The sequence below is a fragment of the Crotalus tigris genome, unplaced genomic scaffold (genome assembly GCF_016545835.1).
Source record: "Crotalus tigris isolate CLP2741 ecotype Arizona unplaced genomic scaffold, ASM1654583v1 scf7180000017611.44802233496:7321179, whole genome shotgun sequence".
In the NCBI taxonomy this organism is placed as follows: Eukaryota; Metazoa; Chordata; class Lepidosauria; order Squamata; family Viperidae; genus Crotalus; species Crotalus tigris.
In genome coordinates this window covers 3,061,488-3,205,666 of record NW_024096511.1, presented here as the reverse complement: position 1 = coordinate 3,205,666, position 144,179 = coordinate 3,061,488, and the positions used below count along the sequence as shown (strand labels likewise).

The window sequence follows — 144,179 nt, the reverse complement described above, 5'->3', positions numbered from 1 at the left end:
ATTCAAAACCAGCTCAAGCAAACCTTACCCTAAGTCAATGAATATAAGAGGGAGATGCCGCACAATCAAACTTGAAAGGTTCTGTAATCAGAATAGAAATAGTTTTAACTTTCCTATGGGGCTGATTTTCTGGTCTGGTCTATCTAGTGGAACTGAGTATAATGTTAGCCATATTTATTAAGTTGCTGAGAGCTCTCTTCTAAGAAATATTCAAGAGGTTTCTATGTAAATATCTATTAATCACTTAGTGGAGTGAGGAGGGTAGAGGATCGGGATTAATAGCAAAATAAGATAAGATAACCTTTATTGTCATTTTTTTTTTACTGTGGGCACAACGGCACACATCAAAAATGAAATTTAGTTGCCCGCTCTCAAAGTGAAACACATACATGACACATACTTAAAACATACTATGTACAACATATGTATAGGCCCACACCCCTACATATACATAGCAAATAAATATTAAATACTGTCCATCTTGAATATATAACGGAAGGAGGAAGCTTGAGAGTTCACAAGGTTAATGCTGTATGGAATGAAACTATGGCTGAATTTGGATGTTCTACTACGGATACCACGAAGCCTCCTCCCAGAAGGGAACAAGGAAAAGAGGTCGTGAAGAGGATGTGTAGTGTCCCAGATAATCTTACGGACCCTGCTCAAGCAACGCTTCTGTGCTATGTCCTGGATGGGAGGGAGAGAACAGCCAATGATCTTTTCGGCCATTCTCACCACTCTCTGCACCGCCTTCCTGTGGAGAATAATTTTGATGCTATTCTCTTTTGAATCAGGATAGCCATTATGCAGAAATAAAGATAGATGAATTTTTAGAAAACTGCGTCTAAAAATTAATTTCAGGGAGATAGTATGAACATAAGTGTGACTAAATCAAAACACCAGAATTAACATTAACAGAATAACAGAGCTGAAAGGGACCTTGGGGGTCTTCTAGTCCAATATCCTGCTCAAGCAGGAAACCCTATAACATATTAGACAAATGGTTGTCCAATATCTTCTTGTGATGTGATGTAAAATGCTGAGGACAAATTTTGAATACTGAAGGGAAACTAAAAACCAGACAAGAACTAGAAGAACAGGGCATTGATGTATCATGGTGGCCACACCTGCAAATTCAAACAAGATATGAGAAAGATGTTAAAACATTTGTATTTTACAAAGATCAGGACAAATTTTATTACTATAATAGCAATACACACATGCACACACCGCAACACATTAACATATATTTATAAAAGAGCATATTGTTTCACATTTAACATCTAAAGCCACTCAAGACTAACTGGAATAGCAATATACATTCTTTGCAGCATTCTGTGTGTCAGGTTAAATTGGCTACAAGTCCAGGTATGCATCCAACTGTAGAATGTTATCCCTCTGGAGCTACATCTGGATTTGTATTTGGAAATCTATTTTATAACCAACTGTGCAATGAAGATAGCATCAGCATTTGATACATTTCCAAATGACTTCCAAATGCAGTGGATTTGAGCTGAATTGTGCAAATGAATTCATTTGTGCACTTAGATATGTGGACTTGTAGGTGATACTTTTTTTTCTATTGCAGCCTCTAGATATTAGGCTGGTGCCCTCATTGTTGCATTCCTTTGTAAAAAAAAATCCAGACCTTTTTCTGTAAAATGCAGAGCCTTTTTTGGCATAAATAGTCATCCCTTCAATTTATGGTATTATACCTGATTTGCGCACAATCAGTCACCATCTGATCATAAAGCAGAATTCATTTTGCAAGGATAAATAAAAAAACAAACAAACTCCTGCAAGCCTTTTAAATAGCAAGAAGACAATTTCTATTGCCTTCACTTATTTATTTGTTACCTTTACTTCATTGCCTTCTTTTAAGAGATCAAGACAGTTTATACAGAACTCCAAACAATATTGTGGAGATACGTTGGGCTGAGAGTGATTGGCCCAAAGTCAAGCTGTGACTTTCCGTGGCTAAGGATGGTCTTGAACCTGGATTCACCCAGTGTGAGTTCAACTCCTTAACCACTATCCCACTCTGGCATTGTCTATGTTCTCCGTTTTGGAGTGTGACCTTAAACGTGATATTTAAAGTCCAACGTGGTCCTCATTCCAGAAAAAGTTGTACATAATTCCATTCATGCAACTCAGTTTGCAAACAAACCATTTACCATTCCCTCTTACAAATTCTAGCCCCCTTTTAAGTCCCAAGCAAGGAAGAAGAATGACTCCCTATAAATTATAGTATATTCAAGACTCTCAATGAATAATAATAATAATAGTAAAGTTGGAAGGGACCTTGGAGGTAATAATAATAATAATAATAATAATAATAATAATAATAATAATAGTAAAGTTGGAAGGGACCTTGGAGATTTTCTAATCCAACCCCTGCTCAGGCAGGAAAGCCTATACCATTTCAGACAAATGGCTGTCCAGTCTCTTCTTAAAAACTTCCAGTGTTGGAGCATTCACAGCTTTCTGGAGGCAGGTTGTTCCACTGATTAATTGTCAGGAAATTTGTCCTTAGTTCTAGGTTGCTTCTCTCTTTGGTTAGTTTCCATCTGTTGCTTCTTGTCCTGCCTTCAGGCACTTTGGAAAATAGTTGACCCCCTCTTCTTTGTGGCAACCCCTGAGATATTGGAACACTGCTATCATGTCACCCCCCGTTCTTCTCTTCATTAGACTAGACGTCCCCAATTCCAGCAACCATTCCTTATATGTTTTAGCCTCCAGTCCCCTGATCATCTTTGTTGCTCTTCTTTATATACTTTCTTGAGTCTTAACATCTTTTCTACATCGTGGTGACCAAAACTGGATGCAGTATTCCAAGTGTGGCCTTACCAAGACATTGTAAAGTGGTATTAACACTTCATGTGATCTTGATTCTATCGCTTTGTTAATTTCAGTTTCTAATTTTAGGCTTAGAGAAAGCAGAACCTTATCATATCTTACAAATGGGGAAAGAAACTTCCAGGTATGAAAGATGAAGAAGGAGAAATGGTTGCTGATATGTCAATTCCACCATCTTCCTTAATTCAATAATCCAAGGTTAGATTAGTACCACAGATAAAAAAATTTAGTCAAGGGAGAGAGAATAAAGTAGAGTGAGAGAAAGAGAAGACTATTTGGCTAGGTATAATGTTTTCCTAGGGTAAGTCACATTTGCTGTTCTGGTTAAACTGACAGCATCTCTTTTACCCTAATTGACTATAATATCTACAAAACCTTCCTCTGTGAATTCCGCTGTTGGCAGCCTTGGTTTTCTTTGCACCCGTCTTTTGTTGCTTTTTGATTGGCTTGCCTGTCATCACCAGCGTCTGGTGATTTTTCATATGAAATTAAAAAAAACAGAGGTGGGAGATTAGATATATTTGGTAACGCTTTACTTTTGAGTTTCCTGTCCACAAAACTTTTGCTTTAGCAGCAAATGTTTGAATCAAAGTTGAGAGAAGAGACGGTGAAGGAGAAAGAAATTCCAGACAGACTTTAATTATGCTTACACATTTGTCTAAGATGGGATAAGCAACCTTGGCTCCTTTATGACTCATGGACTTCAACTCCCAGAATTCCTGAGCTAGCCATGCTGGCTCAGGAAATCTGGGAGTTGAAGTCCATGAGTCATAAAAGAGCCAAGGTTGCCTACTTCTGATCAGGACAGATCATTGTCCTGAGGAGAAACACATTTCAGAAAAGCTAGTCTTTCAAATATCATCTGGACTCACAGAACCTTCTTCCTCTGTGTTTTTCCTGTTTTAACATAAAAAAACCCAAACAAAGCAAAAAAAACAAAACAAAACAATAACCAGAAAAACAAGAAAGGCCTATGCCATTAGAAACACATTTAAGCGAATTCTGAGGGAAACAGTTTGTTCTAAAACAAAATGCACTTATTTATCAGTGGATTACTGAATTCTTATGTGTCCTCCAATCAAATATTTGAAACAATGCCTTCTTTTCTAGCTAAAATGGAACACATAATTTGTTGATTGATGTCATGCCTTCCTAACCGCAACAAGATGTCCCAGGAACATTTTTGTAGGTCATGTCCTCAAGATATCACCTGTCATACCCCAGCCCACAAGCAGACTAAAGTTATAGTTATCTTATCTGGTTTTAAAATTATCACTAGGTAAACTTTGCTTCAGATCCCAATATCACCTTTCCTGTTTATGTGGTTGATGATGCTTTGTCTGAAAATGGTGTTATGTTCAGGGATAGGATCTTCCCAATTCCTATTGGCTACTTTGACTGCCTTGGGCAATCCCCTTGGGCACTGTTTCCCTGGACAATGTTTCTCAGGACCATTCTACTTTTAGCAATGAAGAAATATGGTTCTTTCATGTTGGTCTATCTCACTCTACCACTAGGTCTCTTATCACATGGAATCAGAAAATCAGTGAGCAAAGAGCAATATTTCCCTATTTCTCCTGCCACTACTCTAACCAAAGAGAGAAGCAACCTAGAACTAAGGAGAAATTTTCTGACAGTTAGAACAATTAATCAGTGGAACAACCTGCCTCCAGAAGCTGTGAATGCTCCAACACTGGAAGTTTTTAAAAAGAGACTGGACAGACATTTGTCTGAAATGGTATAGGTTTCCTGCCTGAGCAGGGGGTTTGACTAGATGACCTCCAAGGTCCCTTCCAACATTATTATTATTATTATTATTATTATTATTATTATTATTATTAGTACTAGTAGTAGTACTACTACTAGTAGTAGTATTCCCAATACTGGTATTGATCTGCAATGTATGTAATCTTGTAAATATTTAAGGAGTGATATTAGTTTGCCAACAGTGTTTCAGTCTGGAAGCCAATAGTTTACCAAATTTTTCCCCTTGCTCTAAAAAGTGTTGCTTAATACAGTTTAAGTAATGTTTGGTGTCAAGTGCATAAGGATGATTAAACTTTATTCTAACATAGAAATAAAAAATATTATACAATTCTGTGAATACTGTCTTGCATAATTATTCAAGAATTGCTTAACCATATTTTCCAACTTTTCACATTCCAACTTTGATTTCATCTTTTTCCAAGTGGCAAAAGCAATCACACAGCCACAAAGAAATTCCTTAAATCAGTCCCATACATTCCCTTAAATTCACTGAAACTCTGTTTGCATCTAACAATCCTTGAATTTTTTTTCATCTAATTGATAAAACAAAAGTCTTATAATAATGATGTCTTTAAATGACATTTTAAAATATTAGAGTGTTTCTTTCTTTTTTTTAAAAAAGGCAGTGTAACAGAGGACTGTTCAGAAATAATAAATGAATCTGTATTGCTGTATTCCTTTCAGGATCAACCCCCCCCCAAAAAAAAAAACATTAAAAAATAATCCAGTCGGGAATAAGTCTTGATGAGGAACAGAGTAAACAGAATATTGACACTGAGATGGACTTGAAAGTCTCATATGTCTATCAAGTTAAATCTTAGAAATTAAGTCAGGAGCACTTTCCATGAATTAGAATTCTATTTACTTAATCTAAAAACTTGATTAAAATGCTTGATACTTCAACCAACTGCCAAAGTAAAAACAAGCACAAAATCTCTTTGAAAGATAGTTGTGGGATTTCCTAGTGGGACCATGGTAATCAATAATTTTTTACTCCAACTTTTAATTGTTAGAATTTTAAAATTTATTAAATTCTGAATTAGCTATTCCACCACAGATGTATTTACTTATTTATTAGATTTCTTTTCCACCCATCTTGCCTAAAGGCCTTAGAAGACATGTTAAACTACTTGTAACAAGATTTATTTTTTCTCCCTTGAGTGTTTTTTTTAGGTTGGCTACCTGGCCAAATCCCTGCAATTTTCTTAGCAAGATTTCAGAAGTGGTTTTCCATTGCCTCCTTCCCAGGGCTGAGAGAGAATGACTTGCCCAAGATCACCCAGTTGGTTTTATGCCTACACCAAACTAGTTCTCACTAAAGGTTACAGTATATCTGTTTTGTGTCTTTATTTGCACTATAACAAATTATTCTTCTTTGGAAGAATATGAGCTTCTTGTTTAAAACACACACAGAAACACACACAAAAACAAACTTGAGGTTTTAAATCACTAATTTGTTTAAAACATCTGTTTCCTCTTAGGCTGTAACATTCCAGGAGACCACTCAAAATGTGGACACATGGAAACAAGAGATAGCCCCTCCCCACTTCCCAAAAATATTTCAATTGGTCATGTCTAAGATTAAAACAAAAACAAAAACTGTTGTATGAGTGAAACTATACAAAATACACATCAATAAAGAGAAGAAAAAAAACTAATTAGAATAATTTAAAAATACATTACATAATAGACAGTGAAATATACAGTGTGTGTGTTTCTGTGTGTGTGTAGTCTAACTGCCCAGAAATGTCATTACAAAAACTACAGTATAACACAAAATAAGAAAAACAGAAAAATGTTTATGAACAAATGGGTAGTAATATAATTTCTCCTTCTTATTCTAACTGAGCAAATTTCTCAGTGGTTTCTGGATCTTTCTGTCAATTAAGGAAAAAACCCCTCCAAGTTGCAGTAGTATTACCTTCCTTTATTCTGTTGTTAGAGATAGTCCATTAAACAGTTTGCTGACCTATGAAGATAGACTTGAAAAAAAAAAGCATTCTATTCCTATCTTTCCATTCTAAACATCAAGCTTGCTTGGACAATGAAAAAATATTATCTTAATTTTCTTGAGCACAGGTTCTCCTCAGGGCTGTGTCCTAAGTCCGCTGCTGTTCACCCTATTGACCCATGACTGTTGTGCTAGGTTTGCCACCAACCATATTGTGAAGTTCGCAGATGATACAACAATTAGTGGGCCTTATTCATGATGACAAAGAGGGTGCTTATTGCAAGGAGGTTGAGGTTTTGGTGAACTGGTGGTATCCGAAGCAGAACATCCAGATTCAGTCACAGTTTTGTTGTATACAGTATTAACCTCGTGAACTCTAAAGCTTCCTTCTTCCCATATGTATTCAAGATGGACAGTGATTAATATTTATATCTTACTTATATGTAAGGGTGTAGGTCTATACATATGTTGTATATGGTATGTTTAAATGTGTGTTATGATGTGTACACTTTGAGAGCGAGCAACTAACTTTCATTTTTAATGTGTGCCATTGTGCCCACAGTAAAAAATGACAATAAAGGTTATCTATCTATCTATCTATCTATCTATCTATCTATCTATCTATCTATCTATCTATCTATCTATCTATCTATCTATCTATTTATCTAAGTGGTAGTTCTGAGAAGTCAAATCAGTACTGGGTTGGGTCTCTCTGGTGAATGAAAATGAAAGGTTAAGGGTATACTGTCTCTATTTCTAGCTACTATTCAGGCTTCAAGGGGCAAACAAACAAGAGATAGTAGAATTAAGATGTCCTGAGCTTCTGAAGTAACTTGGCCATGTTCCCTTATCTTATAGTGTGATAGATCGTTTTTGGACTTTTGGACTTGCCTCCTATTAGTTTTGACTCATTTTGGCCTTGTGAGTTAATACAATTTTAACAGGAACTAAAAATAGATTAACAGAGTTAGAAGGTACCTTGGAGATACACTACTACTATTACTACTACTACTACTACTACTACTACTACCAACAATAATAACAATAATTGTTCTAGCTGTCACCTTAGTTCTAGGTTGCTTCTCTCTTTGATTAGTTTCCATCCGTTGCTTCTCATCCTGCCTTCAGGCGCCTTGGAGAATAGCTTGGCTCCCTCTTCTTTGTGGCAACCCTTGAGATATTGGAACACTGCTATATCATGTCACCCCACGTCCTTCTCTTCATTAAACTAGACATGAAACTAAACCTCCTCTGTTGGAATACCAACAACTTCTGGAGGTAAGTTGTTCCACTGATTAATTGTTCGAACTGTCAGGAAATTTCTATTTACCACATTGAAAAATAACTGAATTTTAATTGTAGACTGCCTTTTTAGTTGAATGGAATATAATGTGTTTTATATCATAGACACTGTAATACTTAGCTATATTGGTGAAATAAGGTTTGTAATCTGGCTGAAAGTCCTCTAGAAATACAGAAACAGGGCCATTAACCCAACAACTATAAAATATTAGCCCTAATGTATGTCTTCTCAGAAGCAAATCCTTTAGATAATTCATATTAAAAAATAACAGAACATATCTTATAACATTACATTAAAGCTCCACCTTTTTAAATTATATGAAATGGATTCATATCTGGAAATAGCCGATCTATATTTGCTTAGGGCAATAGAATTTAGAAGCACTGATGATATCATTTTGGTTGATCATTGTCTCCAATTCTTTGGTTTTCTCCAGGTTTAATTGGCCTAAATATTCAGAAGAGAGGTCAAGGCTGCAGAATTCTTCTATACAGGTATGGTGCCAATGAAATTGATGGCTGTGTAATAATCCTGTCGGGTCAAACATAATTCTGAGTCCTGAGATTAGAATCTTGGACCAGACCTGGTCCATAACACTTGGCACGTTAGCTTCAAGACTGGTGCATTTTGGGATATTGAACAAAGCTCTAAAAACATTCAGTTGAATAGTTTCATAAGCCCTTGGTTTAGTATGTGGGCTAAATTTTTTCCTATGTAGTAATTGGGCAATTGTTTTAGCCATAATCAATTTAACCACTGCTGGAGTATAGTTTGCCAAACTGCTGACTATAAAATTTAGTTATTACTTGTGAGCAATTTTGGACAGTAGAAGTGGTATAATTTGCCTGGGCTGTTAATTTTCTAGAAGCCTGAAACACTATGCCTAAGTATTTTTTTTTTAAATGCTCTAATTGATGAGATTCTGTTGTCCACTTGTGCTTTTTTTAAATTGGATAATATACTAAATCTTTACATTTATCATAGTTAATTATTAGTTGTTGCTCATTACAATAGGATACCAGGGTTCTTAATGCTCACTTCCTGCCTACTGAAGACAAAGAGGGAAGAAATGTATCATCAGAGATATCCGTCAGCTAATTTTGGTGCACAGACACCAATTCTCTGAAGAGTTTTAATCAGAAAGTTGATTTATATATTACAAAATACATCCTTGTTTCACTTCTTTAACAGTGTGAATAAAGCCAGAATTCTACCTTCCCAAATGCATCTTACTCTAAGATTGATTTTATTGTATAGTTTATGAATTAGGAGCAAATGCCTTTTGTCTATAGAGGATCTGCTCAGAATGTCCCAGAGTCTTACTGCTGAGATATTATCAAAAGCTGCCTTAAAATCATTAAAGGCTGCAAACTCCACCCATTCTTATTTGCATTGCAAGGTTGCATTTATATCACAATGTCACAATGCAGAGTTGATCACTTATTCCCACCCCCTCTGTGTAGATCTCTGAGTTGTTGTCTGCTGAGTTTATGTTAGTGAGTTCAGTTTTAGCCTATATAAATTTGGGTAACTCCCACTGAACCTAGTGAAATTATTTATTCTATTTACATCAGGGTAAATGCACTGTCTTGACTATGCATCAGTAATACTTGCAACAAAAACCTTCAGAAAACTCTTGCTAACATTAACCAATTTATTGTGAGTCCTAAATCTGTAGAAATGTAGAGAATGAAAGTTCTAAAATTTAGCTGGTTTGATGTGGAACTGGAGTGATTTCTGTAGCCTGGCCTTTCCCCTTGTGACCTCTATCCAGCTTCACATTCCTTTCTTTAAAAATATATATATTAAACAATTTCTATAAATAAAATATTGCCCATCTCTTTTCCTCATTAATGGATTAACAATACAGTTATCCAGAAACTGTTTTGCAAGAATATTCTTTACCACTGGGTCCCACTGAGTTAGAAATATGAGAAGAACATTTGGATGCCAAATAATCTCTCTCTATTTTTCTCTTTTTGGGCAGAACAGTTGCTTAGTTTTGAGAACATACCTCAGGAAAAATACTATTTAAGTGAGATAATTTCTGTCTCACCAACAAGTAATTTTCTTTTGACATCAAAGGTATCCATTGGAACTCCCTGCTGTTTCCCTTAGTAAGAACAATGTACATAGTTTAATTTCTATGCCTGATGTTGCATATTCTTTTCTTTAAAAGGCAAAAAATGAGCTTAAATATTTGTGGTAAGTTCCTGACCATATTGGTGCTCATAAATGGAAAATTCTCAGGTCCCAATATTCTATAGCCATGACCCCAATAGCAACTGGGCCATAACTCACTCTGTTTCGCCCAACCCAATTCTTTAATCCACCTGAATTATTTTCACTAAAAAAACAAATAGATGAAATGCTGTAAAGCAGAATAATAACCTCCAACACCATCTTGACCCCAACCCTCCAAATGTCTGGGGCCGTTAGGCAACCTAACTAATGGTTTATTTGGAAATATGCACAGCTACCCAAAAAAAGGATAAAGGTAAGCAGAAATAATACAGCTCATTCTTTGAGGGTAGCAAATAGCACGTGAATAAATTCATACTTTGCTTTTGGATATATCCCTTATGACAGACATTTTGTGAATGAGGGAAACTTCTCCAAGCAGCCATTTTGCAAGTCCATGACACATTTACAACATACCCTCAGATGCTGAAACACAGCTATCAGCTGGAAAAAAAAGTCCACGAATGTCTGTCTATAGACAAAGGGCCAACTTGAAATAAAATAGTTCATACGTTTAACAAATGGGAAGCTTTTAATATGAAATTGTTTTATCTTTTACTAATTCTGCATCTTTCTTTTCCATCAGTGCTGTTTGATACAGAAGGACAAAATTCATTGGCAGTGATAAAAAACATGATAGATAAATTAGGTGATGGACAGAAAGTGCATCTTTGTTTTGTGGAAGAGAGGGCCTCCCAGTAATATTATGGGAAAGATATTTTCTTTGTGCCTAAAATTCTACACTACAGATATTTATCATTTATCTATTTCTAAAGGTAAAACATATTTATACTTTATCTTTGGACATAAAAAACAGGTGGAGCCTTGGTTGCACCATTGTGACTGCCATCTTGACTTTCTTGACCATATCCTGTTAATACCACCTTCAATTGTTAATCCAGGGTCCAGAGGCAAAATCATGAATTGTCATCAAGGCAATTTTTTATGACTAGGGTTAAAGAAAAGGGCCAGAAAAGTACTTTGAACTTCTAAAGAAAAGGATTATAACTCGACATCAGCAACCATAGAGACCAAAAATACAGGCAGTTCTCCTTTAATGACTGCAATTGGTTCTGATGACTCAGACTTTAAGCAAAATGGTCACTAAATGAACAGGTGACTGACAGAGTGAGGGAGATTGTGAAGATCATCAGTTGCCACTATTTAATTCAGATACTATAAAGCAGGGCTTTTCACCCATTGTACCACTTTTAGGATATGGCAACATCCGAGTACCACCATTGCCTAGCAAGGTATCAAAAACTTGATAAAGTACAGGTAATCCTCGACTTACAACAGTTTGCTTAGTGTTCAAAGTTACAATGGCACTGAAAAAAGTGCCCCCCAAGCCACAGCCAAGCAAAACACCTGCCTGCCCACCCTGTGGCGCTCTTCCTCCTGTCCGAGGTTTCATTGTTGTGAGCCTTTCTGTTGAGGATTGGCAGTGGGGGTGGAGTGGGGTGTTTGGTTTTTATTCCCCCCATCTGCTGGGTGGTTGCAGCAGGTTTTGGTCACTTCACATGACCCTGGGACACTGTGCCCATCATAAATATGAATAAGTTGCCAACCACCTGAATGTAAATCACAAGACCCTGGAGATGCTGCAACATTCCAGCTGATCAATGCTTCTTCAGGGCTCAACAGAAGCACCAGGATCAGTGCTGCTTTCCAGCTGATTGGTGCTTCTTCAGGACTCAGCAGAAGCGCCAGGATCAACGCCGAGCTCCAGCTGGAGGCTGGTGCTGATCTTGGAGCTTCCGCTGAGTCCTGACAGCCCTGCAGCTCCAGCTATCTCTTACTCAGGCTTGTGCGGTGCTGCCACCGGTTCAGCTCATTCTCCTCCCCCACTACTTTTCTAGGATGGTCGCGTAGCACCTGCCAGGTGCCAATGTACCACAGGTGGTACCCATACCACTGGTTGAAAAGCCCTGCTATAAAGTTCCTGTTCTGAATCATATAGATCTGTATGTTAGAATGTTTGGCATTTATTGGGTTAAGTGCTGTCTCCTTAAGAGATGGCTTATGGGTAATGTAGTTTTAGCTAGTCAGCTATATCATGTTAGTAGGTCAGTGGGAGGAGTTTCTAAAGTTCATTGCAGGATATACTGTCTACGTGCCAGTTTGGAATGGTCTTTGTCTGATATAAACATGGGGCCACGGCAGGACTCAGATGGTCCCGTTTTCATGCTAGAAGTTGGTATGGAGGAAGCATTAAGTTCTTACCCATAAGGATGAACAGATGTATATTATCCAGGAGCACCAACCACAAGTGCAAGTATTTCCTTCTAAATAAAGTGTATCTGTTTTATAATCATTCTTATTGAGTTTATCCGTCTGATCTAGATTCACAAAGCAACTTAACTCTGGGTAGAACAGTTCCATATATGGTTTCTTCTGCCTGACCTATTGCTTTTCTCTTCCTTTCACAGGGCAGGAAACAAGCTATCTGTTCCTGAGCTGCAGAACTAAATACAATTGCTTGCTTTATAAAGACACACCACTGGAGAAATGGACAAGACTGTGAATTCCTTCCATGTGTTTCAATTTCAATTTTGTGTTCCCAGGATCAATATTCATCCTGGGAACACAAACATTGTTGATTATCAGTTGATTATCATTGTTGAGAAAACAAGGTGAAGCTCTGGGAATCATCACAATAAGAGAAGTTTCCATTCTGTATAGTTTATAAAGCTCTAAAAATATTTTAAGGTGCAAGGAAATTCCACAGATGATGTTTAATCATTACAGAGAAGTTTGTCTGCTCTTTTCAAGGCCATAACAAGTTTTATAATTATATAGCCTTTGAAAGCTAAATGTACATTCATTATTTTCATTAGGTTTTTTTTTCTTCTTTTCTAAAATGTTTCCCTTAGAAAAGTAATAGACACTTATATACACATTTATTTATTTATTATTTTATTTATTTATTTAATTTATTTATATGCCGCCCAATCCCAAAGGACTCAGGGCGGCGTACAAAATTAAAACAATCATCGAGAATAAGACAATAAAATAATTCAATCATACCGCAAGTCCGATCATGTCCCGCCCCCCCCCGGGGACATCAGCCCCAGGCCTGCCGGAACAGGAGAGTTTTAACGACTTTCTTAAAGGCCGGCAGGGTGGGAGTTGTTCGAACCTCGGGGGGAAGTTGATTCCACCAGGTCGGAGCCACCACAGAAAAGACCCTTCCCCGAGGGCCCGCCAGCCGACATTGTCTGGCCGACGGGACCTGAAGGAGGCCCAATCTATGGGACCTCACCGGTCTCTGGGAACTGTGCGGCAGTATGCGGTCCTGTAAGTAACCTGGCCCTATGCCATGAAGGGCTTTAAAGGTGATAACCAACACCTTGAATTGCGTCCGGAGACCCACAGGAAGCCAGTGCAGCTCGCGGAGGATAGGTGACACGTGGGCGTACCTTGGCGTGCCCACAATCGCTCTCGCGGCTGCATTCTGAACCAACTGCAGCCTCCGAACGCTCTTCAAGGGTAGCCCCATGTAGAGCGCATTACAGTAATCCAGTCTTGAGGTGACGAGGGCATGAGTGACTGTGAGTAAAGCCTCTCGGTCCAGATAAGGCCGCAACTGGTGCACCAGGCGAACCTGGGCAAAGGTCCCCCTGGCCACAGCCGATAGATGTTGTTCCAAATTTAGCTGTGAGTCCAGGAGGACACCCAAGTTGCGTGCCTGCACTGAGGGAGGTAAATTCCCCCCCCCAGGACTAATGATGGACCATCCAGTTGACCTTTGGGAGGCAAGACCCAGAGCCACTCGGTCTTGTCAGGGTTGAGTCTAAGCCTGTTCACCCCCATCCAGACCCTCACATCTTCCAGGCACCGGCACATCACATCGACTGCTTCACACATTCTACTGGATGGCAAATAGGAAGCTTCGGTGCCAGGATCTTTATGTTTAATTCATGTCCACATTGAATTGATTCAGCCACCAATTTGACCTGAGTCTAATCAAGCTATTTTATGAATCAATGCCCCCACACTTCAGCCTAAATAAGCAATCCAAACATGTTTACCACCTAGTCTAAATTGATTATGTCTCAGTTTTCTTCTTAAAAGATAGAGCAGAATTATGCTTCATGCCATTAAAATGAGCTAAAATAACAAATATTAATATTTGTGGATAAAAGGACATTCAGAAGTGGTCAAGCTGATTATTGTACAGGATTTATATAAATGACTTCAATTCATTCATATATTCCCTGTATGTAATAAAAGGAACTCTAGTTCAGAAACTTCTATTTAGACAACAGAGAGTTTTGTGAGACTTAAGCCATAAGCTTTCATCCCCTTCATCTGAAGCAGGAAGTTTATCCTGGGGCAACAGTACCACTGTGATACCAAAAGCCAAGGTGGCACAGTAGTTAAAAAGCAGTATTGCAGGCTAAATCTGCTCACTGCCAGGAGTTCAATTCTGACTGACTCAACTCAGCCTTCCACCCTTCTGAGGTTGGTAAAATGAGGACCCAGATTGTCAGGGCAATATGCTGATTCTATAAAGCAGGGCTTTTCAACCTTTTCACCCATTGTACCACTTTTAGGATATGGCAACATCCGAGTACCACCATTGCCTAGCAAGGTATCAAAAACTTGATAAAGTACAGGTAATCCTCGACTTACAACAGTTTGCTTAGTGTTCAAAGTTACAGTGGCACTGAAAAAAGTGCCCCCAAGCCACAGCCGAGCAAGACACCTGCCTGCCCACCCTGTGGGGCTCTTCCTCCTGTCCGAGGTTTTCATTGTTGTGAGCATTTCTGTTGAGGATTGGCAGTGGGGGTGGAGTGGGGTGTTTGGTTTTTATTCCCCCCATTTACTGGGTGGTTGCAGCAGGTTTTGGTACCTGACATGACCCTGGGACACTGTACCCATCATAAATATGAATAAGTTGCCAACCACCTGAATGTAAATCACAAGACCCTGGAGATGCTGCAACATTCCAGCTGATCAGTGCTTCTTCAGGGCTCAACAGAAGCACCAGGATCAGTGCTGCTTTCCAGCTGATTGGTGCTTCTTCAGATGGCAGCACCGCACAAGCCTGAGCAAGAGATAGCTGGAGCTGCAGGGCTGTCAGGGCTCAGTGGAAGCTCCAAGATCAGCACCAGGCTCCAGCTGGAGCTTGGCGCTGATCCTGGCGCTTCTGCTGAGTCCTGAAGAAGCACCAATCAGCTGGAAAGGCTTGTGCAGTGCTGCCACCTGTTCAGCTCATTCTCCTCCCCCACTACTTTTCTAGGATGGTCGCGTAGCACCTGCCAGGTGCCAATGTACCACAGGTGGTACCTGTACCACTGGTTGAAAAGCCCTGCTATAAACCTCTTAGGGAGGGCTGTAAAGCATTGTGAAGCAGTATGTAAGTCTAAATGCTATTGCTATCAGGACAATGTTGAAGCACAGGACAAATTGCCCTGTAGTCTATGAACACATATTTACCTATGAGATGTATAATTTATGCTTTTTTTGTTTTTGATGCCACATTCTGGAACAGAACAGATTATAAAGAACATCTAGGACACACTCATATGAATATTTCTCTGGAAATACACCTAAACATTATCAATGGAATTTATAAAGCTAACTCTGATGAGTAAAATTGTTTACTCCCTGTTAAAATGAGGCTCACTTTGTGTTGCTTAATTTAAATTCAAGCCAGTGCTAAGTTCAGTGGGAACCTGAACCAACAATTTTGCACATTATTTCAACCTTATACATTGAGAAAATTCTTCATCAACAAAGAGCACAGTGGCATAGATTAATGCAAATTGAAGTCTCTGTGAATTGCAAATAATGAACCATAGAAATCCAGTTATCGGTTCAATGGAATATTATTACAATATAGGTGATGGAGTGTATTTTCTACCATACTACATGAAAAACAAGTTAGCTTAACGCATGCAGGATAAATTGGGTGTTTCCGAAGACTTGATCGATGACAGTTTTCATTTGCTTAAGAACAGAATAACAGCTATTTTATGGGGAAAACTTCTTTAAGAGATAGTGCTTTTTCTCAGTACAGGTACTGGATAAAACTAAGGAAGAGAGAGAGAAAAAAAAAAGGAAGAAGAAAATATTTTTCTTTGCTAAATGGAGGGACTATGATTCTTTCAAATCCTGTCCAACTTTCTTAAAATGCAAAGTTCTCAGCCTGGTGTTACTAAGATCTGTTTGGGAAACCATTTCCCATCATCTCCAGATTGTATGTCTATTGCCATCTATTGGTAGCCAATTGGATCAATTGCTTTTAGCAAAAATAAAAAAAAAATCAAAGAAAAAGAATTCAGGGCAAGGACATTAGAGGAGTAAACTACATTGTGAATATAATGCAAAGTATTTGCATGAAAGAAGATATATTTTTAAAATTTGTATTAACAAATGATAGTTTTAGAAACAGATTGAGGAAATCAGTGATGACTAAGTTTGGATATTTTTGAGTGGATATAGACATTGAATGGGAAGCCTTTTAACCCACTGTTTCTTTAATTATCTTATTGACAAGAACTAAAATATAATTGTCTTCTATTAAAATACTGTTTCTTGCTTTCCATTTTAAAAAGCATATTTTACTTCCCCAAATTTTGTTTAAAAATATCCCGAGTCTTTGGGGAACCATCAGTGAAATGGATGGGTCAATTTGAAACACCAAAATAAAAATGACATGCTCCTATGAGAAATACAGCTTTTCATAGTAAATCAAATGAATGTTTCTTCATTTAAACTGTAAAGCGACAGATCTGATTTTGCCAATGAAAATACTTGTAGTCATTTCAGTGGTTGTTTTAATTGGCAAAAACTGTTCAAGTAATACCCCTTAATCTGTACAAAAATGTTATTGGGAAAATTTGAAGTAGACATGCATGACTGGTAGGCCACATTCACCCCTTCTCCTCACTCTGTATGTCACAACTGCAATGGGCTGAAACTGACAGATTTTGGAGCATGCTCAGACCATGGACCATAGAAAGGTCTCTCTCATCACCATCTCCTTATGGAAATATCTTGGACTAAAAGCATGCCTTGATCTCAGGTAAAGAACAGAGGCAAAACATGAATGTGAAAAAAGGAGAAAGGCTGGTTTGGATCTCTTTCAATAAAATTATGAGACCCCAATTAATCTTTACATGGTGGCTAAATCACAGCCAAGTACATGTTAAAATGGTTAGGTCTGTCTAATGGATCTTTCTAGGATCAGTAAAAGATAGCTACAGGATTCTGGAACCATAAGGAGCATTGGACTATCAGCTATTAGTCACAAAACTTGGCTTATATTTTCAACTTGCCTTTCAGCATCTAACATTGGTACAAAAGCTTCAGGTTCTTAGTCATCAAACAGAAGAAAACATGTCTTTAAATTCAGCAGATGACCATTATGCAAACTATATCTATTTTTTTTTTTGCATTTCATATCCATGTAGTGGAAATTAAGATTTAAATAATTTCATAAGATGTTATTCTAGCTTAGAAAAATGTTCCTTGAGTGATGGTTGACCATGATATTGAGCAATCTTTCCCAGATGGTCCCCTTGCATTTGTCCTGGGATTTCCTATATGTAGAAGGCAATATAGTTAGCCCTATAAATATTGCCAATTCCATGTGTAATCAATTAATCAATATAATGCTGTACCTATGTTTTGATTTACTTATTCAAAATGTTAATTATATTAACTCTACAATATTCATTTAGCTAATTCTTAGAGTTCCTTAGCTGGAAGGTAGTTTTCTAGATTACCTTCCAGCTAAGGATCTCTAAGAATTAGCTAAATGAATATTGTGCAAACTAATATAGAAGTCTAATTGAACATTTGTCAAACTTCTTAAAAAAATTAAGTTTTTAAAATATATCATATATTCTGACTTTTAAAAAAACTATAGCTTGCGACTGTTGATTCCTGGGTAACATACTTTGGACTGGAGATGCTTTCCAAAATGATATCCCAGTTCATACAGAGCCTGAAGCTCATAGAAGTCCCTGATGCTTGAAATGTTTGGGTTTTTTTGGCAAACCTAGTACTGTAAATTGGCATTTCCTTCCAATGACAAAAAGTTATTGTGATATGCAAAGCATCCTGCAAACAAAGTTGGAAGAGTTGCTGTTGTTGTGACTCTCACCCTTTTCAGTCTTACTTGAAGATTTTCCACTTATCCTTTTTTAATGTTTTAATCTAATTATTATGCAAATCTCTAGACATTTTCCTGTTTCTGTTGTTTTTACCCATATTTTATTTTTCATTTTATTATTAGATTAAATGTTCTTCCAAATTCATTTCTGCATTTTGCATTCCTTATTGTCCCTTAGATTTCTGTTTGGGCAAGTCTGTGGTCTTTTCAGTTCTCCTTTAGGCCAGGACAAGGTGACTGCTTTGTTGTTAGTCCTTTTTGAGCTTTTTGGCTACCTCTGTGGTGCCTTTCCTGATCTGCAGTATCCTAGAAATGTTTTGCTTGTCTTCTTTAATTAGAAATAGAGCTTCTGAGCTTGATGCATAATTAGGAGTTTAATTTCCTGCCATGGAGCACAGATCAGAACACTCCATTCTTAAGGAAAGCCTTTTGTCCAGAAAGTGGAGAAACTAGAATAAATAAGAAATGGCTCCTGAGAAAGGAAAAGTGTTGTTTTCACTCTACAGTATAGGATGTTGGGTTATAATCAAGTGCTAATATTAGGTGCCTTAAAACCTTCATAAAGGAGCAACATATGAAGTTCCGTAGTAATTGTGGAATTTTATGCCAGAACTATAAACTTAATGATGAATGTCTGCATAATGTTTTCCTAGAACACCAAAATAGTTTGCTTCAGCTCCATGTTCATCAATGCCTTTCCACTTATTTTCACGGCTTCCTGAAAGTAAGCCAGCTCAAAAGCAACAAAAATCTCCAGCTTGTCCCACACCTTACTCATTTGTCCCAGTTTGCAATCCTGGGAATAGAGGGGCTGACTAACTGACCACCCACTCTCATTCCAATTCAGCTAAATTCTGTTTGCACCCCTTTATGTTGAGAAACGTAGCGTGTCAAAGTATGAGCAAATAAGTTAAGCTGCCAACAATCCTCAAATGTCTGCCTCTGCAATGGTGAAGGAATAATATTTTCTTTAGGTTCAACCAACCAAGAATTGAATTTAATAAGTATTTCTTTGCCCTGTCCAAATGTTGTGGGCTTCTCCTTTTATAGAGACATATGGAGCAACTGATTTTAGAACTATAACAGAGTCAAAAATGGTAGCCTAGAGTCAACTAACTGAGGTTTAAGATTTCTTTCTCCAATTGTTTTGAGATAAAAAAAAACAGGAAGGAAGGGAGGGAGGGAGGGAGAACACCTCTCTAAAGAACTGCTTTCTATCTTTCTACCTAATTTCAAGTCTGATTCTGAAGGTGGGCTAAACAGAGCTTAGATATTTTTAGCCATAGAATATGTAAACCACAGAAGGTATGTAAACTTCATATACATATTTGCCTTTTTCAAAAGAATTTACTGCAGTAGGAAAAACATATTGCCCACAGAAAACTGGCAGCCTTGTAGGCCAGACTCACAGCCGAAATCCCTGGAATGTTTTTGCTTTGCATGCTAAAGCGTATAGCTTTATAAATAGCATTAAATATTTTCACCTCATGGGTGTGTTGCATTTCCTTAAAGGTACAGTATATGTGCAATTTACCAATCTTTATAATTTATAATTTCCTGCTAGCTTTAGAAAGAAAGAGTTGACTAACCAAAGCCCTTTCATGCATAAATGGAATTATAATGCCACTATCCATTTTTCAGAATTTTTTTTTAACTTTTGTCCTGAGAAATGTATCCTGAATAGGTGTCAGGTCACGGTATACCTCCATTCTGATGGGATGCAAGGGAATCTCTAGATTAAAAGCCTTAGTTTGCACTGAACACTGGGAGCTCATTTGGGGTAAAACTGGGCTTTAGTTATGCTTGGGCCCCACAAGCCAAAATGTGCAAAACCTGTCACTGCAGTTAGCAGTGAATGCCATACGTGACAAGGCTGTGAGCCAAGATAGTACCCTCATTTTTACTAAAAAATGTAAAAATGTAAAAAATGTAATTAATCAAAACCATGACAGGTAGCAGTGGTTAATAGCTACAGCCATGGCATAGGGAAGATTGTGGCTTGGAATATCAGTGAATTAATTGCAAAGAGATGGAATAACACAGCACTGTCGGCAATGGGATTAAAAAAAAATCAAGATGGTGGTTGTGGCACTGAAATTGAAGTCCTGCCCCTTTATATATACGTACATTATCAGTATGTATAAAGACACACATTCCAGTAGAAAGAAGTTCCCTGAGGATGGGCTCCAGCACAAGTCCAAAAGCCTGGAAGACAAAAACCTCTGTCCTGCTGACTGACCCAGATTGGATCATGAAACATTATCCTGGGACTCGTATATTTGCATTCATTCATGACATTATCAGTGTGTATGCAAAAAAGGCAAGAAGACTTCATTCTTGGTGCCACAACCACCATCTTGGCTTTCAGGTCAAACATACTCCCCTCCAGCTGTCACTGAAATGAAATATAAGAACAAAATTATACATGTATGTTTATGTTCTATGTGTTATGTCTCTGTAAAACTAAGGGCACTCATACTGTACTTCATAGCCCACAATAGAGGCAGGTTAACATTTTAATTAGTTTTAACCTAATGTTTTCCCTCTTATCCTGAAACAATGTTGGCTGTGGACATGATCTACAACCTTTCTTCAAGGATGAGGTTCATGATGCTGACGTGACCTGGGATGACCATGTATTGATATGAAAAAAGATATATATATATATTTAATATCTTTATAATGTTTGTAAGAGAGCTGCATAGAGAAATCTCCCAGTATGTTTATCATCTAATTGTTCATTCTTTTTATTTTACTTGAAAGGATCACACCACCACCATTCAGTGGGAAGAAAATTTGGGGGTTGATGCTTTGGAACTATTTATTTGTGACACAAACATGTGAAAGTCTCTGTTTGTATGAATCAGGCCCATGGGATTGGAGACTTAGCTGGTAAAGAGTGAGCTCACTCCCCCACCACCTGTAAGCCTGGAAAATACATTATAGTACTAGACCAGTGTTTCCCAAACTTGACAATTTTAAGGCATGAGGACTTCAACTCCCAGAATTCCATAGCCAGCAACGCTGCCTGTGGAATTCTGGGAGTTGAAGTCCACATGCCTTAAAATTGTCAAGTTTGGGAAACACTGTACTAGACAATTAGCTTGATGAAACGGGAGAAATCTTCCAGCACCTGTCACCGTTGGATGGACTACTTTTAAACAAAGGTTTTTCTGTCTTTCAGAAGATCACTAAACTCATACTTAAAAATAAGGAGCTGACAGTCACGAGAGATGGCAGTTGCAAGGTGAAATGGGAAGGCTTTTTCCTTTTGCACCAAGCAATTAACCCCATTTCATCTCCAGCAGAACAAATATAAAATAGATGTAAAGAAAAAAAAGAATGTAGAAGCTACCTACCTTTTGGACTGGAGTGAAATAAATAATGACACTGCAGGCTACCAGACAAGGGTGTGGAGTTACTGGAAAGAGAAGGAGGGTTAGTGAAGTGTAAGAGGTGATGGATGAGAAAAATGTGAATAAGAGAATGATTGCTGTGAAAAAAATAAGGATAAAAATGTATATAGTTGGTTGCCAAGAATACAGTTAAAATGAGCAATGAATAGTTACGCAGAGAAAATGCATATGGTTTATGGATGAAATAAAAAAGGTGAACATGGGCAAAAAAGATTAAACAAGGAATGAGTGGAATTAAAAATAAAAGTGCTCACATTATTTGAGATGAAACTAAAGAGAGGGAAGGCTGGAATGAATATTTTATGGAGGGCTGAATGGAAATGTGTGTTTGTGTGTGTGTGTGTACATACATACATACACATCCTGTAAAACTTGTGACCACATGCTTTCAAGATCCATCCTAAATATAATCATCAAATAAAAAATACCATAAAATGTAAGGATTCTTATAAACTACAAATATGAATATTTACATATAAGGATAAAAGTAATGTATTCTTCAAGTTAAACTGAAGTATTCTTGACTTTATAGACCATATTCCCTTGACAAAAGTGTTTTGCTATTGCCTTTTTTATAACTTACCAGTCTAATTTCTAGACAAAAGATCTCCCATTAGGCTCAAGCACGCTTAGTTTCTTAGGTCTGACAAAGTCAGCTACCTTTTCCACTGGCTGAGATACATAAGGATACAGAAACCTGATTTTGATACAGTACAGTTTATGAAAGCTTAAACTGGTGGGGTGGGGAGGAGTGGATTTGAGGCTTTCAAAATATGCTTTGTTCTTAGGTTTCTGAGGTACATTAGTTAGAGCAAGGCTAAGTATTTTCAACATGTTGGCCAAAGAATTTATCATTGCTACCAAAGCTAAATTCTCAAGTCCTTCACACAAACATCCATATCTTAGTTTTCCTCCCATTTTTCAGTGATAGCTGTAAATCAAGCCCTGAAGTAGCAAATAGATTCCAAAAAAGTTCTATTACATTATACTAAATAAATGAGGAGCAAGTCTATAACCTTTATTAAATTGGTATAATACGGTTGTAGATTTTGGGGAGATTGCCTGTACAAGTCCCTGAAGTTTTCGTGGCAAGGTCTTTCCGAAGTGGTTTGCTGTTCTAGATGAGAGAAAGTCACTGGTCCAAGATCACCCAGCTGAATTTGTGCCTAAGGAAGAACTAGAACTCATGGACTCCCAGTTCTAGCCTGATGCCTTAACCACTACACCAGATTGGCTCACTGTTGTAGTTACATTTTAGAGAACAATAAATTAAAATAACTTCCCCATAACATTAGCATATTGTACCACCCAAAGACAATTTGCAGTCCATAATTTGGTGGGATAATCCTCGTGCAAAATGGTCTTGCCATCTATTACTGCACATCCCCAGCAGTATTCCTACCGGCTGCCCTTCCTTGGTTGCTGGGAAGCGATTACTAAATTGATCAATGTCAGGACAGACATCATACAACTCGAAGCATTCTCACTAAAGTAGTTCCTGGACCTGTTGCAGCAAATTCTAATAGGCCAAGGTATTCTCCTTCACATTCCCTTTAAGGTGTTTATATTATTTCCCTCTGTCTAAAATATTTTTACATGTTCAAATTTCTCCTACAGCAAACGCTATGTGTGCATGTGATTCAGTCTATGGGGCATGTTCTACTGCTGAGAGCTTTTTGAATATTTAAATATCCATGGCACATTTTCAGAAAAAAAGAAAATGTGCCAAGCACCATCTTACATCCACAACTGATAGACATAAGAGTGAATAATAGGCCTATTCCTATAGTACACTGAAGAAAAATGTGTTCTTTGCAGTGGCACCGCATCAGAATAATATGACTTTCTTAACATAGTCTTCCTGCCAAAATTAACTACAGGAAGAATGTTATTGTTACTCAAATTGGAATTGTTACACTTTCCCACTCGGATCTCCGAATTCAGCAGCTGAGAGTTCATTTGAAAGACTTCTGCTGTTGACATTTTGCCATTGCGATGGGATTAGGTCTGGATAAACCATTCTGTGCTCATATGTACTACACATCTTCTGTAATACTAAACCATATTAATAATTGGCTTCTTAGGCCAACGGGATAAAAAAAGAGGTCTGCATGCACCATAATGGCTGGTCAGGTCTATTTTCTCGTTAATGGTGGGGGGGGGCAAAAACCATACACCAACCTGATGAGAAATGGTTGGTTTATTTTTAAAACGATAAAAGGACAATTCTCCCAATATGAATTGAATCATGTTTTGGAACCAGGAGTACAGTTTATTTCTGGAGCATTGAAGGTCATGCAAGGCAGGTCAAGTGGGTTTTTTTTTTCATGGCTTATTTTCTGCGCTAAAGCCTCCAGTTCAATTATTATTATTATAGATGATTTATTTTAAGATTAAGAGGAAACATAAAAAAACTGTGACATTATCATTCTTCTACTTTTAATAAACCAAGAATTACCTTTGAAACATGTGAATTAATTATAATAGATTTGGAAAAGGAGAAGAGAGGGGCACAATTTTAAGTTTTTCTTTGCTAGTCTTTTCAAGTCAAATGTGGTTACTTCTATTTTTATGGAAAATTTAGCCAAAAAGGTCATAATTACAGCACAAGGCTATATTCTACCACTCATTTATTCGCAATGAAGGAAAGAAGTTGCACATATGACACCTAATTTTGGCCTAATTTCTCTTTTAACAACTAGATTTACTGCTCCGTATTGTCTTTCCAGAAAGCAAAGTAGTACTTCCAAATAGCAGTGCTGGCTGATTTTCAACAATACCTTGATTCAGACAAAGGTTTTGTGACTATCATCTATGGATAAACTATTAAATGCCAGGAAATAAAGTTCACCATCTGGTCCTCTGATTAAATATCAGACAGAGTAATTCAAGTGCGGTTTTGGAACTCCAGGCCAAATGGGGCCATGCTGTCATTAAAAACAAAACCCAAAAAATAATAATAATAACCCAGTTTTAAGATCATCACTGGATGCAAGCACTTACAGCAAAAATAAAAATGCAAAAGCCTGTGGATGAAAAAAAATTATTTAGTAAGAGAATGATAGCTAAAAGGAATTTCATAGAAACTGATATAACATAACGTGCATAAAGTAGAACAAAGGTGTCAAACTCGCCATGTCACATGACATGTCGCGATGAATTGCAACTGTTTTTGCATTGCTGGAGCTGGGGTGGGTGTGGCCTCTATATGATGCAACTGGCCTGCGGGCCAGCAGTTTGACACCTCTGGAGTAGAAAGAATGATTTCAAACAATGTTGTCATAAAGAGCAAGAAGCAATTAAGATTGAAAAAGGCAGAAAAAAATTCACAGTGATTCTGATAGATTCTGTTTTGGAAGTGAGTGAAGAAGACTAAACAAGGAGCCTACAGCAGACTGAATGCAATGAAAGAAAAATGTAAAAAATGAGGAAGACATTTGGAATGAAACTGAAATGACCAAATGCTGGAAATATTGCAGCCATTTGTATGGGTGTTATAATGCCACACCTAAAAGTGGAATTGGAATGAATGCTACAAAGAATAAAACATTATTAAAAAAATCATAGATGTTGTAAGAATATTCTCAAGTGATAAGGCTTCAGATAAAGGCAATGTAAGTGGAGAAATGTTAAGAAATTCTTGCTTAAGGAGAATCTATGTGACTTGCCTAACATATCTGCAAAAATTGTATCTGTGCTTGATATTTGGAAGGATGTTGTTGTTATTATTGTTCCCAAATAGGAAGGAAAAGAGAGAAAGAATGAATGCAAAAATTTCAGGGGATAAGTGTGAGAGCCAGTTTGGTGTCATGGTTAAGGCACCAGAATAGACACTGGGAGATCAGATGTTGTAATCTTGCCTTAGGTGCAAAGTCAGCTGGTGACCTTAGGCCAGTTACTCCCTTTCAACCTTGGAAAGAGCAGAGACAATGACAAACTACTTCTGAAACTTTAAAGGAAGGCATTAAATAAAAGTTGAAGTGTATCTGAGTTGATGTTTGGCAAAATACTGATGGAAATGAGAGCTTATGCACCAGAAACAAATTCCTTGTGTGTCCAATCACACTCAGCTAATAAAGAATTCTATTCTATTCTATGACAAAATATTAGGGAGTAAAATATGCCCTATTGAATAGGTTAGTGAGAAATTTTCTTTTAACCATTTACCAAATTCATATGACATGGGTGGCCATATAAACTTAATTAATTAAATGAATAAATGAATACATACATACATACATACATACATACATGTGAAATACAAAGGGTGTTACATGTTTGTTCATTCGGAGTGCATGATAAAATGAATAGGTTTGTATAATGGAATGCATTGCATCAATATGATTGTGGAATGCAGTGAGTGGTTACATGACAGATGTAAAAATGGTAACCTGAATGATTTGCACTAAATGTTAGTGTTACTGTACGATGCAATGAAGAATATGGAGTCAAAACGTAATGAATCAAGAATCAGTGGTTGTTTTTGGGGGGAAAAGAGAATGAGCACTGGCAATTTATACATAAATAGGAATAAACAAAAGCTAGGAGGTGACTTTATGCACCTTGGTTGAATGGTTAGTAAAGAAAGAAAAATGCATGGAAAAACAGTTAAGAGGTACAAATGGCAGTACAAAGGTGGTCTTTTGCGAGGAATGAAAGAATATAAGAAGCAAAAATGGCTAAGAATGTATTTGTACTCATCTTTTTAATGGAAATTAAAAGTTGGGTCTGTCAAGACACTTGTAATGATAGGTTTAAAACAGTAGAATTAGGACTCTAACATGTGTGCAATAATAATGCATCTGGATCACAAGAAGAAAATATTTTGAGTCGGTTTAGTTATTTAGGGAGAATGAATGAGAATTAGTATATAACAAATATATGAAAGAAAAGTAAATGGGTTGAGAAGAAAAGAAAAACCAAAAATAGAGGATGGAGGCAGATCTTCAAAAACAGAGAGATGAATACTTTCAAGAAAAAATGTATGAGTATAATTAATGTCTAAACTAGATGTTTCTAAAAATTGATTTTGTATTTATTTCCTTTTCTTATGTCATACCATTTCTTACTGCATTTCTGTGCATTTCATAACGTGGTTTACTTGAAAATGATCATAGTGAAATCATAGTGGATGCTAACTGGATCATAGTGAAACTGATTTTGACTTTTATTTCATTACATCTAATAGATTCTAAGTGAATATAGCAGAATACTAATCCTTTCTTGATGAAATTTTGCATTACCAGATATGTGTAATGCTTTGGAAAGGACACTATTGTCACTTTGTGTTCAGTATCCCATAATCAGAGACAGCTATTTCAATTTATATAAACACATTTTTTTCATTAGGGATTGGATATAAACCTAGTTCTTTAATTGATGGAATGCTAATATACGCAGGATTTATTGTATAATACATACATTATCCCTTTTCAATTCTGTATATTCTTGAGATATATGGACTACAATTCCCAGAATTCCTCATCCAGCACAACTTTTGCTGAGAATTCTGCAGTTGTAATCCATACATTTGCAAGAAGAAAATTGGGATTAGACTGACATTTAGGCTGGTATCAGTATTTAAAATCTACCGTATAAATTAAAGACAGTTCATTAACATCAGACTAAACAGTATCAAGTGAATATTATATCTTGGGCAATTAAAAAATAAAAGCAGAGACCCCAGGTTTTCTTCATTGTTGGATTCTTTAAAATTCTTTAAAAAATAATTAAATCCCAACTTTTTATTTATTTTTGCTCAATTGAAATCACATTCTATGTACTAGATTTCTGGAGGAAAAAACGAACCCCCAAATCAGATCCAGTTTAGAATTTAAATTCATAGATCTTTTAACACATTTAGATTAGATCATCTCTTTCTTTATTTTTTATTTTTTTTATTTTTTTGTTTACTTTTAATTTTTCTAAAACACTAGGATCATTCTAGCTGGAAAATTACCTCCCTTCCCCTCCAAAAGAAGAGATAAACAAAAACAAGCCCCTCTAAAATTATTATTTTGGTGAGTTGTCCTAAAAACTTTGCCCAAGCTGCATTTTCTATATTTGCTCCTTTTCATATATTACCCTGTTTTTAAAATTTCACATTTTCTGGAGTGGGCCACTCAAAATAAAATAACAAATTATTTTGATAAGACTGTTGAGCCAGGAAGTATAAGCAAAGCTTAGAGACTGCTTGCTCTGTGACCCCAAATTCATCCTGTGTTGCTATAGCATCACTCCTGAGAGAACGGGACTGGCTCTTTTACTCTTTTCAATGGGCTTTTGTCAGCTGTTGAATTATGGCATTAAAATTTAAATACTACAGGTTTAATGGAGGATTATTATGACACCCTTGCACATTCTTTCTGTTGCTATGAGAAACAAACCAAAGAATGAGCAGAAACATTAAAAAAAAAGACATTCCTCAAAGAGTAGTCCTCTGGAATCACATTAATACTAGGTACTAATATATTTGGGGGAAAGAATGGCTCCCATTGTGGTTATGAAGACTTTTGTACCAAAAGAAGTACAGACTAGGATAGCCTTTTTCATGCATTGATAACAACTGAATTCCCCTTCACTCACTATCCCTTGTTTGAAAGCCACCAAGAGTCATCAGGATGTAGTGGATTTGTAAATTAAACAAATAAAAAACAAACAAATACATCCTCTTCACCTTTTTCCCCCTTTTGGGGTAAGAAACACAATGCAAAATGTAGAAATGTACTGCACAAACTCTTAACTACCCCATTCCTATTGAAATTAACTTTTGTATTTCTCCTGAGATACAGAGGAGATACACAACTTCCATCTCATCTACAGAGTTGTTTTTGCATCTTTGGGCAAACTGCAAACTGTTCTCATAACAGATCAAGCCACTATGTTAATCTACCATTTATACCTTGCATGTCTTCTCCACCATCTTTTTAAACTTTCTATACTTTGAGTCATCTGATATATAATAAATAATAATTTATTAAATATGTATACCACCCTACTCTCAGCAACTCTGGATGGCTCTCAACAATGAAGCAAGGAGATAACAATAAGATCAATACAAATTAAAAAATAAGGATAAAAGATGGCAAGCATAGCAAAACGAGGGACTTCACTCTTCATTAATGGGCAAAAATGAGATTCAGACCCATGGGCATTCACATGTGAATTCTTCCAAAAAATATACACATTGATCAAACATAGGGTGGAAAATTCTTTTTTAGAGCAGTTGAATGTTGAGTTTGTAACTTTCAGCTGCCTTGCCCTTATCTTTGGAAAGGAAAAAATAGACCATCCTATCTCATCTAGGGGATGTAATGATGAGTGGGACCACAATTCTCAGAATACCTCTTTTCTATGAATCCTGAGAATTATCATTCAACAAACTCTGAGATCAGATGTAAAAAAAAAGAAAAGAAGGGATGATATTAGAAGACAGAGAACAGTTCATTGTGATTTATAAGAGGACTAACACTGGAAAAACACAATCAAAGGCCACACCTTCATTTCTTAGGTCTGGTCTTCAAACTTTCTCCAATATTGTCATCTCTGATAGAAAGGGAAGATATTAAGTATATGGGAAATTATCATACACATTATGATTTACTGTTATATGACTGAATATAATGTTATATAATTTATATTTTGAGATGCTGACACAAAATATATTTATTAGAATATATTATTTTATATATTAGAATATATTAGAAGAGGAAGACTGCCTAGCACCACATATATTCAGGAGTATTTTAATTACCAAAATATAATCCTTCAATGTAATATTTTCACAATATTCTTCTTTCCTGCGTGACTAAAGATATGCACTCATAAATTGCATCATCACTAATGTAACTTTATGTTGAACGGCAAGAATTATCTCCTCTGCAGTGGAAAATAAGTGTGAGATCACATATGTAAAAAACAGAAGAACACATTAACGCTGGTGTGTCAGTGGCTAAATGAGAAGATTAATTGTTTATAAAGTTGCTTCTACTCAACAGGAGGTGACAAGTAAATTTCCATGTTAAACATTCCCGATTTGCTTCAGTTTAGGAGACATTGCTGGGTTATGGGGAAAAAACACTATCCTTCAAGAAGCAAAATGTTACAGATTGGAAAGAATGACTCAGATTCTGTTGACAAAGATTCATTTGTTTGCAGGTGACCTCCGCACTGAACAAGAATTTTCGATTTTATCTGTATACAAAATTAGATGTTCATATTTCAAAATATTTATTCCTGATGCTAATGTTTTCTTTGAAAACGTTGATATTTCTTAGCAATCAAAGCAGATTAATGTACAATCTTTTGTCTCTTGATGATATTTTCTAAGGGGATGAACTTCTTAGAAAGGAGATTTTTCAACTCTTTACTTTCTAAATGTTCTACATCTCCTAGAATTCTATATTTGCAGGAACACTTAGTGTTTGCCAATTCTGGGAAGGATGAACTATTTGTAATAACATTTAAGCTTGTGGTCCTCCAGTTGCTGCTAAACTCGAGCTCCCTGGAGCTCTAGCTAGCCTGGTAAGAAAGACTGCAATATTATTTCAATAACATTGGAAGGAACATATCTGATTAATACTTTGTTATATTAATATCTATTGGGTATTCTATAAGCTTTCTCAGCAATCTTCTTGTATCTTTTCTCCTTAAATGGACAAAATCTCTGTATTTTTCTATCCCTCATTTTGTCTAGTCTGTAACTTGTACATGTACCTGTTCATTTACTGTCACTCTTCTGTTCCTATTATATGATGATTAAGCTCCCCTAAATCTTACTGACACTGTTAGAGCACATTACAAATGCTGAGTATGTGAGGCTCAGTCACTTGCAAAGTGATTGATATGGTCTGCTCTCCAACCATTAACTTTTAAGGAAGATAGTTGAGTGGCTTCAGTTATCTAGACCCTTTTCAATCAGGGTTCAGGGTTTAGGCTGCGCTAGCATGGAAATAGCATTGTTCAAACTTGTGGATGATCTATGGAAAGCTCAGGGTTGTGGGTAGTACATCTGTCCTGGCCCTGCTGGATTGCTCAGTGGCATTCAGTATCACTGACCAGGGTATCCTTTTGAACCAATTCCTCTTTCCTCTGTGGCAGGTTCCATTGTAGGGAGGGACAGCTCATGTCCTAGACTCCTACAATATGAGGTTCCTCAGGGCTTTCCTTCTTCCTTTTTTTTTAAAAAAAATTTTTATTGAGTTTTATAGGGTTGGGAATAGGATAGGATCAGGATGCGGATTAAGGTTTAGGGTGGGGTTGGGATCAAGATTAGGGTTGGGAAGGGGTTGGGATCATCATTAGGGTTATCCCCCAATAACATTTACAATCTTTAGCAAACAGTCTCTTGTCCGAGTACATATGTTCAGTTAATAATAGTTGATATAATAAAAGTAACTGTAATAAGTGTAATAAATAATAATCATAAACGGTATCAGTTAATACATATCATTCTTCTTACTAATATATATTCAAAATAACATATCACATTCATTTCTCACTATTTCGTTTTCCTAACCTTTGGTAAACGTTATCCCATGTTCTAAAATAAACTGAATCTTCTTTCTCTTTAATCTCTAGGGTCAATCTATCCATTTCTGCACATTCTAAAATTTTCTTAATTAAAACCTCTTCAGTTGGTAAGTTTTCATTTTTCCAATATTGGGCAAATACTATTCTCGCTGCTGTCAGTATATGCAATATTAAATATTCATTCTCCTTCTTATAATTAGGTCTTAATATTCCTAACAAAAACAGTTCTGATTTAAATTCTATCTTTCTTTTTATCATTTTTTCCAACCATGTTTCTATCTTAACCCAAAACTTTTTTGCTTTGGGGCATGTCCACCAGATATGATGGTAAGTACCTGGTCTTTGTTTACATTTCCAGCAATTATTCAAAGTATTTTTAAACATTTTCGCTAATCTTACTGGTGTCATATGTCATCTGTAAAACATTTTATACAAATTTTCTTTATATGAGACTGCTTTAGTCAATTTGATATTTCTATCCCATAGTTTTTGTCAGTCTTCCAAATCTATAGAATAGAAAGTTTTTTGCCCATGCTATCATTGTTTCTCCTTCCATCTTTAAATTTAGCAGAAATCTATAGAGTTTCTTAATCAAGTTTTCATCTGTTTTTAACAATATTTGATTAAATTCTGCCTGTTCTTTATAAAATCCGGTTATCTTTACATCTGTTTCATATCTCGTTTGAATTTGCAAATATGGCCACCATGCTAAATCAATACCTTGTCGTTGTAAATCTTGTCTATCTTTCAATTTTCCTTCGTTATCCAAGATATCTTTATAAGTCATGACTTTGTCATAGTTAATTAAATTTGGGTAGGCAAAAGCTTCCATTGTTGAAAGCTATTCAGATAGCTTTCCTTCTTCCTTTTAAACATCTATATGAGGCTATTGGGGTTGCAGTTGATGAACTTCAGGGTACTTGGAAGATCCCCTTACTACTGGACTATTTCATACTTTAACTGTTTTTAAAGGAGGGAAGTAAATTGGTCATGGAGAAATTCCTATATAGTTGTTTCACCTCTTTCTCTAATAAATGTATGATGATTCTTTTTTCACAGCTCGCCACATGCACATTTCTTGACTTGACAGCTGATTTCCATCTGTTCAAATTGTAACAGTTTTCAATTGATAATATATGCTGGAACTCAAAAAGACTAAAAGTGGTTCCCATTAAGGAGCAATGGTGCCGTAATGATTAAAATGCAGTATTGCAGGCTAACTCTGCCCACTGCCAAGAGTTTGATCCTTAAGGTTGACTTCTATCCTTCTGAAGTCAGTAAAATGAGGACCCAGATTGTTGGGGACAATATGCTGACTCTGTAAACTGCTTCAAGACATGCAAGACTTTCACATCAAAGGACATAATTTAGCAAAAATGAGAGCAAGTACATATATTTCATACTGTGCTGTTTTGTGAATATTTTTTTCTCCTCTGAAATGTCACATCACTCTGCCTTTCTAATATAATAATAATAATAATAATAATAATAATAATAATAATAAACAAATTAGCTATTAGTCAATTGCAAAAAGCGGCCTTATTAGGAACTGCTTCCATCCTGCGACGATATCCGTAGTACCATCAAACATCCACATCTGCCTATCCCAGGTCCTGGGTAAGGACTCGATAGGTAGACAAAATGCCAAATCCAATCTGAACATCTGGCTGACTGTGCGATGATCGATAATAATAATAATATGTACCAAAATCAACTATTACAAGAGTAGAAGTCAGTTCTGGAGCATGTCATAGGATGAAAAGATTTTTTTTCCCATAGTAAATTTAAGATAAAAGCTTTGGAAGGAGAACCTTCCAATTTAAGAACCCATTTTAGAAGAAGGATTTCCTTATATGACAGTGAAGGCAAACCTTTTAGAGACTGAGTGCCCCAAAACTGCCCCCACCCTGTCCCCACTCCGCCCTGCCCGCTGGACCACCAACCATCTCCACGGCCCACCACAGATCACCCAGGCAGGCCAGCAGAGCCATGGTAGCCACGCCCTCAGCCCATGCCCCGCAGTATCATCTGCGCGCGATGGGGTGCAAGGGCAGAGTTTTATCCCCAGCGCCTGGCTACCATGTCCTTGGCTGCACTGCTTTGTATGAGCTGTGCCCGGGGGCAACTCTCCTCTGGGGGGGCTGCTGGTGAAGAGGGGGCCATGGGAGGAGGTGGAGCTTGAGCGATGGTATGTGTGGCCACAGAGAGGGCTCTGAGTGCTGCCTCTGGCACCTGTGCCATATATAATATGACAACTCAAAAGAGGAGGATCAGCAGCATTTATTGCTTGGGTATATTGTGTGAACCCCACCAACTATAGTTTATTCAACAAATCATAGTCAAAGAAACCATATGCTACACAACCTGAAAGCCCAATCAGTGAAATACTTTCTTTTAATATCTACTTTTTTTTCTTCACTCCCAGATGTTCTTGGATTTGTAAGAGTGGCTAGCAAAAAAACCAAAATCAAAGCCAAAACACCTTTCATACAAATATAGTACTACATTTTGTTCCTGCATGTTTATGTTATTTTCATAACTTCATTACTTTGGCATTTTGACATGTTTGCAATTCTTTCTCTATTGCTAATCTATCTGAATCAGAGAAAAGATTGGCCTCTAATATCAACAGATGGCTTGCATATCATGTCACATATCTGACTCAGATTGCTGATGATCTACTGCATTTAATTGTGGCATTTATTTACAAAATTCAACTAATTGGGCCATATTAGGACCTTGCAAACTACAATTGGTCTATTGAGGCACTCCAAAATAAAATATCTTCCAGTGCAGAAAATCAGAATTATCAAGGTTCTATTTAGAAACCATCAGTGATATGCCCATTTCAAAACCATTCTAATTCATAATATTGATCTGAATTAAATATTCACTATAACATAGACCAAAATAAAGCATCAATTGAGCAGGGCTACTGAAATGCAATTTCTGCTTTCAGCGACAGATGGTTTAGTTACAACATGATAGAGCAGCCATATGCAATAAGAAATGAAATTCATTCAAATATCATTGATTTTTAAATAGATCTTATTGGATTATTTTGCAATGCCCCAGATTAATTCCAGATTTAAATCTCCATTTACCCAGCCAGACTGCATTATGTTTTTGGGTTAATTCATTAACATTTCTGTTCCCCCAACCTCTCCAATTTATGGACAGCTGGACATTAAATTTAAATTCCTATTCTTGTTTTGCTTAAAGTTGAAGCAATAATTCATGTTAATTCCTTTCAGTTTGAAGTTTTTGTAGAATGAAGGATGAGGTTCTTCTTCTGGAGAAGAAACAAGATGTCCCTATTTTATTAAGAAAAGGACTCTGAAGAAACTCAGAATCATTTGCTTCCATCATTCCAATGTGTTTGTGGTTGAAAAGGGAGTATGAGTTTTTATTTTTTTCCTCAGAAATACTACTAATAATATGAACTTGGAATGTGTACACGTGTCACACTCCATATGTCTACTTTGATTTCCACAATACTTTAAAACTCTGCATCATTAAAAGATGGCAGCTTTGTTTAAAACAACCCAACAAGTCCTGCAGAACCTGCCTTCTGGAATTCTTTTTAATTGTGTTTGTTTATATTCTGCCTTTATTATTTTTATACATAACTCGAGGTGGCAAACATAATTCTTCCTCCTCCTATTTTCCCGGCAGTTTGACACCCCTGCTCTAGGGCATGCTGGCTGGGGAATTCTGGGAGTTGAAGTCCAGATGTCTTAATATTCCAAGGTTAGGAAATCCTGCTCTAGGGCCTTGCCAGCTTGTTCAAGAGTTAGGTGGGGTGAGCTGGTCTACCTATGTCTAATTTACTCTTTTGTTTTCATGTGTCTTCAGAATTATGGCCACCACTTTAGATTTTTCAAGAAGGCCCTTATCCTAATGGAGGGGAAATGGCAACTAAACCTAAATAAATAAATATTTATTTATTTTTGATTTCCATTGCAGATCAATGGGGTTGCAATTTAAAGCAGCTCAAGGATAACAGGACACTCTTTCTTCCACCACTGCTTCCTATTCTGCATATTCATCAACATCTCTAAAGACATTCAGTCTGCAAGATCCTGAGCAAAAAGTTCAGCCAAGTACTTTTATACTAGGTATAATGTATTTCCAAAGCACTGTCAGCTCTTCCCTGCGGTCTTTAAGGTATTTTCCACGTATAGTTAACTAGCTATCATCTACATTAGAGTACATTTATTTACTACCCTGGGTTGAATTGAACTCGATCCTTGGTAACTTTATGTCCTTGTTGTTTTCTTAGTGGCAATACAGAAGTGGCCATCTTTCAGGATTGTTTTTATTTCCCAGTTTAGTCCACTACTGGAATTTCTAGATGATTATCCCTCCAAGTTCTTATCAGGTTCAATCTCAGCTTTTAAAGATCACAGTGAGCTAGCTATTTCCTATTACTGTATCTATATAGATCACTGTATCTATATAGAAAACTTGCAGCTGGCAAGGTGGGAAGGAGTCAATACTTAGTAGAGTACAAATTAGTTTAAAGCTTAATACTACTGATTGTTTTTGCGGAAATTAAGTGCATCTTTTCAGTTGAAATCAGGAAAACTAATTCAGTTGGACTGTGCCTAATTTTATTTGTAAAGAGAAATTAATCTATTCATGGGATAAAACATTGCAGGAAAATCCCGGAAAAAAGGGTAGTGCCTTATAGCAACAGCAATAGCATTTAGATTTATATACCGCTCCATTGTGTTTTAGTTTACAGCACTCTCTGAACCCTTTATAAATATCAGCATATACATTAAAGTTGGTTCAAACATCATTGTAAACTTCCTATTCAGTCATTACATAAAAACCTTATGTAATATAAGATTTATTATATTAAATATTTCATTAGCTAATGCTATTCTTTGGATAGAAAACAGCTTCAAATGATTTCATTTTGGATAGATTAATAGCACTAGATTTAAGACAACATGACATTTCCAGTCAGACAATTTATATTTGCAAATATCAAATAGACCCCCTGAAAAACAAGTCTGGAACTGTTTTAAAATATTAATTCTGCAGGAAATATCACTGAAGCTTACAATTCTATGGTATGCTGACATTTGAACACAAAAAGGCAGTGTTGAATCTGAAGACAATTAAAAGGAAGAAACAATTTTGAAAGTTTGCAGCATAACTGGCCAAGAGGTTTCAATCAGATTAAATTAATGAGTGCCTTCAGTCTCAAATGTGGTATTATGGGATAAGCATAAGGTACTATTTTTGCAATGATATTTGCACTGATCAGTAATCATTGTAAGTTATTAACTTCCTTCACTTGGATAAAAAAATCCATAATTTATGACTGTGCTTTTATAATCTTCCTTTATTTACTAAAAATACTCAGTGTTTTAAAAATCTACTTTTTATTGACTGATACGGCTGGCTAAGTGCATATTTGAATAACATGAACACTTCTAATGCCAGAGTTAATAATGCAAGATTTACTGTAAATGCACGTTGTCCTTACCAGACCTCAGGGTAAGACAGAATGCCACTAATCATGAATCCAATCATAAATATTTTTTGAGAATACATGGTGATATCATAAACAATAATAACGATCCCCAACATCTCACTGCATCATCACCAGGCTTTTGCATAAGGCCTCCTTTTGAGAAAGCTGTGACTAAGCTATCATTACGAGCATAAGGCTTCAAACCAGCATTCAATCAATTTCAGGATGAGATGAAGTCTGAAGGAATATTGTAAAAGAAATGGAGAAGTGCTGATAAACCTTGTCACTGTCATTTGGAAAGCTTTAATGCTAAATTTAATTTTGATTTTTGGTGGTGGTGGTGAGGTTTCCCCATGAAGCCATATTTAATAATATTACATTAATACAGGAAGAAAAATGTCAAAATAAACTGTTCTTACGTTGTTTCTTGTAATATCTGATAAAAAATTATTTCCTTTCTGTGCAGTTTACAACCTAAATGTTGAAGAGTAATATTTTAAGTTGTAAGAGAATGTAGCTGCTTGATTTTCACTGGAAAAGCTAGATTTCATAATTCTTGTATGAAAATAAAACTTGCAATTTGAAATAGTACAATCTATATTGCCTGTATATTGTCTATATTGCCCGTATTAGGTAATATGCTTGTTCACATATGTTCACACTATTGCTTGATACTGTGGAAGAAACACTGTAATTCTGTATTTTGGGTGTCAACTTGTAATGTCTAGAACACTTACCTATACTAAATTGGCATTTTCTCCTGTAGAGAATAACTAAATTATGCCTGTCAATACTTCTTGCATAACCTATTCTAAAAGTTGGATAAAATCTAATACATGACTAGAATTACATACAAAGAAAATGCCATTACTTGCCAAAGTTCTTGGTTTTTAGAACAGTCAAATTTAATTATGTCAGAATTAAAAGAAGAAGAAGAAGAAATGAAGGTGGTTTTTAAACAATATAGTTCTTCCAATTCCAAATAAAGAACATATGTGCCCAGGTTTTGCCTGATACGAGACAAATTTCATTGCATTGCACTTACTCTTCAAATATGACATTATGATTCTGTTCCCTTGGCACCATTCATTGAGTTATATATCAGTGACTACCACATAATTGCTCAATTTACTTTATATAACCATACTTGTGTGCTGGATGTAACTTTTCTTTTACAACATACAGCAATGCTGTGGCTGTTAACCTTAATCAATTATGTTTTTTTACAAAACCTCAGGAAGATGCAGACGTAGTTCCTTCTGGCTTAAATGGATGTTTAGTTTTGTTTTCCCTTTTTTCCTTTCCTGTCTGCAAGTTATTTCTACCTAAAAGAAATAGTATTGTAAAGTATGTGAAGGAGTACTTAAAAGCAAACTGTATAGATCAGTGGTGGCGAACCTATGGCACGGGTGCCAGAGGCAGCACTCAGAGCCCTCTCTGTGGGCACGAGCGCCGTCACCCCAGTCCTAGGCCTTCAGCTGGGTTTTATAAAACCTTTTCGCTTTAGGCCTCCACTGCTGTGTGCAAAAACAAAAAGATTAAATCAATCAGTCAATTTCAACTTCTCGCGGGAGAAGAAAGATCTTGCAAAGTTGGAATTGATTGATTGAACTTTTTAGTCCCACCCAGTCTGTTACCACCACAGCCACGCCCACCCAATGGGCCATGCCCACCCAATGGGCCACACTCACCCGGCACCCGATGATGCATAAGTGGGTTTTGGGTTACAGTTCGGGCACTCGGTCTCTAAAAGGTTCGCCATCACTGGTATAGATATAGTAATATCCTGGGACTTTGGCTTAAATTTGAGACAACCTTTCAAACAAATATGAGGGAAAAAAAGAATCAGAACTAAAAGATCCCGTTTTTGAACTTTTCTTTAAACAATTCACTCATTTGAGTTATATAATCCACACATGATGGTTCGTGTGTTATGAAATCTAATAGTAGGAGTACTTGAGTTTGTTTAAGTACACAGTCATCTCTTAATAATCACATAGATAGGCCTTCTCTGTCCTCAGTTTGATGCATCTATTGCTGTAATAATTGAATCATCCACCTTGCTGCTGATTCTTTTCCTCTTCTTGTTCTCTCCCCCCTCCCTTTTTGGTATTATATACTTCTCAAGGGAACTAGGATTCTTCATAATGTCTCCAAACCATTACAATTTGAGGCTGGTCATTTTTTGCCTCAAGTGTGGATTGATTTATTCTATGATCTGTTTGTTTGCTTTCTCAAATATCCATGCTCTTCCCAGGAATCTTCTCCCACACTAAAGTTGAAGAGCATCAACAGTCTTTCTGTCTGCTTTTTTTCAAAGTCCAACTTTTACTTCTACAGATGTTTCCCTTGTAAATCTGTCTTTGCTGTTTCGGATTTTCTCTTCCTGAATGGGAACAACATCAACCAGATGTCCTAAAGGCTTTAATCTAGCAATAATTCACAAACACCATTAGCATTTCAAAAGATCCTCAGCCCTTTTTCAGATGCATATTGAGGGCTCTCTAAAATATGGGACCCATTGTTCTGCACCAAGTTGTCAATAACTTTACATTATCTATCCATATGATTTTCATGTTAAAACACAGATATTGTTTATTATTGCCTTTTTCCTTGAAGTATAAAATAATGCCTTTGCCATTGTCGCTAAAATAACCATGCATCGCTGTTATTTCCCTATATTGCTGCTGCCTGGTTTAGCAGCTGTTTACTATCGCTGGTCACTGGATGACATTCAGGCCTTGGGTTTATCTGCTGGAAGCACATACTTTTGGCATACACTCTCAATATTTTTTGTTCATCCTTGCTAGCCCATGACTGGCACAAGGTATCAGGTTTTGAGGGGAAATTCAGGATACAAACTGATAGGGGGAAAAAACTTGATCTTTTTTTAGACTTCATTAGGAATACATAATGGTAAATTGAAAAAGATACAAATGGCCTAAAGAAAAGGTTTAGGTTTTAAAAGAGGGAATGAGAAGAAAGGAATAATAATTAGGGCCATCTAAGATGGTGATTCAATTTCAGAAAAATTGGGTGCATGTCTTGAGCACATACAGACTAAAAACAACACAGAAATATATGTAGGCTGGATTGCTTCTTGTTTCTAGAAAATAACCCAATAATTTTGCATGTGTGGGCTTAAATTCTTGATTTGCCAAAGCTCGGTGTTCCACCTAGAGAAAGTCAAAAGACAAAAGACTAGAATAAATTCCTCCCTTACTGTTTAATCACAAAGTGGGAAGAATTGCTTTTCCTCAGGAATTAAACCAACTGGCCCTCATAAACCTGTAACATAAGGGAGGGATTAATCATGGGTACATTCTGATCCAACAGAAACCTCTAAAACAGTGGTTCTTAATCTGTGGGTCGGGACCCCATTTGGGGTCGAACGACCATTTCACAGGGGTCGCCAAACAACGCAGTCCGCCATTTTTTTCCCCTTTTCGTTAGCTGTGCTACTCCCTTTTATTCTATTGGCTTTTGAAAGCCAGTAGAATAGACTCTCTTGAATAGAGTCTAATTCTATTGGCTTTCAAAAGCCAATAGGAATTGTCCAGGCTGTCTCTGCCCTGCTGAGCCCGCCAAAAGTCCCATTCTGCAAACAGTGCTGCACCAGTTGAGTAGTCCTCGACTTACAACCGGTTGAGTAGTCCTCGACTTATGACCGGTTGGAGGTCGCGGCATTAAAAAGGTTGAGAACCACTGCTCTAAAAGGTTGTGTTTCTTGATGTATTTTAAAGTACTGCAATATGCTACTATTATGGCTGGGTGTTTATACAAACAGAAAAAGATTAATATTTATATTTATTTGTAGCAATTTTATATAAGTAGAAGAATCTATGTATATGGATTCTTTCTTTCACCCTATGCTGAAGACTTACAATTCTCAGAAACTGCCTAGACAAGTCCCTGCAGTTTTCTTGGCAAGGTTCTTCATAAGTGGTTTGCCATTGCCTCCTTCCTGGGGCTTGGAGTGAGTGACTGGCCCAAGGGCACCCAGCTGGCTTTGTGACTAAGATGGGACTAGAACTCACTATCACACCAGTTTCTAGCCTAGTGCCTTAACCGCTACACCAAACTGGCTCTCTTAATCTTTTTTAATTTGCAGGGAGTTTTTTTTCAGGTGATAAAACCTGCTTATTAAAATTTCCCAGAACTCCTGATCAAGAGGAAAATCTCTAATGATGGAAAAATTGCTGTGTTTGAAGTGAACTTGTTTTTGTTTTGTTTTGGGGCTTGTTTTTTTTGTTTTTGTTTTTTGTTTTTCACAGAATCCATTAAAATCTCAGGGAATGTTAGTTTGAAAAGCCCCAATACAGTTTCCTGTGCTACACCAGCCTGCCATTACTGTTTCCACTGTATGGCTATTGTGGATTATGTCAGAATCCCAACTGGTAGAGACAGAAACAGAAAGGTAGGTGCCTATTCCAGTTTGCAATTTTGCAGCAGGTCCTTATGATGAGAAGCTGGAGCAGGGAATATAAACTGTTGATGAAACAGTTTGAATGCATTTAAAGCAGCAGAGAATTAAAACATGGGAGCAAATAAAATGAGAAGACAGAGGACGAGGGAAGATGCTGACAACTCTCTTCTGATAGAGGAATTATCTGGACTGCCCAGTGACCCAATAAATATGCCTGGTATATGCAGCTCTGTTCTCCTCAGGAACTGTGAGTTTTCTTCCTAGCGAGCAAATTCCTTCCTGTTTGTTGATAGATTGTGGTCAAGTGTCTGCTCCACAACATATTTTTGCAGCTTCTTGTGAACTGAAGGGTCTATTTTGCTTTTCTTTTAAATATGGTTTGCTGCCCTAGGAAGAGTTCCTTCAAACCCAATCATTAACTGGGAAGTGAACACATATTATTAGTGTAATACTTCATTTTTTTTCAAAAAATTATTAGGTGAAAAATATTATTAGATGAAGAAATGTAATGTTTAATGTGAGCTGAACTGTTACAAAATCTTTTGTAGAGATAGTTGTTACTATATCATTTTCTAATGGAGGAGGAGGATTAGACTGGGTTTAAATGGAGGTAGTCCTCAAATTTCAACCAATAATTAAGCCCAGAATTACAGTCATAATTCATGTCAATTTTTAAACTGGTCATCATGTGACCCACCTGACTTTAAGACTGTTTTTTTTGTGATGGTCTTAAGTGAATGCACAGTCTTTAAATAGACCAGTGTTTCTCAATCTTGACAATTTTGAGGCATGAGGACTTCAACTCCCAGAATTCCACAGCCAGCAATGCTAGCTGTGGAATTCTGGGAATTGAAGTCCACATGCCTCAAAATTGTCAAGGTTGCGAAACACTGAAATAGACGTTTTGTCAGAAACTAGAAGTAACCACTGGTTTCTGGCAAAAAATGTAAATTGTAGTCATGTGACTGAAGGATGCTGCAAATGGCCGTAAATGTGGGCCAGTTGCCAAATGTCCAAAATGTGATCGCAGTGCAGGCCCAAAGAGATACCTCTTAGTGAATTCAATAGCTCAATGTTGTTTACAGATAGTCTTGTACCTGTGTGATACTATGGGTATATGCTGTTTTTTTCTACTGCAAGTTTTAAAGTAAAAGTGTTTTTGTCTGCTTAAAACTAGTGTTTATTGGGAAGAGAGAACTCTCCATAGAGTCCTTTTAGATACATATGATTATTGGCAATTCTCTGGGAGTTCTCTGAGGGAGATAATTCCTTGAATTTGGGACCAATATCTATGTTACAGCAGTTGCCTTAAAATCTTCAAATAGATATATGAAGCATGGTTAAAACTAGAATGTAGACCAATCACCGTTGCAGAATGGGCATGCTGAAGATCCTTTCAGCCAAAAAGTGTCAGCTGACAAGGACTAGAAGTTGTTTTTTTTTCAAACTGGTCTCAGCTCTGTAAAACATCCTCCCCTCAGAGATCAGAATGGACCAGACCTTGTTAGCCTTTTGTAAGGCCCTGAAAAGCTGACTATGTTCCCAAGTCTGGGGTGCTGAATAAGTCAAGGGTTGTATTGCTAATGGGACAAGTATCCTGGCTGCCATGTATATTGTCAATGCTGCTAACATTAGATGTTTTGCTTTGACAACAGTTGGAGATGCAACCATTTTCTTCTTATGTTTTGCTTTTACAGTTAGAGTTAGAGTTAGATGATGCTGGGGGGAGGAATGTGCATGAGAGTTTAGCTAGACATAACAATACTGGACCTTGTGTGTGAACCAAGGTTATTGAAATAAGAGATGATAAGAATTGGCCAGTTGGAGAACAGGAGGGAAAGCCTGTATTTCAAACTAATTGGAGAATGTGATTTATGATTGTTAATTCAGGGAGGGAATTGTGCTTTGATACTATGTGCTGAGAGAAGAGGAATTCAATTTTTGGCTTCCACTGTGTTAGTGCCAATGCTATGCTTCTCAAATAAAGATACTTTAAGGTAAACAATGGCTCGAAGTTCTTTGAAGTGTTTTATCTGTCGGAACCATGACACATATTTTGGTGTTTTTATTGCTTCTTATTGTTTTAAAATGTTTTCAGTATTTTGACTGTAATATATTTTTTGAACTGTAAACCTCCCAGAGTCAGTGACTAAGATGGGTGGTTATGAATAAATGAATGAATGAAATTGTTCTGATTCTTCAGAACAATGTTAGATCTTTTGAACTACTCCAGTAAGCCGCCTCTTGTGACTGCATATGCAGGATCTCAGAAAATATCTTCAATATGTTCAATATGAAATATTCTTGATAAGTGTGTGCTGACAGTGACCTATGTTTTTAAGTAATGATGTCATCGAGATTACTACTAAATAGAAAAACTGTGCCTTCCTATTTGGAGAATCTGAGGATGTTTTCCTCCTTTGTAAATTCAAAACATATGACAATTATGAAAAGAAAACCCAAACAAAAAACTACGCAACTCTCTGCTGGTTTAGATAATTTGGGTGACAATTTGTGATCAGTGTATACCAAATCTATAACAAAAAGAGATTCTTGTACTTTTTTCAAATTAATTTTATAATGTATGGTTGCATTTTTGTTTGAATCATTTTATTTTCTAATCCAGTTTTTAAAATAAGGATTGAAGTTCCCTATCTTCCCACTGAATGCAATGGACTTACCACAAACTTTCCATTTTCTTAAGACAGGCCCATAATTGGTTCATACTGCACAGCTTTATTGTCTGGATGTGTTTCTTTAAGCAGGCAGTTGGACTCAACTAGCCTTGAATCTGTAACTAGGTTGTAACTAGTTTGTAGACAACATCTGTCCTGAGCAAAACAGAACATTTATATTAAAAAAAATAAAGCTTTGTGGTTGGGAAGCATAAATGGTTTTGAATTTGCTCCGACAAGCTGTTGAAAAAGAAAACAGTTTTTCTCATTTTCAAACCATGTCTTCTCCACACATCTGCCGAACAGTTCAAGTGTGTAATTGTGCACTGTTAAAAAAAAAAATTCTTCTTAGGAAATCAGAATTATTTTTATATTCTGGTACTAATTTTCAATTACGTATGGTTTATGCTTTTTGAATGCCCTCTTTTTTATATATGTAGGATATTCAAGGAAAAGATGTATACTCAGAAAGGAGCTTCAATTTCAAAATGCCCATTTTTTGCAGCAGCAGCAGTAGCAGCAATTATATAACAGACTAACTTCTTCCATTCAGTGACTTTATTTGGGAGAAGCAGCAAGGCCTGCAAGCTGACAGCTGTTCCAAGCAATAGGTACTCCAGTATGCAGAGTAATTTAAGCTATGCGCATATTATTCTGGAAAGAAAGATATATCATAATGTTCCCAAGCTGGTCTGCACCTCAAAACACTGGACAACACATGAGAGAATAGCTTGGATGTGTCAATCTGGTGGTGGTTTTTGCATGGAGGCAGCAGTTGAGAATGTAAATAAACATTTCCATGACTGTCATTGGAAAATCTTCAGGCTTTGCTGATTCCAGCATTGGCAGTTTATCCATTTGCTGCAGCAGTCCAACAGACTTTGCCCAGATTGGCTTTCAGAAAGCTATGATTAATTTTGTGTTGAACCCCATTTTCCAATGTCGAAAGCTTTGTTGCTCTACAAAAAGAGAAGAAAAAAAAAATCTGTTTTTCTACGTCATTCACAGGGTGCATTGCTAAACAATTTATTATTTTTTTTATGTCAAACAACAAAATTTAATTCTATGGCAACTGAGTGGAAAAAAAAGGCAAATCTATCAAACTTTGGTAAACTTTCTAATATCTCTTGTTTGGGATAAAATTACTTTTTAATTCTTGCTTAGTTGGGATGAAATTTGGTTTGAATTAAATTTGTAATAGCAATAGAGACTTTGACCTATTACTCCTCTGCATAGTTTCAAAATAAATTCACAACACTGTCACTTTATAGCTTAATAGACCTGAACTTTGTAAACATGGTCATTTCAGCTTCAGATCAGTTCCTTTGATACCTGAATCAGAGTGAGATGTGGTATAACAGAGGCCTACCATTTTTGAAAAGAGAATAATGAAGGAACAGTCATGAGGTAAAATAGGAGGCAGATCTTTACCTAGGAATGAAAAGTGCCAAATATGCAGGTTTTTTACAGCTGTGACGTCTTGGTCCAACATGGAAGGACACGTTAAGTTATGTTCCCAGGTAAAAGACCCATACAAGCCCGCTTATCTAGTCAAATTCACACAAGGAATTTCTAACAGTGCAATTGCATTGGCTAATCCACATCTAGTTATTTAGACATTTCCAAGCAAGTGGAAAATCCCCCCAAAGTTCACATGCATATGCACATGCATATCATAATAGTGGCAATGCCAACTTTCATTAGCATGCCAAAATTCTAAAGGAATAGAAAAGGAACTGGGTTTTATAGAGGTTTAGGAATGGAACAGAGGAGGTTCACACCAATCTGCTCTTCCCCAAGTGAAAATCAATATTATTGTGTTCCATATCATTATCAAATCAGATTAAATGCACACTGAAGTTGACAATATTTAGAACAATTGAGGTCTGCTTAGGATGAATGGAGAATGCAGGAGCATTATGGTTATTGTCAAAAAGCAAATAGCATGCTGGAAGAGTCCTGTGAAATACTCAGGAAAATACAGAATAGCAGAGTTGCAAGAGATCTTGGACTTCTTCTAGTCCAAGCCTCTGCTCAAGCAGGAGTCCTTGTATCATTCCAGACAAATGGCTGCCCAATCTCTTCTTAAAAATGTCCAGTGTTTTTGTTAGGTATTGTTTCTGATTATGATAGTAAAGAGACTATATTGATGTTAAATTTAATTACAGCGGCCAGGTTGTTAGTAGGGCAATGTTGGAAGAAGGAATCTCTGCCTACTTTGCAAGAGTAGTTTTTAAAAGTTTCTTATTTGGCGGAAATGGCAAAGATTTCGGCTTTCTTGAAAGATCCATCGCAAGAGAAATACCTCCTGGTATGGAAAAAATGGATAGATTTCATACAATATAAGTTGGATATAAAAAAATATTATTTAGTTTTTGAATAATTTATATTTAAACTTTAGGATATTCCATAGATATTTTTTTTAACTTTTTTTTTATTTTTCCTTTTTTTTATTTATTTGAATTTTTCTTTTCTGTTTCTTTTTTTCTTTCTTCTTGTATCCTTTTTATATATTGTTGTTAACTATTTTATAAGTTGTTTAATTAATGTATTTAGATTTGCTTACGGTTTACATGTGTTTTAAGATTTTTTAAAAAAATTTTTTTTAACTAAGCCTGTATTCAGCTCTGGGAAGGTCGGGGGAGGGTAGGGGAGGGTTGGGAGGGTTTGGGGAAGGGAATTTCTTTTTGTAAAACTTAAAAAATTTTCAATAAAAAAAATGTCCAGTGATGGAGCACATGCATCTCAGGAGGCAAGCTGTTCCATTAATTAGTTATTCTTGCTGTCAGGAAATTTCTCCTTAGTTCTAAGTTAGATCCCCACGATAAATTTCCTTCTATTACTTTTTGTTCTGTTCTCAGATGTTTGGAGAATAGGTTGACCGCCTCTTCTCTGTGACATCCCCTCAAATATTGGAAGACTGCTATATGTCATCCCCAGTCCTTCTCTTCATTAGATTAGATATACCTTGCAACTGTTCATCCTACTCCCTAGCCCCCTAATCACTCTTCTCTGCAACTTTTCTGGAGTCTCTCTCTCTCTCTCTCTCTCTCTCTCTCTCTCTCTCTCTCTCTCTCTCTCTCTCTCTCTCTCCCTCCCTCCCTCCCTCCCTCCCTCTCTCTCCCTCCCTCCCTCCCTCTCTCTCTCTCTCTCTCTCTCTCTCTCTTGTATCGTAGTGACCAAAACTGGATGCAGTACTGCAAGTTTGGTCTTGCTAAAGCAATATAAAGCAGTATTAACATTCCACATGACCTTGATGCTATCCCTCTGTTTATGCAGCCTTGGACTGCATTTACTTTTTTGATAGCTGCAGCACACTTCTGGCTCATATTCAAGTGAGGACTTCTAGATCCCTCTCACAGTTATTGACGTTGAGCCCCATGTACCACCTATTCTATATCTGTGTGTTTGGTTTTCCTTGCCAGAAAAAGTGGGAAACCGGTTAGGAAGAAAGAATAGTGAAGGAAAATTAGAATAACCGGTAGAATTTAAAAGTATAACTCAGACATTTTTGCACTGGGGAGCTGATGAAGATCTAGAATATCTAGATCTCATAAAGCTCAGTTATGTAGTTAGGATTCTGCTGAAAGATACTCTGGCTAATCTTGGATGGAAAAATAGGGTGCCTAATCATACCATGTGTGTTTCATAGTTGCTGTTTATTGGTGAAAATGATTTCCAGAGAATGAAATAATGAACAAGGTTTAATGTTTTAAATAATGAAAATGGCTTCCCAACACAATCTGTTGATAGAAAGCTGGAAGAAGTGGAGGCAGTGGATTTTACTAGGCAATATTTTAACAGGAATCCTGTACTCATGTTTAATATCACTGTGGTCAAAAAGGAAAGGAATGCAAATTAAGGCCATTTCTGAATGAAAGTGGTTGGCAAAGCACACTGGAAAAATACATGCAAACCACATCAGTGATAATGTACATCAGATCTCCTTCCTCAAGCTTAATGACCAAGGCAGGAACCACAGCAAAGTAAACTTCCTAGTAAGGATATATTTTAGTGCCGGACAACATGTCCAGTGGACAAACATGATCTATATGAGTTCAGCCAGGTGTTTCTATATTATCTATGATACTGGCTGCTGGATATTTCTATATGGGAGGGTTTCTGAGGGTTACACACTTGAGCAGAGTCTGGACTACAGAGTTAATGAAGAATGGACCATCCCCACAGCAATCTTTGCTTTAGATCTTCAGTGTGTTTAATATTTCTTTGGGGAGCTAAAATTTCTTCCTATTCTGGTTTAATGCTATGGAAAACAGGCAAGAAAATGGCAAAGTAGGATGTCTTTTGACATACAGGCCCATAAATGCACTTTAACAAAATAAGGCTGTAATTTGTCGATTTTAAGGTACTTTCTGCAATTAGGAGAGGAATAAATCTCCTTAAACAGTGTAAATTCTACTGAGTTCAGTGCAGATAGGTGTATATAGTTAATGAATATTATTGAAAAATTCCTAATGTTCAAATTTTAAATTTGAGAATTTTTTTAAAAAATTGCAACTTGATGTAAAATTCTATCTCATGTAAACAAAAAAATAAAAAAACCTCTGTGATGTTAAGAAAAGACATTTCTGTTAGGGACATTCTTATTTTTGTCATGGATTGTATACCTGCGTAATTAGTTTGAATTCTATATTTTACTAATCTCCTGCCTGAAATGAATCCAGCTGATAAATGTTGATGTAGCAAAATGGTATTGGCAGATTAGGATCCATATCAGTGTATATTGCATAATGTTAGCTCATGTGATCTTTCAGCAGTTTGTAGATCCCATGAAAGCAACTGTAATGAATAGGGCAGGGTCCCCAACCCCCAGTCCATGGACCAGTACCGGGCCATAACATGCCAGCAACTGGTCTGCACAAACAAGCAAAGCCCCATTTGCAGGATTTAGGCAGCACACAAAACCATGCCCCCTCCAGTCTGCTGGAAAACCTCTCTCCACGTAATGGTCCCTATGTCCAAAAGATCGGGGACCTCTGGAATAGGGTACATCATTCAGGTGTCTAATATTATGCATACATAATTAACATGGTTCATACTGCTTGTAAAGTATTTGTGAGCCCTTGATGTGGTATAAGTAGCTCTGATGTGGGTTGCCTAAAACCTGCAAGACTTTTCCCTATTTGTTATGGTTCAAGATAGAGTCCTTTTGGATTGTCTTCAAGGAAGTCTACTGTTCATAAGTCTACCATTTTCTGATGCTATCTTGACATACCACCAGCAGTCATAGCATAATATGAGTACTTTCTAAAAGCATCTTATCCTTGAAAGACCATGGCTAGATATCACCCTAAATTTTGGATACGCTACGTGGATGATACTTTTGTAATTATCAAAAGATGAGACAGCATCAAATTCCTGGAGCAGTTGAACTCCGTATATCTGGACATCCAGTTTACGACAGAGGAAGAGACCCAAGGCACCCTTGCCTTTTTAGATGTACTAGTCAGTCGACATCCTAACCATACATTATGTACATCCGTCTATTGTAAACCTACTCATACGGACAGAACGCTGCACTACAGGAGTAATCATCCTGTAGCGCACAAAATTAGTTGTATTAGGATTTTATTCAAACGGATTGATTCCCATTGTAGCATGGTTAGAGCCAAAATTGAAGAGAGAAAACATCTATATCACACCTTTAAGCTCAATGGCTACCCCACGGAATTTGTGAGACATTACAGCGGACCACGTCAACCGCGTAGGGCCCAGTCCTCCGGAGTAATGACAACACCGGCCACACAGATAACCTTACCTTATATCTGTGGTGTTTCCGAAGCCACGGCACGGCTATTGGCTCCCCACAATGTGAGCGTTGCCCATAGGCCAGAGCAGACCCCATAAACTAAAATCATGCGTTCTAAAGAGCCACTCCCCAACAGTGAGCAACCTTCTATACTTTATAGAATCAACTGCAGGAACTGCCCCTGCAATTATGTTGGGGAAACAGCCAAAAGGCTCAGGACTAGGGTCCATGAACATGAACTGGCAATTAAAAGGCAAGAGCAGCGCTCACAGGTGTGGACCTACATGGCCAACCTGGACCATACATTCGATCTGGAAAACACACAGGCCATATCTCGTGAGACCACCAAGGTTGGCCGCCTATTTAAAGATGACTGGCTTTCGGATGAAAACTCCATCATCTAGCACATAGACCTCCTACCAGACCCTTAGAAAGTGGGAGAGTCAACTTTGCAATCCACAGAGTAGGTGGCCACCCCTCATGGTGCAAAAGCAAGATCATGATTTTACAAATGGGGAAACTGCGATCTCTAGGGAAGACAGCGAACTGGAAAAAGGAGAGGGGAGCCAGGGAACATTACAATAAAATAGCAACAGGAAAGACTGGAGTGACAGTGCTATGGGTGAGGCAGTAACAGCTGCTATGGGAGAGGATGAGAAACTAATGATGTGTCAAGATTGGGTGTGGAAAACAGACGCACGGAAGCAGCTCAGAAGGAAAGACAACGGGGGGGGGAATAGTGAGCAGGAAGATCTTAACAGCTGTTCCTTGCAGGATTGGGGAGAGAGAGCTACAGGCGAGACAACGGCGGCCGTAGGGGAAGATGACAGCCCTACAGAGCGTTTGAAATGCAGATTGAGAGATCGCCCCAAAATGAGACGGGAGGAGAGATAGGGGGCAGAGACAGCTTGACAGCCTTCCCCCAGGCACTCACACGCACTCTAGAAAAATAATGGAGGACCTGGGCATAACCACTGGGTCCATCAACAGGCTGCCGGATGTGAATCAACTTAGCACGTTGCAGATTAATACAACTAATGGGCCAATTACGCGCTCGAGAAGCCGGGCACAGAGACAGGTAACTATATAGGCAAGCTTCCTAATCACCTAGCATTCTAACCCTGATGACATCGGCAGTCGGGCCGATGAAAGCTTGGTAACTCTTTTACTTACAAACTTGTTTGTATTAAACAGGTTTGTTTTATTTTTATCCTGGTGTTCGTTTTTTCTATATTTTATATATATTTTTCAACTAGAAGTCCATAGTTTGGAGAATAGGCCACCCACATGAGTAAGAAATTTAAAAAATAATAAAATTATGTTGAAATCAGTTGAAAATGCCTACATTCTGCCCACCCCAGCTGTGATCACAAGCACCCTAACTGAACGCATTCCCATCTTTGTTATTTTTGTAGGCAGATGAATTGAAATGAAAGTGAATAAATAACTCTCTAAGCAGTGTCGTTTTCAAAGAGGTGTTTCTTTCACAGTGGTAAGTTGCTCCCCAAACACCTACAAAGAAAAGCTCTGTTGGAACGAACCACACAGAATGGAATCTACATTCTGTGATATTTTGATTCTCCAGGGAAGGAGAAGGGGTGAGCTATCCCCTCCCCATGTTTCCTGAACTTTTTCATGAGCCCTCAAATGTTTGTACAGTCAATTTCTAGCCCTTTGATGGGCGTCCCTCTTCATTCTGCCCTGCTCTGCAGCATGGTTAGCATCCAAAGAACAGCACAATCTGGGCACCTTGCCAAAGGCTACTGAGTTTGTTTTACAAACATAAACCGGCCCCAGCTCCTCCCCACAACCATGTCTTACGGCAGAGGTTTTCAAAGTTTTTCAAGCTGCCTAACCTAGATCCCTGATCTGAAAAAGGATGGCCATGACACCTTTTTCATAAGAGAACAATTCCTACACTTTCAATTCATGTGAACCTTTTTTTTTCTCCCTTTAGTCTCTCAGAGAAGTCTTCCAAGTTCTTGTGGACCCCCAGCGTTCCAGAGAACATAGTTTGAAAAATCCTGCCTTAACTAAAGGGATCTTTAGGTCAGTTTAGTTTAGTTCAACTACCAAACTAAATGGATCATCCTTTCACAAAAGATAGTATTGTACATGGTTTGCTCTTCAGATAGAAAGATAGAAAAAATCCCTCTGGCCATGGTTAACCTCAAGATTATGTCTTTCAATCTTGGCTATTGTTTATATATACAGATTAGTTGTCTCACCAAGAACATGCTTTCATATCATCACATGAAAGCTGAGTTAGTCAACCCAACCCCAGTTTTTGAGAAACATTACAAGAATGGCTTCTTAGCACTGGACCTGTAGAATGAATATTTCTTTATTGGCCTATGGAATTGTATTCCTCCCTCTGAGGATCCATGACGTCTTGTGTTTCTTTTAGTTTTTGGCTACCCTAAAGAGCAGTTGAGTTATTCTGTTCCCTCACTTAGCTGCTTGCTTGCTTTGTTTTTCATTGTTTCATCTCCATGGACAGCAAACATGGAGAAGTGAAGTTCAAGGATGGGGCTGGAGGCCAGCTGCCTGCTGCCTTTTGCCCTTCACATTGTCCAGCTGGAGGGAGAATTCACTGGCTTCGTGTGGGAACTGAGTAGATGTAAATAACGTTCAGAGCAGTCTTGTGTGTTTCCTCATATTTTTGTTTGTTGCAACATTGCTGGAAGGAGCTAGAGTGGAGAAGAAAAAGATGATGCATCTCTAATATGCCATTGTGGAGCAAAAGATTAGTGTCAGTCAAGAGCAGCACTGAATACTTCCAGCTGAATGAAATATTCAATACAATATACAATACAATACACTTGTGAGCATGGTTTTCCTCTATTCACACCTGTTTCTTAGTAAATGTGTTTGCAAATTGCAATGTCTGAGATCGCAATAATGTTAGACCTCCAATAGCAATCTTCAGATACTATGTCCTCAACCATGCACACTTTATTCTGTTTATCCCTTTCATATATGTATACGATGTCACAATACATATATAACAGAGGTAGGGCTTGGGTGACAATGCTGCAACATTGATTTGGTCATCCCAGCTCCTCTTGCCATGTCATAGACCAGGGACCTTCAAACTTGGCCCTTTTATGACTTGTGGACTTCAACTCCCAGAATTCATCAGCCAGCATGCCTGGCTGAGGAATTCTGGGAGTTGAAGTCCACAAATCATAAAAGGGCTAAGTTTGAAGACCCCTGTCATAGACGGTGCTGAAAATAAAATGCCTCACTTTCTTTGCAAGCACCAATTTACAGACCTCGCTTCCAGCATGGTAAAAGGACCACTGTTGGGGTAACAGGCTGGAAAATAATGTACTAATCAATGTAGTTTTGACATTTTAAAAAATGGACAATAACTCTAACCCTCTGTTTTAAGGGAAATGCATATTATAATTTTTTAAAAAGCTAACAATAAAGTATCAGTTCAGAAATCATGGTATCTTTCATATCTTCTTGGAATAAATGGGCTGTGAAATTGAAGATGGCAGATTTAATCAATTTGGTTTAGCCTATAGATAGTCCTAGATTTGCAACCACAATTGGAACCAGAATCTCGGCTACTGAATAAAGCGGTTATTAAGCGAGATGTTCACATGAACTTTTTGCTCAACGACTGTAATCCCAGCAATCCCACTTGCAGTCATTAAACAATTGTCCTGGACATTAAGCAGAGCTTAGGGGTGTGTTGGGGGAGGAGAAGGCTTTGAGGAGCTGAAAATCCTCCCTACTGAAATCCAAGCAGGAATTTTAGCCCTTGAGTGGAGAGACACTTGTGCCCAGCTTTCACTGGACTTTCCAGGGTCTCCCCTGCACCCCATTCTCTTTATCTTACTATGGATTTCAACTCCCTCTTGTTCCTGGGAGCTGGATAAAAGAGCTGCCTGCCAAAGGATTTCAGCTTCTGCCTGTTTGGATTTGAAATCCCTCTGAAAGAGTTGCCTTCCAAAGACTTGAGTTTTTAATTGTGTGTGTTGCCTGGAGCTTTACATGGGCAGCTATATTATTAATATTAGACTTTTAGATAGTCTCTGCATCCCTATGAGGCAATTTAATACAGCATGGAACCGTATTACAGCAACATCTTAGAGAAACAGCTGAATACTCTTTTGGCAAAATATATTGTGGTATTAAAGGTTTAGAAGAATGTTATAGTCTTGTAAGGAGCTCTTTCCTTACATCTTCAGACATTTCCTGATACATTCTTATTGGATTTGGAGCTATTTGACCAATTCAAGAGCAAGGCTGTCCAGAGCTTATGTATTGGACTATAGAAAGAAAATCTTTTCATGTGTTGAGGATGGACTGTTTTTGTAGCCAGAGGCAAAAATTACTGTGAAAAGAAAACCTCAAAATACACGAGGGCTACACTTCAGATATCTCCTGTTAAGGAAACATTGAGAAAATTAATGGCCCTGATTATCTTAAAATAGCCTTTAAAAGGGTAATTAATTGGAATAGGTAAACATATGAACAATAAACGGTCTCTCCCACAGATGTATTCCTGTTTCTTTTCAGAGTTGGCAAAGGAAAGGACATCATAAACAGCAGCTTTCGTTCATTCATCACAATAGCTACACTGTTAGAGGTCTCCATGGGTGGGAAAAGACTCAGAAATGAGAGAAATACCAAGCCGTGCAAGAACAAGACAGCAAAAGTCCAATTATTTACTGTAATTTAAGCTCCCCAGAGAAAGTAATAGAATGATTCTGAACCTCCTGCTTAAGAGATACAGTAACATATGGCAAAAGTCTAGTCCCTAAGGCCGAAGATCTCTGTGCTGGTCTTCCACTTATAGTAAATTTCATTCATTGTAACCTGAGCCATGAAGACAAAGATGGAGTTGAGGGGTCCTTGGTGCTCTCTGGGCTTGCTTGTTTTCTTGCAGACGTTCCATTACCCTAACTAGGTAACATCATCAGTGCTAGAAAGGAGTGCTGTTTGTTGTCAGTTTTTATTCTGGTGTCTTGCCTGCCTGCCTGCCTGGGTGGGTGGGTGGGTGGAGATCTTAGAGATTCTTTGGTTGGGCTGTTACTAAAGGCTATTTGGCAGTTTCTGGATTGGGGTATTGCTTACTTGATTGCTGGTTTGAAGTTGATAAGGAGTTGATAAACATTGTGCTTCTTGGAGATTTAGCTCCAGAGGTAGTGAGTGTGCATCTTTCCTCCCACTGGGGGGAACCAAGAAAATAGGATGGGTTTTTTTTCTTAGTTTATTTATTTAATAAATCAGAAGATAGCAGAGGAAAAAAAATAATAATAAAAGGGAGCAAACAAAAGAGAAAGAGAGAAAAAAACAACATAATGACAATAAGAGCAATCAAATGTTAGTGCTTCTTGTGCATACACACATGCACACACACACACACACACACACATCTATAAAAGCTTTACATAATAGTTCCAATAAAAATAATTATATTTTATTGTAATCTGCATGCATCAACTACCTGTACAGGCACTGTGTTCATAAGGCACAAGCAACATCAGGTATTCAATCTATGGGGTAATTAGCCTTAATAATTTGCCTTTAAAATGTTAATGTTGAAGAACTAACTTCTTTGCACAATAATGTCATGGAGAATGTCATTTCTGTTGTCCAACTGACAATTTCTATGTGGGAGGTATGTAGTTAAAAAAAATACTTGTGTGAAAATATTAAACATTGTCTCAAAGTCAAATTAATAGGTGTAATTACTGCTTTCCTATTATAACTTTAGTAAGAGAAAAGGGATTAAATATACATTTTTCCAAAAATTATATATAGAGTTTTCGAGCCAACAGTAGGAGATACATCATATCTATTCTGTCAAATAGACCAGTTGGCTAAAGGTATCCAATGGAGTCCAGGAAACTGTATTTGCACTAAGGAAGATGTCCAAAGTTTGGTATTACTCAAAGAATATACATAGAGGTAGAATTCAAAATTCAGAAAACTAAAACCACAGGAAATCAAAAACATATCATTTTTCTTGATAAATCTCCTTTTGGATAGCAGTTCTTTTTTTTCATTTAAACTTTTTTATTTTTCCCAACTCTCCCTCACACATATACCACAATATTTATCACATGTTAACATACATTGTTTTTACATTCTTATCTATCAGATACTTTTAATAAAATAAAATAAATACATAAACATACATTTTGGTGTTGCTTGCCCATTTCCCCTTTCACTGTATCCACACTCCTTCTTCTCTACCTTCTTTCTCCCTTTCTTCTCTTTCTTCCCTACTTCCCTCTTCTTCCTCTCCTCTTCTCTTTCCTTCACCACTCTCCTCCCCTTTCTCCCCACTTCTTCTCCTCTTCTCCTCCAACCTTCCTACTTCCTTCCCCCCTCCTTCACTCTCTTCTCTCCCTCCTCTCTTTTCCCTCTCATCCCTCTCCAGATACAATTCAGGGGTAATGTCCGAGCAACTCCTCTCTCCAAATTTCCCTATCTGTATTATATACAATAAGATTGATTTTCTATTACGTTAATACTTCTATTTATCTGACCTTCTCAGTATATACTTCTATAAATAATTATACGACCTCCGGTTATTCAATACTGTGTCGCCTGGGTCTCCCTCCTTATCTGCTCCTTTTTCTTCCATCTAAATTGGTGTTAACTATCTTTTAACTGTATTCTCTTTTCAGCCAATCATAACAAGTTCCCCAGATTTCATAGTATTCTGACTCTGTCTTATCTTTAATTGTCATTGTTAGTCTATTCATTTCTGCACATTCCAGTATTTTCCCAATCACCTCTCCCTCGGGGGGGGGGGAGGCTTTCAGTGCTTTTTAATTTTGTGCAAACACAATCCTGGCTGCTGTAATTATATGAATAATCAAATATGTTTTCTCTTTATTATATTTCCCTGGTAGAATACCCAGCAGGAATATTTCTGGTCTTAGTTCTATACGTTGTTGTATCATCCTTTCTATCCATGTTCTAATTATATTCCAATAAGTTTTAGCTTCTACACACGTCCACCACATATGGTAGAAGGAACCAGGTATCTGATGACATTTCCAACATTTCATAGATCTGTCCTTTAACATTTTAGCTAATCTTTCTGGAGACATATACCATCTGTAAAACATTTTGTACATATTTTCTTTATACGCAGTTGCCATTGTCAGTTTATAGTTTTTTTTCCCTTAGTTGCTGCTATTTTGGATAGCAGTTCTGACTCCCTATTATACCTAATCTTTCATTGTATGCCTTATTACTGCCTGTAGTAATAACACACATCCAAGTGACTTTTCTTCTCCTCCAGCAGCCCCACCTTTCCTTCTCATGCTTCTCAGGAGGATCACCTTCTGGCCCGTTGAAGAAACTTTCAGAGGAATGACCACAGGAAAGCATTTATTATTATTATACTTACATATCTAAGGCACAGGTCAAGGGGAAGTGGTGGTCCCACAGATGTTGTAGAAGCATAGCAATCCAAGGCTACATGGCCAATATTGAGGAATGCTGGGAGATGGAGCATTTTGTTTTCTTTTATAAGTCTCCTGGAATAATCATTTGTATGTATCTATTAAACACCACCATACCTGTCCTTCAAACCTGATAAAGGCAGGAAAAAGTATCCAGCATCAACTGCCCTCAACGGCAAACTGGGTGGATTTTGATGGTTCTTTTTGGAGTGGGGTGGGGAATAGAAACAATAAAATAATGCAGAAAATGAGAGTGTAAGATCTTTAGGAGATGGCATTCCCATTTCTATCCATAATCCCTCTCCACTCACCCACGACCCCTCCAGAATTGCTGGGGAGGGGAAATCTTTGTTTTTACCTCTGCCTCTTTCCTAGCATCACCTGAAAGCTTCATGCTGATTGCCAGGAGAGTGTGTTGTGGTTCTCTACACAGGAAAAAAAATCCTCTCCCATCCCACCCCAGCATTACCCGTATTATTTTTTTCAAGCACTGCCAAAAGGAGGGGTAGAAGTGCCTTCTGGTTCTTTTTACAGCAGTAATTACCTAACTAAAAGGTACGGTCTACAGCAGTCCCAGAGGTAAACCCACAGTAACCTCTAATACGTCAGCTGTCCCCTTTCAGAAAAGAAACAAGCTGTCCTTTGTGGATCTTTATTTGATATGCCTTCTGTTCAACCTTTTTCCAGAAATGAATGAAAGCCAAGGAAAGAATATGGATGAAAACCTTTCTTATGCTGATTGTTTTGCTATCTTGAAAGGTAGGAGAAGAGAGGGAAGAAAAAGGAAAGGCAAGATTAACCAAGATCCAGAATACTTGAAACAGCCAATTAGTTCATGGAATCTCTTCTGGGCATGACAGAGTTCTCTTCAATGGGGTCACTATAATCCAGAGAAGGAATGGAATTTAGTGGCAGTGTTGATTCCAAAGGGGCACAGATTCCAGAAAGGACAGGAAAACATTAGTCCAATTCATGATAACTATCCTTGCCCTAGCAATGCGGGGAGCTGACAATGCAAGCCATAGGAACCATCTGCAAGCCAGTGTATCAACAGATTTATACTAACCATTCTCACCATACTTTCCTTCACAAAAGAGTTATTCTTAAGATCCTCGAATTATAATGGCATTCTATAGTGATGTTACCAATTACTCAGAAGCCTAAAAGGTAGTAGTGATTGGAACTCCATGAAATCTCCCTTTGTCTTCAGAAAGGAGAATCATCCTGCCTGATTGTGGTTTAATATATGAGCCTTTCAGATGGCCCAGAAGAAAGAAGCCATTTGACGCCAGTTGGTAAAGATTTATTGGAAGCACTTATGCAGAGAATATTTTGCTTTGAGAGCATTGAATGGAAATAAAATCCAGGGCCCTTTTGAAAAGATCAGTGAACAGAATGCAACAATGAAGAAGAAGCTCTTGAAATGACTTCTTCTCCTCCGAATCCTTTTCCTATTGGTTATTAGATGTAGAGAGGGCAAAGTTTGGGCCTTTGGCATTTCAGAGAAAGATATGCAATTGACCAAGAAATAAATATAAAGTGGAAATTGGATCTGTGTTTGCAAGTGTCAATTCTCTCAATTTCAGTTAAGCACACCCTAAAAGGTAAACAAACAAAATAGAATTACATCTCCTTTTTTTGTGAACTTGGCATAAAATAATATTCAAACGTACAGATATTATACCTGTGCTATAAATATGCAGATTATATTAGACCTATGCTATAAAATAACAAACATCAGAGAGTTATTTTGGAGAGCAGCCAACAAGCTGAAAAAGCCTGATTCATGTGTCACAGTTTTTGATGTTATACCCACTGTAAAAGTAAGAAGCAGTTGGGTTTAAATGCCCCTTAAAAATTCAATATATAAGGAAATTTAAGTTACCTTCAGCTTAGTGTCACCTTTCTTCATTCATTAACTGAAAAGGCGACTGCTCATTGATCCAGAGTACCCTCTAGTTAAAGTCCAAACATAATGTTTTCATATTGTGTATGATATGTGTGCGTCACTTGCAGAGGCTAGTGAAATAGTTCAGATGGTTTATCAGTGCCTTTCAACCGAGGCCCATGATTTGTATATGAACATGGCTCACAACAGACTGTCAAAATTTCTCAGCAAACACCAAGTTCCAGACACCAAAGGATATTCTTTGTCAACCTTCTGCAATGTGTACCTTGAAAAGCAAGGAGTGAATAAAAAGTGCGTCAGAAAATTTCCTTTTGGCTGGAAGCTGTAAGGATCTGAGGTAAGTTAACAACGCTGTGATCAGAAATAAAGAATGTCTTAATTTATAAACAAACAAACAAGCCAGGAAAAATATATCATACAAACTACATTCATGTCAGCTTCAATGTCTGTTCAACCCCCACCTCCAATCAAATCATCAAAACCTGCCAAATTGCCTTGACATCTTGAGCAGAACAACTCCTTTCTCCATCCTGGCAGTTATTATTATTATTGTTGCTAAAATCATATAAAAATGTGTTATTTAATTGTGTTACTTGAATGTGTTAGTAATACTCTTAGGTGGTTGGTAACACTCTTAGGCAGGGGTGTCAAACTGCTGGCCCATGGGCTGGTTGCATGATGTGGAGGCTGCCCCCACCCCAGCTCTGGCAATGTAAAAAAAAGTCGCGATACATCATGACACATCACATGACATGACGAGTTTGACACCCATGCTCTTAGGGAAAGAGAAGAGAGTTTGTTCCTTTTCAAATTGCCAAGACCAGTTAAAATGCTGAATGGGAAATGAACAGCAGAAAACTGTTCTAGTCCACTTTCAATCAAGGAAGTTTCCTAGTGGGCTTTTAGCTGCTGTCTCTTGGTCCCTATGGCAATTCTAACTCATAGAGGTGTTGTTATTATATAAAAAAATCACTTCACACAGGTGACCCCCATATTGATGACCCCCCTCTCCCCATAGCTGCCTGTTAGCCTTGCCAGATAGATCCAACAGGAAACATGGCCAGATGAACTAATCCTACGTTCCCTTGTTTGCATCTCTTTGTTGTGTCTCTCAGGGTCATTCCCATACAACATTACACCGCCTGAGATGGACACCTTCCTTTGCCTAATGGTAGACAAGCTCTAATACAAAAAAGCACCAGTGACTTTAATTTAGGTTTTCATGTTTCCTTCAGATTCTGGAGCCAATTTATATCCCTTAGAGCAGGGGTCCCCAACCCCTAGGCCATGTCCTGGTACCAAGCTACAGCCCCTTTGGAACCAGGCCACAAAAGTGGCAGGAGCGTGTGCTCACGCTTGCAGCTCCACGAGTGACAGGCATGCATGCTTTGAAGAACAGCTCCATTTGTGCAAAACCATCCCCATGCTTGCACAGAGCCATCCTCTGTCCCCCCCCATCCCGCCCCGCTGCCACCCCTGTCAGTCTGCAAAGCCGTAAAGGTTGGGGTCTCTTGCCACTGGGAAACTAGATATAAATATGTGTGTATATGATATATATTGTATATATGTGCTATGTATTTATGTACACCATCACTTGTACTATGTTTTTATGTATGCCATCATGCTGCTTACTTCCAGGCATTCAATGAGGTTTACAAACAATGAAATTATAAATCCAATCCATACACTAATAGAATGCCCACCCCCCAATTTCAAGTCCATGATCCATATCTTTTCTTGTGTGCAGAAATAGACCCAACCAGACCTCAGGGCAAGATTTTCCATAACATGGGAGAATTTCATGAAATTAATTAGGAAAGCCTGTTCTGTATAAAGATTTGCTGGTTATAATTCCTTAGCAGAATAAGCATAATGCTTAGATCTCGAAGAATAGGATTGCTATTGTATTATATGAATATGATTTTTAAAATCACCTCAATCTATGTTGAGGTTTACAAACAGGTGCTTTTCCACATAGGGATCTTTGGATAGACCAAGTGCCTAACATCACTGAAATGGTCTCAGTCACAAAGTTCGTGGTAGACATGGCTGCGGTATGGGAACTGTCTGTGATCTGTGTAATAAGCATGATGGCTATTTCACAACATACCAATGTGAATAAAATTATCTAAAGTAAATGCTATTTAAAGATGATGGATTTAGAAAAGTGAAATCCTAATTTTTGATATTAAGTTGAAGAACAATTCTGTTATTTATGCTCAACTACTTTCCTTTTCTAATGAAGAAACTGCAGAAGATAGCAAAATACAGAGACCTACAAATAGAAATAGAATAATTGTGGGAAAAGAAAGCAAGATAGTACCAATAGTAATAGATATTACTCAAGCACCTCTTGAACACATCAGCATTGACAAAATCACTATCAGTCAATTGCCAAAGGCATTTACTTGGAGAAACTTACATTATGCGACAATACCTTTAACATCATCAAATAAGAACATCTGCCCATCCCAAGTTCCTAGGGATAAAAATGCCTGGGTAAGAGCCAGATCTTCATACTTCTTTAAATAACCGCAGAATGGGGGCCACCCCAATTTCACAGGAAACCTTGTTCCAGGGGATAGGTGCTGCTATAGAGAAGGCGTGCTTCCGGGACCCCAATAGATGATATTGTTTAATCAAAGGAACCCAGAGCACACTAACTTTGTAGGATTGAATTAGCTGGTCAGAAGTTATGAGAGACATGCAGCCACTTAGGTAACTAGGCCTATGATATGTAGGGCTTTATAAGTAACAACCAACACAATACATTTAATGCCATCAAATATCAACATCTGTCTATCTCAGGTCCTTGGGAAGGACTTGGTAGGTGTACCATCATCATCATTTTAGCCATTGTCTATCCACTGCAGGATGAAGGCCTCTTCTGCATGTTGCCAACCAATACAGCATTGAGCTTTCTTTTGTCAATTGGGCCCACAGTACTTGCTGATGTGGTCAATCCATCTTGTTTTAAGTCTCTTTCGTGAATGCTTTTTATCAAATGGGATACCTTCTATGACTGCCTTGGTCCACCTGCCATCAGTTCTTCTTGCTATGTGACCAGCCAGTTTTCATTTCAATTCTTTTACTCTCTTGATGATATCCTATACTTTCGTTTATTCTCTAATCCGTATGCAGGTTTTTCCATCTTGTCTTGTAATGTATCCATGGCTCTTTGCACCACTCGTAGCTTTTGTATCGATTGTGAGGATAGTGTCCATGTTTCACTGGCATATGTTAGAGCAGGTAGCACACATGGTTGAAAACTTTTCTCTTCAGGCATAAGGGGAAAATCACCATTAGTTTGCCAAATGCATGCCAATCACATTTAATGTGCCATTCAATTTCCTTTATTGTATCACCTTCCATTGAGATCCATTGGCCAAAGTATATGTAGTGGTCTACTGGGCCTAATTCTTCTCCAGATATGTTTCTTCTTTCTTTGGTGAATTTATTAAACATAACCTGGCTCTTTTTCAGGTTTACTTTTAAGTCAAATGGTTCTCCTGCTTTGTGCAGCTCTTGCAAGTGTCTTTGTAGCTCTTCTGGGTCTTGTGAGAAGAGAATAGATAATATAACAATGCCAAATCCAACCTGAACATCTGGCTGACTAAGTGATGAACCATAATAATGATAATATTGCAATACCTATCCCTAGGAATGCTGTCTGTAATAATGAGAATGGAATTATATCTCATCAGCTAAACTCAATTACTGTAGAATTCCTCCCCATGAAATAATTCAATAAATTATTGAATATATTCAGTATATTCAATATTCAATAAATAATTTAATATAAATAATTCAGTGCACAGTAACTAACAGAGAGATCTGTCAATAGAGATGCTCTGTTAACATGTATACTCTGAACATTATACATGTTAACTGCTACATAATGTAACATATTATAAACAGAGATATACTAAACTCTGCACATTATAGAGAAAAGACAGATACCTTTAAATTAATTGCTCATTCCTCAAGTGAAGGCATTAATGACACCAGGACAGCAATACAATTCAAAAATTAAAAATCCAAAGGATGAAATATATGCATTGCTTCTATGACCATACAATATATCAACCTGCAAACCAACGCTGAACTTATCACCCTTATATTATCCACTACATTCTGAAAGGTTTGAAAAATAAAGGATCCAGGGTAACACAATCACTTCTTTCTCTTCCCTTTCACTCAGTGAACAACATGAAAAAAGAAGGAAAGAAAATGAAGGAAGAAAAAGTTTGTTTGCATCCTTTCTGTATCTTCTGAAAAAATTACGATGTGTTCCAAGATCTCTTTTCAGTTTTGCGTGACCTTCACCCTATCTCAAGAGAGGTACCTGCTTCATGTTTATTACTGCATACAAACTTTCTATTCATAGTTTTCCTCGCCGGTATAATTTTTGGAGGTTAGGCTGGAATTTCCTTCTGTGGTGTATGGTAACCGTTCACCTGAGGGCTTGCTCCAAATAAAAGTTTACATTCCTCTAGCATCTCCTTTCAGATGCAAAGGCTCTTGAGGTATGTGGCTCTTCTATTGAATAACTGCCCACATTGACATGTTCCAGGGGCCAAAGGAACATCGCGTTCTTACACTTTACTGGCAGCGGGAATGCCCAACGCTATTTCCTCTCATAAATATTGTATAATAGACGAGACTTTTAAAATATGCCAGTCCTCTCCATTTCAGGTATAAGAACTAAGAAAGCTGGAAATAACACCCACCCACCCCTACCCCCGGTGACTTAGGCCTAGCAGTGGGAACTCAACTACAGCAAAGACAAATCTCCTCCTTAGACTTGAAAGAGAGATCATTTCATTGGAAGGCTGTTCCAAGAGGTCACGTGGTGATGGGAAGCATGGGAAGACAAGAGTATTTTTGAGAAGACTTCAAAGGTATGATGAGGAGGAAGGATGCTGCAAAAAACCTCCAGGTCTGGGTCTCTCTTTGATGTTTCTTTAGCTAACACATGCAACCTTCCGTAGTATTTTTTTTTTAATGTGGTGAAATGTAACGGTAATTTGCATGGTTATGATGCAAATCAAAGAATCATAAATAATGATGAACCTAAGTATCTATGAATAACAACTGATAGGCAACCGCAAAATGAGCTTGTCTTTTAATCAAGATTCTTCTTGAAACACTATTTAAGATTAACATACTACCAGGGGAAAAATTAAAATATGGCTATAAATACAAATAGCTTTCTGTCTTTTCACTAAACAATAATACCTTTGCCTTGTTAGTTTAGAAGGCAAGACATTTCATTTCACCCCACATTTCTTGAGGATTCTCCATTTATGTCTCTTCTGATATTATTTTTGTTCTGTTATTATGTTTGTTGAGTTTGCTAGATACACCATCATCTGACTGTAAAAGCTGTTTTAAGACACTAAACATGCCTTTGCATACATTTAAAAAACGAATGTGTTTGTGCATTCTTCTAATTGAGATGAAAGTAATAGCAATGATTGTTTTCTTTAGCTGATTTATTTAGGACATTTTAGACCAGAACTGGAAAGTGGCTTGCTATTTGTGGCTGTTTGAAGCACTGCAATGGCTTTCAGAATCAATAAACTTATAATTTGTAAGGATTCTAAAAGATCTGACAATGAAAAAGGAAACTTCACATGCTGCATATAATGAAAATTTAGGGATGCAGGTATTCAGACTGAACTATTGCTTTTGGTACCTTTAAAACTATTATGACTTATTCACAGCAGCTAAATGTTTTCTTTGAGGAAATGCCTCCTAATGTTCAATTGCATCTGCTCTCCGGAAATTTAAGACTATTATTCCTGCTTTTTAAAGCAGAAACAAGTCTTTATGGGAAGATGCTACAGAGAGAGTTGCAAGAATATAATTTGAAAAGTGGTTTCCTCAAATCAATGGAAAAATTAAAGGCTTGAGGGGAAAAAAGTACTGTGTGCAGTCCATTTTTAAAACTGTTAGCTATAAGTAAATATATTTGTTATAGCTAACATTCATAGCAGTAATTATACAGATGAAAATCTCCTTTGTCAGATGTTTTGCACTTGACTTGAGTTCTGCAGAAAACAATGGAGCACATTGAAATACAGATTTCCTTTAAGGTTACTATTGGCTTGCTGTGATCCGTCTAAAGCTTTTTTTGCTCAGAAACCAGACAGGATAATCAGCTATCAGGATAATTCCATCAGTCTTGGAAAAAGGAAATTTATAATAAATTCTTAGGGTTTTTTCCCACTATAATACAGTAATATGACATTTCAATAAGTAGACTTTTTGGGGGTGGGTGGGACAGAAGATGATGAAATATTAATTTGCTATAATGTGAAGTATTTGCTATAATATGAATAATGTGATTATTGCTCTATAGCTACTTCTTTTAAGACACCTATAGTGTTGGTTTGTATCAACCCAATCCAACTAGCATTATATTTCATTTATACATTCTCTGTCCAACACAAAACCACAAGTAGTAAAGGACTAAACTACAGGTAGTCCTTGACCTACAACAGTTTGTTTAGTGACGGTTCAAAGTTACAATGGCACTGAAAAATGTGCCTTGTGGCCATTATTCCCAGTTGCGACCTTTGCAGCATCCCTATGATCATGTGATCAAAATTTGGATGCTTGGGAACGGGTTCATATTTATGACTGTTGCTGTGTTCTGGGATCACCTTTTGTGAACTTCAACAAGCAAAGCCAATGGGGAAGCCAGCTTCATTTAACAACTAGGTTACTAACTTATCAACTGCAGTGATTCACTTAACAATCGTGGGAAGAAAAATTGTAAAATGGGGCAAAACACTCTCAACAAACATTTCACTAACAACAGACATTCTGGGCTCAGTTGTGGTGTAAGTTGAGGACTATCTGTACTGTCATTTATGAAAACTTACCTCTGATATCAGCTTAGCATTAAGTAACACAATACAGTGCAATTTTTAAATCCAGGTTTTTGTGTCCTGACCACAGATGTTTTGGCCAAAATATGATATCATTAAAACTAAGGTGGGACTTTCTTTTTCCTTTACTTCCCGCTCCCCCACTAAAGTTTATTCTTTAATCCCCTTTGCATTCCTAGATATTATGTGGAAAAAAATAAAATGGCAAATGTCAGGACTATAACAGCTCTGTGATATCATCATACTAAAAGGTTTTCATGACAAGAGACATTATTATCTATTTCATCCAGCTGTCCAGTGTCAAAAGATCAAAATCCACTCAGTGGCCACATTGTCACCCCTACCACTACTTTTTGGCCAGATGACAAATCCTTGTTCCCCATAGATTGATTGCAGGTCCCAATCTCATTTTGCCACAACCAAATATTTTAATTCCACAACTGAGTCACATTTTAATCAGGAAAGGTTGGTTTCTAGTGGTGCTAGATTTCTGTTGGAATTCATAGCCCCTTTACAGTTGTTATTATGCATCTTATTGTCTTTCCTTATTGTTTCCTTTTTGTTATAGCCTTGAGGCTACAATGCTTGCTGAATGATATTTGGAAAATAAAAGATACTTGTGGTATTTCTGGAAGTGACAGAGAAGCCAACTGAAAACCACTCTGGGTTTGTTGTGAGAACATTTTTTCATATGCCTGCATATGTCATTCTTGTGGACTGTCTCAAGAAGACATTGTACAAAGCTAGCCTGTAGCATGGGTATCATGAATGTAGAGTTCTACTTCATTACACTACTTTCTTTTATTGGCAAGCCCTAACCCTAATCCTTTTGAAATAAAACTGGTCTTTAATATGTAGTGCCTGCCATGTGTAAAATGCTGTTTTTCAAAACAGGGATGGCTTTTGGCATAACTTTCCTTTTTCATTTTCAGCATCAGAAACAAGATGTTTACCTTGACATGCTCTGATGCATATCACAGGTACCAAAAATCTTCTCCGTCTCATAAATTTGACATCTTTGACAAATATGAGAGAGGAAAGAACTGGGAGATTATGTGTCTTTATGTGTAAATGCAAAATGAAAATGAGGTAGCTGTAAGAAGCCGCTCCCTTTTGGAAGACATAACATTTAAAAGATTATTTATAATTAGACATTGAATGATCATCACATTACATTCATTTTCCATTACGAGTGAAAGTTCATGTTTATTGTTTGCCCAATGAAACTGTGGAATTTCCATTGAAGGTATTTAGGAAAAAAAGCTGTCAGGAATGATTTAAATTATATACTAACACCTCATCAGTTCTGGGTGGCTTTGCTAAAAACACCTTTTCAGTGTTAACATTGCTAAGTTATTTTTTTTAAAGGCTACAATTTTTTAAACTCATTTGTTTGTGATTATATATTTTTTTCAAGTTGGATACTCCAAGTCCTGAACTGTCAAGAGATAGTCTTATTTCATTTCTTGGCTACATCAACAGAAGTATAATTTCTAAATAACTAGACTTAACTGTTTTACTTTAATTTTGCTTTGCCCATATCCCACTTCTATGTCCAATTTTGGACACCACAAGTAAAGGATTCTGAGAAATCCAGACAAATGCAAAGAAGAGCAATCAGGGTAATCAGAGGAGCAGAAACTAAATCTGAAAATGTTTTGAAAACTGGGGATATCATTATTTCTAGGTTTGAGAAAGGGCAACTGATGAAGTTTGGATGGATGTGTCTCACAAAAGAAGGCCTGTTTCCTTGCTCCAGGATAAGGACCCAGAAAAACAGGTTTAAGTTAGAGAAAGTCAGATTCCAATAGAATGTTTAGACAAATCTATAACAATAAAGAAAATTTGACATTGGAACCAATTATCCATAAAGGTGGTGGACTCCCCTTAATTGGGTTTGTAAAAAGAAAATAAAGCAAAAATAACTGGGTGTCTATTTAAAATACTGACCATTATAACCAACCCCCACTTCCATAGTACTAAATTAGAAATGAACAACATCTATGTGAGAGAAATCTTTAAGAAAGATTTGCTGAAGCATATTAGTGAATGGTGAGGATGATTAATGTCTTGCTGCAGAAAAGAATATTTTCCAAATTTTTGAAAATTGGTATGATTACACCATAACTGAAAAACAATATATTAGTATTAAAAAAAATTGAGCAAGTTTTCCAAGTCTGCGGTGACTTCTGTTTATCCTCAGTTTGCAGTCTGCAAAATTTTAAAGACTTTTATTGCTGTTGTTTCTCCTGCAGCTGTTGTGCATTTTTGTACTTCAGTTCAACTTCTGGGGAAGAAATGGCAGACTGAAGATGGCTCCATGAAAAATGGAGCTGATGACTATGGCAGAATAAAGAGCCAGCAAATAGACTGGCTCTTCAGAATTCCTTTCCGGACAAGGAGAAAACTGAAGATTGCCCACAAATGCTCCGGACAGCTGCTTGTCAAAAGAAGGCTGCAAGATAGCAGTCTCTAAGAAGGTTTAGAGTTCTGGGAGATTAGAGAATAGCTACCTTGCTCAAACGGCAAGCAATGCCTTTGAAAGGACACTAATTTTGCATACTTCCTTTTCTAATCCCTTTCAGAAATTGCTTATTAACTGCTTTTCAGTATCAGGAAACTTTGGATCAACAAGTTTTACAGCACTGGCTGAGGTTCCTTCAATCCTTAGTGAAAGGAGTTTTAATGACAAATTTAGAACTTTTAAACACTTTTTTGGGAATAAACAATAAAGGGGTGATTAAAACTTTGCAAACAGAGTAATGGCCAGATACATTTTAAATAAGATTTTGGAATTAACTACAAGGAATCTTTTCCATCGGAAAATCCTTTCGTTTTGAATTTTCTGAAAACAAACAATAGGTTAAGACCTTAAACCAGGCATGTCAAACTCGCGACGTCTGGTATGATGAAACCGGCCCGCGGGCCGGCAGTTTGACACCCCTGCCTTAAACACTGGAAACTAGAGGGAACTAGAGGGAACTAAATTTTATAATTAAAGGAGAAGACTATTTAAACTTGACTTACAGTTACGGAATGAAGCAAAATATTTTAACATTGGAAATAAGATAAATAGCTAAGGGACCTAGGCATTTTTAGCCTAAAGAAAAGAAGGCTTAGGGGAGACGTCATAGCAGTCTTCCAATACTTGAAGGGCTATCATATAAAAAAGGGTGTTGAATAACAGAATAATAGAATAACAGAGTTGGAAGGGATCTTGGAGATCTTCTAGTCCAACTCCCTGCTCAAGCAAAGCTTTGAAGGCCATGCAGGAAGCTATGGGTGGAAGCTCATCAGAAGAAGATCCAATCACTGTCAGGAATTAAGGAGGAATTTCCTGACAGTGAGGATGATTTATCAATGGAAACTCCTGGAATTGTGGGTGCTCCATTGCTGAAAGTTTTCAAGAAGAGATTGGACAACTATTTGTTGAGGCTGATATAAGAGCTCCTGCCTTGGCAGGGGGTTGGACTAGAAGACCTCCAAGGTCCCTTCCAGCCCTATCATTTTATAATAGTGAAATATACTTTTAAACAATGAGCCCAGAAGTTAATTTTGTCTTCCTCTGTCTTCCTCTTCCTCTGTTTACAAGATGTTATAGAAGAGAAACAAGTTTAGCTGACAAAATTAATACTGAGTTGAAAGTGGATATACAAATATACAGGATATACAGGAGTCACATGGAAAAAGATGTTAAAACTGGACATAAAAAAGAAACAATATAGTATCTTAATAAATTAAAGTGATATACAAATAAACTGAGAGTGAACTGGTTAATTTCCTGTACAGGATTTACAACAGAGGCTTGTTAAAGTTTCGAAGAGTTTTGTGAGAAGGGACAAATTAAAAATGAAATCAAATTCTATGACATACAAATAAAGGGATTAAAGATCAAGACTGTGAGTAGTAAAAGGAAAGAATATAAAGTTAGTTTATCCAATCAAGGTTAAAATAGATATGTTATTATCTCTGAAAATCCTTAATGGACTTTTGTTGACACCAAAATGGAAAGGATAAGGCTTTAAGACAGGGGTGTCAAACTCGCGATGTCACGTGAAATGTCATGATGTATCATGACTTTTTCCCATTGCTGGCAATGGGGTGAGTGCAGTTTTGGCGTGACGCATCTGGCCCATGTGCTGGCAGTTTGACACCCCTGCTTTAAGACAATGTTTCTCAGCCTTATCAACTTTACGATATGTGGACTTCAACTCCCAAAATTCCCTAGCCAGCATGCTAGGGCAGTGATGGCAAACCTTTTAGAGACCAAGTGCCCAAACTACAACCCAAAACCCACTTATGTATCGCAAGGTACTGGGTGGGTGTGGCCCACTTGGCAGGCATAGCTACAGTAGGTGTGGCAGACTGGGTGGGCATGGCCACTGCATGGGTGTGGCTGCAGTAGTCATGACAGACTGGGTGGGCATGGCCGGGGTGGGCGTGGCCACCTCAATGTTGCTTATGTGGAAGCCAGGCAGGGCAGGATTGGGGGAGATCCAGGGAGTCTCTGGCGGGTGGGATGGTGGGCTCCCCAATGGTGGCTCTGGGCTGGTTGGCCTTAGGCCAGTGATGGCAAACTTTTAGAGACAACGTGTGCTGAAGTGATGGCGCATGCTCACAGAGAGGGCTCCGCATGCCGCCTCTGGCACGCGTGCCATAGGTTTGCCACCACTGTGCTAGGGGATTCTGGGAGTTGAAGTCCACACATCTTGAAATTGCCGAGATTAAGAAAACTTTAAGAATTTGCTTCTAGATAAGAAATGAGATATGGGAAATGGGAAGAAGAAATATTTTGTTGCATTTTAAGAAAAGGTGATATGTTAATAAAATTGTTTATATTTGTTATAATGAAGGGGGAAGCCGTTCTTTATATATTTCTTTTTCTTAATTATATTCTGATTTTTCTTTCTTTTCCCTTTTTCTATTTTTTTTCTTTCTTTTCTGCATAGTCTATTTTTTTCTCTTTATTGTTTTTAGTTTGTATTGTTGAAATGGTGATCGTTAATAAAATCAGCACTTAAAAATGCTTTTTTAACTCTTATCTGTTGAAAGCCTCCTTAAAGCACAGCAGGATTTTAAATGTTTTGCATAACAAATGTCAGAATTCCTGTGTTTTTACCTTCATACATGCAGATTCCCTTGTATACCACTAGATAATGCTGAACTCTGAATTAAACCCATAAATGGGTTTTGGGTTGTAGTTTGCCTTTATTTGGGTTTGTAGTTTGCCTTTATTGAAAGGATATGCTTGGTACCTTAAATATGTTTTTTAAACTAGAGAGAATGAGGAAAGGATAAGAAAAAGAGACTTCAGTGGTGACATTAACTTTAGACAGAATAAGCAGATTGTCTCGGGCAATAGGTGAAGATAACATCATTCCTATCTACCAAATTGAGAAAGAAGAAGGATCACCTGGAAGGATCCTACTTTCTGTCTCTATTCTGCTTCTTTATGTATAGTAGCAGTCCCCAGCCTTTCCAGCTCTGTGGACCGGCAGCAGTGGCAGCAGGATAGGAGGGGATGGTTTCGTGCATTTGTCCACCACTTGCATAGCCCAGTTTCCAATGATCACGTACCGGTACCGAGCCATGGACCAGGGGTTGGGGACCCCTGATGTACCGTATATGCCGGCGTATAAGGCGACTTCCGCAAGCGCTAAAATCGGCGCCAAAGACGGGGGTCGTCTTATACACCGAGTCGTCTTATACGCCGGAAATACTGGTAGTTTCCGGTGTATAAGATGACGTTCTAGGAATGCAGCTCGGTGACAAAGACGGGGGTCATCTTATACGCCGGGTCGCCTTGTACGCCGCATATACGGTACACTATATAGAGCTGGAGCCATCCTTTTGGGATCACCCATGTTAATTATGCTCAGTTTCCAGTGACTCTGAAAAGTTCTCTACCTTTTAATAAAGAGATATAGGTAATCGAAATGTTATCTATGGTTCATGTCTCTCTCTCCCTCTTCTTGCTTGCTTTTTGTCTCATTTTCGTCAAGAGTTTTGATATTTGCTGAAGTTGAATAAAATATATTTCTGCTGGATGAACTGGGTGACATGATGAAAAGCGTATGAAGATGTCACAGTGCAAATGCTGCAGCGACTTGTGTCAAATTCAGGTTTGCAAGTTTAAGGTGTGTGATGCTAGCACCACAAGTGTTGTTTTAGTCTGGCAACACTGCAGTTTGATGTGGACAACATAGGCTAAGTAACATTCAGATGTGGGTGATTTTAGCAACTTGTTTTCTTCCATAGAAGACGCAGTTTTCTCAAATTCACCTCTAAGAGAAAGTTTCACACCACTGTTATTTAGATAATGTAAAGTTTTTTTAGCTCAGAATCCTAATAAGCCCCAATGAGACTCTGAACACGAGGCCACTGAAAAGAACACAGTTTTATTCCTTTGATCAAAGTAATAAGCTGGATGTCCCAATCTCTTGTCACACGCACGCACACTGTGAGACAGAGCAGAATGAGCACACCCTAATCAAAAAGGTTCTGCCTTTTATAACTAATACACATTTTTTTTCTTAAAGATCTTAGAGATTTCTTTTTCGTTTATCTATCAAGCATGTTGCAATTCTGCATCTCTAAGCTCTAAATACACAATAGCTCAATAGCTGGCAATTATCCCAGAAACTTAACTTGTTACTTCCAGGCAGAGAAGCAAAGAAATACATTTTAAAACTGCAGCAGGGAAGTGAGAAGAGAAAAGCAAAGTGATACATTTAAGATCCAAGGAGAAAAGGGGGTGGAAGAGCGACGCTATATGATGCAAGCTATAGCAGTGTCATTTTTAAAGTATCAGAAAGCTTTTCTTTCTCTTTGCTCAGCATAATTTAGATTACATTGAAGCACATACAGAAAGCAAACAAAATAAATGAACAATGGCTAGAGTAGACTACGTTATACATGAAAGATTATATTTTGAAAGATTACATTTTGATCCTTCAATAACACTAAATTATCAGTAATTAGGAAGTTAAAATTGCCCCACAACCTACCTTTTATAATAGATTTACAAATATTTGTACTTATATATTTACTTGGCCTCCTGGCAAAAATCATGTCTGTCTGTCTGTCTGTCTGTCTGGCAACCAGCCAAGGTACTTAGTTACTTATTTACTTACCTCCCTCCCTCCCTACCTTCCTACTTTCTTGGCCTCCCAGCCAAGATCTCATCTGGAACTTTTCTGGGTTATAAAATGCAAAAGCACATAGCATTGTTTGCAATTCAGGTTAACGATGGAAGGTTAAGGAATCAGAGGTCAAAAATACAGTGAAAATTTATATCACTTGATGAAACACACACAAAAATGCATCTGCTAAGATCAAAATAGGAGTCTGAATTCATAGGTTATAGCGGTGATGGTGAACCTTTTAGAGACCGAATATCCAAACTGCAACCCAAAACCCACTTATTTATCGCTGGGTGCCAGGTGGGACGTGGCCCACTGGGTGGTTGTGGCTGTGGTGGTCATGGCAAACTGGGTGGGTGTGGCCAAAGTGGGTATGGTCACCTCGATGTTGCTCATGGGGAGGGATGCCTGTGGATGCCAGGCAGGGTTGGGGGAGATCCAGGGTGTCTCTGGGGCAGTGGGGAGGAGATCCAGGGGCAGTGGGGAGGAGGCTTGTCCTGTGGGGTGAGTCGAGGCGAGGCAGGGTGGGGGTATCATTGCCGTGGGGTAAGGCAAGTCAGGGGCCAAGGCAGCTGCTGCCTGACACCATCGGCCCCCGCACACAGAGGCCAGAGAGTGCATGGGGACCGACGGTGTCTGTCAGCAGTCACAGCCTGCCGGCTCCTCAACTGGTGCACTCTGGGGCTCCACAGCCCACCGCCAGCAGTTCAGAGAAGCTGCCTCTGAGCTGGACAGGTGGCCAACAGCTGAGGAGGCAATGCAGTGGGTCATGCCTGGGAAAAGGTGAGCATGCAAAGTCAGGAGGGATGGGATGGGGGGGAAAGAAACCAGCCGTGCCGGGATGCATCCGGCCACATGGGACCTCACACAGCTGGTTGAAGAGGGATGGTTGCCCTCTCCGGGGCATGGCACATGTGCCCACAAAGAGGGCTCTGAGTGCTGCCTGTGGCACGTGTGTCATAGGTTTGCCACTACTGGGTTATAGTATGCTAAGCACATATAGGAAATAATAATACTATTGTTTCCTATATCACATTTCAACAATTTTAAGACATTCAACAAGTCACAGGTTTCAAAAGTAGAACTGTTTAAGGTAAACAGCAGAGAATCTGAGGCAAAAATGAGTCTAAAAGTAAAACTGAGTTCATGTTTTCTCTGATGTCTAATGCTAGTATAATGGATATGCAGAGGGAAGAATTACCTTGCTCTTAATTTAATGTAAACATTCCAGTTTATGGTTTGACCTTTTCTTTCTTTCTTTTTTTTTTTTAACAAAAAATAAAAATCTGTTTATGAATCAGTGAGACATTCTATAATATTCCTAAGGAAAATCTTACAGAATAGCTTCAAAATTACTTCTGGTCTCCTTTATTTTTCTCATAATATTACTTTCTCAGCTTCTTTGTATGTCAGTACCATAATCCTACTGTTTTAACCAGCTGAGGTAGAATCACTGTATCACTAGCACCCTCCAATGGTAAATCTTGGGTTTTCCTCCCCGAAGTGAAGATAAGTTTGAGCAAAAATCTGTCTTCCTGTCTGACAAAGAGCTTCCAAATTTTGTTCTAGCTCACATCTCACTTCTTTCCATCAGAACTCTGCTAAACACCTTCCTAGACATGATTAACAAAATAATCTCCATTTTATTTTGCAGTCACTTTTTCTTTTTCTTTTCTCCATATAAAAGAACTATAACAGCTTTCTTCCAGGATTCAGGCATGGTGGAGCCTTCCTATACTAAATAAATTATTCAGCCATAAGCAAGCTACATTCTACTTTTAATATTTCCACACTGACCCAATGTATATATGCAGCCTTACATTTTTTATATTCTCACAATATTTATAACTTCTTTTTATTTTTCCCTTGCACATTAACATTTGTAACAGTCATAATCAGAACATTTCAACAGGAAATAAAATCACAGAAATAATCAGGTTAAAGTTGGTTCAAAATCTGGCAGATTTACAAATGCTCATATATAATAAAGCCTCTACAGACTGCCACTGATTTCTATAATTTGAAATTAACATGTTTTATTATCTCATTACAGGTTGCTACACTTGTACATTGCATTTCATCCTTTTGAAAAACTCAAGCATGGCGTCCATTCGTATTTCTCTACGTTAAACTATGGACATTTCTTTGGATCTTACTCTGGGTCTAGGCATAAAACAGCCATGGCTCTCTTGATCTCAGAGTAATCTAGACTAGGCTGTTTCTGAATCAGGTCTCTAAAACAAATTGGATAGTCTATGCTCACTCCTAACTTGTAATAATTCAAGTTCTGATTATTCCTTTTATTTCGCGCCAAAAATGACAATATTGAATTAGAGGATTTCTGCCATTATTAAGTTCAATGCAAACCATTGCAGAAGTAAGCTACACTACCCAGTCAATAACCTAGATATTCTGTCCTCTTGACCTCACCATCTATCCAAAATGCTATCATTAGGGAGATTGATTTCTGATCGTATTGTAGAGCCCATAAACAGCAGCAGCTGTGTTGACCTTTAAGAGAGAAATTCTGTTATCTAGAGAGGCAATCCTATTAGTGGGGCTGCATTTTTTAGAAATCTTCTTCAGGTAAAATAGCTAAAACCCCAGGAAAAAAAATCTAGGGAAGACAATGTGTCTGATATTTGAGCCATCCCTGTACATGTTTATACAGTATTCTTAGATGAAGCATGCAAACATTTCTCTTATTAGATAAAAGGTTATCTAGGGTCATTTTTAATTGAGAAAGGACCAATTAATAACTGAATCCCCTCCTCTTTTTTCTTTTCTTTTTTCTTTTCTTCTTATCATGACATTTTATGCAAGTGCTTTGTTGCATAAAATGTTGTCGGTCTTTCAGGTGTATCACTGCCACTTGCAACATGCCTGAGCCCTGGAGCAATTGATCAAAGTTGAAGTTCTTTGAAGCTTCTGAATTACAATAGGATACATTTGTTCTGTTCCTCGGTAAGATTGCATTTTATGCCACGTTATCCAGTTCTATCCCAGTATTTGAATTTCTTCTGGATCCAATGCATATTCCTAATTTAAATTGAGAACTGATATAGGGTAGGGTTCAGAGTGGGTTTAAATCTAACTACTACTAACTGTACACACATACCTAGACACACACACCATATATGGAAATGTATCAAGAAACCATCTTGTTTTGCTACTTATAAGAGACAGCTTATATATGAGCTGGTATGCCTGATAATTTTCAGATCTGCTCACCTAGGTCTAACTTAGAATCCTCCAATTATTTCCATTTTCCTTCCCACACAGCTGGCATTCACATTTAAATAGATCAAAGTTAATTATGTAACAAGATGATAAAAAGTGTTGAATTATTTAAACTTTGGTACAAATAAGCTGTTCAGCCTTTGAATGGGTTATTTATAACATGACGATGGATCAGTATGATTCCACAGGAGAAAAAATTACCTTGGGCAAAAGCTAAATGACTTTTACATATCTATGTTTTAATAATTTTTTTTTAGGTTGTGTTGTGTAAGTGTCTATAGTTCTCAGAGGCATCCAGGATTAACCTTGATGGTCACAGGTAGGTATTCAAAATCCCATTTTGTATATGTATACATTTTTTAATCAAATTTCTATACCATTCATATCACTTGAGTGACTCTGGGTAGTATATGTGTGTGTGTGTTTGTGTGTGTATGTGTACATATGCACATATACACATGTGCAGTTCCAATCACACGTGCACTGATATTTCTATTTCTTTTGCATATTATTGTAGGAGATGACCAGGCAGAGCCTGAAGGTGGAGTCAAACACATCATCAGTCTGAAATCCCTACGATCCTAAAAGATACCTAAGTCCAGCCCTCCTTGAAGTCCATTGATTCTTATCCATGCCAATTTGCCTTAACTGTTAGTTGATCAGATTCTTGTATAGGCTTCAGGGAATAAATTTGCAGTGCTTTTGAATTCCTGGTTTCCTGATCTGGACAATTATAGCTATAAAAATATAAATGGAAAATAAATAATATTGAGTTTTTCTCTTCATTTCAAAATATCACTGTAATAGGAAAACAAGAATGTCTGAAGGAAAACTAAACACTCAAATGTCTAAGCGGAAGATACCATGGCAACCTTATTGGTCATTTCAAACCACTCGCAGTACACAAAGTTCCCTGTTGCATGTTCCCACAAGGAATACTAGTGAGCAAATATTTATTTCCTAAATCTGGGTCATGGTGAGAAATATAAATATTTTTCATGTTACCTAGGATCACAACATATCTACTTTCAGGATTTGTTCAGTCAAGTGAACAATGTGCCCAATATTTCATAGATACTTTTTAAAATAATGGATTTTTCTGTTACTTATAGAATCGAACATAAAATTAGAAATTGAGATACTCCTGGTAGACCTAAACACTTTGGCCCTAGGCCAGTGTTTCCCAAACTTGACAATTTTAAGGCATGTGGACTTCAACTCCCAGAATTCCACAGCCAGCCAGTTGAAGTCCACATGCCTTAAAATTGTCAAGTTTGGGAAACACTGCCCTAGGCCAAATCCATCAATTAATTTCTCTTTTCCTCTTTCATTCCAGTTCATAGACAGCCCTACAGACAACTAATAAAAGATGGGAAAATGATCAATGATCAAGTCTTCTCCAAATGTCAACTGGTCAAAAAAAGGGAGATTCTAGATGAGGATTTATTAATAGGAAGAGAACGGAAGAGGATACTATATGTGATAAAGAAGGGATGTTTTTGTTTTCCTGAGAACAGTGAATTGGAAACCAATAACAAATGGAGAGAAATTTTAGAGAGAGCTACTGTAATTAGATTACAAAAGAAGCAGAGTGCCTGTCCCTTTAATAGCTTTCAAGCTGGACAGCAGTGAAGTGAAATAGGTATTTCTACCACTATTGCTGATTGTTCTTTTTTTCAACAGAACATATGAATTTAGCAGCTAAAACTGCTTCTTCTGGCCAACCATGCTCAACTTATCATTTATCATTCCAGAATTACTGTATATTCCCCTTTCAACCCAAAATGTTGCTATGTTGGTTTTAGCCCTCAATGGCTTGAGGGCTCATGCTCTTCTGCTAGAATTGGCAAACTTATGCCTTCTGGTAGTTTTGTCTTTTACTGCTCTTATTCAATCCTGACTGAGACTGGTTGGAACTGAAGTAAAAAAAAAACTTCTGGAAAATAACAAATTGTCTCCTTCTGTCTAATATCTCTCTTTCATCCTCTCTCTCTCTCTCTCTCTCTCTCTCTCTCTCTCTCTCTCTCTCTCTCTCTCTCTCTCTCTCTCTCTCTCTCCCTCTCCCATCCTCTCTCTCTCTCTCTCTCTACCCCTCTCCCATCTTCTATCTGTCTGTCTGTCTGTCTGTCTGTCTGTCTGTCTGTCTGTCTATCTATCTATCTATCTATCTATCTATCTATCTATCTATCTATTTATCTATCTATCTATCATTTATCTGGTGACTATTAACTGTTATATTAAGACATACCCTATTAACATATCATACTGTGTATTGTTTTTTAGCCAAATTAACTGTAAATTAATATTATTTCATAAGGAAGCACTTTGTTCCTAAAAGAGAGGCACAGGGAACTTCAGACAGATTCAGGGGCAACAGTGAAAATATTTGAACAACAGAAGCAGTATTTGCTTTGAATTTAAAGTTTGGTGGGTGATTTTATATATTTACAGCCGTCTTTCTTCTTGCACAGGAAGAAAGAAAAATCTCTGCAGCACCTTGAACCTAAAAAGTTCTTTACATAGAATGGAAGAAGAGAAATATGGTCCCTGCATTTGAAGCCTGCAGTGCTTCAGCATTCATCTGAACCATTCTAACAGATAATCTGAATGGTTAGTCGACTTGTAATTCATGTAAGCTGTTTTAGCAGCCATGCATCAACCATGAACACCTGATGAGCTATTACAGACAGCCACCTCACCACTCTAACATGGTCTCATTTATTAGCTCAGATTGGAGGTAGATTAAAAGATCAGAAGCAGATTACAATTTTTATGACCTTTCTGCTGAATCTCTGGGCTTTTTTTTCTGACCCTTAACTTTATCACCATTCAACATTGTCATCTTCTATCAATTCTTCTATACACATAAGGACACTTGTATACATGGATACAAGCACACCTATCATTAATTCACCCGTTCATATAAAGATACTGTTATGGTTCCGGCTAATGAAACATTTCAAAGAACTTCCAGGCATTGATTTTCCTAAAACTCGTTTATTGTTACAAAATGTTGGCACAGGCATAACGGAGGCATGCCAAGATCTAAATTCTCCTCCTCCGAGCAATTAAATTATCAGCATGTTCCCTCCCTAAATTAGCAGTCATATATCACGTTATCCAATCAGTGTGAAGGTCAAAGGTTTCCTTTCTCTCTCTTTCCTGGGCTTTTCCCCCCATCCTCTTCTGCTCTGCATTAACTCTAAAAATACCAGATAGTTCTGCATATTGTCAAAGCAAGAATATACAGTATTTGCAGCGCTGACAGATACATTGAGTATTTCAAAATTAGCGACGTTCCAGCTAATTCATGCTGTCAGAATGGACTTCTCCCTTTGCTTCCTACTCTTCTTGTCTGCAAAAACATAGGCCTAATATTTCAGTCTTGGTTGTGCTTCTCACTTTAAACTCTTTGCAGTGCTTATTTTGAGGACAGCTCTGTTGCAAACACCATGAGATCCCCTCCTTGCAATGGAGACACATTTCAGTAAAAAAGAATTTTTCAAGAATGTGGTGCACGTAGCTGTGGAGAGGGCTAATCAGTATAATTATATCCTGGAGATTAGATTGATCGTAAACATAATTAAAACAGTCAAGTTCAACTGTGACAATTTAACCAAGCAACACTATATCAACCGCACATAACCTCTTACAGTTTAAATCTTTATGACTTCTTACATAGAATTAAGAATAAGGGCTCACTGAGGCGAGCATGAAGAAGCCAATTAAAACTATGTCGAATCAGACACATAAAGGCTAAAAGGACAAGGGTGGTTTATTAAGGAAGTAACATGCTGTGATCAAAAGTAGGCATCTCTGAACTTTCTTTCCCTGTTTGGGAGGGGGGGGGGAGAGAAGAGGAATAAAATCAAACAGGCCAAAAAGGAGAGTTTAAATGTATCAGCATGAGCATCTCCAAGGGGAGCAAAGGAATAAATGAAGTCTCATGTCTCATAACATAATTATTGAAAAGCTACAACTTACATTCTTGCATTAGACATTGTGGTGCAAGCAGGCAATGTAACGGCATGTGGGAATACGTATAAGTGTCTCAGAAATCTTGAAATTAAATAGTAAAAAATTAAAATAGTAGTGATTAAAGGTGAGAAGTCCAGTTCCCCATTCAACAACGGGGTGATTTTAATTTGATCATTCTATTAAAATATTTCTGCAGCTTTTGAAACATAAAATATTAATCTGGGAATGGATTGTCCCAGAAATCAAAATATCTGATAGGTTGCTGAACTACGAGATCAAACCTTTTATTTTTCTATACTAACTACGTTTATGATGCAGTTATTTTACAATTCGCCCTCCCATCTGAAATATTTCACAATCCAGCTGTTTAATGTTTGTTTAATGAAACAAAAAAGATTGATTTGAAAATGCCGTTCACTGACGTTGAACAATTACTCACACTTCCATTTATGTCTTTTACCATAAGATGGCAGCATTCATTAACAAAACAATCCATTTATAACTTATTTGCAATGAATTCTGTCTCTGAAGCTAGAAATTTGTGTAACAAGAAAGTGAATGCATAGTGTAGAGTAAATGAACAGAGAAACAGAATTATGTACTGATAAAATATAGATAGGTAGCAACATGTGGCATCAATATCTATGTCTATATGCATATCTATATGTTTGTGTGTGTGTGAGAGAGAGAGAGAGAGGGGGGAGGGGATTTTAATTTTTTTAAAAAATCAGAAGTTTGGAGTGAGAGAAAGTAACTGGCCCAAGGTCCAGCCAGCTTTTATAACTAAGGCAGAACTTGAACTCACGGTCTCCCACTTTCTAGTCTTAGCCATAAGATTAAATGATAAGACAGCACAAGAATCTGCAGCTTTCCTTTATGCTTGTGTTCCATTATAAGCTCTGGATTCTTGCTAATTGTTCTTTTTAATAATATTTTAAATTGGATTTCACTCCCATTTATAGCAGTGAAGATAATTTATTGAGTGATTATGTGCCATCATCATTATCCACTCTTAGCAACCACATGGGAAGATTTTCTCCGTGAAGTTCTGCCCCTAACCTGGTCTTTCAACAGTGAATAGATCTGGGCTGTAAATGAGTCCATCCACCTGCCTGCTCTTCTCCTTCTCCTTCTCCTTCTCCTTCCTCGTCTCCTTCTCCTTTCTACCTTTCCCAGCATTAAAGCCCATTCTAGAGAGCCAGGTCTTTACATGCTACATCCAAAGGTGGAAGTATGACGTGACTCAGTATTATTTAACAAGTTATACAGCCTTGCAGAGAGTAAGGACTTGAGTTGCAAGGAATAGCTGTTTTTATTCACACTATTGTGTATATTACATGGCATAAATTATTATTTCAGGTATTTCTCCCCTTGACTGTGTGGTATAAGACATACAATACATTTTTAATTATGTGATTTCATAATTAATGAACAGTTGATACCCGTGACGTGTGGTAATATTTTTTAAGATGCTGTAGTAGATTTCTTGGAGATTTTGAAAAACTGAAGAAAATTTATATTTCCCTGTAACAAGTGGCTACCTATCTTCAATATTAATTGAAATATTGAAATATTGTCTTTTATTACAGAATGATGGTGATAAGGAAGGGGAGTACTTCAACTGAGAAGATACAGAAAAGCAAACTAAAATTCTTGGAATTATGATGAAGTATCAACTAATTCTTTCTCACTCACTGAGCAATTTTATGGAAAAGATTCAATAAGTGAAACAGTATATTTAGTAATCCTACAAAAGTAAAAATATTGTCAACCATAGTTTTAAAATGGAGCACCATGCCTTCAGAAGCAATATGCCATTAATTACTGAGTACAGTCAAGCCTCGCTTTGCTTATTAGTAAAATACTCCAGAACAAATAAAAAATACTGGCCCTCTAATTAAGGCCTGTGTTCCAGTTACCACAATTCTGTGAGGTGCTAGCTTCTTTAAAACAATGCAAAAGTTTTGAAAACCAAGGAAATTAGGCAAAAAAGCAAAAAAAAAAAAAGTCTGACAAGTTTTAAAATGAAATGGAAGAACCCTGATCTTCACAAGAAATGTATGTTTTCTTAATCATTTCTTTTTATCTCACTTTATGTATGAAGAACATAATTTTGTTGAGATAAATTTTATTTATTTTGTCACCTGCTCTCTTTCATTCAGAAAACTTCCATCTTTGAAATTCCTCTATCAACTTTTCCATGGAAACAGAATGGTCACATTCACACAACAAACTGCATCGCAATTATAAATCCCTTCCCTTATAGCTAATTACTACTGTACTATAGATCCAGCCATTTGCAATAACTTAACATTGACTCTCAGAAGTCCATATATTTATCATCATTGTTCAGTGTTCTTGAGAATTCTTAAAAAATTGCATTACATGGTTGAGTATACAATTCTCAGGGGCCTCTTCAATTTCTTCAGTTTGTTCTCCAGGAAAAAATCATTAGGAGAATGAATTAGCTCCCATGTTTCTAATACCACCAGTAACCATTAACAAATTTGAAAGGTTGGACAGTATGTGATTATCTCCCTCTCTTTTTAAACCCACTAAGCCAATTATCAGATTTTTCCTTCCATTCTACGAAAATAATGGAAGTTCTGGTCTTGTGCCATGGAGGCAGATGATGTCACGCTGTTTTACTGAAATAACTCTGACAAGACTTTTTGTAACATAAATAAGTGCACTATTTCAGACAAAAGGCTGCTTGTCCTGGTTGGTCATTCACTGAGGTCAAATGCCAAGATAGAAAATTGACCTAATCAGATGTCTTTGTGTTTGTGTTTTGTGCGATGGAAGACTTCTTTCCCAAAGGGGGAATAAAATGAACACATAATAAATATATTATAAAAATTCATTGCCATTTAGCAAGTATTGAGTTGATCTGGGGTAATAATCATTTTTCTAACTAAACTTTGCAGAAAAAAATGTTTTCCCCACTATTTTAAAATGATTTTTCCAAAAAGTAAGTGTCATGCCTCCGTATGAGCCTGACTCTGAGGACGACATGGAGTTCCCTGTTGAGGCCCAGGAGGGGGGGGGGTCTGTGGCTTCGGAGGACTGTGGGGAGGAGCGGGCTGAAGCAGGCCAGGGCCCTTCACGTTTGGAACAAGGAAGGCAGAGCTCAGGCGAGGAGCAAGGCCCCTCCCCACCTAATCCTTCAGCGAGGAGAGCAGAGAGGAGGAGGGAACAACGGAGGCAGGCTCACTTGCTCCGGAGGAGAGAGTCCCTCCCCACTCCACAAGGCACACCTGGGGAGTAGGATTTAAGGAGACGCTGTGGGGTGGGGCATTTGCCGGGAACAAACGTGAACTCTTGTGATGTGAGCTCTTGTACCTGGACTCTTTGTATTTTGGATCGTTTGTTTCCTGCTGAGTTCTCCTTGCTGTTCTCAGTTTTGCAGTTTGCAGATTACAGGGAAGCTGGGCGTTGAAAAGATCATACTTTGTTATCTGTTTTACTTTAAAGAACTGTTTAACTTCATTGACTGTTTTATTGAACTTGTGCCAGCATATGTGGGGGCTGTTGGGTGAATGTTGGCATTGTTTACAAAGACAATTGTTCTGATCAGCTAATTGCTTTGCCTCCATTCGGGGCCCTGGATCATCACAGTAAGCTTCCTATGGGAACTGGATCAAAATTTTATTTTTTTCCTTAAAACACCCAAAATATCTAAGTACTTTCATTGTTGAAAATACAATAGAATTCTGACTATAATTAAGATCATATACTTGCCAAGATTTTAAACGTTCCAAATAATAACTCTCTATTTGTGGCCACAGTAACACATATCCAGTCTTCTCATTCCAATAGAAAATAAACCCAATGGCAAACCAGAAATAGAGAAATTGATGCTCTCCCCCCTTCCTGAACAGCTTGAAGAGAAACAGAAATCCTAATTAATGGTAAGGGTTAAATATTAACGTAAACTGTATACCACCCAAAGTTGCTCTGTTAATGATGGGTTGTCTCTAAATGTGATAGATAGATAGATAGATAGATAGATAGATAGATAGATAGATAGATAGATAGATAGATAGGACTTGGTTTCTGTACCGGGAAGAGTGAATAGCTTTGAAGTTTTGGTGGAAGACTCTCTAGCAATGCAGTAATCAAATAAAAGAGGACTGGGCCAAGTCAGGAAGGTAGTTTGAGAAAATATCTCAGACAATCCGTTTCCTAGCTCACAGGAAGATAAAGTGAGGAAGGGGAAGCACATTTATAATGGCAATAATACCTTCTTATAGCTGTTACAATAATAGTACTGATCAACACTGAAATCATTTCTAAGCCTAGTCTACTTTATAGGCCTGACAAGTCTAGTGATTTTCCTTCTTGCCTCTCTCTGAAACCTATTCAACTTAGCCTGAATTCTTATTAAGGTGTGGTACTTATAGCTGAACACATACTAAAAGTATGGTTTGATCAGTGTACAACACAATGGACATGCTCTAAGTCAGGGGTCCCCAACGGTTCGTGGACCAGTACCGGGCTGTGGCATGCCAGCAACCAGTTTGCACAAATAAGCAAAGCCCCATCTCCGCGATGCAGGCAGCACGCAAATCACGCAGCCTCCGGTCCACGGAAAAACCTCTCTCCACGGAATCGGTCCCTGGTGCCCAAAAGGTTGGGGACCTTTGCTCTAAGTTGTTATCTGAGCACTATTATAGTCTATGAATAGAGATAATAGTCCTCCAGCATATGAGTTTTTCAGGAAGGAATCCCCAGTAGAACTGTTAACATTTTAAAGTGTATTTCAAATGTAATGAAAAATAAATTGACCTTTGCTCTGAAATGAACATTGAAATTTTGAGTAGCAAGGTGGTCAGATAGAATATGTTGATGATAAGTATCTCTGCTATTGTATTGAAAAGTTAGGGTCAACATGATATTAAATTGGTATGAGCCAGGAAGTAAACCTTGTGAATGTTATTAATGATAATGCTACTTTAATACAGCCTTTTTGTTCAATTATCTCCCTCAATTATTAACAACAAAGAAATTAGAGATATTCCCACAAACATGTTCCCCCTGATTTAACTCCTTTGGAGTGACATCACAATTAGTTGTATTTATATTGTGTCGTACTTCATCATTTACAAGATTTCCAGCTTTTAAAGCCCTAAAATGCATTACTAGTAGATTTAAAATATTAAGCATAGCATATTAAGAATAGCCACTTAACCTATACAGCATCCGGTACCTTTTCCTAAATAGCAGCAATTATAATGTCATTCTATTCCAGTGGTTCTCAATCTTTTTAATGCCGCGACCCCCAACCGGTCGTAAGTCGAGGACTACTCAACCGGTCGTAAGTCGAAGGACTACTCAATTGGTGCAGCACCGTTTGCAGAATGGGACTTTTGGCGGGCTCAGCAGGGCAGAGACAGCCTGGACAATTCCTATTGGCTTTTGAAAGCCAATAGAATTAGACTCTATTCAAGAGAGTCTATTCTATTGGCTTTCAAAAGCCAATAGAATAAAAGGGAGTAGCACAGCTAAAGAAAAGGGGAAAAAATGGCGGACTGCGTTGTTTGGCGACCCCCGTGAAATGGTCATTCGACCCCAAATGGGGTCCCGACTCACAGGTTGAGAACCACTGTTCTATTCCATTACTAGTAGATATCTAATGTAAGGAAAGGAGATTTCATAGAGACATAGGAGCCCCAGTACAGACAAAATAGAACAGCAAACAAAGGCAGACTTTGATGCCTTCCAAATGTGTGTATTTCACATATCTAGAGTATATAGTAGGAAGGTAGTAAAGATCAATCTCCAGAACTACTTACCACTTCTACTGAAAAGATTAGGAATAATTTACCTGTCCAGTTGGGACTGACAAAATACAACCTTATAAAAATTTTTAACTTGCAGGTCTCGAAATCAGAGGCAAAATAAGAACAGACTTCATGATTATTAAGGTTACATAGATAATGTTTAGTTTATTTCCTTGATATCTAAATACAGAGCAGCTTTTGGAATCGTAAAGTGATATGCCAGAATGAAACAAATGAAAGTATATATCGACCAGTTTAGCTGGATACTGCAAACCAGTGGACCTTATATACATAAAAAGACTTTATTTTTGTAATATTTTGTTTCAAATGAGATGAACACGATATTTTTTAAAAAAATTTAGTTTATTACTATGTAAAAAAAATAAATCTACAAGAGTGACAGTGCAAACATTTGAGGACTTGCATGGCACAGATGTCATGAGTGAATACAATCTACAATTGTACAAAACGTTCGTGATTCCTTGAAGCAATGGTTGCAATATGTACTACAATCAACACAGTTAAAAATAGATTCACATTTAACCAGGAAGATGAGCTACATATAATTGGCTCTGTAGTATAAGGTCTTTCGACTTCAGGTGGTAAAGCCATCATTCCATGAATCTGAAATATAAATGAAATAAATTATCTACTTATTTAGACACATGGCTAGTTTGAATTTAGCTTCCCTCTGTTCAAGCACACTTATGCTATATTTTTCAGCTAGGCATTATCCCTATAAACATCAACAATAAAATAATATAAAAACAGAAAAATACATACCAATGTTTAACAAACAATTGTTTAATTTTTTTCAATATTTTTAATTCTATCAAATCGAAAGATGTAAGAACAGACAATTGCAAGGAAGGTCAAAATCTGCAAGAAGGCAGGCATAGGAGGGCAAATGAAGCCCTGCTCCTTTAAACTTGTTGAAGGTATTAAGTACATTTAGAATGGAGAAGAGAAGCCTTTGGAGAGAGATGAGACCTGTCTTCAACTATCTGAAGGGATAGCTTTCAGGAGACAAGCAGAGCAGAAACTGTCCAGAAGATTGGACAAGAAAGAGCAGGTTTAAATTGCAAGGAAATTGATTTCAGTGGGACATCAAGAAAAAAAACCCTAACAGTAATTGCCTCAGGCGATGATGCTCTTTCCTTCACTGGTGGTGCTCAAAGAGATAAAAAAAAGCATGCAAGCTTGAAGATGCCACTATCCCCTCTTTCATTTCTATATAACAAAATGGGCAGAATTGCCCTGTCATCCATAGATATTTTTGCTTCTTTTAACAGACATTCATACTACAGATTATAAGCCACAATATTACCCATTACATTTAAACCAGTATTTGCATATGTTAAATTTTATCGGTCTGTTTCATCATCTGTGGTAAACATTCTATCAAAATACATAATTCATCTATGTGCTCTATTGTTCCATTATTTAAATATAACATAAAATCATTTACACAGTTTTTCCTGTCAAACAGAATTATCTTTGATACATTAATTTTTTAGGTCCACATACCTTGTTAAATCATATGATCTACTTAACATTTGCCTCACGCAACTTGTTGTCTCGGTCAACATTACAGTTTCAGCTATATTTTTCTGTCTTTCAAATATGCACAATGGTTACTATGGTACAGGCTTTATTTGGAATTATTTTTGCTGCTAAATGAAATTGTTAAATCATTTTTTTTAACATGGCTGTTTTAGAATACACATGTTCTACAACCCATGCAACTGATGTCACAATCACAAAGAAAAACAGAGAAATCAACTTACAGTCCACTCTGCATTTTCTGTCTTGGTACACCTTACATTTAATGGTAATTTGCGAACATAGTCATTATAGGAGTGACCTTGTTCTCTGGACCATTTAAACTTGTTCATTGCATCCACAAAAGACAGATTTTTGTATTGTTTTGGACTCTTGATAATGAAGGGCCAGGTTCTACATATAAAAAGAAAAACGCATTTCAAACTATAAGTGATTGTTTTACACTTACTGGATTTGCTCAACCTGTGATTGAAACCTCCGCCCTCCTACATTTCTCTTTCTAATATCTTCTCTGGTGGTTTGGGGAATGGATACTTTAGGACAGACATGTCAAACTTGCGATGTCACGTGACCTCGCACGATGTATTGGAACTTTTTCCCCACTGCCGGCAATGGGGTGGGTGCGGTTTCGTCGTGACACGTCTGCTTTAGGAATAGATTTGCTAAATACATGGGAGAATCAAGATGGAAAAAGCTATAATGTGCATATTGGGCATAGCACCAGATGTATTCAGATTATGAAGAGCATTAATTTTCATTTATCTAAATAAATATTTTTTAAGTTGAAGCATAATTATTTCCTCCCCTTCCCAAAGCAATCTATCAGTAGTAGGAGTTATGTAAATCCTTTGCTAAGAATAGTCTTACACATATCTGCTCAGAAGTCCCATGTCATAGTACACGCTATGAGCTGTGGTGCACCAGTGGTTAGAATACAGTATTGCAGGCTAATTCTGCTGACTGGCAGGAGTTTGATCCTGACCAGCTCAAGGTTGACTCAGCCTTCCATCCTTCCAAGGTCGGTAAAATGAGGACCCAGATTATTGGGGCAACATGCTGACTCTGTAAACTGCTTAGTAAGGGGTGTAAAGCACTGTGCAGCGGTATATAAGTGTAAGTGCTATTGCTATTGTTATCATATTGCAGGAAGATGGGGGAAGAAAGAAAAAGAGAGAGCAAAAAAGCCAGGGCTTTTTTTGTCATAGAACGCCCAGAACAGAGTTCCGGCACCTTTTTTGGATGGAACCTTTTAGGGTAGGCAAGGCGGGTTGTATGATGTGTGTGAGTTCCGGCAACTTTTTTTTTTTTTTTTTTTTTTTAGAAAAAAGCTATACAGAAAAAAGAAACCCCATAGCAAAAACAGGAATGAAAACTTCAAGTTTTAAGAATAATGCACAGAAAAACAAACATTTGGAAAAATTTCAATATATAACTCCCCAAGTTAACATATTTTTTTTTAAATAAGCACATTTATGTAGACCTCAAGTACCTGTTGGCAAGTTGCACATTTTCTTTTTGTTAAGTACATGGCATATTTTTTATTCTTCAAATGACTGAATAGAATAGATATACAGACATGTCATAAAATAAAATTAAACGATTTTTACTTTAAAATAACCTGCAGTTCATGAACTTTGGAGGAGTGCAAACTTGAACTATTACTGATTTTTTATTTTATCTTAAAAGCAACATTTCCCTTTTTTTGAACTCCATAAACCATTTGTCTTTTCTTGGGTCAAATGTGCATTTTTGTTAATGGTATAAATGTTCGTTGGAGAGCAATTCACTTTTTACCCTGCCTGCTTGCAGAGATTAGAAAGATTAATTGTAGGCTCTAAATCAGAACATGTGTTTTTTCCCTTAGCTGTCAGGAGTGATTATAAAAAGACAGAAAAAAATCTGCAAGTATTATTCTCTGAGGATGCAGCTCTCTGAAAGGGTTACTAACTCTGTGCTGATCAGTCTGTACTACGAGGCTCTTGGGAACAGTAATATAAAAACAGCTCTAAGAGAGTCAACAGTATATTTTATTCCAAGACATAAAAATATCAAAACTTTAAATAGTTAAAGAAGCACTGCTGAGCTTCTTACTGCTGTAGCCACTAGAAACTTTCATCACATAGTCCAGCCAACATTTATTATGTAGATAAATCCTGATGGATATACTTCCTCTGGCTTGATTCAGAATAGACATGAGCCATTCAACAAACATACCAGCCTATCATGCATATTGTTTCCATTCTGAGTCTGTTCCAAAGTGAAGGTCTTTTTATATCCCATTCATCAGAATCAGAATGAAGTCTGTTCCTGACCCTTCAGGAAGCCATTTGATTAATGAGACACTCAGTTCCTACTCCTTGTCTTCTTCGACCCTTGCTTATGGCACAGATGCACAAAATGTGGTCCAGGGCCACGATCACGGGAATGCCTCCATGTCCCCCACCACCAATTTGATTATGAAAAGCCACCGGTTAGTTTTTTTAAAGATAGACCATTGTCTTTTAATGAATGCAATACTTTCCCCTGAAAAGTAATATCAAGAATAATTTCCAGCATTTATCCAAATGACAGTGAACACGAGTGTTAGTTCTGTAGTATGCTTACTTACCTCACTGGTCTGTATATTTGTTTAACACCAATAAATTGCAATTGCTCCATTAAGTCAGGAATACTTTCACATCGAGTAAGATTTATTTTCGGATAATACACAAGATAGGATAGGCACATTTCATTTCTGGTGCTAAAACCACCCTGGAAACAGATAAACAAATTACCAATGTAGGCTTCAGAGACTGCTTCTGAGCTCAGGCCTAAAACTGTCCAATGCTGCCTCCTGCTGTTATCTTCACTTAACTGTGAGGGCAGCTATTACCACTATGAACAAATGGCATACATCTAAATGACAGCCAAGAAAAGAACAACATCAGTATTGGACAATTACACAAAAATGATACACAATTAAGGATAATATGAAATTATATGTGGCTAAAAGAAGCTAATTTTAGTATAGTCAGTAACTTCCTGAGGCTGTCTGAAAATTTGGTTTCTGCCTGCATTAAAAACTATACAGTGCAATAATTTTACCACCATTTGAAATAAGTTTTGCTTAACTTGCACAGTTGTAATTCTCAGGTTTGATTGGTCGCATTTTTTAATGTGAAGAGGAATTCTATATTCTAATATTTGAGAGTTGGGACAACACCCTACAGAGAAACAAGCAGGTATTTCTATGCAGAAATCTTTGTTTTGCTTTGTTAAAGTTTATATATGTATTATTTCAAGGGAGATAAAGTTTTGATTTTAACATTCCTTTTAAACTGATATTGTGTAATATGGCATGGAATCTCAGCCTTAAAACCAATTTAAAACCCTTAATGTGGAAACAAACTCAAATTTTGAGCATGGTAATAATGATAACAATTTTTTAAAAAAACATAATGTTTTTATTTCCCTTAGAGTAGCTTATTTAAAAGAATATTAAATTCCAGTAAGATTGCAATACAATCTGAATCTAGTGCTGTGTTTCTAGTACATACTAGCTAGGTAATTCTGGTGATTGAAGTCCATACATCTTAAAGTTGTCAAGATAGAGAAACACTGGTTTAGTGGCTCATTTATTTCATTTTGTTTCTTCAAAATTTGATCTTAATTAACTTGGCATCCTAGGCACCTTTCTCACTTATTTGAGTGAATCCCTCCTAAAGAGGGATCTGCCATGCTACTGTTGACCTACTAAGAAGAAATAATTCTAAATTTACATATGAATCAACCTCATTTCTTAATAACAATGCTTACATGTTAACAATATCTAACATTTACTTTAAACATTTAATTTTACTCTATTTTCATTCCACATCAAGCCAACTCATAAATTTCTTACCCAGGTCATATCTGATCGATTAAGGGTGCTGTACTGACATTCAGTGACTAAATTATCTCCCTGAAATGCAAAGTCAAGAAATACACTCTTACAAATTTGAGACATTGTAATTTAAATACACATACATGGTCACATTATTGAAGAATTTGCTATGAAGTAATAAAAGTTAAAAAAATGCAGGCTGAAATATTCCATTATTGATCCATATGCCCATTAACAATTGTGCTATGAAAATAAGTTTTAGAATTACATTGGAATTTTATTTCCCGCTTCTTCTTTTCCTTAGAAGCAAATATATCAAAAGAAACTCATTTCCCCCCCCCCAATATTAGCCTTCCCAACTCGGATATTTTGGATTCAATTCCAACAAACCCAAAGATCCCCCCCCCCAAGAATCCAGCATTACTGCAAAAACATACCACTGCCTGAAAACAGGAAGAAATAATATTACTTAGACTAGGAATATAAGACAAATAGCTTTAAAATCTAATTCATATGATCACTTGAACTGTTTTTGCCTGCTACACAAAGAAATAAGGTTTGGTAGATCAGATAATTTTTTTTTAAGCATATGCTTGTAATCATGAGTAAAACATTGTTATATTGTGCAAAATAGCAAAAGCAGCACAAGTTTCATTATTCCAGAGCAAAGAATAGCTCTTTAGAGGGTTATAAAATTTAGGCTTAGGCAGACTTTAGAGAGAGATCACAATCAACAAAGAAGTGGAGGCAGGACAAAAAGAAGAAGCAGAAACAAGAAAAAATTAACTTGGATTTCATTTAAGTTAAAATACTGAATATGAATACCATTTCTGTAACAATTTATTTCTTCTGCATTGAAAATTAACAATTTATAACTGTTTTAAGGATTCTGAGTATGCACTTAAGGATTTTGGAGGATACATATGGATTCCTGGACTACTTTCTTACCAAATCATTATGTGAATCCACTTTTATTGTTTCATAGAGTAACAACATCCTGGAGTTGGAAGCCTTGGCTTCTGATATAAAGTATGAAGATGAAAAAGTGAAGGAAACTGTGTCATGTCATCACAATGCAAAACTGCCCTTACATTTGCATCTCAACATTACAATCAAACATATAAGTCATGGGGTTTGCATCATGACATCACAATGCAAGTTTCATCCCTTAGAAAAAGCATCTAGGGCCATCTAATTCTGTGCTAGAATACAAATTAAAGCAGCCTTGATAGATTGCCTTCCATTATACATTATAGAATAATACAGGTAATCCTTGATTTACAACTTTCTATTTAGTGAATGTTTGAAGTTGTAACAACATTGAAAAATGACTGTTTTTCATACTTAACCATTGCAGCAACTGGTTCATATTTAATGATGGTTGCAGGAGTCATGTAATCGCCTTTCGTGACTTTCGGACAAGTAAAGTCAACGGGGGAGCCAGTTTCACTTAACAACCGGGTTACTAACTTAACAACTGCCGAGATTCACTTAATAACTGTGGCAAGAAAGGTTGCAAATTGGGGCAAAACTCACTTAACAAATGCCTCCCTTAGCAACAGACATTTTGGGCTGATTCGAGGACTATCTGTAATTTCAGAATTCAAGGACTATCTATAATGTCAGCGATAATACTATCTTCAGTAAATACAAGTATTTTTTAAAAAGCATGCTGCTTCTGAATAACCTGTTGGGATTAAAGACATTTTTGAAGCAATAATTAATGTTCTTAGCTCATATTAAAAGCATTGTTGCAGATGTTAAATTTTCCACTTTGCAACTACACAGCCCTCTTTGTCAGGCCTGGATATCTTGAGAGGCCTACAGCTGACCAGGCAAGGTATTACTGACAAAGGATGACAGATTGATGTGAGGAGGAGATTCCTGTCTCTACCTCACCTTTTACTTACCAAGCATATAAAAACCGTTAGCAGTAACAGAAACAGAAAATACTCCAAGGAGAAATATATCCTTTAAAGAAAATCAGATAAAAATGTTGGAGGGGGAAACAAAGTAAATATAAGAATATGATTTTTTAATTTCCTGCTAGATTATATTCATAATAGATGAAAGAAATGTTTCATCTTTGTCCACTTGACCTTTAGATCCTTCTTCAGTTCTTTTTCTCTTACAACAGGTAAATTATGTACGTTGTAAATATGGGCATTTGAAACTTTGAACCCCAGAATAAACTGAAATAGTGACAATTTGGCCTGAAGAAACAGAAAAATGGCAATAAGGCTAGGAAAAACAGGAAACCAACATCCTACAGGCAAAATGGTCCTTTCTTCTTTCAAGTACTGAAACTCCTGGAAGTTAAAGTCAAATTCATCATCATAAGCCAGCAGTTGTAGTTCACTGCCCTTGCGGAAATGGCGCATCCTTAATGCCCTGCCAGCAAGATGTGCATGGAGAAGAACAGCAAAGACATGGATCCCGCCTGGCTTCTCAGCATCAAGAGCCTGGAAAAGATCAGTAAGAGAACACATTCAATATTAGGAGAACACATGGATTATGGCTGATCAGCAATTGGAAGGGAAAAACTGCTTCAGAGAGCAGAATGGTAACTTGTCTGAAACTGCTTCGGCCAAGCTTTTTTATTTTTTTTCTGGGATCATGCTACAACAAAGAAAGCAGCAGTGTGGTATTAGAAAAAGATGCAGTTGTTTTATATATATATATATATATATATATATATATATATATATATATATATATATATATAATTTTAGTGAAGATACAATACAATGCAAATATTAGCAAAGAAGCAAAGAAAATAAGAAAGAAGAGTGAATAAGAAAAGCTATAGAAAGCAGGCAGGAAGGACGGTGAAAGGATTATAAAGAAGCAACTTCTGACCTTTTTTGGCAGTGGTTATGAATGCATTTATATTTTACCCTCTCTCCAAGGTTACATATGCCTTCTTTCTATAAGCTACTCTTTCTAATCCTCAAAAATGTAAGTCACAAATTCAGCAAAACTTGTTTCAGAAAAAAAAATCCATAAGGTTTTTAATCACTAATAAAAGATGCAACTCGTTTAATAAAATGCTATGTGGACACCCTTGCATCTGTGAGTATCTTTCTGAAACCAAAGTACTGATACTAAAATTTAGTCTATATGTTTGCAAGGTCTTTACTCAGCTCTTCATATTTGCAGATAGAATGTTAAAGTATTTATTGAATGAGTAGATTTCATTCAGTTCTGGCTACTAAATTTTACACAAGAACAGATATATGGCAATTCTAAATACGAAACAAATATTTTTTTCAAATAATATAAAATTCTACATCTTAACTAGAGAAGAAGTACATTTGAGCAATCTTAACCTGGTGTTGAAGCACTATCCTATCATGTAGCATCAGCCATAATCATTTTAAATCCCTTTGGCTTTTCTAAAGCATCCTTAATCTGTGCGAATACTACAAGATAACAGATTTTAGGGTTAGAGGAAATAAACAAACCATGTCTTACATCTGCTTATTAGGTCTATCTGATAAATCAATTCCATAGTCTATGACTTTTCATTTTCTCCCACCTGTTCTTCATTTAAAACATATGTGGGTAAGATGGTATTGGACTGTAACTCCTATCATCTTTAACCACATGAGAAATGAGTCCCTTTGGTTTTCATTTTTCAAAAGGATATTGTTTATTTTTCTTAGATAGAAACTCCCCCATCAACAACAAAATGAACTAGTAATAACTTTAAGCAGAAGAACACAGGCACACGTTCACACACACACATTTGTTCCTGAGTTCCTAATATGAGTTATACGCCTTTAGAGACTTTCAGTAAAGAACCTAGTCCTTTTCTAAGGAAAGATTGCTTACAAAAAGGAAAGCTTAGCTATGTACACAATAAAATGCCTTGATTTAAACAATGAAAATATCGTAACAATGCTTACTGTCTCTTACAAATATAAAACATATTAGTCATTTGCAAAAAGCTTAAAGAAGATTTTAGAAGCTTATAATGGTTCAGTGACAATAAAATAAGGGAAATAAATTTTATTTATCAGCATTTTTGAATAAACAGATCTAATTTCTCCTAAAGGAATGAATTGTCTCTGATTCGTAGCTTAACGATGCATGCACAGATGCAAATATTAAGGGAAATTCTGAGCAAAAAATATGTACAGGGAAAAGTATATGAAAGGACAAATTTTGAGAATTTTTTTTAAAATTGCAGACTAATGCAGAAATTGGATCTAATATATTTATGATGACTTATCCATCCTTATTGACAAACCAAAGAAACTAAATGGCATACTCAAACATAATTTGTCTGTTCTTATTTGCTATTTTCCAAACCAGATTGACATTTTCAATCCTTTCTGAACAAATGCCAGTTGTTGGTCCATACATACCATTCCTCCAAACAAAAACACTTAGACTGCCTATTTTCAATAAAAGGCACAGAATCACAACCAGTCGCACTGGTCAGGAAACATACTTCTTCTAGACACTCCCGAGTACAGTGGCCTTCTGACATGAATTCAGGCATGCCTGGTGGGATGTTGTGGAACAGGCTGACCCAAAGCCCTGCTTCAATAACTCCAGCATCGTATCTCCTTAAATCGGCAGTATAAAATAGCCTCAGTCCAGAATTATCAATCATACCTAGAAACAAAAGAGCAATTGCCCATTATAACTCAGCATAAAATAGCCTACTGGCTGAAGTTGCTTTTGGAACCTGGTTGTCAATTGGGCCAGAGCAATAAAACCGAGAAGAAGAAACTGTCATGTTGTAGAATTCTTCAAAACTGCCAATGAAGCAAACTCTCAAAAAAGCAGGGAAGTAAAATGAATGTCTAGACTTTCTGACCACCACAAACCATTATGCTCAGTTTTATACCTCTGTTGGGGCTTTTTCAGACGGGCAGTTTTCTAATGCAGTCTATAACCCAGTTGTGACACAGTTCTTGTGAGAAGTCTTTCAGTACAGAAATATCTCTCTGCATGCATAGCTCATTTGTAGCAGTCTTCCCAAAAAGAAATTAACAAGAACCATTGATTTGTATTCATGAGAAACTAATTTCTGTTTTGTCCACTCAGTTTTGAAACTCTTCCCAAAAATTCTTTGACTTATTATGTCTTCTTTGGAGGGCCTCCCTGGCATGCCAATCAAGGCATGCTAGGAGAAGGGTTACTTGTGAATTGCCGTGGCTGCCAAGAAAGAAATCTGGGAACAGATAGTTCTTCAAAGTGGAAGAGGTGTCACTCCTAACAAAATATCTACTGAAAATCCCACCGCTGTTCAAGGGCAAACAGTGCAGTCACTTCTACCTTTAAATCATAACACATCTATTTCCATAGCATAGGCAATGTAGCATTCAGTCCTATCCATTTTTTCCCTCAAAATGGTCATTTTTCCTATGACCTATACACATATAATATAGACATAAGCATGTATTATAAACTATGATAGTGAATGTATGTTGTATGATTGGTTTATTATATTTACATCCTAGCACTGAATGGAAAAACATAAGTCATGGATTTGCATCATGACATCCCAAGACATATTCATAGCACAGCTTCCAAAGAACCCAAACAGAAATGAAATGATGACTTATAATTACTTTTATAGTTTTATGGGTGCGAGCCAGTTTGGTAAAATGAACACTGCATGGATTTTCCATGTTGCCATCCGGAATCAGGAAAGACTCAAAGGCACAAAAATAAACAATCAAAACTGACTTATAATTATCAGGATAACTAGCAAATTAGCTTAGAAAATAGATAAATATTCCTGACTTCTTTTGAAATGGAGTCTCAGTGCAAATGATTTTAATCTTAAATATCCACTTAAAATCCTGATGTCTATATTTATGAATTGTTTGCATTAAGGAAGTACAGCTGTATCAGATGTAGATACTTGTCAAGATATATGATTTTATAAGGAATATAAACATTCAACACATTTCAATAGGTGAAGAAACATACCTTCCATATATGAAGGATTATCATAATGGATTTCCATTAGAACATATTGAGGGTCTAATGCTGTTCCAATGGATAAGCCAACATGAGGAGGATAGATAAAACCCTGAGATTGAAAACATTTCAACATAAGTAAACCGATTCAACAGTATAAATATTTAAATCTCATTTTAACTATATATTTATAACTTTACCAATATAATTTTATAAAGAAATCAAATGCCCTAGAATTGGCTCAGATCAAAGCAAGCATATGTTAACAGCAAGCATATATGTGCTTCTGGTTTTTTTGCCCTGTGTGCATATTACCAGTTTGGTAGGTTTATTTATATTATACTATTATATGTTTGCATTTCTGGATTATATGGACACTTTTTTCAACATAAAATAATTGGTAATCATGTATTACTATGCTTTTAAAAATAAATCATTAATTTTGTACAGTCATAAAAACAAACATGTAAACAAAGAAAAAAGAATAAAAAAGAATACAAAACAAGTGAATAAACAGAAAAGTAAATAAAAAAGACAAAGAAAGAGCATTACGATTCTACTTAAAGATGCATATTTGTTGCTAGCAAAGATGAAAATTAAGAAACAGTTTCATGTATCAAGGAAAAATACTGAAAGAGCAAATACAGGGCCGAGGAAAACTAAGAATCTGCCAAGTATATATATATATTTTTTAAACATTATTCAATTTTGTCCACCCACTACAGGTAGTTCTCGACTTAAGAACACAACTGAGTCCAACAACGTTCCTGTTGCTAAGCGAGTCAGTTACTAAGTGAGTTTTTCCCATTTTACAACCTTTCTTAATACAGTTGTTAAACGAATCACTGCCGTTGTTGAATTAGTAGCATAGTTGTTAAGTAAATCTGGCTTCCCCATTGACTTTGCTTGCTAGAAGATCACAAAAAGTGATCACGTGACCCCAGGACACTGCAACCGTCATAAATACATGCCAGTTGCCAATTGTCCAAATTTTGATCACATAACCATGAGGATGCTGCTATGGTCATAAGTGCAAAAAATGATCATAAGTCACCTTTTTAAATGCCAGTGTAACTTCAAACGGTTACTAAATGAATGGTTGTAAGTTGAGGACTAACTGTATATCACCATATCCAGCCTAATTGATCATCATATTGATGCAGTAAAGCAAGAGGTACAAGTATTCATTTTAAAATAATAAAGTCAGTTACATTATGTATAACAAACTTACATTATGATTTTGATTTTGTTTATCTTTCAAAACGTCAGGTTTGCTCCCTCAATTAAAATAAGGATATAATAGTTCTGTAATCACTCAGTTAATTAAAAAAAAAAACTTTAAAAGCATTTATTGTAAAGAATGAATTCAGCATTGTACCAAATTTGGCTAATTTTAGAAGCTAAACAGGGAGCCTTTACTTAGTACTTGGATGTGGAAACCACTTAAGAAGTTCAGAGCTTTTGGCTAAACTAGGAACTCAAAGAGTCTTAGAAGAAGAGAATGGCAAAATCCTGCTAAAAATTCCACCAAACCCCACCCCCCTGCAATTATGCAGTCCCCAAAATTCTCGCACGAATTGAAAGAAACTTTACATTATTTGATGATAAAGACATTTAAATAGGAATTTATCTTACCTCTCCTCCAATAGCCCAAGCAAAAATGACTGTTTGACAGGTGAGGAAGGAATCTGGCATGTTTGGGTGATAGCACTCATGGCCATAATCCAGAACACTATCATTCAGACTGCTACTACATTGATAGAGAAGAATATGGTGTACTATATTCTCATGACCCTTCTGAATGAGTGGTTCAACCTGTCAATATAATAAGAGAATATTAGAAGCATTGGAAGCGTGTCAGTTTCTAGTTAAAATATTAAGTCATTCATTAATTGTTTTCAATTATAATTTTTAAAAATGCTTAAATCAGGGGTCTTCAAACTTGGCCCTTTTATGACTTGTGGATTTCAGTTCCCAGAATTCCTTAGCCAGCGTGCCTCTCCCTTTCCCTCAGCATGACTGGCTGAGGAATTCTGGGAACTGAAGTCCACAAGTCATAAAAGGGCCAAGTTTGAAGACCCCCTGGCTTAAATGGTGTTATGAAGAAGCCAAAATACAAATTGCACAAACATCCTTGTTGTTCAGTGACTAAGCCCTGTCCAACTCTTTGCAACCTTATAGACCATAGCATGCCAGGCCTCCCTGTACTACATTGTCTTCCAGAGTTTGCTCAAATGTTCATTGAGTCGATGAAATATCTAAATATCTCATCCTCTGCTGTCCCCTTCTCCTTGGGCCTTCAATCTTTCCCAACATCAGGGTCTTTTCTAATCAGTCCTTTCTTATTAGGTGGCCAAAGTATTTGAGCTTCAGCTTCAGTATCTGTCCTTCCCAAACCAGTCAGGATTGATTTCCTTTAAGATTGTCTGATTTGATCTCCTTGCAATCCAAGGGACTCTATTTATATATTAGACAATCAGACCTGATCGAGTACTTTCTATGTATTTTCGATTACAACTTTCAGATTTCTGATGTTTGGGGGGGAAGGGCCAGAGTCGGTCATCCAAACATTGGATACAACCATAACTATAAGACAGGGTTGCATGCTGAAAGTGGGACTGCAACACAGGTAAGATATGATGATGTCAAATTATGCAGTTTTTAGAACTGCTAGCAAAACGTCTCTAATATAATAACTCAGTCCTGGGGCCTGTGAAAGGATTTAGAGTAAGGCCTCCCCGCTCTTTCAATTTGATCTGTCTGAATTATTAAGGTTTCAAATTTGCTTGCTACGTAGGCAAAATAGCACTGCAATCAGTGTTTAATGCCAAGTAAGTAATTTCTAATTGTATCTCAGCGTGATATTGTTTTCTAATCCTTCATGGTTTCCTGTATAAAATAAAATGTGTATGAGCCAGAAAAAGAAAAAGAAAGAAAAGGACAAACTTAGATGAAAGCTGCAGTCAAGCTGCCATAATAATGCATGGTGCTTTTGTTAACTGAATGCTATGGTGGAGGAAATATAAACAAATCCACCCACACATGATGTGAAATAGAATTTTTAAAGGGTGAGAATCCAAAAGAACTCAGAACATCAAAACAGAATAAGAAAGGAATTAATGTAAAGGTTATGGGAATGTTCTACTGATCTCTGCTTGAAATAAATGGGACACTTGTCCAGACTTGTGCAACAGCCACCTGCCTCTTAAGGACACTAACAGTTGTTATGCTTTTTGCCACAATTTTAAAAAAAACAACTATCTTCAAAGTGATGACTCATTACTAAAGTTGGCTATTCATATGCTTTCATTCCCAGTTCCTTAAACATTAAGATTCTAATAATTATTTTTCTGCTCATATTTTCATGAAAAGTAAAATCTCCTCCCTTTCCACCAAATGCAAAGGTTTTTATGAATAACTCTCTCTTTCTCTGAGACCATTTTGTAGGTTTTATAAGTTAGCAATATTGATAGCTAGAGTAATCATTCTAAATAAATACATGAATTGAAGAACTACTTTGGACACTTGGGAAAAGTAGTAATAACAAAATTTCCTATGTTACGTTGCACACAAATATACACAAGTAATATACATGTATTTTTTAAAATTACTTGCAAAAACTGAAAAAGAAAGAGAGAAAAATAGGATTTTTCTATACTACTGTATATAGTATATGCTAATATACTATTATGAAATCTTGTAGGTGACTTTAATAAGCATTTTTATATTTTATAAGGGAGCATTATTCACATCCAACCTTATCCTGTTTTTTTTTAAAATATTAAAGAACCATTGTCTAGGAAAACTCTATCTCGTTTAGGAAAACTGTCTTGTCTAGCAAAACTCTGAATAACATAGGAACATCTATCTGTTCTGTCTTCATAGGTTTAAAGGCAATTCAGTAGCAGCATAGAATGAATTGGAGAACAACAGAAAGACATGTAGCTCTCACAAATTTTGGTTAGCTGTGTGTTTACTGTTAATCAAGCAATACCAAGTAAAGCAAATCTTGCCTTTCACCTAATTCATAATTGGGTTACAACTGAATATCCAGATGCACTTTTCATATAGGCACTTGATTGCATTAATCTTACATGCATTTCCGATTTATATCACATGTAGAATAAGCAATATGAAAAAAGAGACTTAAGGTCATCAATGTGGGACTTTCTCCAGGTTATATTTCTGAATTGTTCCTCTGTTTTCAATCAGATATGTGTCCAAATTAGGTATTAGTGACAAATATTATGCATTCAGAAAACAATGATGAAAGTATTCATAATCCCCCAGGAAAGTTTGGTCTAGTGCAGGAGTTCCCAACTGAAGGTGCTTGCGCCCCCTGGGGGATGCGAGATGATATTCCAGGGGATGCAAAAACTTGGGTTTTCAAAATTATAGCGTATATGCATAATTCTTTGCCGTTATTTAGAACTTTTGTAAGAGATGTGAGAATATATCAGAAGCATTCTAGGGGTGTGGGGTATGGAAAAGGTTGGAAACCACTAGTCTAGTGGTTAAGGCACCAGGCTAGAAACCAGGAGACTGTGAGTTCTAGTCCAGTGGTGGCGAACCTATGGCACGGGTGCCAGAGGCGGCACTCAGAGCGCTCTCTGTGGGCACGCGTGCCGTCGCCCCAATCCTAGGCCTTCATCTGGGTTTTATAAAACCTTTTTGCTTTAGGCCTCCATCGCCATGTGCAAAAAAAGGTTCAACCAATCAATCAATTTCAACTTCTCACGGGAAAAAAAAGATCTTGCAAAGTTGGAATTGATTGATTGAACTTTTTAGTCCCACCCAGTCTGCTGTTATCACTACAGCCATGCCCATCCAATAGGCCACACCCACCCAATGGGCCACACCCACCCACCACCCGACGGTGCATAAGTGGGTTTTTGCTTGCAGTTTGGGCACTCGGTCTCTAAAAGGTTCGCCATCACTGTTCTAGTTCCACCTTAGTCATGAAAGGGGGTAGCCTTGGGCTAGTCATTTTCTCTCTCAGTCCAATCCATCTTATAGGATGGTTCCTGGAGGGAAACATGTAGAGCAGAACTCCACTGAGAAGCATCAGATGTATCACTCTGATCAGATTCACAAAAGGAGTGGCCAACTGAGTGACATCAGCCCAATCTCAGTATTTCATTTCATTCTAAACAGAGGTGCCCACATGACCAGAAGTGATTTTATGACTTTTTTGGCAGGTATCTTTAAGTGAACGCGGCAATCTCGACAGAAGGGAAATGGTGTGACTGTTTACAACAGGCAGGTGGGATACCATACTGGCCATGGCCATAATAAATGCAAACGGTCATGAAGTATCCAGTTGTAAGTTGAGGACTATTGTAGAACATTCACCTGTAGTCTCTACATACATAGTCTCTACCCACAAGGTGGTGACATAATTTATATGTGTGTGGTTCATGCATATTCATGGTTGAATTAATGGTAAAATCAAAGCCCACATTCAAACCCCAGTCACAGCTATATTAGGCCTATATTTAGATTTACAAATAATTTGCTAGATTTTCCAGCCCCACAAAGTCTAGCCCCCTCCCCATTTTCTCAGATAAATATTTGAAATAAAGCATTGACAACTGTCTTGCCAAATCTTGCAGTTGCCGTCACTGAAAATTAAACTGCTACTTTTTTTATAATACTACCCCTCAATTATAGATGGAATGTATTTATATGGAAGACCATTGACATGTGTATTTAAGATGTTTTTGCAAATATCTTCTTAATTTATGCAGCTTGGAACTTCCTCTCCTTTCTGAGTTGTGTTTCAGTTGAACTAAAACTCAAACTCTGTATTATTTCTCACTGAAATGTTTTTGAGCCTGTATTTGCATGTTTTCAGAAGTAATTGAGACCTTTGGTTAATTAACTTGCTTTTCAATGGGAAACCACTTACATTCCTGATATTTATAGTACTTTACCACACATGAGCTAGAATAGTTGACAGAAAAATCAGTTTTAAGAAGGCAAGTCTAAAAGCTTTCACTAGTGTGCTAAGATAGTTTTCCAGACAACTTAGTATATAAGGAACAACCTTGACAATGACTTGTAACAGTCATGAGTTAAAGATGTTAAATGATGTTATACCACAGTAAAGTTCAATTCTAGCAATGAATGTACATGTGAAGAAAAAGCAGGAGGAAGTAAGTGATTGTAGCAAGGGCAATTAATTGATATTTGAAAAGAAGATTATCAAGAGAAATTAATTAAAATTTAGGAAGCAGTGAGAATGGAAAGCATAAAAGAAGGACCTGCGTTCTCTAGGATCTGTATATTTCTTTCTTAAGTCTGAAAATGTATAGCCCAGAAATTCTGTAAAACAGTTCAGCTGTTGGGCTGGAATGAATGCTTCTCACTGTTTTCTCCTAGGGTTTCAACTGTGTGCTCATTTACAATTCTTATGGCACTGATGATGTCTGCTTCTATGGATTGACTATATCCAAAAGATGTTAATGAAAGAATGACAGTTGTGGAACAAATTTTATCTGACAAAGAAAAATGACAGGCCAAAAGAAACTGGCTGAAATTTTAACAATTAAAAAGGAAATACAAATTATAAACCAAGAGAATGATCTGGAAAATGTTTCCTTATTGCATTTACAAAAAAGTCTTGTTAAAACCTTGAACAAATCTATCCAATAGAATGAACAAGAATTGAAGAGAAATCAAATCCTATGACAATATTTGATTGAATTAAACATTAAGTCTGTTAAAAGTAAAAGGAAGGAATATAAAGTTAGTTTATTTGACCAAGTTTAAAATCTCTCTGTCTCTCTCTCTCTCTGTCTCTCTCCAACACTCCAATTAGCTAAAGAATGTGTTCCAGAACAAAACTGCACAATAACATGTTTATGACATAGGAACATGAAGATGATGCAGCTCAAAATTGCTGAAAGCCATATTTGTATCTATATAAGGTCAGAGCTGGAGGAGCCAAGAGTAGTAATAGGCCATTCACAGAGTCATAAATGCAAAGATGTGCCATTTTCTAAGAAGATATCCTATAAAACATTTGCTGAAAAAGAGAACCTGGCTCCTTAAATCATTGTTCCTTAACCTGATATCCTTGAAAATTAGACTGCAGCTTCCATAGTTCTCAGTTAGCTGGCTGGAAACTCTGGGAATCCATTTTTCTAGAAAACAGCAGGTTGGTGAAGGCTGTCACAGGTTTATACCTCTTGACATGAAAGTTGTTACAGGGTCTCTGCCTATGAAGTAGGCAGAGACCCCACCCCACCCCACCCCCTCTCTCTCTCTCTCTCTCTCTCTCTCTTGCAAAGTTGTGGCAACCCTTTATGGACCTTTTGTTGACCCAGGATTGAAAAGTTATGTTTTATGGATCTGCTTATAGATAAGGAATGGGATTTGAGATGAAGAGATAATAATTTTTTTATACTTGTGATGAAAGTGGCAAGTCACTTCTTTATATATTTCTTTTCATTTTCATTATTATATTCTTTTTAATTTTTCTTGTTTTTTGCACTTTTTATTCTTCATTACTATTCCTTTTTCTTTAAGTTTAGTTTGTAATAATTTTTACTATTGTAATCAAATTTCTGAATGCAATTTTTATTTTAAAAAAGAACATTCTTTAATGTAGCATTAAATGCTACATTAATGTAGCATTAATGTAGCAGATCTATAGGCTAATGAAACCCCATTTTTAGATATCATTGTTTTATTCCCTCTTCATATTTTTGGTAGCTAGTGCAAGGTTATAGTTCTACTGAATAAGATACATACGTATTCACAGACAAAACCTCACTCAAAGCCTGTTCACTGCTAACAATTTTATAAATGTGAGTACTTATATTGTTGTTTGCATTATCACTCCTATTTTGCAATGAATCACCTTTCAAGCACTGATTCATTTTTATGAATCAACTCACTTGCAGTGGACACAGAGGATGATACAGTGAGTGAAGCTGGGAAATTGATTGCAAATAAACATACAGTAGAGAGGCCACGGTGACTACCCATTGATTATCTGCACATCACCAGTGATCAGTCTTTGAGAATGACTATTTTAGTAAGAATAATGCAAAGGACACCTATATGAAAATCATATTTATGTAGAGTGCTTGCTTCTTTAATCAGCTACTATAGTAGTATTTGAATAAGTTTTGATAATCTTGAAAAAAAGCATTTTAGCATTGGTTTATCTACTGTGAAATACAATTATATATCCAATAATGAAGGATTATGATGTTTCTTGCAAACCTGACAACTGAATAGTACAGTATCTGTTTTATACTTTATTACTGCTCATTGATAATCTTCATCTTGAAATATAGAAGAAATATATACATGTAATAGATCTGCACAATGGAAAGCAAAACTACTAAAACAGCAAGTCACAAATATCATGCAAGCATTGAAATTCTTATTAAACTTCACGGAATCAACAAACTTAATTATTTTATTTCATTTCCATCAGCAAAAGCAAACACATTTCTGCTAGCAGTATAGAGGGTATTTAATAATTACAGTTATTGGCCATATCAGAAATGGTGTTTTTTACACAGGCAGGGTAAGTTTAAATGGCTTAAATATTGATCAGTTATATTGGTTATAAATGCAAATTTGGGAGTTTCCTGATGTTGGGAGGGTACACAAGGGAAATCTCATGTAATCAGTGCCTCTGTCTCTCAGTATTTATGTCACTGAAAGAGTTACCCCAGCTGCAAAAGAATCATCCAGAAAAACAATAGTTCCCACAAAGCTAGGGTAACATGCAAAGGGCCCCCTATTCCAGCTGCATTTACATCAGAGGAAATTCATCCATATCAAGTATACAATGCATATTACATGATTGACTGCCCACTAATCTCCTCACAGGGAGAATTCTAAATAGCCATTGTTTGCATTATGATTCACTCCAAAGCATTAAAAATAGGGACAATTATGTTTTTTTTTCTGTTTTGCTCCTCTCCTGTAATTCAATACTATATATAGGGTTGGCATCACTGTAAATTTAGAAGAAATTGTTAGATATGCATGCTCACAAGTGGCAGTACAGATAAGGCAGTAAGACAAAGTTTCTGTATTCAGAAGCAGAAACTAAAAGAAGAATAAGATGAAGCATGCAGAACACAGTCTAGATTTCCTTCGAATGCGTTGCCACCAGTGGCCCAAGATTGTTGTTCACTATTTTGTATTTTCTTTTTCATACCGAAGAGTGTGTTGCACCTCTGAGTGATGTGTGCATTTCTCCTCCTGTTGTATATCTGTTCGTGTGTGTGTGTGTGTGTGTGTGTGTGTGTGTGTGTGTGTGTACACGTGGAAAATCAAGAGGTATGTGTATGACTAGGAAGAAGGAGGACTGGGAGAAAGGAGTGGGGATAGTTTAAAACTGAGCAGTTGTCAACATACTGAACTGCTTCCCTAAGTGGTTTTCCTATATCAGGTTTCTAAACCTTTTGTCATCATAAAAATCCTGTAGTGAAATCTTCATATATACATCTCTCTCCAAAATCCAAACCCCAAAAATGTACACAAATTAATAATGAAGACAATACAATGAAAACTTTGGGAGAGGTGGATTTATTACTAAAGATTCTTCACATCTCTCCTGGACTCTGTCTGTGCCTCCGCAAGGACGAAAAACCCCACAAGAAGGGAAAGCCTGCCCATATGAATGCATGAGAATGTTTGGGATTTTTTTCCCCTTGCAACTTCTGCTCATTCTCTAATTAAATCATTCATTTGCCAGGTATGTCCACCATACCAAATTGGTCCTTGTTTTCAATGAGTTGCCTTGTTGATGGACAGACAGGACCTAGGACTCTTTATAAAATGTCTTTTCAATTCTTTTTATTGGATTAGAAAGAATAAAATGGAGAAACTATGGATATGAATGGGAAGGATGGAACAGTGGTGGTGCACAAGGAAGGCTGGGGAACAGTATTTGCTAGTAGATACAGGTAAAAAGCCCAAGTACTTTGAATAACTATCTGAACTAACTTAATCTCAAAAAGTTTGGCAAAATTGGACACAGTCAGTTATTGGATGGGAAGCAGAATCCAAAGGAGCAGACTAGATTGGAAATTTAAGAATAGTTTCCAAACATCTGAAATAAACCAAGCTTTTTATTCGTGTCAAGCAAAATACAATAATGTCTCCATGAAGACATTTTTGTGATCAGATTTTTCAATCATGGCATCTGATTGCAATTTTGGGCTATAAAATTAAGTTCTTGATAAACACCTTTTGACTGAATCGTATTTTATATTTTTTTTCTTTTCTTTTTTTATCAGAGAAAGAAAAATAATTTGTTACTTGACTTGAATCATTCAATCTGGAATCAGGTGCTAACTGAAAAGGCTATTTGAAAATGATCTGGCAAGTCAAATATTTCCTTGAAATGTGGATTCCTCATATATTGTATCTCACGTTGGAATGAAATTGCAATTTTGCTTTTAGCATTCATTAACTTTTTTAAAAAATTATCGATTCAACAAGATGATGTAGACTGACAAATTAAACATAATGAAATGATTATGTTTAATCATTTAACCATGTTATTTAAAATTTGTTAAAACAGAAAACCAACAAAATCTGTAATTAAAAGTACAGATTTCAGATTGTTCAGTTCCAATTTATTTTAAAGATTCTATGAGTTTTTAGATAGTGTACATGTGAATATGTATTTAAATATGTATATAATTATGCAGATGTGTGTATATAGACACACACATAAAGAAAGAAGGAGAGCTTCTTAATCTTTAATCATGGTCATCTCTTCTTAACTTTTAATTATGGTTATTGTCATAGCCGTAGGAACCCTGGGAGGAAGTGATCATGCAATATTAGAATTCAACATTATAGAAGCACAAGCAATAGAACACAGTCAAACTAGAGTCTTGGACTTCAAGAGAGCTAATTTCAATAAACTTAGAGAGGGCTTGGGAAGGATTCCATGGATGAGAATCCTCAAGGGGAAAACAACTCAAGAAGCTTGGGAAATTTTGAAAAATGAGATAATAAAAGCACAGTCTAGCACAATACCAACAAAGAGGAAAAACAACAGCTCTCAAAAGAAACCAGCATGGCTGCATAAAGAACTCTCTGACAAATTGAAAGATAAAAAGGACAAGTATAGAAAGTGGAAAGAGGGGAACATAACTAAGTCAGAATATCAGCAAATAGCCCGAGCCTGCAAAGATGAAGTGAAGAAAGCCAAGGCTCAAAATGAACTAAGGCTTGCGACCAAAGTCAAAAATAACAAAAAAAGCTTCTTTCAACATGTAAAAAACAAGAAAAAAGTGAAGGAAATGATTGGTCCATTAGTGGGTGGAAGTGGCAAGAAGGTGACAAGCAACAGGGAGAAAGCAGAACTATTTAACTCATTTTTTGCATCTGTCTTTACACAAAGGGAAAAAACAGATCAACCTATCAAAAATAGTGCCATAAAAAACAAAATAGAAACACAAGTTAAGATAGGCAAGAAAATGGTAAGTGAGCACCTGTCCAGCCTAGATGAGTTCAAATCACCAGGACCAGATGGATTACACCCCAGAGTTCTCAAGGAACTGGCAGATGTGATATCAGAACCACTGAACTATATTTTTCAAAGATCCTGGAACACAGGGGAACTACCAGAGGACTGGAAAAGAGCTGATGTAGTTCCCATCCTCAAAAAAGGAAAAAAAATGGATCCAGGAAATTACAGACCTATCAGCCTGACCTCAATACCTGGGAAGATCCTGGAAAAGATAATCAAACAACGAATCAACAAACACCTAGAGGCAAACAAAGTCATTACTAAAAGCCAACAATCTATTTTGTCAAAAATAGATTATGCCAGACAAATCTTATTGCATTCTTTGACCAAGTGACAAAATTAGAGGATCAGAGGAATGCTGTGGACATAATTTACTTGGACTTCAGTAAGGCATTTGATAAAGTAGATCACAACCTACTACTTGATAAGATAGAAAAATGTGGGGTAGACAGAATCACCACCAGATGGATCCGTAGCTGGCTGACTGGCCGTACTCAGCGAGTGGTCCTCAATGGAACTGCATCTATATGGAGGGAAGTGTGTAGTGGGGTGCCCCAGGGCTCTGTTCTGGGCCCAGTACTCTTCAACATCTTCATCAACGATTTGGATGAAGGAATAGATGGGGAACTCATCAAATTTGCAGATGACACCAAGCTGGCAGGAATAGCCAACACTCCAGAAGACAGGCTTAGATACAGAAGGATCTGGACAGACTTGAACACTGGGCATTAACTAACAAAATGAAATTCAATGGTGAAAAAAGCAAGGTTCTACATTTAGGCAAGAAAAACCAAATGCACAAGTACAGCATAGGTGGCACCATGCTCAATAGTAGTAATTGTGAGAGGGACCTCGGAGTCCTAGTAGACAATCACCTAAATATGAGCCAGCAATGTGCTGCAGCTGCCAAAAAGGCCAACACAGTGCTAGGCTGCATTAACAGAGGGATAGAATCAAGATCACGTGAAGTATTAATACCACTCTTCAATGCCTTGGTAAGGCCACACTTGGAATACTGCATCCAGTTTTTGTCACCACGATGTAAAAAAGATGTTGAGACTCTAGAAAGAGTACAGAGAAGAGCAACAAAGATGATTAGGGGACTGGAGGCTAAAACATATAAGGAACGGTTGCTAGAATTGGGTATGTCTAGTTTAACGAAGAGAAGGACAAGGGGGGACATGATAGCAGTATTCCAATATCTCAGGGGCTGCCATAAAGAAGAGGGAATTAAGCTATTTTCCAAAGCACCTGAAGGCAGGACAAGAAGCAACGGGTGGAAACTAATCAAGGAGAGAAGCAACCTAGAACTAAGGAGAAACTTCCTGACAGTGAGAACAATTAATTAGTGGAACAGCCTGCCTCCAGAAGCAGTAAATGTTCCAACACTGGAAGTTTTTAAGAAGAGACTGGACAGCCATTTGTCCGAAATGGTGTAGGGTTTCCTGCCTGAGCAGGGGGTTGGACTAGATGACCTCCAAGGTCCCTTCCAACTTTACTACTATTACTATAACGCTGACGGTTGACAGTTATCTCTTTATTCCTGAAGCTTGATTAGGGAACTAAAACTTTTTATGCTTGAGGGAGCAAGGAAAATAAAATCTTTCAACACACATGCCTTATGTATCAAAGACACAATACCATTATTTTTTTCCAGAGTTAGCGCATCCCGAACTGGAATCAAAGCTTTTAAAAATTGTTCATACAGGTATTCAGTTGATTCCTATGTATCCATTCTATCTTAATGAATTCCCTTTGTCTATATCTATAAACATCATGCAATTATACCTTCCATATGTTTATTTAAATAAGCAGAGATCCAAAAAAAGGGATTGGAGAGGCAATCATCATATTGCAATTATGAATTACTTTAGACAAGAATCTCCAATCATCAAATGAAACGAAATCAAAGGCAGCATTTTAGAAAGGTTTGAGTTGAATGTGTAGTATACAGTATGGGCTTGTACTTTCCTGTCTTTTAGAACACCTAGGGCTTTAATACTATGTGTCAGCAAAAATAATATGCGAGGAATTTTGCCTCTGGCATCAATTATGTAAATAAAGCAATAGGATGCAAAACCATACTTAGCCACAAATCAAATTTCCCTGCATATAGAGGAATTGGCTACTATACGAAGACTACATATAGCTCAGATCTCAAAATTTGTTAAAACTTCATAATCTACAAAGAATTTCTTATTTACTTAGCAACATCTTATCTTGGAGCTGTTCATTCAAAATGAAAGATATAATTCAAATAATTCTGAAAGACATCTTATATCTACTTGAATCTCATGTTTCTCTCTCAGCCCAGACTCACTTAACAAAATTGCTGTGGTGGGGAAAATAGGAAGAAGAAGGGCTATTATATATGTTTGTCACTTTGAGTTGTATATATGAGGAAAAACCAGCAAGATAAAAATAAAATAAAGTAAATGAAATAAATGGTTGTTAGAAATGTTTTGTTTTGGAAAATCTGTTATTGAAAGGCTTTCTTTTTTAGTTTATTTGGGGATATCTCTTTTCTATTTTTTTAAAGTTTAAGTTTAAATATTGTTTTGTTAATTTTGTACACATATTTTAGTAAACATAAATAAATATAAAAAATAAAAATGAATTAGCTATGGTTTTTAGGTTTTTAACCCTAAAACTATAATAATGTACTTAAGTATCCACAAAACACCCACAATTTAAGAAAGACTAACAAACCTCTGTTCAGAGATGACATATATGCTCAGAAAAAATTATATGTAGTAATACGTGACTTCAGCTAAGAGAACCCATGTATCAGTTCTGCAAAACAGGAAGTACTCAGGTTTTAAAGGAAGATTGGTGACCAGATTGCAATCAAATATGGACATAAGGATTGCTGCAATTTGATTGGGTGAGGAAGTAACAAAATAAATGTATATCATCAAAATCTTCCCCTTTCATTGAATCAGTATATTGTGTCAAGTGGCAGCTTCTCATACTTCCTATTTATTTATTTATTTATCAAATGTATATACTGCTCATCACATTTGCTTGACTCTTCCATTAGTGAAGACCTTTAGCCTCAGGAACAAAACAGGCACCACATGCAAACAATGAGCTTAAGTCCACATTACTCTGAAAAAATTACAACTGATCTCCTGATGTAGAAAAACATTCTAAAATGTAGCTGAAAGAAGATGGATAACCAAAACTGTATGATATGGTTGGAAGCAGTGCATGAGAATGTATGGGAGAATGCTTCTTACTTGAACGACAGATGGATCCTACTCCTAAAAATTAATGGAGAAAACCAGGATTTATGCAAAATGTGACTGGGAATTGGCTTTCCTCCACTTCTTATTTGAAGAAAAGGTAATAGCAAAAAAGGAAGAATTTTTATTACTGGCATCAGTGCAAATTCAGAAGTTCCACAGCAAAAGAATTAGTTCAATGATTGTGTTTTTTTTCCTGTATGCACTTAGAATTTATTTTTGCTTGATTTCAAAACTTACATACATCAAGAGTTCTCTAAGTAGAAAAATTATTTTGATACAAATATTTTCCCTCCAAATTAATGAACATTTAACTATCCATGTGCTTTATTAAAGGAAATGATAACAATAGCACAGTTCGTTGGTCTTACAATTCTTATTAGAAATAGCTTGAAAATAAATCCAGGGAAATAACTGATTTGTAAAGTGTTTCAGCAACATTTCAGCAATATCAAAGCTCCACATTTTTATCTAAATTAGAAGAAGCTGTTGGTTGCTAGCATTTTCCCTAAAGGTATCATGTCAAATTCTTCATTAAAATATGTTTAGTTAGGATTCAAGACTACACCAGATCATTGGCATGATGTAAGAACTGAAATTTATTGCAACAGTACTGATTGGTTTACAGATCAATAAATATGCTCTAACTCTTAAGGCATATTTCTCCAAGAGTATGTGTATAGTCACATCATGAAAGAAATGGAATTACGTATATAAAAATGTTTTATATACACCAACAGCTAGATCATATACCTTTATCACATGATGCTTTTCACGCAGGGTAGGTATCTTAAACATTTGACACCAGTAGGTCGTGTCTTGTTCTGGTATAGCCACCTGTCTTAATAAAATGGAAAGAAAAGACTAATATAACATCAAGTTTGTTTTTCCTCAGACAATTCAACATACAGTTCTGCCCCTCTTACGTGATACTTAACCCAAGTAACTTACGTTTTGGTTTGCCAAGTCAAAATATGCCAGGGAGGGAGGGATAATGGCATTCTTCTCTGGGTTCAATAAACGAAGACTCTTTGTTCCACGATTAGAGCCATGATAATTTTGACCTCCGTTTTTAAAGTCTTTGTCATGATAGGCCCATATCACTCGCACTGTGCTTTCCTGGAAAAAAAGAAATACTGCTGATGAGTTATGCAAAGACAAATCTAATTCTATGATCATAGCCTACCTGAATATATTTTCCACCTTGCAAGGGTTTGGGGAACATATGGCTCACCAGGTGTTGCCAAAGTAGAATTGCTTGTAGTTGCTATCAGCATGACCAAAGTTGAAGAAACTTCTGATGGGTCACATGTTTCAAATACTGCTGATCACACTTCTATATCAATATATGTTGTAAATGTATATTGCTTCAAATCTGAATGGGATTATTATTTCCCCTTTTATAATTTTACATTTTGCTTTTGTATTTTTACTGTAAAATATTTTGATACAAAAGTAATTTGTCCTGAGGTAACCTTCCATTTTGTTTACTATAGCATACTCTACATCAGTGTTTCCCAAACTTGACAATTTTAAGGCATGTGGACTTCAACTCCCAGAATTCCACAGCCAGCGTTGCTGGCTGTGGAATTCTGGGAGTTGAAGTCCTCATGCCTTAAAATTGTCAAGTTTGGGAAACACTGCTCTACATAGGCTGGTATGGCTGTGAGGCTGTTATCAAAGGTTCTTAACTTGCCACATCTTCTGTATACTTCAATTTTGTCCTGGAAAGTTCCTCAGCCCTCAGCCCCCTGCCCAATCATTTTCATCTCTTGGGGGCTGTGCTTATCTGTGTTTCTTACCCAAGGGAGCCAGTGTTGTCCAAAGAAACTTCTGTGGTCATGTGGTAAGCATCACGATATGCCAAGGCACATAGAATGTTGTTAGCTTCCCATCCAAGTGGTACCTATTTATCTACTTGCATTTGCATGCTTTCGAATTACTAGATGGGCAGGAACTGGAGCAAGAATGGGGATGTCAATGCTGCTAACATTGGATGTTCTTGCTTTGACAACATATAGAGATGTAAGCTTTTTCTTTCTTATGCTTTATTCTTAGAATTAAATGATACTGGGGGAGGGGGAGGAATGTGATGGGAGTTAGTTAGACATAACAATATTGTAATAGTGTGTGAATTCAGGGCATTTCTAATAAGAGATGATAAGGCATGGCGGAATAAAGAACTGAGTGGAAAGCCAGCATTTCAAACTAATTGGAGAATGTGATTTATGACTGTAGGAGGGAATTGTGCTTTGATCTATGTGCTGAGGGGAGGGGAAGTCAGATTTTGCCTTGGATTATGTAAGTGCCAATATGTTGCTGCTCAAATAAAGATTCTTTAAGGTAAACAATGCCTCAAAGTTTTTTTGAAGAGTTTCATATATCGGAACCATAACAGGGAGCTTACCTTGTTGAACAGCACTCGGATCTCGAACCCGGGCTGTCAGTTTTCCAGCTGACAAGCTCAGCATCTTTAACCAGTGAGCCATTGTGCCCCCGCAACAGAATAAATCCTCACTGAATCAGAGAAGACACTCACATCGTATCTACCCTAATCAGTACATACAGCAATACAGACTATTTCTTATGGCATAATCAGCATAATGATTCAACTGAGAATGAGAAGCTGATCCCAGAGCTCTTTCCCTTCTTCACTTCTTTTCTAATTTAGGTTCATCATTAGGTTTAGCATTTCCCTTTACCGTTAGGCTCTTGTCATTTGGGTCACAAGTGTGAAGCTGCCGGCTGAAAGCTAGTATTGTATGGGTATTATTTTCCATAGCATACTCCAGATGGTAATCCTGCTGAGAATCTTTTTTCAGTACTCTGTCTGCATTTGTGAAGCAATCCTGTTGAAGACAGAAATCAAAACATTATCCTGCTGTTCTTTTTAAATGTTCTGAACTCCACAACCTTTTCCATTTTGTGGGAAAGAATGTATAAAGAATGAGTTGTAATTCTCTAAATAAATACTTTACCTTAACCAATGAGAGAGAAATCTAATTATTTTTGATTCTATCCTTTTGAATATAATTAACAATGTATAAATTCCACAATCAATAAGTGTGATATAATAAAAGACCCTTACCTAAAGAGGTATCTATTTTGTAATCATAAGAGTACAGTATGAGTGGACATAGCAAACACATATTTGAAAGAAATATGATTGTCAAGAACAAATTATATAGATAGTATATCCCTGCATTATACTCTTCCTTTCAACATGACTTCATAGTTGTTTTATCTGGCTATTACACAATATATGCACTATTTTTATGTGTATCTTCATCTGTCTTAAGATATCTTTTACTGTTTTTCCCTATTGGGTGGTGGGTAAAATCAAGAAATATAATATTTCTACTCTTACTCTAAATCCGTTTTCTTAGTTCCCATGCACTTATTTACAAGGGGATAAGCATATCACTTATTGTGAACCTAATATATACTCTCTCTTGAGGAAACATTAAATTGGAATATGATATTGTATACCTCCTTATATTGTCAAACTATAGAAATATTTTAGAGAGTCTCCCTGCTGTTTCAAGGACAGATTATCCTAGTCCTCATTGTAGCTGAAGATGATATTATAAATAAGCTGCATTAATAATGTACTATCGTTAACCTCTTCACCTCTGAATTCTGTGTTATAAAGTGCAGCTGCTTTTTTGACCATCCAGTTCAGCACAATTTTAGCAACTCTTGTAATTGCCATTCCAAAACAAATTCCATTGAGATTAGGATAATATTGCTTAATATTCTTTTTAAGAACTTTTAAGAACTTTATGCAATTGTTCCTAGTTTGCATAGTGACCACCCAGAGATATAAAATTTGCAGATGTTTTAAGGAGGTGGCAAAGTTACCATTTAAAATTGGGTAAAATTAAATTATATCGATTTCTTATTTTTAGATGTAAATAAAAAGATACTGCTGTAAATATCTCCATTCCCAAAGCTTTTGGGCTAAGTGAAAGACAAGAGTAGATAAGGAAGATTAATATCAAAAATCAATAGAATTGAGGTCTATGGGCAAAATGAAAATTCCAGTGAACTTTTGTTGTAAGGAATTTATTTTAGCAATTGTATTGCCAGCTAGTTTTCTTTATAAGCAATAATATAACATCATACTATCTGCAGTAATCTGCAATTATGTGACACTACCGGTTGGTAGAACTACAGGGAAACAACTGTTTATTTTGTTTGAAATTTAGTCACTTCCCTGGTAAGCAACCAATTTATGTTATATTGTTTATTTTCTTAACCAAACTGTAATTTGGCAAAATTAAACTCATTACCTTGAATAGCGTATTTGTTGTCACCACTATTTTGGTTCTCAATAACATGGGTAACTTCTGCCCATGACATGGCAACCTAGGCCACTGTATTCCAGATATTTTGAACAATTCTCATTCATTGCTCATACAGTCTTCATTTTATGAGCTGGAGGATAAAACATCTGGAAAACACTGGGCTGCCTATTTAGCATGCCAGCTATCTCTAGTATGGTAAAGTTAACATGTTTTGCAGCAGTTACTGAAATTAACCTATATATATACATTCACATACAATCACACTCCCTACTGTAGGCAATTCTAGGCTGCTGGATGGAGTGAATGAATCAGATATGTTTCATTCAATAGAAGTCATTTAGAAATTGCAGTAATACACAGTAAGATGATTTTGCAGATCATAAAAATTCTGGTGTATAATTTCTTATAGAGGAAGCCATGAATTGCTCCTCACATGTTGTGACCCTGCACTTGTTCTTTTAAAAAGAGAGTTGTAGTTGATATGGTTTCTGATTACTGCTATACAAAATGGCAGGGAGTAATTTCTTAAGGATGTAGCAAAAAGATGCAAATAAGTTTTATTTTAGCCCTTTAAAAAAGAGAGCACAGCTGTAGAAGAAACCTTGAGAAAAAAAAATGACAGCTGCCTTCATAGGCCTGAACAGGTGTTTATATAGAGAAGAAATCCTCTACATCCATGCAACCTGCATAGATTTTGCTTTCATTTAACAATGAAGTCAGTAATAAGAAAATACTGTTTAGGGCTCTCTAGCATAAAAGCTTACCAAGTTTATCTGAGACTTTGATTAACCAATTGTATGCTGCATGCAAGCCTTTATGCTAGCAACATTTTAATTATTGGACTGGTACAATGGCTACTATGTTGGGCACGGAGGTAAGAAACCTTTATGAATGTAAAGAAATCTATATAGCATCATACCAGCATCTATCTCTATAAACCAACATTCTTTTTTGCAATGGTGAAGCAGATGGCTAGTTATTTTTAGCTTCCACAACTTGTAGCCCATGGTGTATTTCCATGAATATATGTCTATGAAGATTCTCAATCATCCAGGTCATGGTTGTCCCAAAGTGCTTTTCAAAAGGCAACTAGACTTTATTGATTTTTTTCTCTTGAAAACATTTTGCTTCTCATCCAGGAAGCTTCTTCAGTTCAGTTTTTCAGAACTGAAGAAGCTTCTTGGATGAGAAGCGAAACGTTTTCATGAACATATGAATACATTTTAACTTTATTCAGATTTAAATCTCATTGTATAATTTGGCAATAAATCCCATATTTAATGCATTTAATATAAAAGAATTCCTTTTACTTATTGGGATCTTTGATTCAGTTTCATACAATTTTATATTCCAGTATTTTAAATCATAGAAAGTTTGGGTATGCCAACTTTCTCCACATAATGCAAAATTGTATTACTTATCCAAACTAAAATAAATAAAAAGAAAGAAAGAAAGTACTAATGTTTTTGAATGTCCATTAAATGGCTATTGGGATTTTACACATTCAAAAAAACTACTAAAATATAAATAATTATATAAAGCATAAATGGATGTAATTGTGATATAATGTCCACACTTTCTTCATACCAATTCATCATCTGTTCATTGAGGGAAAATCCAAATTGTGGATTGGAGTGAGAAAGACAGACTGAATGAAAAATCAATCCCATCAAAAACCAATTTGTTGTACTACACCAATACTTGCAACGGATATTTCATTTAAACAATGGCAGAGCGATATCTCTAAATTTATATGGCAAGGAAAGAAATCAAGAATCAAATACAAGTTATTGCAAGATGCCAAGGAAAGAGGTGGTCTGAGTTTACCAGATTTGAAATTGTATTTTGATGTATGCTGTTTGGTTTGGTTAAAAGAGTGGGTGAACTTCCAGAACAAGAGGGTGCTTGATTTGGAAGGCCATGAATATTTGGAGGACATGGATATTTATGGTACGATAAAGTTAATGTAAATATTGATATTAATAATCATTTTATTAGATGTGTTATATTAAGAGTTTGGAATAAATATAAAACTTGCCCCTATGGGTGTCCCCCCTCCAAGAAGCTTTTTTTAGAAAAGAAATGGTAGTGAAGCCAGACTGGTGGACGTATGGTAAAATAGTATGTTTCAATTCTGGAGACGCTATCCTCAAATCTAAGGAAGAATTAGAAGGTCACACTTGTCACTGGTTTACATATCAACAAATGAAGGAAAAATTTAAACTAGACAAAAAAGGCCATAGTTTTGAATTTGCTAAAAATGAATTGGTAATCCTACTATCTGGTAGTGATGATCATAGAATTGCCAAGGTCTATAAAACATTATTAAAACTGAATTTGGAAAATGAACATATAAAATATTGTATGATCCAGAGGGCAAGGAATTTAGGGTATAATGTGATGATGCTTGAACAACGGGAGAATATGTGGATAAAAGGTTTAAAATTCACATTAAATCATAACTTAATTTTTTTACAGAATGATGTATCGCTGGTATTTAACACCAGATAAGTTATCTAGAATGTATAAAGGTATTTCAAATGAATGTTGGAAATATAAATGTAAAGAAGGGACTTTTTATCATTTATGGTGGACATGTGATAAGGCAAAGAAATGTTGGGAGTAGGATTCATATATTAATGCAGAAAATTCTTAAAGTGAACATAAGATTAAACAAGCAACTTTCCTTTGGAACTCAGATATTATATATGGTGATGGCAGCAAGACTGCACAAAAGTGGAAGGATGCCTCGATTCCTACCATGGACGAATGGTTACAAAAACTGATGGAATTAGCAGAGATAGCCAAATTGACTGCGCTGATAAAAGAAAAGAACATAAGTACTTTTGTTTCTACTTGGAAACCGCTCCTGGACTTTGTGCTTGAGGTAGAAAAAAATGATATCATGATTTTGGTTTTTATCGATTAGACTGATTTGCTGATACAGAAATGGCTAGGGCATACTACTACAGAAATGTAAAAAGTTGAGATTTGATTTTAATGTCTGGTTTTACTGCAACAGAGAGAGTTGGAAGTCAATGCCTTTTGTTGCTTCCCCTCCCTTTCTTCACACTTTTTTTTGTTTTCCTTTTCTTTACTGTTGTCCCCTACTATTTGTATTTTCAGATTTTATGTTATAAATGAATAAAAGTAATTTAAAAAAAACCTATTTGTTCTATTGAAAATTCTTTGGGCATGATCCAGAGCCTCAGGTGCTGGTAGTGACTATGAAAAACTGAAGCACACCATGGTTGTCTATTCCATGAGAAAAGATACTTAGTCAAGCAGAAGTATTTGTTTATTTGTTTTATTAAATTCTACATCACCCATCTCACCTAAGTGACTCTGGACAGTTTACAACAACATACAATATCCTTTAATTACATCCTGTTTCAGTTGTTACAATGCATTCAGTTGTTACAATGTTATTCAAAAATTCCAGCTTGCCCAAAATGCAGATATTTTTGTGCTACCTATAAGTTCATATAGAGAAAATAAGTTACCTCAATTGCAGTGACTTCCAGTTTGTTGCTAGATAGAATCCAAGTTAAGACTGTCTTTAGTTGAGCTTGATAGCTGGTAACTTAATGAACACATTCATGTGGTTTTCTTGGCAACAGTACGAAATACCTTATTGTCCTTTTACTGGACTTTTTTTTAAAAATCCCCTCTCTATCCTACAGACCTTCATACCAACCAGGTCAGCTTAATTTTTCATGATCAACCCAGAAAACTCTCTCTATATGTCTCTATGTAAATCATCAGAAGTGAACCTCAACCAAAAGGCAAATTTACATTACTTGCATTAAATAGTGTTTGTGGTGATGGCATTTAAAGCACTGAAACATCTAAGGCCAAGACATTTGAAAGGGTGCTTCTTACTCATGAATTGGCTCTTGTTTGTTCAACTTCTGAATCAACTTGTTTAAAGGTATGGAAAAGGCCTTTTGGGTACCAGCACTTAAATGTGTAATTTGTTTAGTGAAAAGCAGTTTTCATGTCTTCCTTAACAAACTTTCTGGAAGTTGGTTAAAAGTTTCCTTTCAAGCATACATTCAGTCTTTTTTATATTTTTTGCCAAATATTTTTGTTCTGTTTCTGTTATTTACAATAAAACTGCTAGGAATCTGTGGAGTTTTATTTTATATTTTTCTCAATAATCCCCAGTTCAGAATTTGCCTTTTAATTTCACATTAATTTTTCACTAAGCAATCCAAATTATTTTCTCTCATTAGTTGCTAACAAACTACACTTCTAGCAAGCATTTTCCAAAGTGGGCATCCACTTCCTAACTTTGCATGTTGTCATTTTTTAAAGATCCTTTGGCAGTTTTCCACTGTCCATTTTTAAAACATCCTAAATTATTTTATTTCAATGTTATATGGATTTTGTTTTAACGAGCCAAGATTATTTGTTATTGTTAATTATAGTTAATTATCCTGAATAAAATTATATGAATGTAAGCAGAAAGATTTAAGCCCATGATATTTATCTGATTATTTTATTAAAATATTTTGATAGAAAACAGGCTGGACTCTAGTAATAAATTAGCAGACTTTTAAGATTATCTATATCTATAATCTAAATAAGTTACATAATACTGATATTTTCTTACACAATAAAAATTAATGGACCTGAAGAAGGAAATGGTGGCCATTAAATCAGCGTTTACATCACTGTTCTTTTTAATGTTTCAGTTTGCATCATTTTTCATAAATGATGTAAATTGATGCAAATAATATAAATTAAATCAATTGCCTGGGCAGATTTGGAAATCGGTTGGGTCATAACATCTTAGAAATGATCAGACAAAATAAATAATAAAAAGTCTTATGATCCATTCTGATTTTTTTCTATTTTTAGCATAACAACAGACATCAGACTGACTTTTTCTGCCAGTTAATTATGCAAATAGAATTCAGCTAAGGTATTCAAATAGAGCTTTACCCTCTGCTTCCTTCTGTGTTCAAAGGAATGTAATGAATTGCCTTGTGGCCTAATTGCTCTACTAGTATGAAATTAACTTTCTCCTCCTCTGCAACATTATTGCTTCTGTTAACATGACAGCCAAACTTAAAATGTTGCCACAACTAAATTCCCCAAAGAGTTAATCAAGGGCTTTAACTAAACTTAGCTGGCAACCTTTCACAACTACTACAACTCTGAAATTCAGATATTTTTCTCTCCCTGGATATGATAGACAGAATTATGTCTTCTTTTCACTCCAGATATCTGCACTAAGTAGATAGACTTGGGTCTTCTTCTTCCTATGAAAATCTGCACAGATTATATGAATTCTTCATTGTGTATTCTCCTCTTTTGTGATCTTGTGTCCCCATGGAATATACAGTAGATTTCTTCAGCAGACTGGTGTTCCTTAACTTGATCTTTGGTAACTAGATGTTTTGCTTCTTCTCTGGTTCTGAATCCAGTTGATTTAGCTCATTTCCTCCCCCTCCATGAGAAACTCAGTGCATTGAAAAACCTTACCTGCCTTTCTTCCAGATCTCAGTCACTCCCATAAGTACAGTTTGTATATCTTGGAGAGCATAAATACTGTAGAATAGTAGATGTTTACATTTTTCATTCCATCATGGATCTTGGTTATTTCAGGGGTGAGATCTGAGTTTAAATTTGGCCATTACATCCAAAATCCACTACATGGATGTCTGGAGAAACACAATTTTACTATAGAGAATATTACAAATATGAAATTCTATGTAATTCTAATATACAGTATACCAGACTGATGCAGATTATTGAACTGAATTGGCAACAGAAAGAACTGAGTGATTAAGGAATGTCATCAAGTTTAGAAACATACAAGCTGGATACATTTAAATTAAGCAGAAGACAGAGCCTGGTTTTGGGGCCAAAATGCCCAAGATTTATCAAATTGCAGCATATAGTTCCACTTATGGATCTTGACATGAAGAAATTTATGTTTACAAGCAGATTTGTGCATAATTGGCAATAAAACTGAAAGATCATATAGAATGCCAATAATCAAAAAGATACCAATTATATGGTAGGAAGATGATTGTATCATGTGAATGCTTTTCACTATGCTCTAAATACAAACACATTCCTGCAGTATTAATGCACCATGATGTGTCAAAATAAATAGCACCATACAAACACGTTCCAATAGTCAGAGGCAACCCAGGGTTATAATCTGGGGTCTGACTTCTAATTTGAAATATTTCTAAGAAAACTAAACAGTTTAGCTTCTATTGTATTACTAATGTAGAATTTAAGAATTTGGGCTTAAATACATAATTTTCAAGTTTGAAAAGTTATGAAAAAACTTTAAATGTCCCAATAACATAGGCATATTTTTTGTAAAGATTAATACATTCCATTAATTCATCCACAACATATGGCTATTAAAGTTGAAATCTCTCACAGATTAAGAATGACCCATGTATGCATTGTATTTCATTTGTTCTTCAAACGTCATGTGCAGGAAAGCATAAGAAATGGTGACTTCTTCCAGAAGGATCCTTGCACCAGCAGAAAAAAAGCAATAGCTAAGTAATATTAACATCCCTTAGCTGGTGCTTGGTTGTAGATATTGTATGCCTTTGGGGAACACACTGAATTTTTAAGAATCTTTTTTTTAACTTTACATGCCAGAAAAGATTCTTAAAGATACAGTGTGTTTCCCAAAGGCATGCAGTATCCATAACCAAACACCAGGTGATATTTAAAATGTGTGCCACCTTGACATTTCTCCTTATTCTATCTTTCTGTTTCTTTGTTAAAAACTTCTTTGTCAAGAGTATGTTTAAAAAACAGTAGTTCTATTCACTGCTTTTCACTTTTTAAAATCCGATTAATTCTTAATAATTTATCCAAGTGATTTCCATGCATATGCTGTATTTGATAAGCAGATATTCTTTATTTGGGGTACTAGAAAACAGCGAGTGTGATGAATATAGAATTTTCAAATATTAATGAAGAGCTATTCAAAAAAAATAATTCTCAAATGAGTATTTTTATGCAAGAGTTCAACAGAAGGCCCTTACAATGCAACCTTCTTAAATAAATCACACAAAACCCGCATTCATAAAGAAGGATTACTCTCTGCAAAATGGATACTGGGAGCTACAGTTAGGGATGCATAATTCCAGACCAGAAGAAAGAGCATCTGACAACTAAAGAGAAGGTTAAGAATTGAGCTGCAGAATGGAAACTCAAGGAGTTTGCAAGTAAGTCCTAAAGGTTTTTTAATAATAAAAAAAGAAAAGAAAAAAATTGAAAGGTTAGAGCTGCCTTGAGCGTTTTTGTGGCAAGTAGTCTGTAAAAAAATTACTTTGGCAATATTGCATGCATAACATAACTACGAGTCTGAATAGATTGAGCAATTTCTCTGAGGCAGCACCCATATTTATCCAGCCAGCATCTTTCCATCACTGCATTGTTGAGGATGGGATTCTCCATTCTTTAACATATTCACAATAACCTCACCAGTCTGCATCATACAATGACCTTAAAACATTCTCATGATTGGCCTTAGAGAGTACATAGTTCTATAAACTTTCACAATAGTTTCCTATTAGCTCAGCTCTTTATTTTTCCTTTTTTTGTATATAGTTCACAAATCTGTGAATCGCATATTTGATAGACTCCTGCTATTTAAACATGGATCTTACGCTTCCCAAATAGTGCTAGGTTCCCACTCTGTTGTCTAGAATGCTTATCATTAATACATCATCCCCTACACACTCCCTCTCAGCCATACCTTTGAAGAATGTGTCAGCCCTTTAGAAAGATCCTTTTTGTGTGTTTCAGTCTTTATAACATAATTGCACCCTTCAACCTGATTGATCTATTTGCAGGAGGCAACAGAAGAATCCTTTAAGCTGTACTCTATCGTAGCACATTTTAAAGCAACAACCTCAGGTAGAACATAGCGACAACATGAAAAAGCCAAAGAAAGCATTATTTATGTTTTTATCAGAACCTTTGCTGATACCTAGAAAATAGATTCCTTTTAAAAGAACATTCTGGCTTGTTTATGTAGTTGGTGTGTATCAGTTTGTGTTTCTATGTGTGTATCAACTACATCTTGTGTAGCAACTCATTTTCTAGTCATAGATGACCAAAAATTACAGACATATATACATAGTTATGTATTTATTTATATCCCACCTTTATTATTTTCATCAGCAACTCAGGGTGGGAACATCCCTAATACTCCTTCCTCCTTTTATTTTCCACCGAACAACAACCTTGTGAGGAAGGCTGGGCTGAGAGAGAATAACTGGCTCAAAGTCACCCTGCTGGCTTTCATGTCTAAGGTGAAACTAGAACTCACGGTCTCCTGGTTTCTGGCCATATTCCTGTGCTAACCGACTGCAGTGAAAGGGAAAGACTCTTCCTCCAGAACCAGCATGATCACTGGAAGGAAAACATTTTATTCTATTAGTAAACAGAAGATATATTTTTATTTAAAAAGGCAACTGGCCATCTCAGAAATAAGAACTGGCCATCTCAGTGGTATAGATATTTTATTTCAGAATTGATATGACCTGCAAGTACTTTGAGCCAGAGACCTACTTTTTTATTATTATTATTCTACTGAAACAAGGAAAGCACCACAAATATTCAATGGCAGTTGCAACTAGTTGCTTGACTTAAGGATAGAAATAAAAACACAGCTAAAGAGAAAATGTGATTAAATATTTAAATAAAGAGGCACTATAATCAACGCCCATTCTGTAAACATCTGGAAGCTTATTGTGAACACACTCGATGCAGAACACACTCGATGCAGAACTATGTATATATGTCTGTAATAAGATGGACCAAAGAACCAAAATTCACTGCTGCATTGTATCAGATTGCATTTCTAAGGAAACAGTATATATTTTTCCTTAAAAGTTAAATTTTCACAAGTCTAGAATTTAGTTTCTATGCCATAGGTCTTTTTAAATGCTTTAGCTTATCAGGAGCTTTTGGAGAAGCTAGTGCCTGCTGGTTTGTTATTTGTTCAGTATTTTTTAGGAATCATTAATATCACTGAAAATGTAAGTAAATATTCATATGTTAAACATGAAAAATTGATTCATTAATGCCATCTAATATGCATCCTAATGCTGTCAAAGTTAGAGTTGTCATTATAGAGCCAGGATGGTAGACAAAATGCTTGTCCAGCTGGTTCTACTTTTCAATCTCTAGCTGCTCAATTAATGTTAGGATTTCTTGTAAAAATCTCTACCAAATACTTTTAAGAATTATATTCAATCAATTTGCTCTCCCCACTTAAAACTATGAACAAAAATATGTATTTAATTATTGCATGGAGAAAAGTATCAATCAACATACATAACCATCCAACCATCTTTAGGGTAGGATTAAGTTAGTATTAGTAAGCTTCTCTCATTTTAGAAGAACTTAGCTGCTAACTGAGCTATAAACACAGATAATTGCACTAAGGATGGAATTTATCTGTAGTTTGCTACCTTTCTGCCTAGGGCAGTTTAAATAAATACTTACACATTAAATGGTACTTTATATTGTGACCTAAAAACAGAGGTTGGATTAGATAATCTTTATAGTTAATTTCAACTCCACAGCTAAATGATTCTAAGAGATTCAATTGTGAATGAATTCAGTCCACATATGTGTTTGCCATAACATGTAATCATTTATAAGTTTGAATGCTAATTAACTATTAAATGAAAAAAGGCAGACATTATTCAATTAATTTGCTCTCCCCCAAGGATAGCTACCAGAGACTTGGCAAACAAGAGTATTTAGAATTGTTGTGCAATCACCTGGAAGCCCAAAGACAAATGTTACTAACAGTATTTATATTCATCTTTTATTTCTGAGAATCTTCTTGCAGATAAAGATAAAATATATTCAGCTAAATGCTGAAGTGTGTAATTCAAGATTCTAAGTTAAGGCTGAAATGAACTTTTACTGACTGAAAACATAAAAGGGACACAATTGTTGCCTGTGGATATGTGAAATGGACAGGAACTAGTCCTATAATTGTGGCTTTGCTAGGTAGCATGTTGCCTATCTGGTCACTTGGCAATTAGACTTAGCCAAGTCTGAAAGGCACCCCCCCCCCACTGGTAAAAGGAAATGATAAAAGAAGCCAGTTGTTATTGTTAAAAATGGCTTTCACTCTTTGTCTTTGCTAAGTAGCATAGGATAGCAAAATCTTCCCTGCAAAAAACCTGATAGAAAAAAAGAGAGAGATAACCATCATAAGAGTTATAATGTAGCAGTTTTGTGTTGTCTTTTTATTGACCGTGCAATTGAATTTGTATGCGCGTGTGCGTTTAAACGCCTCCACTCGAAACCCGCTTGACACTAAATGAATGACCATACTGAAGGGGGTGGGGGATGCTGGGACCAGCCAACAAAACTCAAAGTCGGAATTCAAGAATGTCCTACCGTCTCTGTTGTTAGCTGCTCTGAATCCAGTTCAAGTATTAAGCTTTATGAATGAACTTCAGGTGGAAATAGGAAATATCTCTGAATATACGAAAAATGCTAGCTGGGGGGGGGGAGAAAAAACGAGAATGAACGATTGAATCTTCCTTCCCGGCTTACGCTCACCCGGGTAAGAGGAGGTTGCCCTCTCACGGCCTCGCTCTTTTTCCCCGCTCGCTGCTCACCTGCAAATAGGGCTTGCCCCGGTCGAGGCCGCCCACCACCATATCCGCCGAAGCCATCGCTCCTGTGGAGGAGAAGCCGAAGCCCACGTAGCCCTGAGTGCGCACCTCCAGGCGGAAGGCGATGGTGTCGCCCTGGTGAGCCCACAAGAGCCGGTAACGGGACGAGCCGTCCAACATGGCGCTGTGAGGGTAGTGGCGCCCACCGGGCACAGCAGGCAAAGCCCAGAAGAAGAGCAGCAGCAGCGGCGGCGGCAGCCGCCAGCAGCGCATCCTCCCGCCCGCGCGCACTCCAGGACGCAGAGTCGGACTTGGCGCCAGCGCGCCCTTTACTGAGAGCCCGGACTGCGCTTCGGCTTGAAGCAGCCGCTCTTGCCGTCGCCGCCTCTTCACGCCTCTCCAGTCGCTGAGCCTCCTCATTGGCGGGCTCTCGCCTGGCCCGGAGGGCTGAGCGAAGTAGCGGGTGGGCGCAACTGGAGGTGGAAACCTAGACGTGAAGCCGACCGGGTGGCAAGCGGGAAACCGAAGGAAGAAGAGGGGAGCCCTCGAAGCCACCGACTGAGAGGGAAAAGCGGGCAGAAGCTGAAGATGGGATTGATACCCCACCAATGGAAAGGCTGACTGGCTGTCTGTCCTCGGCTCTGGAGAGAGTCAGCAGCTTATTCAGCAAAAGAACGTTTCCCCTTCTCCCCGTCCTCAGGCTGGGCACTCTTTCCCAGTTGCTGAGGAAGGGCTGAGGGCTTTATTTTGCTTCTTAAGGCACAGGACAACATGGCATCCTTATCATTTTCCTCCTGCACCTCACGGGAGATAAGCCTGATACCCAAGTAAGGCGGCCAAGTAGTTTTGGCACGCGAGGCAGGAAAATCCTACAAGCTCTTCTCCTGTTGCCTGGCAAGCAAATAATAATAATCTAAAATTTTTTTTAAAAAATGTGCCGCCCATTCAAGGGATGGGGGATGGGGCTACCTGGGATGGGGGATGGGGCTACCTGCCACTTCGCTTTGCGGAACATTCCTGTAAAACAGGTGAAACTAAGCGGAGGGAAAAACAGGAAAGATAGGCTTAAATTTTTCTCCAGAGTGAGGTGAAAGATTCAGGAGACTCATTGCCTCATGAAAACAACATCATACTGAATTTTCCTAATCCAAGGCTACAAGGAGGGTGTGATGGCAAGTGGGAATGACTGTCAGAGACAGGGGGAAGAGCCACAGCCAATGGGATAAGGGGCAGCTGAGCTCACAGAAGGAATGTGGGCATGGCAAAAGTTTCTGAAGAGCCCCTCCTTGGTTTTTTGGGCTGCAAGGGTGACAAAGGGGAAAAAAATGCATTTTCAGACTTGCAAGATTCTCTTAATAAAGTAGAATTAGTTCACCCGGGTTTATTTCCTACCTGGACTATCTTACAAGGTTGGCAGAGAGGTTCAAAGGCTCGGCAGAAGCAGAGCAAGGGCCTGTGATGGGAGAAGACACTGGGGACATTATGGTGAAACTGCTCTAAGTTTGGTGCTGCAAGGAGAAACTTCCTTCAGATGTTGGGTGCCGAGATTTGACATGCCCGATTCCTTCTGTGGAAGTCCAACAAGCTGATGAGGTTAGGGCATAATCAGTGTGATTCAGAAGAGGGACTTTTATAAATGAATGAATGAATGAATAAATCCCTTTACTACCTAAAAACAAATCAAATCATGACCACTACCCACTTTTACTGGCTGGGCTACCTACCATCCAGACTGTTTACCACTGTTCTAGCATTGAATCAGCCATGAGGTAAGCTGCAGTCTGGACAAGTCACAGCATATCATGCAATTACACAGGGTGGAAACATTTCTTATTTTGACATTTTATGCTATTGTATCTTGAGAGCTAAAAGGCAGGTCATAACAGAGTGAAAGCTGCATCCCAAAAGATTTAAGTGAAAATATGTGAAAAATACTCATTATGCATACTCATTTTAACTCCTAATTAGGTACTCATTTCTAGCTTTAAGTACCGAGTAAAATGGATACCAAAGTGGTTTATTCATCACCACTTTTTTTCCTATGCAATGTGTATAAAATATATGAGAAAGTTAATGCAAACATATTTTAAAAGAATTTTTAATGTAACAGCACTCTGAATAATGTTAAAATGTAAGAGTGATGATAGTCCAGACACTATATTTGAGCACTCCTGGAAAATTCAATGGGTGAACTCAAGCAAAGCAATATTTATTGCAGAAGATTATGTGATACTGCTATAAACTCTAGGCACCAGAAAGGGCAGCTACGTATAAACAATTTTTACTCTCTTAGACATAGAAGACCTTAAACTTGATTTTTCCAGTCATTCAAACAAATGTTGAAATCATAACTGATAGCATCTTGGAAAATTTCTGAAGCAAATGCTGAACCCAAGGGCTAGCAAGCTGTTGAAATTCACAAAAGCACCAATTGAGTAATAGAGGTGTAGATTTGATTAGACCAGATGGACAAAGAAAAAAACAGAAGGTCAACCGCAAGCATTGCTTTTTCCAGTGCATGTTGCTCCACCAGACTGGAAGTAGAAAGTCTTCTCTTCTAGAGACCATTAGGATCAACTGCCCTGTTAGAAGAAGGAATAAAACAATATCTCTGTCACTTCATTAAGTAAAGCTTGTTTTAACAGCACATTATTGAGTTACTGTTCTTATGATAATGTTCTGTAAGTCTTGCAGCTGAACCTATTTAAGAAGTTGCTTTATGATGACTTAGCCCAGTGATGGCGAACCTTTTAGAGACTGAGTGCCCAATCTGCAACCCAAAACCCACTTATGTATCGACGGGTGTTGGGTGGGCATGGCCCGCCGGGTGGGTGTGGCCCACTGGGTGTGGCTACGGTGGTCATGGCAGATGGGTGGCGTGGCCAGGGTGGGCGTGGCCAGCTCAATGTTGCTCCTGGGGAGGGACGCCTGTGGGGGCCAGGCAGGGTTGGGGGAGATCCAGGGGGTCTCTGGCGGGTGGGGCGGTGGGCAGGAGGCTCGTCCTGCTGGGTGAGGCGAGGCAAGACGAGGCAGGGCGGGGGTGCCATTGTCGCAGGGCAAGACGAGGCAGGGGCCGGGGCGGTTGCTACATGACACCATCGGCCCCTGCACACAGAGGCCAGTGAACGCATGGGTGCTGGGATGCATCCGGCCATGTGGGACCTCATCGAGTTAGCAGGTGGCTGGTTGAAGAGGATGGTTGCCATCTCCAGGACATGGCGCGCGTGCCCACAGAGAGGGCTCTGAGTGCCACCTCTGGCACACGTGCCATAGGTTCGCCTCTACTGACTTAGCCCATCCCACCTAGTGGCAGCTGGACTGTTTTAGTTTAGGGATGTGAGTGACAGCATCATATCTGGACACAAGAATATCAAAATGATAATACCAAGATTCTGCAATCCCTATGCTTTGAGTGAGAAATGTTAAACTTAGTACTCAGGTCTTATTTCTACAGTTTACTAGTATTCTGGCTCAAACAAGCAGGAACATTTAAAGATGGATTTTGCTTTCGGAGGAGAAAGAGGAGGGAGTTTTGTGATTCTACTTTTATGTAAACTCAAACACCTTTTAATTCATTCTCATCTTTCTTCTAACATTCATTTTATTTATTAATCTGCTAGAATTAATTGTCCTGGCCCTGTTACTATCCCCTATTCTCTATATTTTCATATTGGTCCTAGTTAATATGAAGTGTTTTATTAAGTGACATGCCCAGTTTTCTTCCTCTATAATGTATTTTTCAGTTCAAGTTAAATTACCTGGTCTTTTTCACAGCAACCAATTTGTGTGATCGCTCATGCAACCATATGATATTAAAATGGTGGGTGAACTCTTATACTTCTTTTCTTGCTGTCTCCAAAGTCTATTTCAGTTAAGCTTATCATACACTTCCAAACCGAACAGGTTCAATTTCAAGGAACATTTAATGATTTAGAGGTGAGGTGAGGGGGTGGGGAGAAAAATTACTAAGACACCAAGAATAAAGGCATTTTTGGCAGAGGAATTGTAGACTAATCAAATGAGTATGGAAGAAAAAATATACACCTCATTTGGAGTAATGGATTGTTGATATAGTTCAATTCAACATTTGAATTATTATTTTTCTACAAAAAGAAAGGATGTTGTCTTGCAATATAATCATTTTTTTAAAAAAAATCCTGTTTATTTATATATTAAATTATAGTGTCCTGACTCTTGGCAGTTTACAATAGAGTTTAAAAACAAAGTAATCAAAACAACTCAGAGAAATCAAACTCTCAATGTTTGTTCAGACAAAATTATCTTAACTACCTAGTGGAAGACTGATAGAAAAATACCAGGTCCATATCCAATGCATCAAGACCACAACCAAGAAGGATTGTTTTGAGATTTGATTCTGACTGAATTATCCTAGGATGGGATCTCTGCATGTACCCATTGGCTAGGCATACTCTGGACAAGATGATTCCTAAGGAATATAGAGCCAAGGAATATAGGTCAAAACCAGTACTTTGAAATGTTAATAAAATTTTCTGGCTCTTCCTCCTGTTACCATTATCATCAACTTTGAAGTTACATTATATTATAAATACCAATAAATACATATGGACTCTTTTTTCTGCTAATTAATTGGAGCAGAAAATATTCCTTTCATAAAACCTGTCTAAGCAATGTTTTCATAAAACTAAACGATGGAATTTTAGATTTACCAACTCTTGTTTTATTTACCCTAACCGAATTGGATGGCTTGCAAATAAGCCCAAGTCAGTTTCAAAGTTAGGACCCAAAGACAAGTAGGTATGAAGTACCATATAATTTATTTTATTTTATTTAAAAAAAAACCTTCTAAATTCATTTCTGCTTTTGTTTCAGCTGGTAGAAGCATTTTATCAGGGCCCAGAAGCAAAGCAAGACCTTAGTACTTAAATGACAGCATTCTTTTCCAGGCAGTCTGAAGTCTCCAAACTAGCCTGGGAATTTTAAAATGTTCTAGAAAAGGACAATGGGAAACTGCTTCTATACTGAAAGAAATTGAGAAGGAGATGCCCAGGAAATCATCAGAAATCAAGCTGACATGAAAGAAATTGTACCCAGAGAGCTCCAAGCAAACTTTATTTATTGCCCTAAATGTCTATGGAGATTCTCAGTCATCCAAGTTATGGTTGTCCCAAAGGTGCTTTTTCTTGTTTTTCTTTGAAGACATTTCGCTTCTCATCCAAGAAGCTTCTTCAACTCTGACTGGATGGTGGGGAATGGAAGGATTTATATTCCTTGCAGACAGCTGGTCATTTGTATTCCTTTTGCCCTAGTTAACATGTTTGCAATTGGATACCTGATAGTAGGAAATATTATTTCTGATGTAAGAATTTTGCATGTCAAGAGTAATGTCTCATTTTGTTTATTACAGATAGGGAGGAAGAATCATTTAGTCCTTTTCTTTCCTAAGTTCCTTATAAAAGATCATTATGACAGGTATTTTTGATTTCCCAGCAGCATGCAGAAATAATAAACTTAATCTTCAACGAGTCCTGAATTGTAGGTCATAGCTGCGTAACCACGCAATCATACACAAGAGGAAGGTTTTAATAGAAACGTCTTTTATTAAACCAAAGCAGCCAAATCTCTGGGTATAAAAATGGATTTTCTGGAAAAAAAGGAACAAAAGAAAGCAGAAGAGACTTCCAAATAAAATAATATGGTCAATTGGGTGAATCAGTTACTTATTATTATTTGCTTTAATAGAATCTTGGATTTAAGTGCATGTTTTAAGAGAAGAGAATACTCAGTTGCTGAATAATGGGCAGGATATACAAGTAACCAATCAGTATGTCATAATAGAAATAAAGAGATGAAACCATTGTTTAGAAAAAGAAAAGAAGACAGTTCTTAGAAATCAATAGGAATTTTTCTGTTATGTATAAGATTCAAATGTATACATGCCAAAGTGGTAGAACAGTGGTTCTCAACCTTTTTAATGCCGCGACCCCCAACCGGTCGTAAGTCGAGGACTACTCAACTGGTGCAGCACCGTTTGCAGAATGGGACTTTTGGCGGGCTCAGCAGGGCAGAGACAGCCTGGACAATTCCTATTGGCTTTTGAAAGCCAATAGAATTAGACTGTATTCAAGAGAGTCTATTCTATTGGCTTTCAAAAGCCAATAGAATAAAAGGGAGTAGCACAGCTAAGGAAAAGGGGAAAAAAATGGCGGACTGCATTGTTTGGCGACCCCCATGAAATGGTCGTTCGACCCCAAATGGGGTCCCGACCCACAGGTTGAGAACCACTGTGTTAGAATCAGACACAAAATCATAATTTTGCACTTGGTCTTTTAGGTTTCCATTTGGAAATTTCCTAAACTGTGCTCTCAAGAAAATGTAGACATTTTCACCTGAAATATTTTCTGTTCCAGGCCCTCATAACTTCATCTCAAACACCTTCATCCACAGCTCATAGGTCAATGGAGCAGATGTTCTGAACATGTTTCTGAAACTTCAGTGTCCCCCGAGCATTTCAAAGAGCATTGCCTTCAAGCCAGCAGGCTTTTTCCACGCACTTGTTTCCTAGATCTAAAATGTGTATTTCCATCAGAGGCCTATGTGCTAATTTGTTTAGAAGCTAGTAAGCCTTGCAGAACTGTATCCACTGAAGAGGGAAAAGATCTTTGAATAAAAGTGGAGGGGGCAAACTTCAAGATAATGAAGGAAAACTCTTTAAAATATTGACTGGATTAAAGTGCTGCTAGAAGTATGAGCAATGCAGAATTCTGGGGAATATGTTTAACCCATTAAAGAGGATATATTGAACAGCTGCTTAAATCTAGATAATTGAAAGATATTCTGAGTCAATGTATCCACAGTAACCATAGTTTCTAGAATACACTATACATACATATATACATACATACATATATATAAGGCATAAGGAAATTGTGCACATACAAAGAGAGACATATATGTCTCCATATATGTATGTCTTTTTTGGTGTGTGCATACATATATGGAGAAATCTAGATTAAATATCTGAAATATATATATTTCAGGAGATGTATATCTATATGTATATGTACACGTATATATTCAGATAATTAATCTATATTCTCTCTCTCTCTCTCTCTCTCTCTCTCTCTCGATATATATATATTTCAGACAACTAATCTAGATTTCTCCATATATGTATGATTCTCTTTGTGTGTGCACAATTTCCTTATGCCTCAAATCTGTTTGAGGCAAGTAAGTTGGAATTAGTCTGCCACTTAGACCTTTTCTTCCAATCTTTTATTTGCCTAAAATTGCCTGAAAATAATGTCATTGCTATTCCAAATGGAAAGAAAGAAGACTGAGGTTGAACATCACTGCCTTTCTGAATAATCGATTCAACTTTTCAAACATTTCTTTTTGTTAAAATTGTTTTCCTGATATTCAAATTTCCATTTTTCTCTATCCTGCACTATCATGGAACAGTTTTTCAGGTACCAGAAGATAATAGCTGTCATAATGTCCCAATTCAGTACCATCTTCTCAAACTTAAACATCACCAGTTCCTTCATTCCTAGTGAATTATGAAACCTTGATCAGATTGCCGCAATGTTTTTTGGACTAATCATAATATAGGAAATCATGATGTCTTTTGTGGTTGATTTTTTTAAAAAAAATGGTATTATTTATTTTACTATTTTACAATAAATAATACATGAAATGAAAACATATATAAAAACAAGAAAAAACTATATCTAAACAAAAAACTTCCTGCCTGCCTGCCTTTGTTCTTGTTGGAAGATAAGTCTTCATCATGGTTCAGTCCAAGCCGGGGAATAAACAACATGGCGACTGCTTTAGAAAGAAGGTTGCACTTTATTGAAGAGGAGAGCCAGACAGAAAGATGGCTCTGGCAGAAAAAAAGAGAGTGAGCACATGTAGGGAATGGGTTTTTATACTCTCTGGAGCCTTTTGTTTGGAGTTGTTCCTGTGGCATGAACTTTGACCTGAATCTGAGTGTGGTATCTCTGTGTTAATCCTATTATGTCCTGTCTTAGAGTTTGGGTGGGGTATGTAGATTTTAGGAGTCTTTGTCTTCCTAAGCTTCTAGCTTCAATCTTCCTGATGGTTTACATCTGCATTTCTATAGAGCTGGTTTCTGCTTGGGAAGGGAGATTGGGGCTATTAAGAAAAACTGGGCATGCTTTTCTGCCTCTTTAAGATCCTTTGAGGAAATATATTTTCCTGCCCTTTTAATATTTCCTTCTCTGGGGGACTGACTTCCCACATTCTGTTATTTTTCTAGGTTTTTCTTGTAATTTTTAAGCACTCTTTATGCAGGCATGGCAGTGGAAAAATAAGAATCCTCTCTTCATATCCTACCTCATCCTAAGGATCATGCTCAAAGAATTGCCTCATTTCCATTAACAGGGTTGTTACATGTCTTCCAAGGACACTGCTGAGAAGGAAAGATCTCTTTGCCACGGGAAACAAGTATTCTAAAGCAAGATTGCTGCAAAATAGGAATATTGCTTGGAGCGTGGCAAATGAGTTTGACAGGTATAGGACTATGCACGAGTGTGTGCATGCATGTACATATCCACCCCTCAAAGGCACAGGCAATGTTCATTCTACCCTGTTTTGTTACCTGTTCAACTGATAATATTTATGGTGCCTGGGGGGGGGAATTTTAGAGCTACAGTTGCTTCTTCCCCCTTGAATATATGTCTGAAAGAGCCTATATATATAGAATCTGGAATCTTACCCATACTGTGGTGGATATTTGAATAAGTTGAGTTGCGGAATGCATGGATATCTCTTATAAACTCTGTGTATTTACGTGTGGGATCTTGCGTATCTGTACTCTACTTGAAACTCAAGTACACTTGAAACCACACATATACACTAAAAATTGAACATAAATCACCCTTGGATATATCATGGACTGAGATACTTTTCTTTGTATTAATTATATAAATATGAGAATGGCTGAGTTTTGGCCAATTAACATGGCCATATTTTGTTTGGAATACAACCTGAAACAACATGTATAGACTTCAGCTGATTGTTGTTTTTTTTACAGGCTCAGTTTATAATTCAATGTGTAATTTTGCCATTTAGTAAGAATGCTAATTATTTGCGTTAAGATGCACAGATAAATAATCATATAGTTTTGTTAGGAATGGCAAAAGCTAGACAATATGCTAGGCATTACAGATATGAAATTATCTAGTGTGTGTGTGAGAGAGAGAGAGAGAGAAAGAAAGAGAGAGGGAAAGAGAAAGAGAAAGAGAAAGAGAAAGAGAAAGAAAGAAGGAAGGAAGGAAGGAAGGAAGGAAAGAAAGAAAGAAAGAAAGAAAGAAAGAAAGAAAGAAAGAAAGAAAGAAAGAAAGAAAGAAAGAAAGAAAGAAAGAAAGCCAACCATTGGAAACTTTTCTGGGTAAGTGGGAAAAGGGACATCTTGATTTCATTCTTTTATTTCAAAATGTTTAAAGACAAAAGCCTTGCCAAGACAACATATACACATTTCCCATGTTTTGGCTAAACATTTCTTAAAGTTTTTGCTCCCTAACAATTACTTGAGGAATTTTAAGTGGAAAAATTGCAGGCAACAAAGGGTTAAGTAATTATAGCCCTCACTTTTTTTTTTTTTTTTTTCTGTTCCAGATGCTTCTTGGGTTGCTGCAAGTTTGAGCAAAGAAATAGCCAGCCTTAGTCTCCCATCCCTGAAGATACATTATCTGCTCTAAAATATTTTTTTTGGCTTGAGATGAATGATGATTTAGGATAATCTTCCTCAGCCTGGCACCTTTTTAGGTGCTGAGGTATAGCTGTCATAATCCTCATTTAATAGACATGACGGGAGATGTTGGCAATGTTGAGGAAACCAGGATTGGGGGAGGGCAGGAGAGAAAGATTGGGCAGTTCTCACTGCAGTGAACTGTAAGCACCTCTCATAGCTTTGAAAGACCTACTTTAGATACAATCCATGATTACTGCTTTTTCCCTGCTCAGTTCTTCTTTTAATGGACAGCGTTAGAATCAGAAAAAGGAAGCCTTTAAAAAAAAATCTTAATATTGACAGTAAAATTTAAATTAAAAAGATTTTTTAAAATCAGTTATAAAAATCTGCCCAATTCATAGTTGTAACAATTCTGTTGTAGAAAATCTGAATTTAAAAAAATCATCATTTTGACATAGAAAGATATGCAAAGGGTTTTAAATGAGATTCAAAATGCTGAAATTAAGGAAAGTATTAGGTACCCAATTAAAACTACCCACAGTACCATATGTGACATATTCACTTTGGGAAGTATTATAGTATTATATATACTTGATTCTGACCTCTCCACTTATGTGGTATACACAGTCACACCCTCTGTTCTGGTCTTTAATTCATATCTCTCTTCTGTAAATGGCGGGGGGGGGACTGTGTAGAGCTAAGGCTGAAATTGTATATTTAGCTGAAAATAAGCTCTACTCAAATTGGTTCTGAATAAACAGAGTCAGCATTGTATTGTAACCAAAAGTGAAAGCGATGGGAAAGGTATTTGTCAATATTTGTGAGCAAGACAGGTGACGGAGATGCCACACTTTTTCCCCTAATCATAGTCTTCCTATATTTACCATAATGACTGATCTGAACAAAAAGAAAATATGTAACTTTAAAAGATGAACACAGGTTTGTTTTCTACACAATCAGAAAACTTTGTTGATGAGAAATATCAGTTGTATTGAAGGCTGTAACTGAAAAGTTAATGGTGAAAAGTGAGGAATGAACATACTTATGATTAATGAATCCTGAGTCACACAAAATACTCCAGACAGACTCAGAACTGACAAGATGTTTCATGGAGCACGAAACCTGATTCCATGTGAAATCTATTCTGAATTAAAATATTATATCATCATATCATGTATACATAGCAGGAAGATTTGTAATTTATTTATTGAATAAAACCTCTGAGAGGGTCTTCAAAATCTGCCACATGAAGAGCAAAGTCCAAAAGCTGACCAGTGGCTGCCCTGAGAACTTCCTAGTCCAAAAATGGATGGAATTGATGCAAAGATGAACTTCTGCAAAGACCTTCTTGGCCACAACTACTGTTTGCTCCTCAAGCATGAGCTGAATCTGGGTATGAGGGCAGCATCTCTCAAATTTCATTTTTGGAAGGTCCTACAGCCAGTCAGTCTGGGATTCAGTCTGATTCTGTTTCTTCCTTTTCAGACCCCATAGCCTCCAAACATCCAGCAAGACTTTGATATGGGACTGTGAGATCTGCTTCCAAAGCTTCAGAAAGTATATTCAGGTATATTTTCTTACCTAGCCAAATTCGAAAGTTAATATTTGGGGGGGAATTTGAATGGATGGGAGGAAGGAAGGAAATATAGGCAATAGGTCAGTGAAAATAAACATACAGTGTCTTCAGCCATCATGCAGCAAATCAAGATCAGGAGAACAACCCTAGAAAAAGCAGAACATTACTCCACGCATAAGTGCCAAGAGAGGAGGGGGTAAATGATATACAATCTGTCATTGTATATCGGGAAAATATTTACACTGTTCTTCCAATTGCCTGTTGGTTTGAAGTAGCAGAAGCAAGAGGAAAAATAACTTTAGTCTCATTCATCTAATAATCTGTATCACCAATTGCAATTTGGGTAAGAACACTTGATAAGGAAAGATCAACCTAGTCCAAAAGCCAATTTTAAACCATCTGGTTTTGGGGCTCAGGAAATCAGTTCCCCCCCCCCCCTTTCTCCTTTCCTATATCTGCTAAATACCAAGACCCAGGCATCTCCTAAAGCAACTGCATTGTATATTGTGATCTCAGATGTAATTTTCTGGTACAGGGCTTGACCTCCATATAATAACATCTGGCTTCTCACATCATAGGAATCCCCCAAGGAATAAAACTGGCCATGTGAAACCTACCTCCTAATGATCAATTTTCTAATATGCCTACTCTTTTTTATTTCCAAGTCTGATTGGAAGCTTAGTTTCTTTCTCTCTCAACTCCGTTTGAATTGCAATGAGCCACTAAGCAGAAAAAACAAGTTGAGAGAAAGATTAGTACAATCAAAATAGGGAAAAAGAGTACTGTAAGATTGTTAGCCTGATCAATTGGAAGGGCACTTGTCTCCAGACTTGTTTATTGTTAGCCAATTCTACTAATCTACTATATTCCATAGGAACAAGAAATTTTGCTTACAGAAAATATAACTCACCATGTTAAGAATACAGTAAGCTACCCAGAGTTATCTGGGAGTCTTGAAATTGCTTGAGAGAAGGAGAGACCATTACATAATATGTGAGATAAATGAGGTACATTAAAACAATGTTATAATTTAGCCAACCCAGCATTACCAATATTATTTTAGATATTATGATATACACTGGTTGAAAGGCAACACAAAGAACAGTGGAACTTGTAGATCAGTGTTTCTCAACCTTGACAATTTTAATGCATGTGGACTTCAACTCCCAGAATTCCACAGCCAGCATTGCTGGCTGTGGAATTCTGGGAGTTGAAGTCCACATGCCTTAAAATTGTCAAGGTTGAGAAACACTGTTGTAGATGATTAAAAGTGAAACACAAACTGAGGAAATATAAAGTTCCTCCTTAATTGAAGTTGCTGTAAGTTTCTGATAGACTATAACCTTAAAATATTACTATTTTAAACCAAATCAAATAACTACATTTGCAAGGCCTTGAAAAATTTGCTTTGGGGGTCAAAAAAGTAATTTGACTGACATAAGTGGACAGCTGTAATAATATGTGGGAAAGGCCTTGAGAGACAGGGGAAAAAGCAGCAGGCAGACCAGATTAGAGGCAATTTAGCCCACAGAAGGAATTACAGATTGCAAGGGATCCTTCCTATTCCTTGGGCTGTAAAGGCAATAGGAGAAGAAATATACTTTCAGATTTCCAAAATTCTATTAATGTAATCCTACAATACAATCTGGGTGAGATCATCAGACAGCACGGGATGAGATTTCATCAGTATGCTGATGATACCCAGCTATACATCTCTTCCCGAGCTCTCTCAGTGAAGCGGCTGATGTGATGGGCTGTTGCCTTGAAGCCGTGAGGGTCTGGATGGGGGTTAACAGACTCAGGCTCAATCCTGACAAGACCGAGTGGCTTTGGAAGTTGCCTCCCAAGGATCATGTTAACTGTCCAGTGTTGACTCTAGCAGGGGAAAATATACCCCCTTCGGAGCGGGTTCGCAACTTGGGTGTCCTCCTTGATCCACAGCTGAAATTGGAACATCATTTGACGGCTGTGGCTGGAAGGACCTTTGCACAAGTTTGTCTGTTGCACCAGTTGCGACCCTACCTGGACCGGGAGGCTCTCCTTACAGTCACTCATGCCCTTGTCACCTCACGCCTGGACTACTGCAATGCGCTCTACATGGGGCTACTCTTGAAAAGCATTCGGAGACTACAGTTGGTCCAGAATGCAGCCGCATGAGTGATAGCGGGTGTTCCTCGGTACACCCACGTTACACCTATCCTCCGCGAGCTGCACTGGTTGCCTATTGGTCTCCGGATCCAATTCAAGGTGTTGGTTATTACCTATAAAGCTCTATATGGCTCAGGGCCTGACTATTTGCGAGATCGCCTACTACCTCATAGTTCCCTTCGTCCGGTTAGATCCCACAGGCTGGGCCTCCTTCAGGTCCCGTCGGCCAAGCAGTGCCATTTGGCGGGGCCGCGGGGGAGGGCTTTCTCTGTGATGGCGCCCACGTCTTGGAACCAGCTCCCCCCCGGAGATTAGGACCGCTCCCACCCTGTTGGTTTTCCGCAAGCTGCTTAAGACCTGGCTTTTCCGGCAGGCCTGGGGTTTATAAAATCTGACCCCTGGATGACTGTTACTGTATTGTTTGTCTTGTTAAGTTATATTGTGTTCTTATTGTTAGCCGCCCAGAGTCCTGTCGGAGTGGGGCGGTCTATAAATTTTAATAAATAAATAAATAAATAAATAAATAAATAAATAAAGCAGAATTAGTTTATCTGGGAATGCTTCTTATCTGGATTGCCTTGCAAGATTAATAATAGGTGACAAGGTACCATAGCTGCTTCACCTCAAGAAGAAAGACAATTTAGTTCAGTAAAGCAAAGGTGACATTTGTAGGATGGACTGGTAAACCGAATATGCCTGACAATAATGGAATGAGGGTCCAGCAAGCAAAACAGCACCTTAAAACCCCTCAATTATAGATGCTGATAAATGTATGCAGTATGAGCACATATGCTTGCTTCTTTATGCAATGTTTTTAAAAACATGCTGCAAGATTAAAGAAATAAATCTATCAAAAGCATCTGATGCATTTACCAGTCACTGCTTGCATAATGTGCAGCTGTACATAACAGAGAGAATCCACATTTTAACATCATGTCTATAGATGATAATATGAATAACATTGGATTTAGACTAGAGAGCTCTGGACTCAGATGATACGCAGTCAATAACATATCTTCCTCCACTTTGGCCAGTTCTTTTTTTTTTTTTTTTTTAATTGAATTTTTTTCAAAAATTTTACAAATAAACATCCACCCCCCCCTCCCAAACCACCCCACCCTCCCCCCCCCCCGACTTCCCAGAACTGAATATAGGATTATTTAACAAATTTTAAAAAATAACGTATACAATTTATAAGATAATTAATAATAATAATAAAAATCATAATAATAATATATATAATAATAATATACGTAACATAAACTTTAAAGTAAATAATATATATTAAAAAAAAAAGGGGAAGAAAAAAGGGAAAGAGAAAAGAGAGAGAGAAAGAAAAAAGAAAGAGGTAGGCGAAAAATAAAACATATATAGAAAAGTATATAAATAATAATACAGAAGAAGAAAGAAAGAAAGAAAAAACAATCATTACAAGTTATAAAAAAGCTAAATAATATTTTTCCATATCTAAATTATGTTGTATAAAATTTATCCATTTTTCCCATACCGCAAAAAATTTCTCTTGAGATTGCTCCTTTAAAAAAGCCGAAATCTTTGCCATTTCTGCCAAATACGAAACTTTATAAAACCACTCTTGTAAAATAGGCAAGGATTCCTTCTTACTTTGGCCAGTTCTTAAAATTCAAATTACCTTTATGAACTTAAGATTGTAAATCGTGATGTCCAGAACAGAGCAACCATAGCTGCATGTTTAAAAATATTTATCCCTTTTCTACCTCGGTTCTCCGATAGATAAAATTCATGACTGACTTACAGCCATGCATGTTATTCAGCTTATTATTCAGCAGTATCTGATTAAATAAGCAAGAGTCATTCACATGGAAATGTGCAGAAGTTTGCCCCACACACATATGGTGAGTATTCCAAGGAAAACACATTAATTATCCTATCAAAATGTATCAGTCCTCTTCTTGCTTACCTTATATATGCAGTAAGGATTGTGTACACATTCAATCTGAAGCTTCAGTTTATACAAGATTCAATTAAATTGTCACTTGTTGAATCCAGTGCCTTCAAATAATCAGTGAAGATTCAATGAGTTCCTGTATATACACACATGCATATTCATTGAATCAAAGTTTAAAGTAAATGGATTTATATTATAGTTTTGATCATGGCTGACTGCCCACCCTTAATCCTGATTTTTTTTTGTTAGTTACTTAAGATATACATGCCCATTCCAGAGTTTGTCCTTGCAATGTAAAAGACAAAAAATGATTAAGATATGATTAAAAAAGAAAAGAAAGTTTACACCCTAAGTAACAGGAATAACACTGGAGTAGGGTATGGCTACAATCCTGATTATTTCACCAGTGCTTAAAAAGTTAGGAATTTAACTAGCCATTTGCCTTTAATACCCATAATAACCATCTTTTCAATTCTTGAAGGGTTCCACTTTCTTTCCCATGATCATTCTTTAAATGCTGTGCACTACATCCAGATGCCACTGTGTCCGCTGACTGTCATGAAGAGTTTGGATTGCTTGATAACCCTTACCTTGGTGAATATGGCTTCTGCCAGATTGCAATTTGACAAACAATGCATAAGAAAAAGGACTGTTTCAGACCACAGAATTTTATCCTAACTTCACCCACACACCAGGATACAAGGAAGCTTTGTGTTTCTACAGGTGAAGTCTGCACACACAAAGCGCTCTGAAATTATTATTTTCTTTTGCTTCAGTAATTACTGCAGCAAGAAAAAACATCTCTATAACCTCCCTGCCCTCAAAGTTCAAAGAATATGCAACCACATGTGATTCTTTTTCCTGTACGCATTGATGCCATGCTTCACGTTGAGACCTTAAGTACGCTAGAAGGTCTGCTTTCTCTTTAAAATAGTCAATACTATTAGCTTCATAGCTTCATCTAAAGCTATCTTCAAGCAAGCATGAAATTACCTCCTCATGGACATTTCTTAAGGTTGTAAGATACTAAAAATATTTTACAATATTGATCAGGCTAAAATATTTGTATATCCCATCTTTTTATTCTTTTTACACTTAAGGGCTAGGAATTGAAGCAAACAGATGCAAATTCCTTTTAAAGAACTAAAATGCAATGTCTGAAGTTTTACTGTGTTGAAATAAAATGGTGTTAGTTTGTTTGTTTGTTTAAAAAAACCCTTAAATCCTAATGCATATAAACTCTAAACTAATCAAAACAAGTATTGCCTACTGAAGAAGCTGGCACTCAAGCATGAGTGTGATGCAGTTTTATTGTTCTTTGATTATGGATATGTAGAAGAAAACACTATGGAAGTATTTTGGGGAAAAATAGTCATTTGGAAGCAGTTCTTGCAAGTGAAATGGCAAAAGGTAGAAGCTGGGAGAAAAAATTGGAAGACACATGAGATTAGTTTTTTTTTACTTTATTGTTTGTTATAGCAGGCCTATAGATGATTGTATGAATATTGTTGGGTTTAGACTAGGGACCTCTGAATTCAGATGCTGCTTAGACACAACTTTTCTAGGACACAAGATACAAATACCTACAAACACACACACACACACACACACACACACACACAAACACAAAATATTACTTTCTTAGATGAGTAAAAGGTGTGCAAACAATACTTATCCCATGGGATGGCAGAATAATGACAATAGCAGAAGACTTAACAAGACTCCGGGCTATGTTACAATGCATCATATTGACAACTGTTCTCCTTGAACTGCACAGGTCACTGAAAGGACTGCATATAATGTACTATTCCATTTTTCCATATGTGGAA

The 144,179-nt window shown here is 36.9% G+C and overlaps 1 protein-coding gene and 1 long non-coding RNA gene across 2 annotated transcripts; one reads left to right on the top strand and one right to left on the bottom strand.

The window, feature by feature from the left end:
* The first annotated feature begins 74,170 nt into the window (after positions 1-74,170).
* LOC120298661 lies at positions 74,171-76,897 on the top strand. Its single transcript, XR_005554166.1, has 3 exons — positions 74,171-75,899; positions 76,433-76,494; positions 76,693-76,897. It is a non-coding gene; the product is annotated as an uncharacterized LOC120298661 (long non-coding RNA).
* Positions 76,898-86,081: 9,184 nt separating this feature from the next.
* MOXD1 (monooxygenase DBH like 1) lies at positions 86,082-127,391 on the bottom strand. The gene is made up of 12 exons (XM_039324099.1): positions 127,006-127,391; positions 114,764-114,910; positions 113,013-113,180; positions 112,815-112,898; positions 98,937-99,116; positions 97,311-97,413; positions 95,818-95,984; positions 93,632-93,823; positions 91,380-91,439; positions 90,108-90,250; positions 87,724-87,892; positions 86,082-86,560 (listed from the first exon to the last, which is right to left on the bottom strand). The coding sequence occupies exons 1-12, from the start codon at positions 127,273-127,275 to the stop codon at positions 86,390-86,392; spliced, it is 1,854 nt and encodes a 617-aa protein (XP_039180033.1). The 5' UTR covers positions 127,276-127,391; the 3' UTR covers positions 86,082-86,389.
* Positions 127,392-144,179: the final 16,788 nt, after the last annotated feature.

What these genes read in the sequence shown, in the direction of transcription:
- MOXD1 (XM_039324099.1), bottom strand. Translation starts at nt 127,275, where the DNA reads ATGCGCTGCTGGCGGCTGCCGCCGCCGCTGCTGCTGCTCTTCTTCTGG. An exon ending in CTTGGGCTATTGGAGGAGAG is followed by an intron (nt 97,414 to 98,936) that starts GTAAGATAAATT and finishes TTTCAATCTCAG; the next exon opens with GGTTTTATCTATCCTCCTCA. An exon ending in CAGAAAATGCAGAGTGGACT is followed by an intron (nt 86,561 to 87,723) that starts GTAAGTTGATTT and finishes TTTATATTTCAG; the next exon opens with ATTCATGGAATGATGGCTTT.